This window comes from Apostichopus japonicus, chromosome 21 (genome assembly GCF_037975245.1).
Source record: "Apostichopus japonicus isolate 1M-3 chromosome 21, ASM3797524v1, whole genome shotgun sequence".
Classification (NCBI taxonomy): domain Eukaryota; kingdom Metazoa; phylum Echinodermata; class Holothuroidea; order Aspidochirotida; family Stichopodidae; genus Apostichopus; species Apostichopus japonicus.
In genome coordinates, this window is record NC_092581.1 from 6,466,441 (window position 1) to 6,582,105 (window position 115,665).

Consider the following 115,665-nt stretch of genomic DNA (forward strand, 5'->3'; position numbering starts at 1 on the left):
CTGGGCACGAAAACCAAACTACCGAACGTCTGATCCGCTCTCAACCCCAGTCCCCTTGCATCGATACTGTGACTGTGTGATCATCGCCAGGTGTATATCACCATTCCCCTCGAAAGAGAACAGATACTACACATGATCTTCGGGGATGTCTTCAACCCTTCGGTCTATCTGTTCGTTGTACACGTCTCAGGATAAAACTAGTTTGATCTCGGAAGAATATTATCCGATTCCTTGTTCTTTATTCTATTTGTTTTACAAGTCAATTGACTACATTCTGAAGAACAATGAACAGATGAAGAAAACTGCCATGACTGGAATACCAAGTAGTCCCCGTTATGTCCAACACGTAACACACTAATGGACTTTATCGATACTCATTGACGAGCCACATCTTCTTTATTCGAAACAAGTTTATAACAATACAGAGAGATTTATGCCATTCAATTGGTGCATTTGCTTTCATATTACTGAAATCTGTACTGCAAGACGTTTACGCTATGCGAGGAGTCCAGAATTCACAATGAAAGTTAAGCGTTTTAATCGGATTCCGGTAACACGTATCAAGCATTCAATTGATGACTGTATAACGACGAAAAAACATTAAGCACATGGATATTAATATCCTCCTACTTGAGGTTCGTATGTGAGGCACATTTGCATCCATTATTTTCATTTGCTGTAAAATAATCTTTGCTATCATTTTTTTCGCAATCTGGGAAATCAAACTCGACCACTTCGAGGGAACTTAAGGTCCCTGAAAAAGCACCGTGTATTGGTATCCCCTCGTTAGGACCAGGGACGATTATATAAGAAAACCCCTTTGACAGACAAAGGTGATAGCTTGAAGAAATCAAAATACTACAGACCGATTCTCATTTGCATTGATTTTTATAGACTTATTACTGATTGCACTACTTATTCTCCTTTATAAAGTTGGCAATTTCTGAGCATGTACCTAATAAGACATGTTTTCAATGTTTTCAGTGACAAGTGTAAATTCAGCTTGAAAATGAAAAAAAAAATGAAATGAAAAAAAAGAAGGATAGCTATAAGGGAATAGCCATGTTTGTACCTCCTGGCAACATTTTGTCATCATGACCTGACTAAATGACACACTCATGACACAAATTTCAATCCTGACATCTCCCAAATATTTCGATTTATTCCTTTATAACGTTTTAAAAGTTCAACAGACTATTTTAATCTCAAAATATCAACTTTCTAGAAACCTCGGGATGATGACATATTTAGGTGGTACTCAATCAATTAGAGGGAGTGTATGAGGGTATACGAAATTTTTAAATAAACTGTTGAATGATTTTGGTGTTTTCCTCAAACTTTCGACCTTTTATAGAAAGTTTTAAGAATATGCCAAAATTTCCACGGACTTTGGTACATGGCAAAACACAAAATGATCATTTGACGGTTAGCTAGCTGTCAATTTCCTCGTAGAAATGAAACCGGGCATTGCTTTTACGTCGGTATACCAATGTGCTATGCAGTAATACTTGTTACGTTGACTCGAATTTTCAATGATTACAGCAGCCTGGGTTATAATTACACATGTTTAGACATGGCAAAACAAAAAGTATTAATGTTGTAGATCTGTTCTTTGGAGACTAGAACAGCAATCATAGGCCTAGTGGCGAGTGAAATTTGGCAAGTAGATTTTTAGTCACGGTCGCCAAATAGCGAGTACTTTTAAAAATATTTGTCGAGGCCTGAAAACCTCTAAGACATGATTTCTCATGGTAGAAAACATGGATACTTTTCATACATGGTATATGGTGTTGCCATATTGACAGGGTTATAGCCACGCCGGCCGGCGGCGGCCGGTGGTAACCGCCACTCACGCCTGCCGGCCAGCATTGGAAGTGAATAAACAGTCCACTGGCCGGCACAAAAAAATAGTAAAATGTTTGTGAAATGCAACAAAAGTAACAAATTTATCTTTCCCTTGCCGTAAAACATGATAATAACGTCACCTTTTTCTGTTATTTACCAATTGTAAATCTGAAAAGTAGCAAAAATCACCCTTAAGCGGGCCCCTGGACCCCCGGCCGTGAGATGCGAGAGCTTCGTTCGCTACGCTCGCTACGCTTCGCAAATTTATTTAACCAGCACTCACAATCTCCTAGCTATAACCCTGCATATTGAGTACAGGAATCTGTTGCTTGTGAGGTCAAATCTCAATGAGGTGACCAGAGGTCAAACTCTAAAACCCTTTACCTGATATTTAACGATGGGAATCGTGGATACTTCTCATACTTGTTTTGGTGGAGGTGTGTATTGCCACGCACTGCAGTATACTGACCTGTGTTTATCATGCATGCCATTGTGTAATTGTACCTCAAAATAGTGGTTCGGGCTATTTATATTGTAACAGCTACTTCTGGTTAACAATCAGAAGTGTAGTGCCTTGAAGTCATCGAAACCTCCATGCATTTTGCATTCTGGTTAGTTTAGTTTAAGGATTCTTTTTCCGATTTTACTCTTTCATTTTTCTGTCATTTTTGTCTTTCCTTGGGTAGATCACGTCCTATATATGTATCTATACGGCACTTCGCATGCCCCGATGCCGTTACGCTTTATGTAATTTTCAATCAGAAGACTATCTGTACTTTCGGATGGTATTGGATCAAGGGGGACCCTATAGATGTAGTTACAGGTTTTCCGGGAAATATTATTATTTCCTATTTTCTGGAACTAATGGAAAGTTCATGGGAAACAATTGGAATATGCATGATAACTAAACCGAAAAACAAAACTGACACATATTTTCTGAATTTCAGGAACTGATGTAGCGACACGACCGTTAATATAACCATATATAAAGCATAGGCCGTACTCGTATCAATTTTTCTCATTAAATTGTTCACAAAAAAACGTTGCCAACGCCTCGAAACATTCGAAAAGTACATTAATTAAGTCATAAATGATACCATATGTCCATGATATTAATTTCATATTTAAATATTACATTCTGACACATAAAGTACGAATTCGACGCTAAAACTCCGATTCACATGGACATTGTGGTCGCCTTTTTATAGTTCTATTTTATTTAAGCTTACTTTTACGTCACTTAAGTTGAATAACTAGTTTAATTTAAGCTTAAGTAGAATTCTATTTGATTTCAGGAGAATTCGGCTTCACTAAAGCTAATCAGTATTTCACTTTTGTAGAATGCATATTATCTGCTGTGAAAATGGCGTATCATTTCATTTAAGTATTAAAAAAAAAAGATTCGTATTGAATTATTGTTTAGCTTAAGTGAGTTATTAACATTTTGCAAGAAACCTTGCCAATTACCGCGGTGCCGTTTGCAGATGATATAATTATTATTTGTACTGCTGTTGCAAAAATATCATCCTGACCAGCAGCGCCTATATACTAGTTAAATTTAAGGTCATTATTTATGATGTATAATGTGCTCTATATCCAAGGATAACTTACTGATGTGTGTGATATTCAGTGATAGACTTCTTACATTCCATGTGATTATTTGCCATTTATTTGATACATTGATCATTAAAATTAAGCGTATATCAGTATTGCTCTCTGCTTTGTCGTATTTAGACCGATATAGTCAGACAACAGTCTTTTGTCAAGTTCAACATTAGGATACATTTGTGCAATAACAGGTGCGTATCCAGGGGGGGGCGTTGGGGGCGCGCGCCCCCCGGGTAAGAAAAAGAGAAGAGAAAAAAAGAGAAGAAAAAAGGAAAAGAGAGGGGAAAAAAGAGGAGGAGGAGAGGAAGGAAGGGAAAAGAAAAAGGAGAAAGAGAAAGAGAGAAAAAGGAGAAAAAGAGGGAGTAAAAGCAAAACGCGAAGACACCGGGAACAGAAAGAAGAACAGTGACATCAGTACAGCGCTGAAGGGTAGCCAGTGACGGATCAATGATTTCGTAAAAGTGTGACTCACCCTACCCCTTACACCGACAACTCCATTTTTTGACGTTTCCATTTTCCTCTCTCACTAATGATCTATATATATATACTATATGGTCTATCATGCATAACGCGTGTGTAGAATTGTGCTATGAAACCAACTGTGGCTGGTCTCGAACTCGACCGTGTCGTCGGGGAACATGACGCATTTTGGGAAAGGGGCGACCGCCCGCCCCCCCCCCATTCAGCATTTTTTTTTAAATGATATCGCTAAGTAATTTCAAAATAGAAAGTGCTTAGAGGCAACTTATAAGGCATGGGAAGTGTCATTTCCAGCGATCTGGGAGACATTTTCGGCCAAAATTTGCTTGTACGCTTCGCGCCAACCTATGGTGGCGCTATGCTTAGACAATTTGCCTACAGGCTTCGCCCCTCCCTTGGCAAATTCCTCGCTACGCGCCTGTTCGAATTTGTAACGCAAACAGCAGATATAACATCATATCAGTGAGCATGAAAATGGCGTTCCAGGATGAAAAGCCTCAAAACTGTCCGACTTGCCTGAAAAAATAACCAAAAGTTTTCGCGCGCTTCGCGCGCGTTCAACGTGTTCATGTCAATATCATAAAAGCAAGCATCGGTTATTACATCGCATGCCATCATGTACCGTACGGTTCGTTCAAATTGCGCAGTATACCGCGAGATGCTAATGTAAACAACGACATGTCTCATGTAGATGTATAAAAAGCATGGAGGTCCAATTATGTCAAAACTCTCTTTTACATTAGTAATGGCGAATTAGGGCCTGCACCCCCGCCGCGCAGTGGCGGAGGGTCCATATGGTCAGGGGGGCGGATGCCCCCCTGACGGACTCAAATGGACTGCTGGCGCCTTTTTCAGCTCTTTACCACTTTTTACTTATTCTAGATTATTGACTTTTTTATTGCGCTCTCATCTACTTATTGACATTTGTCACATTTTGTTGGTGTAATTTGGCGATGACACCCTATTCTTCGTTTATCTGCAAATTAGCCAGGCCCTGAAAGGGTCATTTCCGGCGATCTAGGGATCGTATCTTTACTCAAAAATTTTCTGTACGCTACGCGACAACCAGTGGTGGCGCTCCGCTTAGATAGTGTCGAAAGCGCCCCTTCAGACCATTCTCGCCACTCCTGACCAATACCCCTAGCTCCGCCACTGCCGCCGCGCCTCCTACGCCTATGTGTGTAGTGTTCGGTTGAAGGAAATATCTGCTATTTTTTCATTTCCTTCAACCAAGTTTTATAATAGCCGTTATAACAGGTTTTAATATTTCTACACCAATAAATTAACTGTGTCTGAATTTTCGAAAATTCCTGACCAACATTCTACATCACACTTCCCTCTACTCGTGCAATTTTGACCGGTCTGTTAGGGGTTGAAGGAAGTTTTTTCTATATTGGTTGTCCATAGATGAAATTTTGTACAACATTATGGGTATGTTTTCAAGTGAGTTTATTCACGAGAAATGTGAATTTTCAAATTCTGAACAAATATGGGGCTTAAAACCTTGAAAAGTGGGGCTGACGGGTATTGTGGGCCGGGACGTAGAATCACCTACAAAAGCAAAGACCCACAGGAGATGCGATCAGGTCGAACATGATGTGTGCCGGGTTGACAATCTTCAAAAAGGTTATGGATGGAAAAAAAACTATTAGGAAATACTTGGTTCTCAGGCAAAAAGTGTACATCTGGTTGGTCATTTCAAGCCCGAGAAGTGCCGTTTCCGGTGATCTGGGGGGTTTCAAAACAAGAAATTTTCTTGTACGCTGCGCGCCAACCGATGGTGGCGCTCCGCTTAGATAGTAATTCGCGCCCCCCGGGTTTGAAAATCCTGGATACGCGCCTGAATAATCATCCACTCGGACAACCACTATACATGCGGTCAGGACTATTTTACCTTCCCATCCACTTGTTAGTACTACCAGTAGGTCAGACAAAGTTTTGCCATCTATTTCAAATTATTCCAGAGAATTTGTCGTCATTTCTTTTCGAATTTACTACCTTTGAAATGTTCTTATGGACAGGCGGAGTAGACAAGGGCTAATAACACGCAAAGTGTCACCAACTTGAAGTTTCGTAATGCAGCACGGAGTAAAACAGATCAATGGTGATGCCGCCTACAAATAACGACGAATTTAAGGTCATAAGGTCGAATCATAAGGTCCCGAGTTCGAGTCACTCCGAGATTAATGTATGCCGTCCAGATACAGAGTTGTTTACAATTGACAATTCATAATCATGGACGTTAATATATATGAATCTAAGAGACTGACTTGGGTCAGCTTGCGGCTTTAAAGCCAATGAGGCTTCTTCGCGAGTTCCTGCTTGCAGGGGGATCTAAAACAATCTATACAATTTCGAATGTGCGCAGTTGACACACTAACGTCGTTTTATACGGAGTGCCAATTGTTTCTAAACATGTCCAACTGAAATCGATATGTCCACACTGAAATGGACATGTACAAACTGAAATCGACATGTCCAAACTGAAATGGGCATGTCCAAACTGAAATGGACATTTCCACACTGAAATCGACATGTCCATATTGATGGCGGTTTGTCCATATTGATGTCGGTATGTTATTGCCGAAATTAAAATCATCATGTCCAAACTGGTATCAATATACCGAAAATAAAATTGACGTATTGAAACTGAAAACAATATAGCCAAAACAAGAACGCATAACTCAAAATGACACCACGTTCACTGCTAGCTTCAAGTTCTGTTTTGATACCAATTTACTGCGTATAAGTCACATAACTCTGATCTTGCCCAAGTCCCTTGTGGTGTACCACAGGGATCTATCCTGGGACCTCTGTTATTCATTATTTATGTAAACGACATATGTCAAGTGTCCAACATTGCAAAAGTTACTTTGTTTGCTGATGACACCACTATTTTTTTTGACTCTGACAACATTAGCATCCTACCTATTACTGTATCTAATGAACTAGAAAAGTTTAGTAACTGGTTTCGGTCAAACAAGCTTTCTATCAATGTCAACAAGACACACTACATTGTTTTTAATTCCTCCAACAACCCTCCTCAAGTTCACAACATTAATATGAATGGTACACCAATTAACAATGTTGACTACATAAAATGTTTAGGTGTATATATTGATTCAAAACTAAGTTGGCAACAACATATTTCAGCAATCTGTTCTAAGGTCGCAAGGAACATTGGTATACTCGCTATAATAAAACATTTCCTACCGACACACATTCTAAGAATGATTTATAATACGCTCATTCTACCTCATCTGTCCTACTGTTCTATTATTTGGTCTGGTGCTAACATAACTTGTCTTGACCGTCTCAATAAACTACAAAAAGGCGCAATACGTAACATAACACATGCTGCATTTCGTCAGCATACTAGTCCATTGTTTAAAGGTCAAAACCTGCTGAAATTAAATGATATTATAAGGCTACAACTTGCTGTATTTACGTATAAAGCATGGCATGGGCTACTTCCGGGTTCCTTTCATAATTTCTATACAATTAATGTAGAATTATACAATTATAATACCCGAAATAGACAAAATGCTCATTGCAACTTCTATCATACGAAATTAGGTACACGCAGCTTTCGCAACCGTGCAACTAAGTTATGGAACTCATTAAGCAATACCGTTAAATCTAAGGCTACAAAGAATTCATTTAAGAAATGTTTAAAAAAAGAATTGATATCATCATATTAAATTATGTAAATGAGTTATTTACTTCAGCAGTTTCTGTACATAATGTAACAAACATTCAATTTGTATTTATTAATTAATTTTTTTTTCTTTAGGGAGTCTTCCACTTTGTTAAGCTTTTAAGCTTTATGGAAGACTTCCCTCCGCTTTGTACTTCTGTGGAAAAACAAATAAATAAATAAAATAAATAAATAAAATGGTTCACGAATAACAAGTAAGATAGGGGGCCTAAATGGAGCTCGGCCCTATGCTATGTTACGTACGTACGTCCGTGCCGTGCAGAAATATTTGCGCCCGGGTGCAAATTGCCATGAGAACAGACGTGTTTGGATACCTCGATTTATGTTTGGACACGCTGCTATCGAGTTGGAGTTTCGAAACAAATGGCACGCCAGGCTAGCGCGGAGTGGATTATACAGGAGATGTAGAAACCAGAAAGCATCGCCGTTATGTTTTTAAAGTTCGTTGTCAATCTCGACATTTCGCTTTCACTTTTTGGACAAGCCGATTATCGCTTTGAACATGTCGATTTCGCTTGAACATATTGATTACACTTTGAACGTGTCCATTTCAGTTTGGACTTGTTGATTTCAGTTTGGAAATGTCGATTTCACTTTGGACATGTCGATTTCAGTTTTGAAACAATTGGCACTCCGTAGTTTTAAGGAACGTGTAACTCAGAAACAGCGGACAGATATGGCAAGCCACATGTGCAATAATTCGATAAAGCGAGTTTATCGCCGTTAAACTCTGTTTTTCGATCGATAAACTGAATTTATCGACTGGATAACCGTGTTTTTTGCGATAAACTCAGTTTATCGAGCGAAAAGCAGAGTTGTTAAAAAAGTGAGGTCTCTAAATCGATAATCTAAGCTTTTCGAGTAGAATGATAAACAAAGTTTATCAGATTTTCTTGAGGAACTATGCTTTTCGATCGAAAAACATAGGCTAGTTCCAATTCGAATTATTGCACATGTGGCCTGCCATATCCAATTCGATAAACCGAGTTTATCGCCGTTAAACTCTGTTTTTCGATCGATAAACTGAATTTATCGACTGGATAACCGTGTTTTTTGCGATAAACTCAGTTTATCGAGCGAAAAGCAGAGTTGTTAAAAAAGTGAGGTCTCTAAATCGATAATCTAAGCTTTTCGAGTAGAATGATAAACTCAGTTTATCAGATTTTCTTGAGGAACTATGCTTTTCGATCGAAAAACATAGTTCCAATTCGAATTATTGCACATGTGGCCTGCCATATCCAATTCGATAAACCGAGTTTATCGCCGTTAAACTCTGTTTTTCGATCGATTAACTCAGTTTATCGATCGAAAAACAGTGTAAACGGCGATGAACTCGGTTTATCGAATTATTGCCCATGTGGCGTACCATACTATCGAACAACTGTTTTTTCAGTCAATAAACTGAGTTAATCGAAATCTTGGGGGCTAAAATATCGAAGAAACAGAGTTAATCGAATTGATAAACAGAGATTATCGATAAACTTAGTTTATAAAGCGAAAAACATGGTTCCCATTTGATAAACTCGGTTTATCGCCGATAATCTTAGTTTATCGAGGTAACCCTGCTTTTCGCTCGATAAACTGAGTTTATCGCGAAAAACACGGTTATCCATTCGATAAACTGAGTTAATCGATCGAAAAACAGAGTTTAACGGCGATAAACTCGGTTTATCGAATTATTGCACATATGGCTTGCCATAGACAAATCGGAGAATTGGAATGTACACAAATGCAGGTACAGTTTCGTGCATACCCCTTTCACCTTTGACCAGTATTGCGCAATATGCTGTCGATAAAAGGAACCTCTGATAAGAGCCTTATTCTTTGACGGTTCCAAAATAAAGGTGAAAGCGAATTGACGCTTCGGCTGAGTTGCGGCCAGATTGGTGTACTGAACCCAAGTAGTCCACCAAATCGAGCGCTTTCATCTACTGATAAGAAAGCGATACATTTTCTTTAATGCAGAAACGAACGTAGCCCAAAGGAAACTTTACGATTCAATTTTCCGATCTATTCATCGGCTAGCTATTTTCGCAGGAACATGCTACGACTTGGGATAAGAGAGGTACTGGTTTCGTGGAACTAGGCCTAGCAAACTGCAAACACGAATGTCATTGTAAGGTGGTCAATCTAGACTAGGCGTAGCCTATACCCCTGATAAAGTTAAGCCTTAACTTTAGGTGTTACTGGAAGCTAGGCCTAATATCAACCGATCGTCGGTTCACTGAGGATGGCGCTTTTGCTGAATTAGCCGGTCGTCTGTTGAAGAGAATAGTTGCAACTGTGCTTGTTTACCCAATCTTTCGTTCCATAACGATGGTGCTCTTAGTACTTATTTAGAGGATCCTCTGTTGAAATAGCAATGCAGTGTTGCTGATTAATTGGATAATTATGCCTGATGTAATGCCTAGTACCTGACTCGTGAAAAAAACGAACACGGTATCAGACCCGTCTAGGGGCACGGGTGAACACACCCTTTGCCTTCACCCTCTGCTGTGTACTTCAAACCTAGGCCTATCTGCTCTTAGTCTACCAATGTACTGTAATGCTTAGCTCAATCTTGTACTTGTAGGTAGACCTTCTAATGGTACATCATAATTTTTGTAACCTGTTAGGGTATGTAGCAAGAATATTTACTGATGAAATTCTTGCCACAATAAGCAGAAAAATAGTTTGTGTTTCAACTGATCACTTTTGTCAGATTATTTATATTGTACCAACACACTTTAAGGTTGGAATGAATTTATCTTTATGTTATGCACATCTGTCATTTCTTTTTTAAAAACTTGCATTGTCTTCAGCCCATTACTAACAGTGGGGTAGGCAGTAGTGCCTGTGTAATTAAGTGCATTAATGTGGGCAGGATTCTTTCTTTCATGCAAAGTTAATGGTGATTAACTTTAGGAAAAGTTTATTTCTTCCTGACTGAGTTTTTTACCAAAAAACATCGTTAGTTCACATTATCAGTTTACTTGCGTTACTTACTAAGGTAGATGGGCCTAGATCAGTCTGCACCCCATTTCCTTACATCAAAATGTAGTGTAGCTGTGTGCTGATGCTTATGTTATGTCAAGTGAGTGTTATGAGTCCTTTGATTAGGTTAAATTTTTGTGAGGATTAAAGGCTGATAACGTGTGAGTTTCTTGAATGTTAAAGGTAGAATGCTTGCAAAGAGATAGGCATAGGCTACACAATACACATCTAGTAGAACTTTGCTTTGGACTAGACACCATGATATATTGTTATAGTAATGTAATAGTATTGTAAAATGTAGGCTTATAATTAACGTTACGTACATGTATGCAGTAAAAATAACAATAACATTAGCATCTTAAGATAACAAGTGACATAGCAACTACCAGAGCTGTAATAGTTAACCTACTGCCATGCATCGCTCAAGCTATAGACTACAAGCATATCAGGATCCTAAGGTCACTGATTCCATGCTCGTTCTAGCCAAGGGAGCTCTGGCCGTAGGAATTGTACTCTTGAGATCAATGTCCTGTTGTGATTCCTGTCCTTGCATTAAACTTCTCTGCTCTTTCAAAATCTCATAGCTTCCCAGTTATTTTGACTTTCTTGATTAATGGAAAGACCTTAAGTCCTACTGTACTTTTGGCCTTGTTAGAAACTCACGCCTAGATGCCTATCTAAGCTTTACATTCACCAAACAGTTGAATAAAGATTGAGTTTCATGCTGAGGATTGTAATTTATTCACAATAAAACCATCGTTACACCAATCAGTCTCAAAAATAGTCTCCACCACGGAAGTTTTACAGGCCCTCTCCAGGAGAATTGGTTTCAGGTTTTTAAGGACTAATAATTATGAAAGATAATTCTCAGTACATTTCTGAATGTATTAAGTTATTTCTATTGTTTGGACACATGATAAAATAGACCATAGTTTGTTTCACACTGAGATGATGGAGATGGAACCATCTCTATGGCCTTTGCATCACTCTCTCAGCTTATTGAACCAAATATTTTCCATCCTTTCACAGCTTGCCAAAGAGCTTCGTTCTGGTGAGGTCTCTGTATCTGAATTGTGCAACAGATGCAAAGAGAGAGCTTCTAAGTTGAATAGTCTTAATGCATTGGTAACAACAACTTTCGAGCAGGCTGAAAAACATGCACTGGAAAGTAACCAAAGGATCCAATCAGGTTTGATTTGCTATTATTTATGAAAGAGGTTATGAAATGGAAAAAAAAATCTTTATCATCTTATTCTGTATACTCGTAGCCCTTCCAATGATACCCATCAACCGAAGCTTGCATCCTCGAGGAATAAACGATCAAAAATTTGAGGGTAATAAAAACTTTCTAAAAGTTGTTGAATTTACGGTAATGCGGCGCGACGTCAGTCGAGCTAGGAACTCAGCTCACTCCCAAGACGCTATGTTTACATTCTCAAACGTCTGAGAACACAGTGCTCCGTAGTAATTGAGATTTGGTGTTTGGAGTTTTGTTTCTACGTAAATTTATCCCGTAACTGTTAAATATGCCGAGCCGATATGTGGTATCAGGTTGCTCCACCACAAGTAAAGACGGATTTCTACTGCAAGCTTTCCAAAAGATGACAGAAATCGAAGAATTTGAACACGATTCGCTCAAAACACTACACATACGCAACGTTACGAGTACCTGTAGGCCTATACCAGGGTGTTGTTCCATAACAACTCCCTGCTTATACTGTTGCCAAATTACTTGTTATGACCATAGCCTATGCCTCCTTCATACAGCAAATGACGATTTTTGTTGGTTACCTAATATTTTGCACAAAACTTAAAGCCAGTTGGTTTTAGAACAATCAATACTAGATCTGCAAGTTTCGTCTCGGCCATCAGGATCGTTTTACGATTCTTCTGCAAGGGGCTCAAATTTATAGGGAAAAACACCGATATTATCTTCATCACCCTCGAAAACTATTTCCTCTTCTTCTTCCTCAAGAAAATAATTTTTGTCAAAGCTTACGAAAGGCCTGAGAGGTGAAGTCTTTTTTCCTCGGAATCAGATGATTCGGGAGAAGACATTTTCAAGAGTGTTGTGGTTACATGTAGTAAACTGTGTAACGCAGTATCGGTAAACAGCGGGGAGTTGGCTTTGGCTGAAATGATTCCTTTGATGACATCAGATGAACTGTGGTGGGCAGCTTTGCTTTTTTTAACGAGTGGCAGTTCGAGTGGTCTCTAGGGAATACTTTGACAGCGAATTTCTGGTGTTTGAAGCCGTATTCACGGAAAGTTGTGCATGGGTGGTGTTGTAGTAATGTAGATAAACCATTCCAAGATATGAAAATTTTTCATTTCATAACCTCTTTAAATATATTTTATTAAAGATGTTTTAATTTTTCTTGACCTGTTTGTGAACTGAGCTATATCTGTCAACTTCAATAAAGGACTTAATTGCTTTAGGCTGCCTGTTATTGCTGAATAAACAGTTGGACCATTAAATTGTAGGGAATAACAGATGAGGTGCAGGGGTCGAGAGGGTGTATATAATTTTGTTTTTCAGGTCTGCAAAAATGAATGGTCTTACTTAGTTTTGTAAAGACCTTTCATTATTTGCTTTATATGACTCTGAGGCTATCAAACATTTTGACTAATGTGGACTTGTAGACCATCTCTAACATGACTGATTCACAAATTAAAGGCAGCCAAAAGACAATGTGTTCTCTTCTATACACTGATGTTCTATTCTCAAACATAGTATTGGTGTTCAATTCACCAAACCTACACATCTCTTCTGCAGTGTACATTTTGCTGTTCTATTCACCAAACCTGCACCTCTCTCTTCTCCATAGTTCATATTGGTCATTCTTTGTTATTTTGCTACTTTTTTTTGGAAGCCCATAAGGTAAGACCAGGATGTCCGAGGGACAACAGCTTTAGTTATCAAACAAAAGTACTTGGTTTGCTTTCTTGTGGGTTTGTGGGTGGGAGTGTCCAAACTTTCCAGTGTTGTAGTACAGTATGTGAAAACGTTCTCAAGCATCTCAAATAGTACTCAAGTAATTTTTGCAAGTACTGGTACAAAATACTTGTTCTAAACAAACTTGGATGTTACTTGCAGTTTTTCTTTACTTTCAGGAAATGCTAGACATATTCTTGATGGGATTCCGTTTGCAGTGAAAGATAACTTCAGTACCAAGGGTATCAGAACCACCTGTGCATCAAAGATCTTGCAAAGTAAATGCATTTAATATCCAGTGTATCATTGTTCAATTCAGTTTAGCAGTAGTTAATCTATCAACAAACTGCTACTATCAAACTGAGTCACCTGTGGCAAGTGTACCGCAGGAGTCTGTGTTGTAACCTACAGTAGGCATCAATGCAGCTTTGCTGAAGTTATCTACATAACTTTAAAGTTACAATGAGTCACATTGGCAGAGTTGGAAAACCAGAGGTTAATTTAAACATTCTGTCTTATGAGTATTTCTTCCATCAGTGAATGTAATTTTGAACTCACAGTATTTGCAAACTACATGTCACACTTGAAGGACTATGTATGCAGATATTATTTTTCATTTTTATTGAAATTTTTTTAAACATTTTTAAAACATTCAAACACAAAGGAAGAGCGACCTATGTAACATTTTTGCTTTATGTCTTTATGTAGATTACATTCCAGCTTACACTGCAACAGTGGTGGAGAAACTAGAAGAATGTGGTGCTATTCTTATGGGCAAAGCAAATTTGGATGAATTTGCAATGGGGTGAGTGCGTTGGCAATGAAATCCGAAGTCTTTTCTGAAAAATAAGGCTCATGGAAATTTATTAGGTGATTTGAGATCTTGTATAGATTAGCATCTCATCGCCAAACATTAAAAGGGGGCAATATTTATATATGTTTCTTTCCCCGATAGCTTCATTGTCAAATTTGCTCACTGAAGATTGGTTGATATTTTGTTTCTTTCTTTCCTATCAATCAGTTCTGGATGCACAGACAGCATATTTGGACCAACTAGAAACCCTTGGCTTTACCCGTACAAAGAACGAGAGGTGACCGGTCAAAGGTCGGACACACAGGAAGTCCAGGACACAGACTGGTTCATTTCAGGAGGAAGCTCTGGAGGAAGTGCTGTTGCTGTGGCAACAGGCATGGTGCTTGGGTAAGATATTTGTACTTGCTTGGGGTTTGTCGTGCAATAAGGGCATGTGTTTGTGATATGATGTATGGGTGTATGTATGCAGGTGCGTATCCAGGGGGGGGGCGTTGGGGGCGCGCGCCCCCCGGGTAAGAAAAAGAGGAGAGAAAAAAAAGAGAAGAAAAAAGGAAAAAAGAGGGGAAAAAGAGGAGGAGGAGAGGAAGGAAGGGAAAAGAAAAAGAAGAAAGAGAGAAGAAGGAGAAAAGGAGGGAGTAAAGAAAAACGCTAAGACACCGGGAAGAGAAAGAGGAACAGTGACATCATTACAGCGCTGAAGGGTAGCCAGTGACGGATCAATGATTTCGTAAAAGTGTGCCTCACCCTACCCCTTACACCGACAACGTTTCCATTTTCCTCTCTCACTAATGATCTATATATATACTATATATGGTCTATCATAACGCGTGTGTAGAATTGTGCTATGAAACCAACTGTGGCTGGTCTCGAACTCGACCGTGTCGTCGGGGAACATGACGCATTTTGGGATGGGGGCGACCGCCCCCCCCCCCCCATTCAGCATTTTTTTTAAATGATATCGCTAAGTAATTTCAAAATAGAAAGTGCTTAGATGCAACTTACAAGGCCTGGGAAGTGTCATTTCCGGGGATCTGGGAGACATTTTCGGCCAAAATTTGCTTGTACGCTTCGCGCTAACAAATGGTCCTGGGTAGTGCCATTTCCAGCGATCTGGGAGGCATTTTCGGCCAAAATTTTCTTGTACGCTTCGCGCCAACCTATGGTGGCGCTACGCTTAGATAATTTGCCTACAGGCTTCGCCCCTCCCTTGGCAAATTCCTCGCTACGCGCCTGTTCGAATTTGTAACGCAAACAGCAGATACATCATATCATATATACATCATATCAGTGAGCATGAAAATGGCGTTCCAGGATGAAAATCCTCAAAACTGTCCGACTTGCCATAATAAATAACCAAAAATTTTTTCGTTCAACGTGTCAATGTCAATTTCAAATAAGCGAGCATCGGTTAATACATCGCATGCCATCATGTACCGTACGGTCCGTTCAAATTGCGCAGTATACAGCGGGATGCTAATGTAAACAACGACATGTCTCATGTAGATGTATAAAAAGCATGGAGGTCCAATTATGTCAAAACTCTCTTTTACATTAGTAATGGCGAATTAGGGCCTGCACCCCCGCCGCGCAGTGGCGGAGCGTCCATACGGTCAGGGGGGCGGATGCCCCCCCCTGACGGACTCAAATGGACTGCTGGCGCCTTTTTCAGCTCTTTACCACTTTTTACTTATTCTAGATTATTGACTTTCTTATTGCGCTCTCATCTACTTATTGACATTTGTCACATTTTGTTGGTGTAATTTGGCGATGACACCCTATTCTTCGTTTATCTGCAAATTAGCCAGGCCCTGAAAGGGTCATTTCCGGCGATCTAGGGAGTATCTTTACTCAAAAATTGTCTGTGCGCTACGCGCCAACCAGTGGTGGCGCTCCGCTTAGATAGTGTCGAAAGCGCCCCTACAGACCATTCTCGCCCCTCCTGACCAATACCCCTAGCTCCGCCACTGCCGCCGCGCCTCCTACGCCTATGTGTGAAGTGTTCGGTTTCGGAAATATCTGCTATTTTTTCATTTCCTTCAACCAAGTTTCATAATAGCCGTTATAAGACGTTTAATATTTCTACACCAATAAATTGACTGTGTCTGAATTTTCGAAAATTTCTGACCAACATTCTGCATCACACTTCCCTCTACTCGTGCAATTTTGACCGGTCTGTTAGGGGTTGAAGGAAGTTTTTCTATATTGGTTGTCCATAGATGAAATTTTGTACAACATTATGGGTATGTTTTGAAGTGACTTTATTCACGAGAAATGTGAATTTTCAAATTCTGAACAAATTTGGGGCTTAAAACCTTGAAAAGTGGGGCAGACGGGTATTGTGGGCCGCGACGTAGAATCACCTACAAAAGCAAAGACCCACAGGAGATGCGATCAGGTCGAACATGACGTGTGCCGGGTTGACAATCTTCAAAAAGGTTATGGATGGAAAAAAAACTATTAGGAAATACTTGGTTCTCAGGCAAAAAGTGTACATCTGGTTGGTCATTTCAAGCCCGAGAAGTGCCGTTTCCGGTGATCTGGGGGGTATCAAAACCAGAAATTTTCTTGTACGCTGCGCGCCAACCGATGGTGGCGCTCCGCTTAGATAGTAATTCGCGCCCCCCGGGTTAGAAAATCCTGGATACGCGCCTGGTATGCGTGTATGGGTGTATGTATATATCTATATGTGTGTATGTATGTATGTGTCTATATAAAGTCTTGACTTGTCAGCAGGAGGGCCCAAACAGCAAATGTCCAGAAGTCACCAGAGTTCAAAGGTTAGAAATGTCATTGGATTCAGCAGAGGTACTGTAGGTATTAATAGTGATAAACACAGTAAGTACAAAAAGTGCAGCATGGTTGAGCTTAATACTAATTATGTTGGTCAATGGAGCAATTGAACATTGTATTGATGTTGATGATGAAAGTTCATCAGATAATGTTAGGGTTTTAGTTGTGTGTCTTAAGCAGCAAGCCTCATCAGTAAACATACATCTGATAGATTACAGATTGACGTGAACGTCCCAATTTCAAATACTATTACGTTTTACAGAATTGCTCATTGCTGGTAAACCATTGAAATTTGTATCTTTGCTAGGTTTGGTCTCATGTTATTAATTAATTTTGATGATAACCAAGTCAATTAATATTTTACTAGTTCAATTTGTACCGTCTGTCCTGGCTGTTTCACTCTAAATTGTCAAGCCAGCATAAAAAATGTTTGTGGTATTTGAACATTTGATGCAATACAATGAAACAGTGTATAAATATTAGTATCAGTTAACCCTCTAGGTCCGTAACCGTTCAGCTCACCATGTATACATGTTAGCTGCGTTGTTTAGCGCTGCATATGCTTGACCACAGGTGTACTTAGTTTAATTGTGTATAGACAATAGTTCTGTGTTAATACATGTATAACAGCTCCCTGTTGCCATGATCTCTCTTTCATTGGTAAAAACAGAGCAAGTGATATGGAAATCAAGTTAAACATTGTAAAAAGCAGTCTTTTTCCAAAATTTATTTCAAGCTATGCAAATTGTTTTTTGTTTTAAGTAAAAAATTGACATTGAATCAGCAGGTACGGCAGGCTCAGTGCCTTTCTTTAATTCATAATTCTGCCATCTTTGCATTACATGATTGTAAATGGTTGGCTACCAACTTTAGAGAAGGGATTACTCTGTAGGGTCAGTGTTCAAGATAATTTGTAAACATATTCAAGCTTGGAAGGAGGGAGGTGGTGGTGGGGGAGGAGGGGGGTTCCCAGCTTTATAAAATGTTTGTGTTCATGAGTTGTAAGATTTAACTGATGAAATTTCTGCTGTATATGATATCATAGACCAACATATACAGCAACATAAATTAAATCACAGGGTTGTCATCTCACTGTTATTACTCTAGACTATTAGCCATATTGAAAGGACATCAACTGTCTCTAATTAAGACTAATTCCAATGTTAATAAGTACAAAGAATGTCCCTAAACATTCATCATTTGGTTGACATAGCAAGGTGTATGAAGCATTAGAGAATTGGTGATATGAAGAGAGAAACTAAAGTCTTTGAATTTGAACCTTAATGTATATTCTATTGGTCTTGTGGAGCTCTGTAGTGGTAAAACATTATTTTACTTGGTACAGTAAATACAACACTAATTCTCCTGCCACACAAAACACTTGCAAACAAATTTACAGTCTCATCAAATGTTTAAAGTATGTGTTATTTTCCAACAACAAGCATAATTGTCAAAATAGTGCAGCCTAGATTTACAATACTCCATAGCAGATGTACCTAGGCTGACAATACTCTCATAGCAGATGTACCTAGGCTGACAATACTCTCATAGCAGATGTACCTAGGCTGACAATACTCTCATAGCAGATGTACCTAGGCTGACAATACTCTCATAGCAGATGTACCTAGGCTGACAGTACTCTCATAGCAGATGTACCTAGGCTGACAATACTCTCATAGCAGATGTACCTAGGCTGACAATACTCTCATAGCAGATGTACCTAGGCTGACAATACTCTCATAGCAGATGTTCCTAGGCTGACAATACTCTCATAGCAGATGTACCTAGACTTACAATACTCTCATAGCAGATGTACCTAGGCTGACAATACCCTCATAGCAGATGTACCTAGGCTGACAATACTCTCATAGCAGATGTACCTAGGCTGACAATACTCTCATAGCAGATGTACCTAGACTTACAATACTCTCATAGCAGATGTACCTAGGCTGACAATACCCTCATAGCAGATGTACCTAGGCTGACAATACTCTCATAGCAGATGTACCTAGACTTACAATACTCTCATAGCAGATGTACCTAGGCTGACAATACCCTCATAGCAGATGTACCTAGGCTGACAATACTCTCATAGCAGATGTACCTAGGCTGACAATACCCTCATAGCAGATGTACCTAGGCTGACAATACTCTCATAGCAGATGTACCTAGACTTACAATACTCTCATAGCAGATGTACCTAGGCTGACAATACCCTCATAGCAGATGTACCTAGGCTGACAATACTCTCATAGCAGATGTACCTAGACTTACAATACTCTCATAGCAGATGTACCTAGGCTGACAATACCCTCATAGCAGATGTACCTAGGCTGACAATACTCTCATAGCAGATGTACCTAGGCTGACAGTACTCTCATAGCAGATGTTCCTAGGCTGACAATACTCTCATAGCAGATGTACCTAGGCTGACAATACCCTCATAGCAGATGTTCCTAGGCTGACAATACTCTCATAGCAGATGTACCTAGGCTGACAATACTCTCATAGCAGATGTACCTAGGCTGACAATACTCTCATAGCAGATGTACCTAGGCTGACAATACTCTCATAGCAGATGTACCTAGGCTGACAATACTCTCATAGCAGATGACTTACAATACTCTCATAGCAGATGCACCTAGGCTGACAATACTCTCATAGCAGATGTACCTAGGCTGACAATACCCTCATAGCAGATGTACCTAGGCTGACAATACTCTCATAGCAGATGTACCTAGACTTACAATACTCTCATAGCAGATGTACCTAGGCTGACAATACTCTCATAGCAGATGTACCTAGACTTACAATACTCTCATAGCAGATGTACCTAGGCTGACAATACCCTCATAGCAGATGTACCTAGGCTGACAATACTCTCATAGCAGATGTACCTAGGCTGACAGTACTCTCATAGCAGATGTTCCTAGGCTGACAATACTCTCATAGCAGATGTACCTAGGCTGACAGTACTCTCATAGCAGATGTACCTAGGCTGACAATACTCTCATAGCAGATGTACCTAGGCTGACAGTACTCTCATAGCAGATGTACCCAGGCTGACAATACTCTCATAGCAGATGTACCTAGGCTGACAATACTCTCATAGCAGATGTACCTAGGCTGACAGTACTCTCATAGCAGATGTACCTAGGCTGACAATACTCTCATAGCAGATGTACCTAGGCTGACAATACTCTCATAGCAGATGTTCCTAGGCTGACAATACTCTCATAGCAGATGTACCTAGGCTGACAGTACTCTCATAGCAGATGTACCTAGGCTGACAGTACCCTCATAGCAGATGTTCCTAGACTTACAATACTCTCATAGCAGATGTACCTAGGCTGACAATACTCTCATAGCAGATGTACCTAGGCTGACAATACTCTCATAACAGATGTACGTATATAGGCTGACAGTACTCTCATAGCAGATGTACCTATAGGCTGACAATACTCTCATAGCAGATGTACCTAGGCTGACAATACTCTCATAGCAGATGTACCTAGGCTGACAGTACTCTCATAGCAGATGTACCTAGGCTGACAATACTCTCATAGCAGATGTACCTAGGCTGACAATACTCTCATAGCAGATGTTCCTAGGCTGACAATACTCTCATAGCAGATGTACCTAGGCTGACAGTACTCTCATAGCAGATGTACCTAGGCTGACAGTACCCTCATAGCAGATGTTCCTAGACTTACAATACTCTCATAGCAGATGTACCTAGGCTGACAATACTCTCATAGCAGATGTACCTAGGCTGACAATACTCTCATAGCAGATGTACCTAGGCTGACAATACTCTCATAGCAGATGTTCCTAGGCTGACAATACTCTCATAGCAGATGTACCTAGGCTGACAATACTCTCATAGCAGATGTACCTAGGCTGACAATACTCTCATAGCAGATGTACCTAGGCTGACAATACTCTCATAGCAGATGTACCTAGGCTGACAATACTCTCATAGCAGATGTACCTAGGCTGACAATACTCTCATAGCAGATGTACCTAGGCTGACAATACTCTCATAGCAGATGACTTACAATACTCTCATAGCAGATGTACCTAGGCTGACAATACCCTCATAGCAGATGTACCTAGGCTGACAATACTCTCATAGCAGATGTACCTAGGCTGACAATACTCTCATAGCAGATGACTTACAATACTCTCATAGCAGATGTACCTAGGCTGACAATACTCTCATAGCAGATGTACCTAGGCTGACAATACTCTCATAGCAGATGACTTACAATACTCTCATAGCAGATGCACCTAGGCTGACAATACTCATAGCAGATGTACCTAGGCTGACAATACCCTCATAGCAGATGTACCTAGGCTGACAATACTCTCATAGCAGATGTACCTAGACTTACAATACTCTCATAGCAGATGTACCTAGGCTGACAGTACTCTCATAGCAGATGTACCTAGGCTGACAATACTCTCATAGCAGATGTACCTAGGCTGACAGTACTCTCATAGCAGATGTACCCAGGCTGACAATACTCTCATAGCAGATGTACCTAGGCTGACAATACTCTCATAGCAGATGTACCTAGGCTGACAATACTCTCATAGCAGATGTACCTAGACTTACAATACTCTCATAGCAGATGTACCTAGGCTGACAGTACTCTCATAGCAGATGTACCTAGGCTGACAATACTCTCATAGCAGATGTACCTAGGCTGACAGTACTCTCATAGCAGATGTACCCAGGCTGACAATACTCTCATAGCAGATGTACCTAGGCTGACAATACTCTCATAGCAGATGTACCTAGGCTGACAATACTCTCATAGCAGATGTACCTAGGCTGACAATACTCTCATAGCAGATGTACCTAGGCTGACAGTACTCTCATAGCAGATGTACCTAGGCTGACAATACTCTCATAGCAGATGTACCCAGGCTGACAATACTCTCATAGCAGATGTACCTAGGCTGACAATACTCTCATAGCAGATGTACCTAGGCTGACAATACTCTCATAGCAGATGTACCTAGGCTGACAATACTCTCATAGCAGATGTACCTAGGCTGACAGTACTCTCATAGCAGATGTACCTAGGCTGACAGTACTCTCATAGCAGATGTACCTAGGCTGACAATACTCTCATAGCAGATGTTCCTAGGCTGACAATACTCTCATAGCAGATGTACCTAGGCTGACAGTACTCTCATAGCAGATGTACCTAGGCTGACAGTACCCTCATAGCAGATGTTCCTAGACTTACAATACTCTCATAGCAGATGTACCTAGGCTGACAATACTCTCATAGCAGATGTTCCTAGACTTACAATACTCTCATAGCAGATGTACCTAGGCTGACAATACTCTCATAGCAGATGTACCTAGGCTGACAATACTCTCATAACAGATGTACGTATATAGGCTGGCAGTACTCTCATAGCAGATGTACCTATAGGCTGACAATACTCTCATAGCAGATGTACCTAGGCTGACAATACTCTCATAGCAGATGTACCTAGGCTGACAATACTCTCATAGCAGATGTACCTAGGCTGACAATACTCTCATAGCAGATGTACCTAGGCTGACAATACTCTCATAGCAGATGTACCTAGGCTGACAATACTCTCATAGCAGATGTACCTAGGCTGACAATACTCTCATAGCAGATGTACCTAGGCTGACAATACCCTCATAGCAGATGTACCTAGGCTGACAATACTCTCATAGCAGATGTACCTAGGCTGACAATACTCTCATAGCAGATGTACCTCGGCTGACAGTACTCTCATAGCAGATGTACCTAGGCTGACAATACTCTCATAGCAGATGTACCTAGGCTGACAATACTCTCATAGCAGATGTTCCTAGGCTGACAATACTCTCATAGCAGATGTACCTAGGCTGACAGTACTCTCATAGCAGATGTACCTAGGCTGACAGTACCCTCATAGCAGATGTTCCTAGACTTACAATACTCTCATAGCAGATGTACCTAGGCTGACAATACTCTCATAGCAGATGTACCTAGGCTGACAATACTCTCGTAGCAGATGTACCTAGGCTGACAATACTCTCATAGCAGATGTACCTAGGCTGACAGTACCCTCATAGCAGATGTACCTAGGCTGACAATACTCTCATAGCAGATGTACCTAGGCTGACAATACCCTCATAGCAGATGTACCTAGGCTGACAATACTCTCATAGCAGATGTACCTAGGCTGACAATACCCTCATAGCAGATGTTCCTAGACATATTCTACTTTGCATCTATAATAAAAGGGGACAGAACTTGCTGGTTACAGGTAGAGAAACTGGAGTATAGTGATGTAGTATTAGTTATAAACTGATTACTTAAGTATTATGGGGAAGGGATTGCACCATCCTTGGATTGAATTTTAGGTATTTTCTATCAACAGGGCACTTGGATCAGACACTGGTGGTTCTACACGAATGCCTGCTTCCATTTGTGGTGTTGTTGGCTTAAAGCCAACCTATGGTTTGTCTTCAAGACATGGTCTTATTCCGTTGGTGAATTCTGTAGATGTCCCTGGTGTTCTGTCAAAGACAGTGGATGATGCAGCTGTCATTTTAGGTAAACATGAATAGCATATTGTTTTTGTCACATCTGCCACTTGTAATATAGCATTGACCAAGGGGCCGGGCCCCTGGTCAATGTCACCAGGCCCACTCTCACCTTTTTTTGTGATTTAATGTACCATCACAATCAACTAGCTGTGGAAATGCTATTGAATGACTGTTAGCCCTAGCATTATATCATGTGACTATAATGTTTTAGTGTTAAAATAGTTGTTGTCAAAAACAAATTGGCAAGAATCAAACATGAAATATTTCATACTTGACAAAGGGTTTTCCCTGAATGAGACATGCAACTCTAGCAATTTTTGTGAGGTGAAGTGTTGTTAATGTGAAATCTGATAATTTCTAATCTCAAGAATTGTAAGTTGGACAAAGTATGCTTATGATGTAGGATAGTTTAAAATTTGTTTTAGATTTTTAAGGAAACGTATAAGGTCAGTCAGTATTCAGTAAAGTAGAAAGACAAGAACTGAACGTAAGCAAAAAATCAATTTCTCAACGAATGGGTTTGTTATGGTTAATATGAGAACTTTATAGTAACTCTGCTTTATCTAGGTTAATTGGTAAAGTACATCCTATCAATACAAGCTACTTACATGCTGAGGTTTCAAGTCATTTGGTATTGTATATTTCAGGTGCTATGTGTGGAGCAGACCCTCTTGATTCAACCACAGTGTCTCTCCCTGACCAGTCCTTCCAACTTCCAGATGAAATAGATATTAAAGGACTGAAGGTTGGAATACCTCAGGTAATGGTCTTGTGATGTGATACTTTTAAAAGTGTTTCAATGTCTTGGAAGAAAGTGTTGATCCTAGCAGGATCTTCTTCAGAGGCTGAGATGACAGAACTCTATTCAGATATATGGCATGCTATATATGTTTCAGGCAAATATGCTTCTGAGCATTTGTACATTTGCATGTAACACCTGATCGGTAGCTTCATTTATACTTCATAATTTGTCCCTATTCCTTTCTGTAGTTGTGGTCAAAAGAGCACTAATGCTTAAACTTTTAAACATGTTAACTCAGCTTCACAGCTTGGGGTAGTGTGCATACAAAGTATAGGTCATAATTTGTCCCTATTCGTTTTTGTAGTTGTGGTCAAAAGAGCACTAATGCTTAAACTTTTAAACATGTTAACTCAGCTTCACAGCTTGGGGTAGTGTGTATACAAAGTAAAGGTGGGCATCTGTGAAAATACAAGGGGTCATACAATTTGGCAGAGGTCAAAGGTTGTTCAGGACTGTGTACAGTGATAAAACTCATGTACCATTCATAGACTGAACTGCCCAAATTGGAGGTTAGTTGGTCTGCTTAGTATAGTCAATGGTAGAAATGACTCATGACAGAGGAAGGTCAAATGTCATGAAGTTATCCCACATGCACGAACAGCTTACATAACCAGAATGTTACATTAACAACTGGGCACTACAGTAGTAGTTCCCAGTACACTTTTCTATATCAAATATGCTTCTGTGGCCTTGTGGAAGGTGAGTTTTAAATCAATTTATTCATCAAACAGTAGATGTTTACATTATTCAAGGAAAGCCTTAGGGAGTCTGGGTATTGTATTTTGTGGAGGTCAAACTGTGACAACCTCATATATTATAATGCACTGACTCAAGAAGGACAGCTGGGACAAATTTTAGACTCTTGAAAGTTCAACAAGTTAGATAATTGAAATCTTAATGCAGGTTTGTTTTCTGGTCAAGACTTCATAACATGGACACTTTGCCATAATGCAAAGTAAAGGTAAGAGGTTACTGATATGATTATGTTATATCTCTAGTCTGTCCAAGTTATAAGAAGTATCTTCTATCAAAAAAATATATGAGAAGTGTTATACTGGATCAATCGAGCTCTATTACTGGTGTTTCATCAGATGATAATCGATAATTGTGGTATTCATAGTTGGGTGAAACCAGCACAGTGCATTGAGGTCCCAGATATGTTACTTTTAGGCTATCCATTTGGCTTAATTGGCCTATTATTAGGCACTAAACTTAAAAGATTGTTATGCAATGTACCACCAGTGTTTTAGGGGTTGGGAAAGGGGGATTCAAACTCCATATAAAAAGTAAAATGTTCAGTTTCCTATGATAAAACCAGATTTTACAAGACTTCTATGATGTGCGTTATTATCTGTTATGTTATGAAAATTCTCACTCTTTTTGATGTAGGAGTATCACTCTCCAAGACTAGAGGAAGAAGTCTTACAATCATGGAGTAAGGCAGCAGACTTATTTGAGAATGCTGGTGCTAAGGTGATCCCTGTCTCTCTACCTCATACACAGTATTCCATTGCTTGCTATTCTGTGCTTTGTGCAGTTGAAGTTGCCTCTAACATGGCCAGATATGATGGTATAGAGTTTGGTGAGTTAAATCTCTCTATGTTTACAGTTCTATGTTTACCATTCATGGACATTGATGGGCTGTTTCCTTTACACTGGTTGCTAATCAATACTTTGTATGTTGAAGGTGCCTCTGGCATGATCAGATGCGAATGCTATAGAATTTGAGGAGTAGCTTTTCTTCTTGGTGACATGTGCTTTAAAATTATTGGCTGTCTGTCTTGGATTTCCATATATGAACATGGTTCATATAATGCATTGCTTACATTGAATAGATATGGTTTATATTCTCACTGAAAGCAAATGGTACTGTTTATTGCCACATGCCAGGTGCTAAAAGAAGAGTAAGTTTACAAAGTTTAAATTAATGGTGATATGATACTATAATTAGTGCACTACCTGTCAATCAAGAACATGAATAAAGATGTCTCTATACAGTGTGACACAATCAATAAATCTAAAGTGATAAAATATTTACAATGACCCAATCCAACCCGATGCTCACGAAGTAGAAAGTGGACATGTCATAGTTACTGCAGGCAATGTTTGAAACTAATATCAAAAGTCCTTAGGAATGTCAAGTGGTTGTTTCCATTAATATTAATGTTATGACAGCTGAAGTTAGTGTTCCAAGGTGGCTCAACTTCGCTTAAAATTCTCTTGTCCAGTACATGACTTGCTTTAACATATTACATTTTGTCCATCAATTTGTTTAAAGCTCTATATTTAGTATAATGAAATGAACTCAGGTAAGAAAGAATGATATTAGGAGGATTAAGTACTTTGAGCCAAAGTACAGAGTTCTTTTAAGGTGCATTACTATCAACCCAAGAGAGGAAAATTTGAAGTACAACATTAAATACTATGACCCGAAATTGCATTTATTTGTTGACTGATGTGTTAAGTGACACTGTAGTCAAGTTTTTTTAAGCTGGGAAAAGTAGTATGAAGGGAAGATTACTGGAAAGAAGCTGCTTTAATACTTGACAGGTCACAGGAGTCAGGACCACAGCTCTACGGAGGCCTTATATGCAGCCAGCCGACATGAAGGATTTAACCAAGTTGTCCGGGGAAGAATATTTGCTGGAAACTTTTTCTTACTCAGAAGGTAAGTTTTACAGATATGTTTTAATCTCATGACCACTTGAGTGAATTATCATGGCAAAAAAAATGGAATAACAGTGTACATGAAATATATATATATATATATACATACATAAACATATATATATATATATATATATATATATATATATATATATATATATATATATATATATATATATATATTTATATACATATATATTTATATATATATATATATATCTGTATCTATATATATATCTATATATCAATATATCTTTGTACCTGTATATATATATATATATATATATATATATATAGAGAGTTGGTTGGTTGGCGTCTATCTTGGCGCAGAGTGCTCTATGTCCAGTGGACAGAGCGGAATATGTGTTGATACTAGTTGAGACTAGTGGAACACTAGTAGTTGTAACTCGGAGTTTCACGCGTTTTAGCGATCGTCAGACAACTGATAGTTTCAAGTTATGCTCCTTGACGTTTTCGACTTTTTTGATGAGTGCATAACTTGGAGCATAACTTGAAACTATCAGTTGTCTGACGATCGCTAAAACGTGTGAAACTCCGAGTTACAACTACTAGTGTTCCACTAGTCTCAACTAGTATCAACACATATATATATATATATATATATATATATATATATATATATATATATATATATATATCTATATGTTATATATATATAAATGTATGTATAGATATATTATATATATAGAGATAGATGATAATTAGTTGAGACTAGTGGAACACTAGTTGTTGTAACACGTTTAGCGTTCATTAGACAACTAAGCAATCATCAGACAGTTATCTGATGCCCGCTCAACGAGTGAAACTCTGAGTAACAACTACTATATGTATACTTGTATACATTCTTGTATACACATGTATACTTCGCTTTGTTGGACATAGAGCACTCAGCGCCAAGATGACACCACAATACCATGACATATATATATATATTCACAGTTGGAGTGGAATGGACTTAGATCTGTGACACAAAAGTCCAGTGTTCCAACCTTAGCCTGATGAGTACCAAAAGGATGACACCAGTCGTGAAGTGAATGTAGGAAACGGTCTTCATTAATGGTAGTATGAAAATAACCAATGTAGGATACAATAATTGAGGGTGGTATTGAAATAACAAATGTAGGATACCTTCATGGATAGTGGTATTGAAATAACAAATGTAGGATACCTTCATGGATAGTGTATGAATACAACAAATGTAGGATATCATCATTGAGTTTTGTTTCTCCATGTCTTTCCACAGAAATTACAAGGAGTTTTTTCAACATGCACAAAAACTCAGAAGACTTATTACAAGGGATTTCAATGAAGCTTTTCAGGAGGTAGACATTCTGTTAACACCAACAACAGAATGTGAAAGCCTTACCTATGCAGAGTACAGGCAAGAAGATAATCGTACACATTGTGAAACACTTGATGTCTATACACAACCTTCTAATTTAGCAGGTAGGAACACATGCATTAATTTTGATTATGCTGGAATTGTAACCTTTGCAATCATGATGGCAAGCACATACGTGTGTGAGTGTGTTATTTATGTGTGTGATACCTTGCGTGTAATCACTATGATGAGAAAAAAAACATATGGATTTTATACTTTGTATGTGGATGCCGCATATTGAAATCAAGAATCCTGTTGTTTTCCTGTTAGAAGTCAAAGGTCAGAGTTCAAAACATGAAACCTTGAAACCATTATCTTAAGGGAAATATGGATGGAACTCATTCTTGTATTTGGAATTCCCAATGTGAGTAGATGAAACCTATTGTTCTGTAGAGGTAGCCAAAGGCCACTTGAGGTCAGCATAGGTCAAAAGATCAAAGCCAGGTAAACATGATATTTCAGTAAGTGAAACTTGGATTGATTTCATGCCTTGAATGTTGATGCCAATTATTGAGTAGATGGTACCTGTTATTTGCAGTGGAATTCAAAAGTCAAGTGAGATCATCAGAGATCAAAATGCAAAACCTTGTTAACATATCTCAAAAGAAACATCAGTAGAAACTTGTAAAATGCCCCATTTTGATATGAATTCCTTTGTTTGTAGTAGCAGTCAAAAGATCATTTTATGACAGAATAAGTCAAAATATACATAGCCTGTAAGCAATGTATCTTGATGGCTCTCATACCATGCATTATGTAGCTCCCCAGTGGCGTAGGAAGGTACTTTTGAGTAGGGGGGCTGAAGACTGATGGCCGGCCTGGGGGAGGGGTCTAAGGGGAGGAGGTGTCCCCCTCCCCTTTGGAATTTTTTTGCATTTCCAGGTGGCCTCAGATGCAATTTGGTGCAATATAGCACACTTCAACACCCACTCCATTTTGTAAAGAATTTTGCATTTTCACCCCTCCTTAGATGCAATTTGGTGCTTCAAATGAGATTTTTTTCTCATTTGGAAATGAAAAAGGGGTTTTCTGACTTGCGGAGCAGGGGGGCGGAACCATACTTCCGCCCCCCCATATTTTTCACTGGGGGGCTGACACCCCCCAGCCCCCCCCCCCCCCCCGGTTCCTACGCCCTTGTAGCTCCCTATTGAGCAGTTGAAGTCTTGTTATTAGTTGAGATTAAATGTTGCTTGAGGCCAACAGTGATCAAACTGTACAAATCTTGTAAGCACAGTATCTTAAGAAGTCTGTGATGTTCTTGTTCATAGTTTGAGATTGCTCCTTATCGAGTTCAAAATAATGTATCCTTTCGGTGGAGGTGCAGATATCAGCATAGGTCAAAATATGAAAAACACATTATTCAAAGACGGGAAATTGGTACTTTATATGTGCATGCCCCATACTGATTAGATGAGGTCTTTTCAATATCCCAAGATGACAAGTTTCGCTGTTGCTCCTTTTCTAGTTTGAGGATGGATGCCTCATAGAAATAGTTAAACAGCCTTAGCCCACTCTATGTAGTGGAGGTGAAAGGTCATTTTATGCCAACACACATCACAATTTGAAAACATGGTAACCTCAGTATCTCAAGACAGATCTGATTCTAAAGAAACTTGAAATCTCCATTTTTCTTTACTTTTCTGGTTGTTTGAGGATGTTTTTTATACACTTACATATATTTATTCTGTAAACTTGTATCATTTCAACATGTAAACTACTGACTGATACAGTTGTCAAACTTGTTTTCCATGTCTGATATTTTCCAGGCGTTCCAGCTTTGTCACTTCCGTCATACCTCTCCAGTAAAGGTTTGCCAATCGGACTACAGATGATTGCTCCATGCTTTCAAGACAAGAAGTTGCTTACAGTGGCTAAGTGGTTGGAGCAACAAGTTGCATTTCCTATGAATATACTTCATAGCCAAATTGAATCTTTCCTCTTGGGAAGGTGACATACAGACTTTGGTGGATGGATGTAAAGAATGAGAGGACTGGAGATTGGAATCAAGTCTTACAAGGGTTTCTTTAAGTGACACTAATAGGGCAGATTGGGGATGGGACAGTTGGGATTATGTTATTGGTTAGGGTTATGTGTTGTTTCATATCTTACAGTGAAGAATTGCAAGAAAGAATTGAAAAGGTAATAATTTGTTCTTTATTCTTGTATTTCTTACTCTTAAAACATTCTATAAAAGGTGTAGAAAGACTAACAAAGTAAAAAGAATTTTAGAAGTACTTATAGGACGGATATATAAACGACGTTTATGTAAAACCAAGGCACACTGGAGCATTATTCCACAAATAGGTTTCACTATTAAAAGTGAAGATTCAAATTTTAAGTAGCTCAAATATATATAATTCTTTGTCATAGCAAACAGCCTTATTAATGGTACATTTTGACCTATACATGTAATGTTGTTACATAATGGATACACCTCAAGCTAACTAACACATCTGTGTGGGTGACAAACATTTGTATGCTTCTAATGAGACAGCACTTACCACTTAATGATGTTTGATGCATTGTTTCCATTTGCAAACAGTTAAAATATATTGCTTTGTTATCTTTGCATTCCATGTGGATTGAAATAACAGCTTTCAGGTAACCATATCAAATTCAATGCAAAGTGATGCAGCAGCTTTAATGATTCACGAAGAAACTACATGATTAAAAAACTATATAGCATAAGCTAGTGCACTGCTTAACATGAGCATATGAAATGAGCATATAAATTACTTATCAGCAATCATACACTATGGTCTAACTTAAAGAAATGCATAATAGATGACAAGTATACAAGTATGTACAACAATGCCTTACTGGAAAAGAAACTGTTTGCTGACTGAATCCATTCAGACCATCGCACAGAGAGTGTAGTAACAAGTCATTCCTTTAGGTAAGTGATATCAGAAATGATCATACTCCAGTCATGTTTAGCCCGATACACATAATACAGTGACTAGGATAAGGACATTGAGGCCAGAACAATGCCACATTACATAAATAATAATGGATGCCCGTCACAGATATGGCTTAGAAAAGCAACAAGTCATTCCTTTAGGTAAGTGATGTCAGAAATGATTATACTCCAGTCAAGTTTTGCCCCATACACATAATACAGTGACTAGGATAAGGACATTGCTGCCAGAACATTACATAAAGACTAATGGATGCCCATCACAGATATGGCTTAGAAAAGCAACAATTTAACATTTCAGAAAGTATAAAGACCATGACACATTTATTTAATACCAAGGCCTTTGCATCTGGGAACATACACATTTAACTATAAGTTGAGCAACTAAGTGTTATGCATCTGCTTCACACCAAAACTTATGTATCATAGGGAACAGGCATGTTTCATTATTAAGTGAGTTACTAAGACCACAATGATCAGTCTAGTTGAAGCAGAACCATTCTATCAAACACATACACTTGCTTCTAGGGAACATACACATTTAACAATAAGTTGAGAAACTAAATTATGTAACTGCTTCACACCAAAACCAATGTATCATAGGGAACAGACATGTTTCATCATTAAGTAAGTGACTAAGACCACAATGATCAGTCTAGTCACAGCAGAACCATTGTATCAAACACATACACTTGACGTACATACACTTGAGATATGCTGCCGCATTCATTTCGTATTCATGTGAAGGGTTGCATTTGGTGTAAGGCCGCACTCGTGTAGTGTCATGTCCAGATTTTGATAAACTTGGTAAGGAAATGAAGTGACTAGTTCATAAGCTGGAGCTGATGCAGACCTACAAAAGATGACGTACAGATTAGTTGCTAACAAAGATTTAAATATTTAAACAATTAAAGGTTGAAATCAATACATCACCAATTGGTTTTTAACCTGAAATTTCATATCTACACTTTCACTCAACAGGTATACAGTATATTGTGTTTGAAAAGGTAATGGTGCAAAGATCAATATCTTTCAGTACCTACTAATAAACTAATATCAGAAATACACTTTTCATGAATATAATTAGCATGGTCATCATAGCCTTTCTCCATAACACAATGGTTTAATGTCAGCTGTACTACAATTGCCTCTCATACAGCCAAGCGTTCCTCAGCTTATATCTGACTAAGTCTGAGATATATCAGTTGTTGCAAAAAAAAAATTAAGATTGCTTGATGGAGCCTACAATACTTCCATGAGTACTAGCTGTAGTAACAGGTAGTTAAACATTAATAGCAGGAGTGGCTCTAATAGCTCAGCTGTAATGAGGGTTTAGGATATTCATCTCTTTATATAATCTCACCTGATCCTGTCCAGCTGATCCCTCAGATCCTGGATCGTATCCTCATATTTCATTTTGATTATGAATGTTTGGTCTCCCGTCTCTGACTTGACCCTTAGAGTAGCAATCATCGATTGGTCAGTCGATGCTCTCCCATCTTGATTTATTTGACGTTTAGTGTTGGCTACAACAGGTGTCTCTGTAACAGATGTATGCTGTGCTTTATCCTGTAACAGAATAATGATGTATGATTGGTCACCCAACTAAAGATTCACATAGCATGCAGCTATCAGACTGAATCACTAACATCTACATATAAGTGAGAGGAATAGTAAGTAAGTAAGTCAACTTTATTGAATCCCAGAAGGAAATTACATATCTGTGGTGAGCAATACAATGAATGATACAAAATACAAAGAACATTGATAATATACAACAGTTAAATGCAGTCTAAACAAAATATACACTAACTAGCTCCAACAGCGCAACTAAGTGGAACGGCCACCCCTACCTTGTGAAGTCCTTGTTGTGAACATTAATGGCAGTGCCTATAAAGGAAGAACGATGTCTATTTGTGTGTGACGTCAGCGACCTCAATCTACCGCTATGGGCAATGATACAACTGATTAGATGATTATGCAATGGGTGACTGTGATCTTTCCACATGGACAGCAGCTTGTCTCGTACACAACTCTCGTAGACCGAGGCCACTGACGGCAGACTCTTCCTAATAATTTTATTTTACCAGCACGTTTAATAACAACCAGAACCTTTATGCTGGTCTAAATGAATGTAACTTGTTTGCAGTAACCATCGGCCCACAAAACACGAAAGACTTTGGTAGAGGTGTTGGACACTGCCATATTAAGAACCATCAACTTTTAACACACACATGAGTTTCAGGTGACTATTGTGCTGTTGTGTAATTTAGAGTCTTCGAATCATTCTCTACAAGGACAGTTGAGTGATGTTAATCTGGTGTACTCTGTAGTTTTACAATACATCATCAGTAGGATCGAAGCCTTAGTTATCGTTGGAAACAACCACAGTTGCAGAATGAGAACCATGGAAAAGAGCATGGATATCACCATCACATAGTCAGTGGAATATTCTCATGGTTGTTTGGAGGGCAAAACTTAATTCAATCTAACTCACAGTATGTCTGCAGTAGTAGCCCCCCCCCCCCCCCCCTTTGCACCTAAAATAATATTACACTTTCAAACATTAAACATACAGAAATAGCTTAAACACCAACAAATCATATGACTAGCACTCTTAGAAGACATGACATTAACACTAACCATGAGGTTACTTGCTACACTTGATCTGATATCTATAACCTTGCCATCCTTCAGGACAGATGGAGGGAGCTTATTTAGAAATTGCTCCATTGACATTTGAATACCTGGAGGAGAGAGAACAAATCAAGGGGAAAAAATAGTTGTTAAGTTGTTTGCAATATAATAAATTCATCTACTGTGTACTTGTCTTTATTGGTTGATAAGAAGCTTATTTTGTATCTATAATTTCTATGACTAAATGCCAGTAACATTTTCCTTTATAGGCAAGATCATTTTCAATATATCATTATTTTATGAATTGCTTAATAACAAAGTGTGAAAAACTACAACAATGAAACAATCTAAATGAACTTTGTGTGATTCAGGGCCAACAGAACTTCTTGATGAGGAAGGAAAGCTCCACCCCTAGCCTGTTTTAAATAACACTAATATAATGACCAAATTACCCCCATACATTTCTGCAATCTTGTGTACACAAATGATCTAGAGCTAAAAGTAATATAATGATCTTGAGTGTTTTCAGTAGTTCTAAAGTAGCAGAATGGAAGGCGTAAACAGAAATAATGGTGTCAAACAATTTATTTGGTGGTTCACTGGAAATTCCTTGAACTTGTGCCAGTTGGGAACCAGTGTTATAACAATACACCCTGAATAAAGCATACAATTTAAGCACTATATTGGGTTGTGTTGGCAATAGAAAATGGCCACGCTAAAGAAGCTATTCAAGCAGCAGTAGAGTGTTGTGCACACTGGTTGGATTGTCTTGCAAAGTTGGTAATTTACCTATTTCTATTCGTTTTGGAGAAATTTATCACTGGAGGTTGAATTTGAAATCTTGTATAACATTTCCATAACAGAAAGTTTAGCAATTCCTTTTTTTAACTGCGACAATGAAAAGTTCTGAAATTGTTAGGCACTTAATTACCAGTGAGCAGGATTAACAGTTTCCATTTTGCAAACATATACCTTTAATCAAACTGTATTTTGTCTTCTACTTGCTAAATTATGATTGAAACTTCAGAAAATGTTGTAAGCATCAGTTTCTTTGTTTCATGGAAAGGAAGTGAATATTACTTCCCGAATCACTGGATTTTGTGCAAAAGGAATTTGGCATATCATGTTCCTACTCCTTTGCTTTATCCAACCTGCTACTAGAGTGCATCAGTATACTGATATACCAGGTATACCTGGTATTTCATTCATACCCATACCAACGGTATCGAAATCTGTCATAAACAAATATACCATAAATACCAGGTATACCCGAAACAAACCTTGAGTACCCGGTAAAAATAATACCCGATAAAAATACCAACCCAGATAATACACGCAAACTCGAAGAAATTCCCACTGCCACTCTTTATCGTGTGTAACTTAAAACTCCCCGTAGTCCCCAACTGTAAACATTCTTGCTGCACAATCTTAGCCCTTGCACTTGTTGCTTGTACTGTACCAGACAAAAGATCAACGAAGGGACACACTGATATGTTTCTTGCGTTTTCACCTTCAAATATGCTTTAAGCCTAATCGGCCAATCACAAGCACGGATGGGTTACATTTACGTGTGATAATTTGGAACAGTCTATGTACAGATGGGGGGAGGGGGAAGTGCAGAATACAGCACACCTGTTGGAGGTTTTGAAACACCTGTTTGGTACACAAGGAAAGGGATTGGATGGCACGTGTGTGAACATTGATAACAATACATGTATGGATTTTTGTCTAGCAAGGAATCTGCAGTTTCTGTTAGTGATGCAATGCGGTCTAAGAGAAACCCACGCTGGTAAAACATGCTTGACGTACTGTAGGTCTAAGACACACAAGTAAAATACAGACATTTTTTCATGCCCAGCTTTCTGTACCTACTGTCAGAGAGATCGGCAAAGTTTCATCTAAGTTTTAAAACAATCCATAGTAAAGTAATTGATGGGATAATCTGGTCTCAATCTCATAGGGCTGTGCCGTGTAAACATTTAAATGAACAAACTCAGTTTAGAATTATCTTATTATCATTTTTAAGTACCAAAATGATCAAAATTTGTGATATACTTCAATAGAGCAATTACCAACGAGTTAAATCTTACTTTTATTACCCGAAACATCATGCCAAATGCAAACACTTTTCCTTTAAAAAAAAAACCCACAACTTCTTCTGAAAAGAACCAAACTTTCTTCCAATCCTACAGATTATTGCATTTGTTTGAAAAAAAATATATCATAACAATCAACCGCAAAGTACAGGGTTAACAACACTCCATTACAGAGATTTTCATGCTCACTACTTTCACAATGCCACAGAGCTTTTGCGGTTCTAAGATGTCACTCTCTTTACAATTTCAAGAAAGGAATCCCCCAAACTTCTTTTTAACAGACCGCTACTTGACAAATGAAAGTCATTCCCTATTCCCATTGTATAATAATACCCACATTTTACTACGGCTAATTGCTTTAACTTCAGCATAGTTCTACAGTACTCGCAAATACAGTTTCCCACATAATGGTTCTAAAGAGTTCCTTTTCATGCCAGTAGTTTGTCAAATAGTAATAATCATAATTAGCAGTAATTTTTAAAACGCTTAAGCGACCACAAACATGGGTAAGCCTGCAAGGGCTCATGGATTACAACTTACATGTCGGGTGGCTTCCAATTCAACATCTTAACTCAAATTTGGAATCTTTCAATTTAGAAAGTCATTTCAGATAGGAAAACCAGAGATTGCTCTTGGATTAAAAATCCACCTTAATATGACCCGGCTGGGTATCGAACCCGGAACCTCACAATTGCTAAGCCTCATTGCTTCAAATGCCACCGCCTTTATCCACTCTGCCACAGCAATGCTCTAACAAGTTATTTTGGGAAGAAACCGATTCTGCGCAATAGGTATACTCATTCCCTTTTTTGTAAGTAGTAGTAGTAGCACTGTCTTCTACAAAATGTATACCGGTATATGTTTTTGCTTATACTGACGCACACTACCTGCTACTGTAGTGTATTATTGATCATAAACTATACGTGTTTTATTTTTCTACTGTAGCTAACATTGATTGGTGTGACATTATTCCAGATAAGCAATTCTAGCAGAGAAGTAAAGTACATTTATTACCTGGTGGTCTACTTGTCTGGTGAAAGGTTTTCGTTCCCTTGCCTTCATTAGTAACATCTGTATTCGTTGTTTTATCCAGGTTACTTGGCACAATCCTAGAAGGAGTATTTTCACCGCCCAATAATTGTCCAATGCCTGGAAAATGTTCTCTTGACCTTGAATCTTCAAATAGTGTATCTCTCTGGTCATTCAACTGTGAAATTAAACAAACATCCACACTAGGAACAAACATGACATGGTTACATCTGACATACATGTAACAAAGAGTGATCTAGATTCCTGCATCAGTATCAACCTGCGAAGTATGACATGGTGATACATCTGACATACTTGTAACAAAGAGTGATCTAGATTCGTGCATCAGTTTCAACCTGCGAAGTATGACATGGTTACATCTGACATACTTGTAACAAAGAGTGATCTAGATTCCTGCATCAGTATCAACCTGCAAAACATGACACAGTGATACATCTGACATACATGTAACAAAGAGTGATCAATTCCTGCATCAGTATCAACATTCTTGGTCTAATTATGTAATTAATATGAGCAAATTATACAGTTTAAACATGGCCTTAATCCACCAATCACAAAGGAAGTCAACTATAAACTGACCTAGAGCTACTCACATATACATGTTAATAATGAGGTTAACATTAAAATATATACAAAATGTGTATTTTTTCCAGGGTTATCTTAGTTTGAAATAAATATTAGAGGATAATTGAACAGTATGTCACTATCAATACGTATCTATACAAGTTGAAACAGATGCTAGATAATGTGGAATAATCTATATATCTGAAATCTTCAACAAGTATGAGAGCTTAAAATTAAACTAACTTCAATCGGCACACCATCTGGGTACTTCTTTTGCAGTTCTGATGGAAAGAAGCCATCCATAAGGTCTTGAACACATTGCTGCAACAAAAGTTTAAAATGTCTATAATTTCTAATTGTATATGATATTGTAAAATAGCAATCTGTATCCATCGTTGGAGAGACACAGAGAACTCAATAGAATCTGTTCCACCTAATTAATCATGGAAGGGTAAATAGATAGCATGTTACAATTAGCAAAACAATGACTTTTATGAAATCATTAATCTGAACTATTGAAGTTGGATAATTGACACAGAGCATGTTGCTACCAGCCCCATGATAGGTTGTATGACAGTTAGCATGCTGAAGCAATTAATGACCAGTTTCCAGAAATGTTACATCAAATACCAACGGGTCAAAAAAAAGCCAGTGTTTGATCAAACTTAGACAGTTCATGAGATATTTGCACCAAAAACCAGCAGAAGGTAATTACTGATTGTATTCAAATTTGATGACCAGACATTACACATTTAATGGTATAAGACATGTGCAAAACTAGAAAGTTTATCACTTGTCTTTACTCCAGGAAATGAAAGTTGACAGGCTATTTATGTGCAATGATATGTTATTAATTGTACTGAAAATGTATCACAATTATTGCCAACTATTGCGTGTTTGCTGATCTCATCTGAAGTGCATATATAAATATGGAAGAGAAGAAGTGAAGGTCTACACACGTACTTGAGTTTCTTGGTTCTCAAAAGAACGAAAAGGTCCATTAAACATGAATATACCATTGGCATATATAGTCAGTGGTATGGACTCCTTGGTTGTAAGCTTTGCCCCTTTGACAGTGTGTTGAACTTTTTTCTCTCCCTCTCCTCCAAGGACATTTAGCTCTCTTACATTCTTGACAATTTTGTCAAAATCAACATGAAAGTTTGTACTTCCGGCAATGGACAAATCTGTGAATAAGAATTGGACATAGGTATGAGAGGTAATTCATAATTTGTGATCCACAGATAGTATGAAAGAATGAGTGGTGGGGTACTAGATGGTGTAGATGTGCCATCTAAACTTTCACATGGGGCTGGAGAAGCAATCCTGACAAGATGGCCATCAAGCATATCACTGCAGCACTACTGGCTAAGTTTGTTCCAGGCTAACTTTTATTTAGATCATCTAGGCATGAAAGACTTTCCTATTGCTTTAGAAAGCCCTTCAAGCTGTTTCACATGTCTTTTTAATACATACCAGGTCTCCAAACATTTTCCCCCACATCAGCTAATTCTTCATAAACACCAGCCACCTGGGAATGTGAGGAACCAACAAAGACCATCCCATAATCGGCAAGAAAGTCCTGTCAAGATGTAATAAAAGTATGAAGTTAATATGCTGATGTCCCATGAAGTTCACTTAATATTGGAGAATATTAAAGAGTATTAGAATCTATACCCTATTGACTAAATATATGAAAAACATGGGTCAATGATTTAGACTGTCCCTAATCTTTGACTTACTGTACCATAGTTTGAGGCATACTTTTACCTTTTTACACAATGATTCACTTCATACCTAAGATAATTAGAGGCATTTAGGAGACACAAACACATCCACCATTATTATGTAATCTCCCTACATATAATGAGATATTGTACTTCACCCCACATCACAAATGTGAGGAAGTGTGTGAGTGAGTGACAGCATGAGCAAAAAAATGTGTCCTGAACTCTTCCTAGTCCAATCAAGTTAAAACCTGGTGGGTAGGTGCCTGAACATGTAAACTTGTTCCCAGGGATTGGTAATGTCATAGGTCAAATATCAAAACAACTCAAACTTAGTGTTTATCATTTTCTGCATGTCAACATGTTGGAAAAGGCATTTGAAAATTTTTTGAAATGTTGATAATGATGAGAAAAATTTGAATAGGACAGATTTAGGTGTTTAGGGTCAGGGTCAAATGTCAATTGAGTTAAAAGGTAAAATCTGCTTAAACTGCGAAAACGTGTGTCGAAAACTCCTAGACCATATGTCCAATCACGTACAAACTTGGTGGGTAGGTGACTGCCCATCTACTGTTAACGCATGCCTGGGTGATTGGTGATGTAAAAGGTCAAATACCCAAAACTATTTTTAGCCATTTTCTGCTTGTCATGTTGTAAAAAGTCATCAAGTCACAAGTATATAGAGAATAATGGGACAAATTTTAGAATAGTACTTATATAGTTGTTAAAGCTCAATGTAGATCCATTCCAACATAGAAGAGATGACATCTTCAATTCCATGGATTGCCATCTTGTTGGTCTTTGTAATAGAGATAACTGTCAGATAACTGCCTCAAATAGCAAAGACAAATCTTATTCCATATGTGAGATATCACAGAGTGGTTCTTCACACACAAGCATGAAGACTTGCTCAAGTCTAAATATGATACCATCTAGCCACATGCGCTTCAATTCTGAATGTTTTTGATTCCTTGCTGGAGGCAAAGACCTATACAGTCAGGTTGGCGTGTGCGTCTGGGACACTTGTTTGGGTCTGCGATAACTCAACAACTGAATGATGGATATTTGTAATACTTGCCATGTAACTGTACTATAATGAGAAGGTTTTCCCTATCATTTTGGCGCTGACCTTAGGAATATTAATGAGCTACTGGGGTCAAACATAAAAATCTTTACATTGCAATATCTCTGCAACCTTACGTCTGATTGTAACCAAACTTGGTATACAATTGTTGGTTAATAGCTGGTACATGTATGCTTACTTTTTTGGGGACCATCTTCCCCCAAAAAAATTCCGGGCCCATTTTTGGGCTGGGTGGGCCCATAGTTTATTTTCACCCCAAACGTTTTTTGAGACACATTCTTTGGGCCCGAATTTGTTGGGCCCAATATTTTGTGACCATTTGGGACCACATTTTCTTTACACTGCTATAACTCCACAACTGTAGGCCTAATTCAGATTGTAGCCAAACTTGGTTTACAGTTGTTGGAAAATAGCTGGTATATATATGCCTAATTTGGGACCATCTGGGCCCCAAAAATTTCAAGCTTATTTTTGTGCCAGGTGGACTCAAATCTTGTTTCCACCTCAAATGCATTTTGGGATACATTCTTTAGTCCCCAATTGTGGGGCCATTTGGGCCCACATTTTCTTTACATTGCAATAACTCTGCAACCTTAAGTCGGACTGTAACCAAACTTGGTATACAGTTGGTTAATTGCTGGTACATGTAGGCCATCTGGGCCCCAAAGACTTTCACACCCATTTTTGGGCTGGGTGGGCACAAACTTTATTTCCACCTCAGATGCATTTGGGACACATTCTTTGGGCCTGAATTTGTGGGGCTCAATATTTTTTGGACCATTTGGGCCCACATTTACAAAAAGAAAGTAAAAGGTTTCACATCCTACTGACATTATAACATATCACAAGATATCTCACAAACAGAACAAGATATTGCTTAGTTGTTCCTCACAATGATCTTTTCCATAACTAAGTTTGAGGCATCTCTTAGGCCTGAATCCTCACTGTACAGTGACTACACCCACTAACTGCAGAAGTCTATAGGCCTGTGTCCTCACTGTACAGTGACTACATCAACTAACTGCAGAAGTCTCTCGGGCCTGAATCTCCATTGTACAGTGACTACACCAAATAACTCGAAAAGATGTCTCATAGGCCTGTGTCCTCACTGTACAGTGACTACATCAACTAACTGCAGAAGTCTATAGGCCTGTGTCCTCACTGTACAGTGACTACATCAACTAACTGCAAAAGTCTCTCGGGCCTGAATCTCCATTGTACAGTGACTACACCAAATAACTCGAAAAGATGTCTCATAGGCCTGTGTCCTCACTGTACAGTGACTACATCAACTAACTGCAGAAGTCTTTCGGGCCTGAATCTCCATTGTACAGTGACTACACCAAATAACTCGAAAAGATGTCTCATAGGCCTGTGTCCGCATTGTACAGTGACTACATCAACTAACTGCAGAAGTCTCTCGGGCCTGAATCTCCATTGTACAGTGACTACACCAAATAACTTGAAAAGATATCTAATAGGCGTGTGTCCTCATTGTACAGTGACTACATCAACTAACTGCAGAAGTCTCTCGGGCCTGAATCTCCATTGTACAGTGACTACACCAAATAACTCGAAAAGATGTCTCATAGGCCTGTGTCCTCACTGTACAGTGACTACATCAACTACCTACAGAATTCTCTTAGGCCTGTGAGTACATTGATCAGTAACTAGTTTGATCATTGTTCTTGTAACATGAATACCTCCATCTCCTTTATTTGGTCCTGTAGCTCAACACACTTTGTTTCCAATTCCTTTAGCTTCTGGGTGTTGTTTTCTTGGTGACCTATGGGGATAAGACAGAATAATCTTTACTTTTCTGCAACGGCTTGTCCATGGAATGTGCTTAGTTGCTATTTGATAGTTTAAATCACAGAATTCAAGAGGAAACACCGAAACAGCATATCTTGTACTAATGGTATGAAAAATACATATCAAGTGTGATGACTGTCTTTAATCCTCTTGTATTATTGTATTAAGAGTTTGCAGATTAAAATCCAAGATGACATGGGCTTGCCTGTTACTTGATCATCCCAGGGGTCAACTAACAAACTTACTCAATCTAAAATACATACTCTAATCTAAAATACTCCTATCCGGAATACATACCCCATATTAAATGAATATCCATCTAAATTGCATTCTCCTTAATGCATACTCCTATCTAAAATACATATTCTTGCTACATATTCTTGCTATACATACTCCATCTAAGATATATACTCCAATCTAAAATGCATATTCCATCTTAACTGCATTCTCCTATCAAAAATGCATACTGCCATCTACAATACATACTCCCATTTTCCTATTTAAAATACATACCCCCTCTAAATACATACTCCAAGCTAATATGCATACTCCTTCCAAAATACATACTTCATCTAAATACATATTCCAACTAAAATGCATACTCCCATCTAAGATATATACTCCCATCTGAAAGACATACTCCATCTACATTGCATATACTCCATCTAAGTACAAACTCCCACACAAATATATACTTCATCTAAACTACATACTCCATCTAAATACATACTCCCATAAAAAATATATACTCCCATCTAAAACACATACTCCATCTCATTTACATACTTCCAAATAAAGTGCATACTCCATCTAAATGCTAACTCCTTCAAATTTGCATACTTCATCTAAAATACATTGTTCCATCTAAAACATTTCTCCGTCTAAAATACATTATGGGTGCATGAAGCCATGCGGAGAGTCCGCTCCCTATCCACATCTACATTGAAGGTCAAATAAGGAAGAGATTGCGACGATAAGCTCCCTCTGGTTGTTACTTTCCACCCAAATCTTCCTCCTCTTTAGCAAATCACCTCTAACAACCACACCATTCTCCTTACTTCAGATAGACTCCAACGAGCCGTCCCTGAAAAACCCATCATTGCCAACATACATCCATGCAATCTACGGGACCTTTTCGTACATGCTGCTGTTACACCTCTAAATTCTAACCCTACACCCATTCAGCTTGGTACTTTCAAAAGTGATCGTACCTCAAGATGCATCATCTGCAGTGACCACATTGTTGAATCCAATTCCATCACCAGCCACAGCACCCAACTCACACACAAGGGTAAGGGTCACACCTCTTGCACAACCACAAATGTCATCTATCTGATCTCTTGTAGAAACAAGAAACCAAAACCACCCTCAAGAAGTGGTTCTATGGTCACAGATCCACAGTCAACACCATGAAGACTGAGACCCCAGTTGGAGAACACTTTAACCTTCCCAACCATACCATTAATGACATGTCCCTACAGGGGATTGAATCCTTAGGTAGCCGTCCTGACCTAGTACAAATCAGCAGAGAGAGACTGTGGACGCAACGCCTTCGCACCACTCAACGTCATGGACTCAACGATCAGGAAGGACATGACTAACCTTTCTTCTGCTCCCCCCCCCCCCTCCCCATGTTCTCCCTCTGTCACCACTCTTCTCCTAGCTGTCTTCACCTTTTCTTCTCCACACCTTTCTTTCTTTGTCCTTCTCTGGTTTACTCCCTACCCTCTTCCCTTAATCTTTTCTTTGTCCCTCTTCAGTTGATCTCCTACCTCTCCTCTTCCCCTGTTGGATTCTTTCCTCTCTCCACTCTTTGTTAACTAATCCTCTTACATCAATAATTTTGTGTTCACCCTGCTCATTAACCTATCTGTTTTCTGTGCTTGTAATTTGTCCCTTGTATTTTCTGTTACTTGTCATTCAGCCTCTGAAGAATATCTTGCTAGGATCAAAACGTCAGGCCCACTTACTTTTACACATTTTATTTTATTTTAAAATATATTAGATGTTAAAATTAAATAATATGGCAGAATTATAAACTACAGTACTTGTTACTATGCAATAATTTCGAAATAAAAGCTCACTGCTCACCCATACTTGAATACTTTTCTTTCAGCTTCACTTTTTCTTGAAGAATCCCAATTTTCTTGTCCTGTTATGCAAGAAATGAAAAGTTAACTTTGTATCCCAACAGAGGTTTTTTATAATGGGTATATAATTCATACATGTGCAAAACTTCAAATCTAGTCTGGATCTGACTGCATTACACTGGGATAACTGGAAGTTCTGCACAAGAAAATCTCAAATTTTAAAAATATTTCACCTTCTGTAACCACACACTGGTATGAACAGACAACTCATTATATCTGGAAAACTCAGCTCAGGGAAAAACTTAGGGAGAAAATGTAAATCGGAGAATGTTCACAAACATTTCAGCCAGGGTTATTGCAACAGTAAAAGCACCATTAGCTGTTGGGTTAAAAAATAAATGACATTTAATCATTAATTCATGGTTGCTTCGTTTCTACAGTAGTTAGTTTGGCAGCAGCCATACTTCAAGATCTAAATTCAGACATTTTTGGTTAGTTTTAAGCTGAAAAAGACTGCAAACCTTGTAATGCAGGCTACATAATGCAATGTCTAAGCATTCACAGAAGATAAAGTTCTTCTGTTATACTTTAGCACTTACATGTCTAGTTAAATCATTTTACTCACTTTTTCTATAACTTCTTTGGCATAAAGTTGTACTTGGAGTTCTAGTTTGGCTATCTTGTTCATCATTCCATTCATAAGGTCAAAATCTGAGGGCGCTGCAATATAATTGGAAAAACAGAAGTGATACAAGTATGTCATCAAACATCAACCATTGTCATAGATGCTTTATTTGCAGATGTAATCTTACAGCAGAAATCCCACAACATCATATTGCTGCAACTATTTAATGTCGTGTTAAGCATATTGATTGATATGCTAAACTAGAACTTTATATTATAATGACACCCTCTTCATGCTAACAGAAACTTAACGTTATTTTTTTGGTGATTTCGTATATTTCAACAACACCAAAGAAGAAATCAAAATAACTCAAATGCATTCTTCGATCACATACATTTTTCAGTTTCTTTCATTGTTATAAAGTTAAGATGGCATTTTTCTGTGAGAAATTATTGTGGCCAAATGTCTTGAGCAAGCAGTTAAAATTGACCACTGGACATTTATTTTAATAAGCCATAAATTGCTGTGAGAAAATTCCCATGTTGGCACCAGCCTTTTCAAGCCTTTAGTTTGTAACTAGTTGCACAATAATTCCAGACTTACACTATAACTTGTCCATCTTGAAAGCTATAACCACAATATCCCTATATTACTAATTCAACAGAAATAATGTGGCACAAGAGGCATGACGTAAGTGCATCCAAGCCAAATGTCTATACTGATTTTTAGTAACAATTCATAATTTGTAATAACAAATATACTTTTATTGGCATGTCACTAAAAGGTGTTCACAGGATAACAATTACCCGATAACTAAGTGGGAATCTGTACTGTTTAATTATATAATCCTATCTTTTTAGTGGGACGCAATCAAGTCAACAAGGTTTTCCTTAATTTGACGTCTGTTGACCTTGTGATTGACTCTGCCACTATACTGAACATTCAAATAACTATTAAAACCATCAGCAATAGATACTTCAGAGCATAATAGAGGACTTTACTGTACTAACAACATGAAACTACTTCGTTGCTCTCAGCCATTGCATTTCTATACAGTTCATCTGTTCACTTTAATGAGCTATCCAGGAAGACTCACCCGAGGCAGCATCTTGTCGTTGACCATCTAACTTTGGTAAGTGGGGCCGCCCTCTCAGAACTGATGAATCACTCTTACTGCTCTGTTGGGATGGAGATCGTAGAACGTCATCCAGTATTTTATCTGTGACTGCAAAGAAAGATTAAAATATCATTCTGTTTATGCACTAAACCACAGAACTACAACATACAGGATTACATCAAACATTGGCATTTATTTTACATGTTACAGAATAACTGCAAACAAGACTTTCAGTGCATGTTGCATTCTAGTACCAGTCACATCTTCTTGAAACTTCTTGTTGATGGACTATCGCATGTGCAAAAGAAAATCATCCTTTCAAGTTAAAGGTGAAATGCTGTTTGGATGCACAATGCTTTAAAAGTACTTAATAACTTCTTCGATATTCTTACATATATAAGGGTATTTTGTACTCATAACACCCCACCTTAAGACAACAGTATGTATGAAAGTACAGTTAAAGCACATTTTTGCAGCATGTTTTGTTACTAATGTAATCACAGATCTCACATGGTTATTGTTATAGCTACCTGTGACACAACTGGAAATGCTGCTTACAATTTCTAACCTGTTTTGTACAAACTTTGCAAATTTGACATATCTATTTTGCATTTTATAGCTACCTGTGACACAACTGGAAATGCTGCTTACAATTTCTAACCTGTTTTGTACAAACTTTGCAAATTTGACATATCTATTTTGCATTTTATGAATATCCAGTATTAACTGTAAAGGAAGTGTCTGAGAGAGAAAGTCTTGAGTATGACTACAATCAATCATAAACAATATGTGACAAATTCATTTAGTTGACAAAATCTTTGAGGCTGTGATAGTTTGATCATTTGCAATCTTATGTTGTTTGGTGAAACTATATAGAATCAGACTCAAAAGCTGCTTTAAAGTCTCAATACGTGTTTGCTGATGAATTTCAGAAAACAAACTTCCAAAGTAGATTCAATGTTTCTCATTCTAAATGCACTCTGACCAGGTGGGTTTAATGGAGAAAAGCTGTCGCAATCGAAAGAAAGAAATTTAATTTCTGTTGCTCTTATGGCGCTAGCGATTTACCGTAAAATCACTGCCACCTCCCATGTCAGCATGTTCATTACACAAATGTAAACAAAATGGTCTACACATGCAGCCCGATCAAGATTATAACGCAGTCCTATACTCGTATCGTCCAATGTTTACAATTCCACGGAGGAAATGTCTGAAAACACCTGTTTATTCATTGCAATGGAAGGAAATGACACAGTTTTGCAAACTACATCAGTAAGACTGAGAGAAAGATACTATTCAAGAGTAGGGACCTACCAAAGACAGGCTAGCCATGAAAGTGAAAGTACAGTAGTCGTAGGGCTAACGGTCGTAAACAAACAGAGATTTGATTGGCGCATGATCTGTTGGGTGGAGCTTGCAAATTTTGATTGAAGTTTGTAGAACTTTATTCAGCTCAAATTTTTTGCTCAAAATTGTCAACGACAGATAACTCTGTAAAAATAGTGAATATTGATATAGTTGCATAGAACGGAGTCATTTTTACTGATCCTTTAGTGCAGTAAGCTGGAAAGGTAAAAATTAAAATTTGGCAAACAAGTACTGTACTGAGACTTTAAGGAGTAATTAAACATTAAAACTGTTAAAGGCATCAGATAAATCAGGCCGAGTATCAGAGACACACTGAATGAAATTAGAGACAGCAATTTGAATGTAAGGAGGAGAAGGACTGGTGGCATTATAAAAGATATGCAGGTTTGTCAAAAACAAAACATAAATTTAACTACATTTAATAATAAATGTACACTTTAAAACACAAATTACCACAGTTTCTGAAACTAATAAACATTTAAGCTAATTGTTACAAACCCTGATTAATATTTTATTTGATTCAAAAACAAATATTTGAGGATTGCTACTCATTGCCTCTGCTTCAAATCAACTTACTTGACAGAGATGAAGAATTTCTGAAAGGAGCTTGCCTCTTCCTGATGGAAGTGAAAGGAAAACAAAATATGATGAACATTATGAGAGTCAACTGCCTGTCAAAGCTATAACCCCACAGGGAGTGGGAAAAGGAGTCAGGTATGATTGAGAAAGTAATTTGGAGAATTATTTTACAACAAGACTGAAAACCAAATCTTCCAATCATTCTAATCAACACTGCCTGTTCAGTCTAATGATTTGACAAGAGCAAAGATTGTTTTGGCTGAAACTGGATTTTTACAGTTACAGTAGTACAGTACCTCAGGATTACTAGTCCTGTACTATACCTACTGAGCTATCCAGTTGGTAGTGATCTTTACATAGCTAATTTATTTGCTAGAGATGCCAGTCAGAATCCAAAGTACTACGAATAACATTTAACCAGGGACAACACTCAATACAACCCACAAAGCTGCAGGGAAGAGATTTCAAGATCACTCTAATATTTTAGTACTGTACAATAGTAGTCTTCTACATGTCATTCTTTCTAAAGACATATTAATATGCACTGACAGCAGTCCTTCTATAAAAATTATAGGATTTAAGCATTTAGGGGATCTTTTAATCAAATTAATGGACAATATACTGTAGGCAAGACACCAATGTTGGGCAAATGTACTACACAGGACTGGTTCAGGACAATAGAGTTTAAGATTAGGCAAAATCTGAGCATAAATCTAAACTGTTCCATGCTTAAATCTTCTCCTTATATTTACTCATACATAACATGTATTCTGTAATCACTCTAAAGTGACTCATTGTGACTTTAAGTCAACTGCTGACTCAGGCATTGTTTACTTGATTTGCCTACTGTGTTGACTTGAGATAACTTAAACCTGTGTTTAACCTGACTTAACTTGTCAAATAAGTTAAACTCAACCACACTTTCACTTGAATTCAGAGTTACATCAAAGGTGGTAAGTTACAAAAATAACAATAAGTAAATTACAATCACAACATGCTGTTGGAATTCAAAGTATGTTATTAAGTTGAAATTATAAAATAACAAAATGTGTAGTAGCTAGGCCCTTCTTTGAACTATTACATAACAATGCCCTAACATCTATCTCTCTCTCTGTTAGAGTACATGTAAGTTCCAACCACTCATAAACTCACCCAAGACCAGGTAATGGTGTTCTTTTCCCTTTCTTCAAATTAGCATTAGGACCACTCATTATATTTCATTCAAGTATCCACTTCCCACAACAAAGGTAAAGCTGTGGGAGAGAAAGAAAAAAAAATATGCCTTAAAAACTAAATCAGCAAGTTATTTGATAATTACAATTTATACAATGTACATATTAATGTAAGGAGCCTGATGTTACTTTTATTCCATTACTCAGGATGTTTCAGATCCTCATACAAGCTGTTTCAACATCTGAGGTACAAGGGTGCATCGGTATAAGCAAAAACATATACCAAATACCTATATACCGGCTGAGAAATATCTGGTTGTACCTTGTATACCAGGAATTTTTGCAGAACAGCTACTTCCAGCATTAACTGTACTGTCAAACACTAGCATGAACCTTATGGAAACTACCTACAAATGTATTTGTGGTTTTATGACAACGATTTTCCCATCTATGTTTTTTGCTGTTGCAGCAACTTATTTAAAGATTCGATTAAAATGAAAATAAAGTACAAAAAAACAGTGTTGTTTACGTGTCTTTCATTTCAAGTTAGACCATATTAAAAGTATTATAAACTTACAGTACTTTTATCTAACACTCGTCCAGCGATTGGAATATCATTTCCCTTCTAACTTTACTGTACTACTATATTACACTATTTAATGGTTTCCTATGAAAACCATTGTATTGGAATCTGGTAGGCCTTACTTGTCATTCCTTGATCCCTGTCACCCAGTCTCAAACCAACCAAAAGAAAGATGGGCCTACATGATCTACTGAATGTAATCAGCACTGTACTGTGTGTAGTACTAGCACAGGTACAGTATGTGTACCCTGCCTAAACAGTTACAGCACTGCCTTAACAGTGTGAACATACAGTACACTCTACTGCGGAGCCCACTCCGACCACAAGCAGTAGCATATAATCGGTATGGAACTTACAAGGTAAATATTCGGAGAGTAATGCGCAGATTCGGTATAAGAATGATCACACCAGGTAAAGGTACTTTGAAGGTTGTGCGCAGAATGGGTATTCATATTGTAGAAGACAGTGCTAATACTCCTAACAATAAACAGGTATGAATGTAAGTAATTTATGCAGAATCGGTTTCTGCCCAAAATAACTTATTAGAGCATTTGACAAACTATGTGCGTGAAAAGGAACTGGAGAGAAAAGTTTGGCGGGAAAAACTGCTTGCGGAATGGTACAACTATGCTGAAGTTTTTAAGCAATTAGTCGTCACAAACTGTGGGTATTATTATACAACGCGAGTGGGGAATTAATTTGTCTATCCCTTCCCTGACCTTTTGTCCAGTTACTGTAGCTGTCTGGCTATGTGGTATGCTTTATCTATGATGAAGATCTGCATATGGTTTGTACACATACAGTACAAGCAACAGGTACAAGGTACTAAGATTGTGCAGCAAGAATGTTTACAGTTCTGGACTACGGGGAGTGGTAATGGTACACACGATAAATAGTAGCAGTGGGAATATCGTCAAGTTTGCATGGATTATCTGGGTTGGTACTTTAATGGGGTACTATTTTTACCGGGCACTAAAGTTTTGTCAGATATATCTGGTATTTTCGGTATATTAGTTTACGACAAATTTCAATACTCTTGGTATGTGTATAAATGAATACCAGGTATACCTAGTATATTGATATACCAAGCACCCTATTAGGGACTAATAAAAGATCATGAGATGTAACATAAACATAACATATACGGTAACTTCGAATGCCCCTAAAATTTGCGTACTGTGCTATACATGTAGCTGCACTGATAGACACTATAGTTGCTGTGTACATACTGTAGGTCAAATTGTAACCACTTTTTCAATGCAACATTAATCGACAAAGCCTTAACAGAAAAGCCAAAATGCTGTGCAGTGAAAACATCAATTTTGTGTTTTGAGATGTTTCTTTAATTATTTCACATGTCTAGCTGAGTTATACAAACTAAAATGCATACGTGAAGTTAGGGTAATTTTTCCTTGCTTCTAGCAGTTTGATTCCTGACCTTTAACAGTATAATTCTTTCTATTTATGGCAAATTTTGGTCAGAAAACTTCAGTCTCTCATAGCAAAAATCTTCATGGTTAGGATACAGATAATATCAGGTGCCACGAATTGCCAACTTATCAGCTATCCAGTGATGGGGGGAGTTTAACTAGTAAGAACTTCTACAAGCACTTCGAGAGCACATTACCTAAGATACAGTATACTGTGTGGCAAACGATATGAGCACCACATATGGCCGAACAGTATGTCTAGGGTGTAGCCTACTGTACTCTTGTTATGACCCTATAGTATGAACAGCCTACTGTAGTGGGTCTTTCTTTTTTACAAAGCTATTTTCCCATATCTATTTGCTGTACTGCCCAGAGAACGTCCCTGACATCGCTAATTTCAATCGATACTAGGGTCTTGAACATTTCTCACAAGCTATCTTATGTTTGCCTTTGATTTTGGTAGATTTGCTTCGGAAATCCGAAGAAGACAGGTTTGTTCCGTTGTGCCCACTTACCCGAAAATGTTTATTCAAGCCCTCCCTCCTGCAGTCACCCAGTTGGAACAATTTTCTATACAGCTGTCATGTCCCACATCAGAACACTTGTAATGTCAGTATGAGCAGTATGAATATCATGTTTCTATCACAGAGACGTTAGGAATTGTTTGAACTGTCAATACAGGTGCTTTGAAGCATGATATATGGGAGGACGGTTTAGAGGTGTTAGCATTAGGAAATTGTCCCAACTGGCTGCAGCAGTGAACATGTTCACTGATTGCAATCACTTCACCTTATATCGGTTTGTACACTGTGAGACAGTTGCTTATATAGCTGTGGAAGAAACATGATCTCAGAGTCAAATGACATGCAATTTTGTAACTGAAGTGAAGTATGACTATGATTATGAATGAAGATTATGTGGTTTGCATAAGTTCAAGCCCATCTTTGGAGAAATGTCCAAGACGTTTGTAACGGACAGATCTTCGGGCATGTAAAATGCAGTTGGCAAGCACATTCGTGATAGGCATAAACGGACTCTGAGGCATGTATGCACGCGAGAAAAAGAGTATTACAAGCGACTTGGCCAAGACTAAGCCTACTGTAGCATTTGTGTGGGCCTAGTCTTGACCGTAGTAAGTGTCCTTATGACTTACTGATAATGTCAGGCCTTCAGGCTGCTAAGCATTGTAAAGTCATACTCATCAATCCATAACTTTAAATGTTTAACCGGCTAATTGCAATACTGTGGAATGGAATACAGTAACTGCCAGCAAACTTACACCGTGAAAATGGTTGATCACTTCAGCGCACTGACAAGATCGAAACAACTTGTTTACAAATGCTGGGCAACAGAGGTCGAAGGTTACTTTTGAAAACGTAAACATGCTTGACTTGCTAAAGTCTTCTGCCTCTAACGTCAGACCACAGAATGTAATTACCTATACTGTACAGTGTACTTGTACTAGTGCTACAGCTCTGCGTTTATGCTCAGTTTCATCTGGATTTGGATCTCAACAACAAAACGCGACTGAGGCCTCGAAACCTTGACAACATTCATTTACTTCTCCAATTATCCTATTCCCCGTTAGAGCTACAGAAGTTATCATGTTATGGTTCTGACCTGGTTTTCATCCATAATACGCGACAGATGAAGCTTAATGGCAAAGGGAAAAATGGATCTTTCCAGTTCATCTGAAGTATCGTCAAACTTTATTTCCAGCTTCCAAACACCTGTCAATAATGTCAAATTTGATTGTCAACTTGCAGAAAATTTTGGTTATGTTTATACCGCTGAATCAGTCAAAGAGGTCCAAAATAGATGGCAAGCCTTGACTTCATCGAAGTTTGTATGCATAAAGACAACCAAGGGTTATGGCAAAAATGGTATACACAGAATGACACAAATCCTCAATAAGTTCTGGATACAGTGTTATAAGCTTAGGCTAGTATTAATGTAGTTTATGGCATAGAAATGTCAATTTCTAAGGCATAAGGCTAATTATTTATCACAAATTCTTATTGTGTGTTTATTTAACAAATATTATTATGGCATGGTGGAGGACAATAGCTTTGACGAACTATCGGTCGCCATCATAAAACGTACCAAGTAAAAGTTAAAAAGCCTTTTGTCAATATGCTTTTGATCAGGAAAAAGGGTTCTTTATTGACAGAGCAAGTAAATAGCACCATCCTTATTTAACCTATGAAAATTACAATAAGTACCAGTGCATAGCTTATTTAACCGGTAATCAGTAAGAATAGCTACTGTAGATCGATCGCGAGCTCTCACCATTACTTAGTTTAAAGGGTGTGAAGACTCTCGCAAAAAGAAACGTCTAATGCCGGTAATTTGACCTAGTTTTGAATGAGGTGTAACAGATTTGTTAAACACCACCATCAATCCCAGAAAATACACACACTGCTTGCTACCGTCAGTAATAAGACACTAGTGTACAATCAGTACATACAGCTACGGTCAATACCCACAGCACAGTAACATAACATAACATAACAATTAATATTTATATAGCGTATACAAACGATACAGCGATGGACATCTCAGGTCCAGCTAATGATAACAATTAAGGTATCACGTTTCATTACTGTCTGCATAGCGACACGAACAAAACGTCACTTGCAAGCAACAGAAAGTTAACTTTTTCAGATGGCCGCACTCGGTTTGGGGCGAGTCTTCAATGCCTTTAAGCCATCTAATTGAGAGTGTCATGAAATACATGGTTGGCTCTAACTTGCATATTAGACCAAAAATCTCTCCAAACTTGCCTTCCTGCGACAGAACTCTCTGTTTTCCTTTTGGTTACTTATGTTAGACAAGCAAATAACATAGATATGTAGGCAAGTTAACATTCATGTGTGATTATTTTGTGTGGGCAGTACTTTGTAAATACCATATCAAGATAGCAAATATTTGCTGATCTATATGACATGTGGATTTTTTAATAAATACAAGAACCCTCTTTCTAGGATATGGAGATAAAAATTATTTGAGGTCAACATAGGTCAAAATGTGCAAATGCTATAGGCCCTATATCATGAATGATATAAATGCTGAAGTTGACAACATTTGGTAGTTGCCTCATGAGGTGAAAACAAATCTACATGATATTTGTAGGAGTACAAAGGTCAACTACATCAGAAGAGCTTTAAGTAGGAATGTTCTCAAGAAGGAAAAAGTACTGAGATTTCATACTTGACTGGTGGCATGATCAGAAGTGTAGTACTGTTTTTTGTTGAGGTGAAAGATAATTCCTATAGTGAACAAAGAACTTTAGTTTGTCAAATTTGGCATTAATAACATACCACAGGAAGTTTACCCATCAAAGGTAGGTTGCATACACTTGTAAATATAGACTCCTTTAATCAAAATGGTTGAAGTAAAGACACACTGCCATGTTGGCCTGCTGGGGTAACATTTTAGATAACATTGAGAACAATTCATTTGACTATGATTTACCATTGTAATTGCTTATTAAAGTACAGTATGTCTTACTTCAGACTATATATAACCATTGTACTATGGAATGAATTTTGCTTTCTCTTCTCAGATTTTGATGATCTATTAAAACATAACCTACAGTGGGAATTACCAAGCCTTGGTTCAGCTGGAATGGGTAATAAAGGTTTGGACTATGATGGCATGCCATTTGTTATAATTGCCACAAAAGTCCTGGATTGTCAGCATGGAGTAGACAGACACCTAAAGAGGAAGCTTGTCACTGATAATATCCGGGTATAGTATTATCATCTGTTCATACAAAGTACTAACCTTTACTGGGCTATGTAAAAGCCGATTTTGTTGTACATAGCAAATTATCTGCTCCAGTCATGTACTGCTCGTTTCTTTTCATCAGAACCAGAAGCAGTTTACAGAAGGAAGAAAGAGGTTTCGATCCAGTAATAAGGAATGCAAGAAAGTAGATTGCCCAGCCCAGCTTCTTGTCAAAGATGTGATTAAATTTCCTGATTTCAGGGTAAGAATGGAAGTTCCAAACATGGTACACGCATAGGCTCCTGTCTGTATACTTCAAAAATTATTTATGACATGTTTCTTCATGCATCTGTTTGGTTACTGTTTCTTTTATTTACAGGGTTACCAAACTAACCATGTTGTTTTTGAAACAAAAACTATATTGACCTCCGGCAAACTGAATTATTTTCTCAATTTCAAAAAGGCCGTGTGGCATTAGAAATAGAAACTGTTTTAGGACACACAATCTAAAAAAGAGTTTTGCACCATTAAAAGTGAACCTTTGGCAGCTTGATATTATCTTTCTCAACACATTAACATGATTAATGGCCACATATTATCCCACAAACTTTATGGGGAAAGCTATGTAGCCTGCATTAACATTTTCTTCAAAGGGAAGGGAAGGATGCAGTATCCCACTTTTAAATCGAAGAAATATGGTAACCCTATGTTATTTATTATCTGTTTAGCAGGTCAGAACAGAAAATGTTGGGAGTGATTCATTGTTCTTGCACTACAAGCAACACAACCACCACTTATGCTCATTTGAAGTTTGATGTTTGTGTGCTTTAACATATGAAGGAATTCCAAGTGAACTATTACAGAAACAAATTGATAGTCATCTCTTTCATTAATACTGATGGGAATTTCTCAACCCTATAGTAAATTCTCATTTTGAGCAGAACTTTTCAAATATAAACTGTTAACCTATAACCAACAGCTTGGCAGTCACTATATAGGCCTGCAATGCATTTGTAGGAGTTGCAAAAGAAAGTATATGTGTATGGCAAAGATGGAATATAAAATTTACATTATGTGACTCAAGGAGAGATGAGAAGGGGAAGGAAAACAGACATAGTTTCTCTGTGAAGCCATATCTTGTACAATGGAACCACCATTAATTGTACACATTGTAATCCTCATCAAGTAATTTACTTATTGGTGGTGTCTTTTTTAATAGATAGGTGATAAAACTGATGCAAAGAAAGCCGCTGTATCTAGAAAGTTACGCCAGTCATTGGAAAGCAATAAAAATGTTGTTGGGGAGAGGAGATATTACCTGAGGCTTCCACTACCGTCAGAGCATAATGGTCACCCTTTAATGGAGGTAAGGCAATAGAGGCATTGCACAAAACTCAGCAAAATACATGTGAGTTTTTATTCCTTGCAATGGGCAAACAAAATATATGCATTGGTGATGTGAGTGATGTGATCCCTTTGCTTGTAAACATGATGGCACAAATAGAATATATGTTGAAGTTTCTAGTTGTTATGTGGGTCCCGCTTGTGCATGAGTACAAGGAACCTGTTAGTGGACGTAGAGAATTAGAGGCATGAGCTGAAAGAACATTAATGAAATTTATAGAGTTCAAATGTCACTTGAGGCCAAGAGCACTCTGATAACTCACAAAGTGAAACTTGGATGAAGGTCATACTTGGTATGTAGATCCATCCTTGGTGAATACAACAACCTTTTTTTAATTTGATGGAGGTTAAATGGCATTTAAGGTCAACATAGTTTGAGTTTTGAACACCTTGTCAACAAAATAACTGGAAAAGTATAGCTTTTAAGGAATTCATACTGGTATATATACATCCAAAGTAGTGAAATTAGGGGAAGGTTGAAGGTCAACAATTTGAGGTCAACAGAGGTCAATGTTTTGGAACTTCATAATTGATATGTAGATCACCTTTGTTGAGCACAAGGTCCTTGTTATATGTTGGAAGTGTTTGAAGGTCATTAGAGGTCAACAGAGGTAAAAAAACCATTTTTAGCATGAACATTTCAAAGCTAAAACGCTATAGTGCAACAGCATTGCTGATCACGCCGAAATATTTCATACTTGGCATGTGTTTTTTTATTCTTTGCCGAAGGCATGTGTGTGATGCCTTGTAAACATGATGACTGAAAAATACAGTTTTAGATGAACTTTATGTTTGCTATGTAGATACCCTTGGTAAGCACAAGAGCCTTGGAGAATCTTGTAGAGCTCAAATGACAATTGAATCACTATAGATCAAAGCTTGAAAACCAAGCTTGTAAACAAGATATTGAAGCTGGGATGAATTTCAAACTTGGCAAGTAGTTCTGTTATGGTACGTACCAGGTCCTATTGAAAGTGGTAGAGGTCAAAGGTGAGTTAAAGTCAATATAGATCACGACATGAAATCCTTGTAAACTGCATTGCTAAAACAGTCAAAATTTGAAAAGTTCCAGAATTTGTATGTGCACATGTTTTTCCTTTGGAGGTAAAGATTGAAACATCTGAAAACATTGTGAACACAACCACTGCATATATAACGCTTGGATGAACTTCATTCTTCATAAGTCGATCAACGTTTCTTAGTACAAGAAACGTTGTTTCTGTGGAGGTCAAAGGTCATTTGAGTTCAACAGGGGTCAAAGGCTAAAACTTTAACAGTACAGCTTCATTAATGCTCATACTTTGCAGGGGTCCATACTATTGAATACAACCACACTCCTGTTTTGTGGTAAAAGGTTATTAGAGATCAACAGAGTTCATAGTCTGAAAACTTTGTTTCAACTTCATCTTGCAAGGGATGTACTTCACACTTGGTATGTGGATCCACCTTATAAAGTATGAGATTCTTGTTTGCAGTTTACAGTACAAATTTAATGTTGTCATGTGAAGTTTGGCAAGGATTTACAAAGCTGGTTGGCTTGCTGGTGTTATAATAATTGCTGTATGCTACAAGACTCCTAGTTTTCGTATGGTAGTCAAAGAACAGCAAAAGGTGAAATGTGAGAATGTCCAAACAAACTTATTATAAACACTACCTGAAACTGCTGCAAGTCTTTTTGTACACTTCATGAGTGACTTAGCAATAACCATATTCTCTCAAGCAGATAAGTTGACAGCAGCTGAGATAATTAGGCAACCTAGTCTAAGGACATGAGTGGCTCGTCTGTAGCCAAAGGGCCCATGGATTGGGCGTGATGATGTACATGTATAGGGTGTTCCGAAAGTTTGTTCCCCCTTAGCGCCCTCTTTCCCTTCAGCATCTCAGCCATACTGCAATAGCCCCCTCAGTTTCAAATCATCTGTGACACTCAGTATGAATAGCTTACGGAACACACACTGTAACGAACTCAGTGAGTAATTAACTTTTCTTGTACGGACACACAACGCGCATGTGGTGAATTGAATTGGTACACAAACCTCAACGCATATCAATATGGCGCCTAAGGGAAACAACAGTGGCTTGGAAAAGGAGAGGGGACTTGCTAGGGAATGGCGAAAGAAAGGGAAAACAAATAAAGAAATCGGTGAGCTACTTGGGAGATCAGATAGATGGGTTCGCAAATGGTGCAATAACAATAGAGCATCACTCAAAGACAGGAAAAGGTCAGGCAGGCCTTCGGTATTAGGCCAGGCGGAAAAAACGACCATTACAGCGCTTGTGAAAGGGAAAAGTGGACGGAGCTACAGAAAAGTCGCTAAGCTTATGAACAATGCAGACCGGTTTAGGCAAAGGAACTTTACGATTAGCCCCAGTTCACATATATGTAAAGGTATGCATGGTATTAGTCATGGGCGGCGATCATGGGGGGGACGGGGGGGACATGTCCCCCCCAATATTTTTGGTGGGGGGATATAGTATCTAATATCCCCCCCAATATTTGGTGGCATAGTTTTTTTTAAGCATATGTTTTGAATTTTTTTATGATATCGCTAGTAATTGCAAAATAGAAAATGCTTAGATGCAACTTACAAGGCCTGGGAAGTGCCATTTCCAGCGATCTGAGAGACATTTTCGGCCAACATTTTCTTTTGTGCTTCGCGCCAACTTATGGTGGTGCTACGCTTACAAAGTCTGGGTACAAGTTTTGCCCCTCCCTTGGCAAATTCCTCGCAAGGTGCCTGTCTAACCGTGTCACAATTTGTTACTATATATAACCGAAAGTAGTTTTTACTTTTTTTCTCGAAATGACTAGCTAGACGGACTGCATCCGTAATGAAATTTAGTTTGCATCTTTTGTATGAGTGTAAGTACGTACAATCATTATGATCCACATCGATATGAGTTCACTGGTTTCCATTTGGCCTGTTTCCTACAAGATGTCTAACCGCAGGTGCGTAGCCAAGGGAGGGGGGGTGAAGGGTGGGGACCGCCCTCCCCCTCGAGCATATTTTTTTGGGTATTTTCTATGATATCGAAGTTTAATAGTAGCCGTTATAAGAGGTTTTAATATTTGTACACCAATAATTTATCTGTGTCTGAATTTTCGAAAATTCCTTGACCAACATTCTTCATCATACTTCTCTCTACTCGTGCAATTTTGACCGGTCTGTTAGGGGTTGAGGGGGGGGGGGTTTCTATATTGGTTGTCCATAGATGAAATTTTGTGCAACATTATGGGTATGTTTTCAAGTGAATTTATTATTCAAATTCTGAAAAAAATAATGGGCTTAAAACCTTGAAACGTGGGGCTGACGGGTATTGTGTGGCGTTACGTACAATTACCTACAAAAGCAATGATCCACAGGAGATGTAATGAGGTCGAACATGATGTGTGATTGGTGACAATCTTGAAAAAAGGTTGTGAATGAAAAAAAAATATTAGGAAAAACTTGGTTCTCAGGCAAAAGTTTACATCTGGTTGGTCATTTTCAAGCCCGAGAAGTGCCATTTCCGGTGATCTGGGGGGCTATCAAAACCAGAAATTTTCTTGTACGCTGCGCGCCAACCAATGGTGGCGCTCCGCTTTGATAGTAATTCGCCTGCATCCAAGCAAATGTCCCCCCCAATATTTGAAACAGATCGCCGCCCCTGGTATTAGTGTAGGAGTAGCTGCAGAATACCCCGCTGGATCCGAGATTGTGGTTTTGACGGAGACGTACAACGTCCAACGCAGCCTTAAAGTGTGCTTGGGTAGATGGCGCTATTAAAGTATTTTTAAGATTATTGGACATATTTTTTTCCTTTTTTCGAATGTAAAATGCATATACTTGTAAAACCGGCGATATCCAACGGGGTACGTGTACCACATATCGGCTCGGCATACTTAACAGTTACGAGATAAATTTACGTAAAAACAACACTCCAAACACCAAATCTCAATTACTACGGAGCTCTGCAACAGTGTAATGTTGTGTGTTCTCAGACGTTTAAGAATGTAAACATAGCGTCTCGGAAGTGAGATGAGTTCCTCGACTGACGTCACGCCGCATTACCTTAAATACAACAATTTTAGAAAGTTTTTATTACCCTCGAATTGTTGATCGTTTATTCCTCGAGGATGCAACTTCGTTTGACACAAATTGGGTATCATTGGAAAGCTACGAGTGTACAGAATACGATGATAAAGAAGATAAAAATCCATTTCATAACCTCTTTAAGTTTCAGTAACGTGGGGTATTCGACAGCTATGCCTTAGTGTAGCTTTAAACATCTTTTTTTTTTAAATGTATGGTATGACACAGTAACCATCCAGCCAGGGGCATACATTTGTTTGGGGTGGGAGGGGATCACACTCCAATTCTCCCCCCCCCCCCCGTGAAAATAAAATTTGGTCCCAAATTGATGCCCAGTTGGTCAACAAATTAGAGCCAAATCCAGTGTGTTCTATACCTATATACTATGTAAGTAGCAGTAATACACATTGGAGAAAGGAAACATTTCTTGTAGTTTCTCCACAACATCTACATTCCCAGATTTGGATAGCATTAGGCTAAAGTAATATGCTACAAGCTCCGGCGATCCTGGACCTCTACCGGGAAGTTTAAATGTGTTCCAGAGAAATTTAATTCCTCACACTCAATGAAAACCCAGAGGAAAATTAAATAACATTTTGGCAGTTTGATGGCATGTTTTGAATGGCATACACATTTAAGAGAAACAACAAAAATTGTTAAATTAGCCCCCCCCCCCCCCCACACACACACACACACATTTTCATTCAAATTCGTATTTGACGTTTTCACCCGACTTGTCCGCTAATTTGTCCGGTTGCACCACCGAAAGACTGGCAACACGGAAACACAGCTGGTTGTGCATGTACGTAAGCCCTAGCTAACAATAACACTCAATGAAGACTTTAAAACTCACTGCATTTACTCTATGTGCATTTTGTATCCTTTCGGTCGAGGTTAATACTAAATTTACTCTGTAGTATTCAAAATATGTCAGCCTATTGGCTGGATTCGTAGGGTAGACGAACTATGCCTAAAGTTAGGCTAGGCCCACTTGCAGAATTGCATCTTTTTATTATTTTAGTTACTGTGTCACCGTAAACTTCGGCTAGGCTCTGGTCCATTGATACTGATAGCCTAGCTTTGTAGTGTAAGCCAACACTAGCCTACTTTGGTTTAGTTTACGTTTTGAGTTCAACTAGCTAGTTTAATCATAATTTTAACATCGCCCTAGCTGGTTGCTTGTCCAGACCTAGCCTAGCTAATTACATTTTCATTAAGGTGAGCATATTTTTTTTTCAGGAATCTGGGGACATGATTTGAATACAGTAGATGGGTGATCTACAAATTGTACATGTTTTAAGTCATGGGCATCTTGGTTTTCAAGATAGTAAAGGCTTCATAATTGACGCACCTTCGTAATTGACACACCTTCAATTATTACAAGCAACAATACAGCAGGTAACTTAAACTTTTGCAGTCAAACAGAGTTATATATTTCATTAGTTTGAATCCATTTCAGGTATATATGCTGATCAAATAGTGTTTTTTTTTAAGCTTTTAACTGCCTCCCCCCTAGTTATGCACATTTTTATGGCATTTGGAAATCTGACTCCCAAAAAGTGATCAAAATTACCTCAATATAGTAACACTACTCCCTGGGACCTCACCTGTCTGAGCCAGGGACGTAGCCAGGGGGAGCAGGGAGAGCGACTGCTCCCCCCCCCCTTTTCAGTGTTTTTTTAGCATAGTATTTTGTCAGTGCTCTTTTGATCTTGAAAACTCGTCAGCTCCGTTAACTCGATTATAATCGTAGTAACATTCACGCCTACTGATTCAACTACTTAGTTTGGCAGATGCAATTAGCTAAATTTAGCCTATAGCCTATTACAAGCCTACAGTTGCCCACTGCGTAATAAAATACATATTACCTACCTAACCGCACTCTATTGAGTGTCACGAACCGTATATGCACTACAACGTTCGTTCTCATCCTTTCTATAATTCATCCTAAGTTGTTGCAACAGCATGTTATGAAGCTAAGCTAGCAATCGTACGTGATACGCACTTCCTATAAATAATAATTACACTGCAATAACGATATTTGTTTTTAGACCACTGCATATCTGGCTATATTACAAAAAAAAGTTAAGTTCGTCAAATGTATTAAAGTCCAGACATTGGACAATAAACAAAATCTGCTGATAATATGATATAATATGATCAGGGGCGTAGCCAGTATATAGCACTGTAGGCTCGGGCCTACACTTTTTTGGCCAAGTTACCTTTCTTTAAAAACACCCATAATTCAAATCCATAAGCTTGCTGGACGAGTTTAAGAGTCTAGACAGGAAAAACTATTGAAATGAACGTACCAAGAATATGGCTAAATTAGGTGACCTATTCTTCTGTCGTCTAGGCTGTCATTTCTATCGCGTGCCGTTTCATTCAACACTCTATCCGCCGAAAAAGACTAGATTCCGATTTTGTCAGTTTTTTAACATCTAGTTAAGAACCTGTTTACGCAAATAATATTTCAGTTGAGAAAACAGTTGAGAAATTTGCATCAGATGGCAATCGTCAGATAGCTCTCGCCTTCTCTTATTAGGCTAACTTAACCATTTATTAGCTACAGTTGTATCAAAGACAATTACTGGCTATAGTTGTATCAAAGACATTTCTGGCCTATCTTTGTATCTACAAGTATCAGAAGTTGAAAATTAAGACTACTCTGTACAATTGTACCTTGCTAATTTTAAATACATTATTTAGTATTGAATTGAATTTATTGACACATTTGTCGAATGTGTCAATAAAGGGGTATGAAAAAACTTGACACAGCATACATTTTGTTGTCAAGTTCTGCTCACTTGTACGTTGCATAGGCACAGAACAATAGATATTCTGAGATCATTACATTTCTGAGGAACTATCATATGAAAAAATGCATACAGTTGGGTGATTTGGATTTTTGGTTGATAGACATCCTTAATCAAATCTGCATGCGTCAATTATGAACCCAGCATGCTATTTGTTAATGAAATTCCTTAGTCTCTGTATATATCATCCAGAGACACAAATGTATGCAATGTGTCTAAATACAAATAAATACCTTTAATGGCCTTTGTTTTAAATTTGGCAATAATGCTGGGAATCTTAAGACCTACTTCCTGATGTTTGGAGATCACAGTGCCTAGTTCATAACCTCCACAATATGTGCTATATACAGAGATTGTACAGGAGGCTTCAGCTCCAAGCTACATGCTCAGTAAAAGTCACAGTTTGCATACATGTGTACAACTAAGAATGTACTGTAAGAATCTCAAAATTCAAGAGGTTTGCGATCTTACTGAATTAAACATATACTTTTTGTTAACAAGTGTCTTATAAGGTAGTGTTGTAATTTCTTGGAGTACGTGTCAGAAAATAAGTTATAGTAGTGGCATATTGCAACCATTATTATGAGACCATAAAAATTGGGAGTTGTTATAAGTGCATGGATGTGCCAGGATTTCCTGAGTGCTGGGTATACTGATCTCCGTCCTGGGGGAGGGGTCTAAGGAGAAGGGGAATGAAGGTGCTCAGATGCCAAATGCTGGCACTTGTGTAGCTTTTTAAGCACATACACAAGTACTAGTTTTACTAACAATTTACATTGTTTAATTTTTTTTTAGTGAAATATATTACGTACCTGGTAAAAGTTTTGAGTTTGTTTCAAAGAGATTTTACAAGGGACCGATTTAGAGCCGTAAGTAATGTTTCTCGCATGCGTAACTGATGCATTATTAGTCTATGATTTGGCATAGGCTAGGCCCAATTTATGTTGAATATATTGTTAGGAATGTCGGGATTTTAGATGAAAATAGTGCTAGGCAGGATTCACGATTTTTAAGACGGTGCTGGGCGGGGCCGCCCAGCATGGGCACATCCCTGTAAGTGACAAAAATAAATAACCTTAACAGTGGAAATTTCAATCAGCAAACAGACAAATTCATAATGTCTTGAGGCATTGGGATCTTGCTTCAGCAATTTGTAAGTATCTCTGTGATGTTGATATTCGTGGTTTGTACAGTATAGGCTTTCCTTAAAGCAGCTCTACAGTATACCTTCCACCTCTCATAAAGAATGTCTCATCTGAATCAAGTGTAAGTTTGGCTTTCATATGTTTATTCAGTGATGGCCAATTGAACATTTGGTTGTTTAAACTTTGACAGACACAGTACAGTGGTCATGTTTGTTGTTGCAATGGTTCATATGAAGACCATCCATACCATGGTTAAATCATGTTAAGCAACACAAATCAGGCCACTAGCCATAGAGAAAAAGCAAAGTTTACATGGTTTAAAGTTTTAATTCATTATTTTTAATTTTAGTTCATTATTTGACATTGAACTTGAATAGTTTGGCAATCCAACTACAAGTTTGTGGAAATTTAATGTCAAATAACATTGAAGACATTTTCAAACCTAACTCAAAAAAGCTACACAGTCTTGTGTCTGGGTTCAGCTGAGGGTAAGCATACAAAACATGCATATTAAAACATGGATTATGCCATATACAGTTTCAAGCCTTTCTTTCCCTTCCTTCAGAGTTCAGCCATGAAGGCTGTGCAGCAAGCTAACCCCGGGGACGCTGATACACTTTTCATAGATGGTGTTCATCCACGACCAGAACCTAAGGACAGAGAGATTGTTATTGAAGTATTCAATTCTGCTGTAAACAGGCTCGATATATTACAGGTATCTGGATTGTTTGTGTTATAGAGTAAAATTAGTAGTCTTCTCTTAAGCTGTCAGCCTACTCTAAATAAAGAATATAGCAATCAGGTGATTGCAGATAGCAAAGAGAAAGTTATATTGCTTTGAACATCATACATGTTATGCAGATTCAGCTTGTTGAGTACTAGAATCCTGGTGGAGGTCAAAGGTCATTTGCTGTCAAAATTTAAATGACAGTCTGAAAATCTTGTAAACTCGATAACACAAGAAGTACATCTTTCTTGAACTGAATACTTAGTATGTGGATCCAGCTTGGTGAGTGCAAGAATCCTATCGAAGTTGGTAGAGGTCAAATGTAACATGTGGTCATCAGGCATCAAAGTCTGAAAACCTTTTATACATGATAACTCCAAATTAAAAGCCACAATTAATCTGTGAATTCTCCAATGCTGTGATCTTGTTTTGGTGAACATTGTTTCGACAAATTCAGTTCAATTTTATTCAGTTGAAGGGGCTCTATAGGACTTCAACGAAACACACCTGAAATCCAGGTAATGAAATCTGCTTCAGAGTTCATACTCTTGCTTTAAACGGGCACTTAAACCTATAAGGGTTTCTCCCTCTGTGCTGCAAGGGGTCAACAGGTTATCTCAAACCTGTGAAAAATTGGCCATTTTCTCAAAATATTTCACAGTATATTAATAATGTTATGTGACTCTGCACAACTATATAAAGGGATTTGCTATGTCAATGTTGGTAAAATGTGTCTATATTGCACATAGGAAGACCGCTCTTTCTGGACATTGAAATATTTTGGTTAAACTTCTATACTGTAAAATCACTAGTGAATAACATGGTTGATGTCTACAAGGGATTTCTACAAATCCTTTCTGATTCTCACTTAATTCTTGGACAAATTTAACTCACTTGCTCTACATTAGTCAGATAATTGCAGTATTTTGAATTTTGAGCAAATTGAATGGCAAGCAATCACAAAGCTAACTGGCTCAATATCTTATCACTACATGTAATGTACTGGGGATGAGATATTGTACTTTGTGTACAATTAAATTGAAATAATGCTACTTAAAATGCTGCACACCTCGCACCCTTTGAGGTACTAAACTGATATTTGGTGGGTTAGTGTGTCTTAGGGGGTACCATAGGGTAATATAATAACATGGGGTGAACTTACACCTTTGGGATTTGGAGTCAAAGTTAATGTGTGTGTATCACTGTGTAAACAAGATGTGTGTCACAAACTCCTAAACCAATTGACACTCAAACATGGTTGGTGTGTGCCTGGACATGGGATGTAGTTCCTGTGTGACTTTTCATATCATAGGGTCGAAGATCACAAGTGGAAGATCAAATAACTAAATACATAAGTTTGGCTATTGTGTGCATACCAAAATGGCTGAAACATTCAATTCCATGTGGCATTTCAGATTCTCCAGGTTAACAGTGCATAAATAAGTGCAAATTCAAAAGTTCTAACAAGGGACGAAATAACTGGGTTTGCATAGCAATTTGCTACCCAAGAATTGCCAGTTGCTAATCAATATTACTTTTGATTAGCAAAAGATGCAGTACCTGCTAATGCTAATTGCTATTTCCAAGAATTGTCGAGCAATTATTGCTAATCAATTCTCTAAAACTATTTCGTCCCTTGTCTAAGTTGAATCAGAAATACTATGCAATATCTTAAACTGCTCTGAATTATCAAGATTAAATACCTCAGGGATTTAATTTGACAGAAAACATGTGACCCTAACCTAATACAGTTTCCCCTATTAGTGCTTGTTTTTTACAAAGTACATTTAGTGACAGATATTATCCAAATATTTGCCCAAATATGATGCTGATGGAAGGTCATTTGAATTCAACAGAGGTCAAACTCTGGAACCTTTTAAAGCTTGCAAATTCAGTTATTTGTATGATCACAGGCTTTTCTTGTATCACTAACTATCATAGGATTTGACCTTTCCTCTTCTTAGTGGCTGAGAGGGTCTCTACTTTCACTAATGACTGTTATCTATCATCAACATTCAGAAGGGTAATACCTTTGCAATTATCAAGTTATCTGGCATGATGTTCTGGTACTTGACTTCAGGACACACTTTCCTCTGTTGCTCTATCTATCAATCAAGGGATTCCATATACAGTATAAAATTATAAGGAACCACTAAGCCTGCTGGCTTTATGGGTTTTTTTTTTCTTGATTAGCAGTTAGCAGAGGTTAAAAAATATGATAGTCTTTAAGGCCCTGTCTAAAGAATGGTAAGTTTGATAGATTTTGTACAAACATCAGAGATTGACCTTATGCCATGCAAGAATGACAGTTCTTTGTGGAGGTCAGAGATTTTGGAGGTCCTGAAGAGATCAAACTTTGGAAAGTTTGTAAATAAGGTATCTCATGATGGGGGAATGTCTAAAAATGCTACCTTTGCATGAGGCTTGCCCATAATGAATAATCCCCCTTGTTGTTGGTTGAGGTCAAAACCTGAACACTTGGAACTTGTTATCTCAAGAAGGGGCATGTGGACAGATATCAAGACTTACATGTAGGATAACGTTTGTATTTGAATGGTGAATTGCTTTGACAATCAAGAAGTCAAAGACTTGCTAAAAACTGATGAATCTACATTGCTGTGAAATGTTAGTACAAAATCCTGTACAAATTTGCCAGTATCAATTTGTCTGTGTTAAAGTCCTATTCCGATGACCAATGTTGATTTCTCAATAATAATAAAAATGCCAACATTGTCACATCCTCATAACATTTTGTTTGACAAAGTTATATATTTTTTAGATTTGGTGATGTTATGAAGTTGCATAGATCTGGTAACACCAGATTGAATGATGCATTTAACTCAATTTACCCAGAGGTAAATTTAAATTATACTAACTACAAAAAAAAGTTACATTTTGATGAAATTTTAAAAACGGAATCTTGACAGCTAAGGATAAAGCTAAGGATAAGTGAACAAGCTTTGGAAGAACATTTGCCATGATGACAGACGACCTGTTGTAATGTACTCCAAGAAAGAATCAAAGGTTTACCCAGTCAAAATAGGTTCCATTCAATCAACCATATCTTGAGTTAGGAACAAGTTACTGGGATGGGTTTCTTAAGTAACAGTGTGAAGTATTTTCCCCTTCCATTCAAGTGTCACATTATCTGCCACTGGAACATCTCTTCAAAAATTCAGCTGTTCTGATATGGCAAGTAACCACCAAATGTGACATTGGTTTTCTTTAATTTTAGAGGAAGGGTGCATTACCAGTTCCAAAAGGAGCCAGTCCGATCATAGGACTAGAGGTGTCTGGCAGAGTGCATAAATTGGGACCAAAGTGTTCTGATAAATGGAAGGAAGGTAGGATTTAATGTTTGACTTGATTGATATGGGCTCAGGCCATAAACAGCTGCAAAGTTGTATGGAGTTTCCATACTTGATGCCCAAAATCTTAAAAACAAATGAAACTTGGATTACAAATATCCCCTGAAAATACCTTGTTATCACTTATTCTCTTTACCTCAGCAAAGCAATCTCAATCACATAGACTAATTTAAACATGGTACTAACACTGTTTCTTGTATTTGCAACAAGATTTGAAGCAGGCAAGTTCAGCCACGCCAAGCAGGTACATAAAATTATACTGTAGCTGTTGATTGTTATGAACTTGGTGTTTTCAGAAACAGTTCTTCCTTAAACTGCTGACAGTAACCTCTGCTTTGTTTTAAAGTCAAGTACCTGTCTTTGTTACTTCAGATGATAGAGTAATGGCCTTAGTCAATGGTGGAGGCTATGCTGAGTATACTACAGTGGATGAAGATCATGTTATGGCCATTCCTGATCACATGACCTTCACTGAAGCGGCAGCAGTTCCAGAGGTCTGGCTAACTGCATATCAGTTGTTGCATCTGATTGGTAAGTATGTTACTACATTTTTCTGAGACTGGAGAACATGGCGTGCATGCATAATAATATACCTGAGCAGTAACATGAAATATGTCTCATTTTGTTTTAGCCAAAGTCTCTGAAGGGGAGTATGTGTTAATCCATGCAGGTGGGAGTGGGGTAGGAACAGCAGCTGTACAGCTGGTGGTCTCAGCTGGAGCTCATGCCATTGTTACTGCTGGATCACAGGAGAAGATAGACAAAGCTCTCAGTCTTGGTGCAACGGCAGGAGTAAACTACAAGGTAGAAGAGTTCCATGAAAAGGTCGCAGAGCTGACAGAGGGTAATACTAATAGTACTTATTACAGCATGAGTGCAACTACAATGTCTGTTGGTATGTTTGTAACTTGAACTATATTCAACTGCTATGATATTGAAGCAATCATTTGAACTTCATTGCTTTTTAAGGTCAGTAATTTTAGAAACAAATGTTGGTCTGTAAATTATTGAATACAAATGAGGAAAGACACATTGCACATTGGAGGTTTTCCATCAATGAATGCTTTATTAATTATCATGTCAATATCAATTGTTTTGGTTGTTTACCACAGTTAAAGCCTTCCTTTTTCTTTGTGATACAGGTAAAGGAGTCAACATTATCTTAGACTGTGTTGGTAGTAGTTATTGGTCAAAAAACTTGGAAGCACTCGCAATGGATGGAAGATGGGTTCTGTATGGCTTATTGGGAGGCCCAAATGTCAAGGGAAATTTCTTAGGAGGTTTATTGAGAAAGAGGGCTACTCTCTCTGCAACAACTTTGAGGACAAGAACTGATCAGGTAATGTAGCAAGAAAGTTTTGTTTTGCTTCTAAATTTTTTATGGTATATTTTTATTGTATATCATCATTCAATGGGAAGATGTGCATTATCTTCTACACATGAAGTTTGTGAGCAAATGTACATTTCTTGATATTGATAATGTGCTATGTACTAAAATGATGGTACGATAACAATACAGAGGCCATCTGCCATCAAACAGGAAATTTATGAAAGAAAAGTAATCTTATTGATGATGTACGTGGACTTAAACGAACCATGGCAAAAGTCTATTTTGTCAGCAAATCATCATCTTTCACATAGTAAACAGGAGTCTAGTTACCTATTAATCCCTTACCCATGCAGCCACTTAATTGTTACCATCTCCTGTTAGCAAAGGTAACCTAAATAATGTTCCAAATTGGTATAGTTTTTGTTTACTTTTACAGTACAAGGCACATCTTATTGAAGAATTCACAGCAAATGCCTTACCACTCTTTGGAAGAAGTGAACAATCACAACTTAAAGTTGTAGTAGATAAAGTTTTTCCACTTGCTAGTATACAAGAAGCTCACCAGTATGTGGAAGGAAGTAAAAACATAGGGAAAGTAGTTTTAGAGATAAAGAGGGATGAAGGAGAAGTGCCACCAGAAGCTGATTGTGATGAAAATGTGGTGACAGAAGAAGCAGCTGCCCATAGTGACCTTTGAAATCCTTTGAAGATGACTACACCCATTCAGGTTGGGTACTATCTTGTAAGAATACAAGTAAGCTACCCTCATGTAAAGCAGCTGCCTATAGTGACCTTTGAGATCCTTTGAAGATGACTACACCCGAATGGGTCGGGTGCTATCTTGTAAGAACAGGAGAAAGCTACGCTCATGTAAAGCTTTAAGAAACAGACACAATGAATTTACAGCATATCAATATTTGGAACACATAATTTGCTGAATCTAAGTTCTGAAGGAAGAGCTTTGCCTTCAAGTATTAAGATTGTAGTATTAATGGATGGAACCAATAGATAATTCTCAGAGGTTTTACAGCAATGACTAGTTACTTTTTGCTGGATATGTAAAATCATAGGAGGTATCAGGATAGACTTTGCATTGTGGCTGACATTTACCCTGTGGCATTTTACAATGACCTTGGTAGAAGCCTGTGCATATTTGGCCAGACTGGATCCCTGGAAGGGCTTCATCATGTCAGTTGTTGATTGAGTAGTCAGTGGTGAGTTAGAGACACTTTTAGTCACAACACAATAAAAGGCCTCGTTGCATAACTGTAAATTTTAACTCTTTCAATTTTCTCAGTCAATTGAGCTAAAATAGTTTCAAAAAGTTGAAAGGATGTTAATGCAGAGCGTTATTGAATGTTTGATTGATATGATAGGCCCATGTCTGGGCAGTAATAATAACTACCAAAGAATTATATCAACTGTCATATTTAGTAAAAGGAAGCCCAAACATGAAATGTTTTTAAAATATTTCTATGCATAGAGTTTTAATCCAATGGCATTACATTTGATGATGACGGTGGATTGATGAGGGGCCTCAAAAAATGTAAAATAATTAGTAGTAAACGTGAAATATTTTCAAACTGACCTTCATAGGACTTTTTGACAGAAGTTGGCAACAGCCATCAGTATATGGGTAAAACAGTTTGCACATATAAGAATGTAAATGAAGATATTATCGGCAATGAAGAAGAATTATTCAAACCTGCATCTCTTTTGGAGACTTGCTCAGATTGTCAGTAAGTTTAAGCAATTCATTTGCAAAAGGGCAAAATTAAGAGTGCACTATGGAAATGTCAGAGTTGAAGTTATTCTTGTGAAAAGAAATGAGTTGCAGTAAACAATTGTTTCTATCTGAAGTATGTTCTCTGTCCTCTGACAAACCACTTGAGGTTGAGCTTCAAGCAGAAGTGACATTTATCTTAATCTTGTTAACATGTCCTGTAGCATAGTCCAGCAATAAGTGCAAGAGTTTTTTTTTGTGCTTGTGAAACAAGCTGTTGGTCAAAGCTGGGCTAAACACAAAATCATTTGAAATGTTTCTTTTCCAAGTGAAGTTATTGAAGTTGCTGCTATGTTTCCTTTTGCCAAAAGCAGCATCATCTCAAACTAGACAGATTTCTGCTAGATAGTGTTCTTTCCCTTTGATGTGTGTCTCCTGTATATTTTGCAAGTATTAAGCTTGGTTCATCTACACATGTGAGTCATACAAATATGCTTACAAGCAGTATTTCTGATATTCTAGTTATACTTCAAGACCATGCATGTTCTCTTTGTAAGAGATCTTGTAATTTTATATTTTTTATATTGTACAATTTAAAAAAATAATAATAATGGAATGAGAAACTCACAAAACTTTTGCTTCCTTGTTCTGCTTTCCAATTTCAATACATAATGAATGTACCATACAGGTAGAAGCCCTCGTCACCTCACCACAGAAGTTAAATATCACAATGGTGAATCTGTTAATATCTGTCTTAGGGTAAAGAGAAAAGTCTTCAAAGATTCTACACTCAACAATAAACTTCACTTTGAGAAGATGTTAAGAAACAGGCTTTGGTGGGGAAATGCAAATCTAGCTGGTAAATTCTTGTAAATTGCAATTTTGCAGTTTTATTTTGAAATAAGAGAGTTGAAATCTTGTTGATGAACACAACAATTTCTTTCAAAATGATTGATATTTCCCTAGTGGAGCAACTGGCAAGGTGTTGTCTAGTCTAACACTTAGCAAAGAATTATGCTATTAAAGTAACTATCTACTTCGTGGATGTCATATTGCTCTAGTTATTGTCATTGTCAGTAGTTACTAGATACCTAAAGAAGGGTTGAAAGTCTAAACTTAAAGTACAAGTGTGTGTTCACATTCTACTCAGAAATCCTTTTAAATCATGGTATGGTTGTATGGGGAATTGAATGGATTTAATTACCTTTTTACTGCTTTCAGGATATTGTTCAAAAGTAGAAATTTATAGATTTATTCATAGAAATTTCTAATGATGAGCTCAAGACTCATAAAATGCTGTGATAGATATCATGTCATTGTGTGAGGATTCTCTACAATGTGAAAGCTTCTACAAGCCTTGAAGGGTAATAATAATAAGTTTCAAGGGGCAATGTAAAGACCTGTCAATTACACGACTAGCTTCAACCAACTCCCAAGTGTATATAGAGAAGGAGTTATATCTGGAGAGAGCGTAGCCATATTAAAAATTATATCACTTTTCAGAGAAAATGATGAAGGAAAACAAAACAGCAATTTTCTGGCTCTTGTCATCTCGACAAGATGACAAAATTCAGAAAATTGACGTTTTGACGAGTTAACGGATCTCGTCAATGCATCACTTTTCTGCAAATTGACGAGTTGCACACTTACTACGTATACAATCTCGACAAGATGACAAAATTCAGAAAATTGTTGCATTGACGAGATCCGTTATCTCGTCAAAACGTCAATTTTCTGAATTTTGTCGTTTTGTCGAGATGGTAGTAAGTGTGCAACTCGTCAATTTGCAGAAAATTGCTGCATTGACGAGATCCGTTATCTCGTCAAAACGTCAATTTTCTGATTTTTGTCACGTTACCATCTCGTCAACTCGTCAATTTGCAGATAATTGTCGTTTTGTCAAGTTGGTTACGCGTCAATGCAATGTCCCTTCTACGCTTCCGTAGAAATCAATATAGGAGGTGGTGATAGCATCTTGTGTAGGCCTATGTGTGTATGTTATGCAGATACCTGCTAACTCAAACAAACCATGATGGGAATTTGAACTTGAAACGTATATTGTACTACACTTGGTTTCCATTTTGAAAGTACGACTGATCCAGATCCGGCACCAGAAACTCCGGAGGGGGCTAGGGAACACATCCATTTTTATAAGCTGGAGGTACTGCACACGTAGAAGTAATGTCCAAGCAAGAGGACATTCTACAGAGTTGCAAATCTCATCTCATCCATGACGGAAGTGATTATTGGGTTACTTCTGAATGCCTAACCAGATCTGGTTGCCTTCTTGTTAACGATTTTTAACGTAGCTTAGTTTAAAGTTTAACAGAAACGATATTATCTAGCCATCGCCATAGCTCACAACTCTTGAGAAGGCAAATGCTGGTCCATGCCACGAATCGCCGTCCTGTGGCAGGGGTATTAGGGGAGAGGGTGTCCCCCTCCCCCTTTTTGATTTTTTTTGGAATCCTGGTGATGCCTACATGTAAAATGGCGGCATTTAGAAAGGCTTTTGTCACACAAAAGTTTCTGAGTAATATGCCCTTTTTTTTTGTGTAACATAAAAAAATTGAATAGAAGGTGATAATTCATTCTTTCCCGCGGCATGAAAATGTTCGCTGCTCGCCCTAATCAAAAGAAATATAGGCTAATTTCAGGTTCAAATGATGCTGTAAAGGAGGTTTTATACTCTATTATGCTAAATGCTAAATAAATGATGGTTGCTAAGTCAAAATTTGATGCAATTTTTTATGTATACAATGCGGATCTTTCGGACGCTTGCGCGGGTCAGCGGTTTTGGGTGTTAGAATGCGGGTCCAACCCGCGAATTGCGGGTTAGTTGGGAGCTCTGCATCACTTGCATGAGCAAGGCATCAAGTTTGGGCCAACTTTCACCTCTGACCTACATTCCTTTCAACCTAATCTTCAACATCCAAAAGGAATATTCTAGCATTTGTCTCATTATTCTCTTCATATTGTGTGGTTAAATAGCTTTTTCCTACATGTTGACAAGCCGAAATTATTAACTTTCAAGTCTTTCGACCTTTCACCTCTGATGTTAGAATGACACAAGGCTGCATGGCCAGATGACCTACCCACCAAGTATGAACTTGTCCGGACTTGCGGTGTAGGAGGTGTTCGTGACACACTTTTTCAAACAATCTCGGACAAATTTATCTCTGACCTCAATTGACCTTTGTCTTTGACCCTGAACATCAAATTCTGCACAGAAAATGGCTAAAAAACAGTTTTTAGATTTTTTAACTATGACCACGCCATAATCACGCAGATACAAGTTTATATGATCAGGCAAGTTAAAATTGAATGATCTTGGAGTACAATATCCAGGAGCGTATCCAGGATTTTCTAACTCTAGGGGGCGCGAATTACTATCTTAGCGGAGCGCCACCATCGGTTGGCGCGCAGCGTACACAGTGGCGTAGCTACGGGGGCCTGGGGGCCCCCGTAAAATCGGCTGCCCCACCCCCACTGGCCTCCCCACTGGAAATGGGGTAAAAAAAATAATGTTGTAAAAAAACACACTCATCAGTGCGATTCACTAATATTTTTTGTTCAATAATTTGGGAAATAGAGTTACACAATTTTCTCGTCTGCATCTGGCAGAAAAAAGTTGTTTTGTGGAATATTCAATGACATATATTCATTTGACTCGAGGCAATATATGAATACCTGATACCTCGGCTCAGTACAAACGGTAGTATATGCCCCCAACTTTCTTTTTCCTATAAAAACATAGGCGAATTTCACTCCATGGGAGTGATCATTTAGCACATTCCGGTATAAGAGTGAATTTCCACTCCATCATGGAGTGGATTTACTCCAGTGGAGTAAATCTTAACTCCTAATAGAATTTTATTCACTCATACTAGGAGTGAGGGTTAACTCCAATAGAGTTAAATTTCACTCTTAATTTGAAGTGCGCCGAGTGATCACTCCAATGGAATGAAATCCACTCATTTGTTTTTAGAGTGTTGCTAGATATATGAAGAAGAAATTTACTTACCAATACATGTTTTCGGTCATCGATTGGCACAAAAACCCAGATTCTGATGACAGCTGCCTCAAGAAACCCAATAAATGGCCTAATTAGCACCGATCCACCAATGTGGACCATTACCGAAACATCGATGCGTGTTAGTCTCCCATCCCCTTCCTCCACATGTGGGCATATCCTGCAAACCTATACCGGTAGCCCACAGGGGTTTGAGTTGGGAGAAAAGCCTTGACACCTTGAAACGACAAATGATGCCAACTTCCCTCAATTAAGTTAAAAGTCTGGCTGAGTTGGCAAGGCCAGTCAGCATGAAAGAGAAAAAACTTTTTTTGCATTTCTGTCACCAAAGTTGCACATCTTTTTGGTTGCTATTTTGCCTCACAGGTGCCATTTCCTGCGTTCTGGGGGTTGCTGAAATCTCGAATTTTCTCTGTATGCTCCGCGCCAATCAAAGTGGCGCTCCGCTTAGATAGTACCTCCGCCCCCCCCACAAGAAAGAACAGCCCCCCCCCCATGTCCCCCCACTCATAAAACCCAGCTACGCCACTGAGCTTACAAGAAAAAATCTGGTTTTATACGCGCCAGATCACCGGAAATGGCACTACTCGGGCTTGAAAATGACTAACCAGATGTACACTTTTGCCCGAGAACCAAGTACTTCCCAATAGTTTTTTTTTTCCATCCATAACCTTTTTCAAGATTGTCACCAGTCACACATCATGTTCGATCTCCTCGCATCTCCTGTGGATCATTGCTTTTGTAGGTAATACTACGTAACGGCCCACAATACCCGTCAGCCCCACTTTTCAAGGTTTTCAGCCCATTATATTATTTGTGCAGAATTTGAAAATTCATATTTCTCGTGAATAAACTCACTTCAAAACATACCCATAATGTTGCAAAAATGTCATCTATGGACAACCAATATAGAAAAACCTCGTTCAACCACTAACAGACCGGTCAAAATTAAACAAGTAGAGAGAAGTATGATGAAGAATGCTGGTCAGGAAATTTTCGAAAATTCAGACACAGTTAATTTATTGGTGTAGAAATATTAAACCCTCTTATAACGGCTATTATAAACTTGGTTGAAGGAAATGAAAAAAATACCAGATATTTTCGGAACCGAACACTACGTAGGAGGCAAGGGGGGGGGGGCTGGGCTCTTACTAAAAGAGAAATAAATTGCAATGATGTAGCTAAAAGAAATGAATAGTTTCAAAAATATCTCCATGATAATTAAAATAAAGTTCTAAGCTTGGCCGACTAATTCGCCATTACTAATATAAAAGAGAGTTTGACATAGCAGGACCTCCATGCTTTTTCTCCATCTACATAAGACATTTCGTTGTTTACATTAGCATCCCACGGTATACTGCGCAATTTCTACGGACCGAACGGTACACGATGGCTGGCGATGTAATAACCGATGCTAGCTTATATGATATTGACATTGGGAAGTTGAACGCGCGCGGAGCGCGCGAAAAAGTTACGTTATATTTTTCGGGCAAGGCGTTACAGCCCCCCAAATCAAATTGGGTTCCTATTACTTCACACGACGGCAGTTTTGAGGCGGTTCATCCTGGAACGCCATTTTCATGCTCACTGATATGATGTGACATCTGCTGTTTGCTCTACAAATTCGAACAGGGGCGTAGCGATTAATTTGCCAATGGAGGGCGAAGCCTGTAGGCAAACTATCTAAGCGTAGCGCCACCCTGAGTTGGCGCGAAGCGTACAAGAAAATTTTGGCCGAAAATGCCTCCCAGATCGCTGGAAATGACACTTCCCAGGCCTTGTAAGTTGCATCTAAGAATTTTCTATTTTCAAATTACTAGCGATATCATAAAACAATATGCTCGGGGGGGGGGGGGCTGTCACCCCCTTCCCAAAATGCGTCATGTTCCCCAACGACTCGGTCGAGTTCGAGACCAGCCACAGTTGGTTTCATAGCACAATAATTATTGTTTAAGGCGTCCATACACACACACGCGTTATGATAGACCATATATAGCATATATATATAGATACATTAGTGAGAGAGAAAAAGGAAACGTCAAAAATGAAGTTGTCGGTGTAAGGGGTAGGGTGAGGCGCAAGCTCCTTCCGAAATCCTTGGTCCGTCACTGACTACCCCGCCATGTGTATATAATAGTGATCAGCGCTGTAATGATGTCACTGTTCCTCTTTCTCTTCCCTTTCTTTCCCTCCTTCTCCTTCTTCTTTTTCTTTTCCCTTGAATTCCTTCCTCTCCCTCCTACTCTTTTTATCCCCTCTTTTTTCCCTTTTTTCTTCTTTTTTTCCCTCTCCTCTATTTCTTACCCGGGGGGCGCGCGCCCCCAACGCCCCCCCCCCCTCTGGATACGCGCCTGATGTCCAGTTTAAAAAACATGGAATAGCAAAACAGGGCAAAGACATTTCTTGTAAAACTTTGAGGATTTTTTTATTTAAAAATAAGGCTAAACACCCTCTTGAAATTTTATGTACAAAGAGAGTGGTACGTACTACGTACTATATCTCTTCCAAAAAAAAATAATATTCAGATATCTTCAATCTGATGCATTTCCAGTTATCGGCTCTGAAAGACGACCTTCTTTGTACCATTGGAGCAACTTTACAACCTCATAAATAATAAAAGCTAGAACACTGGAATTTGTTACGCTGTAAGAACTTAAATTTTACACTTAAAATTAAAGTTATAAACCTCACAGTTCTCGCATGATTACAATGGTAAAAACTTGGCATCAAAGACCCTTCCTCATGCTGAATCGCTGCATGAAATAGCAACTGAAGGGCTGCACAACCCACAGATATTTTACAGGAAAGCATTGTGATCATGTGTTTATATTTTGGACTGGACATAATAACTTCTAAAAGAATCAAGTGTCCTAACTGTTAAGGAACAATTTTAAGTGATAAAAAATAACACATTTTTTAGCAAAAACTACTAGTATTGAATGGCACTTTTAGTTTTGACCTTACTCCACCATACAATGCTTTTGTAGCCTAAATTGGCATCAAAGAACTAGAGATTGGAATATAAATTTTCGCGTTCCATACTTTCTTCTCTATACTTATTTCAATGCATGCAGTTTCACGACAGTCACAAGGATAGAATGTCTTCCACAAAAATTGTTTTCATCCTGTCGGCGGCGGTCGGTGCTGCTTTCATATACCATGGGTTCTGTAAGCTGTCTCCAAACTTCAACGATGATCTTCATCTTAAAATGGTGGGTTAAAAATTTGTTTAGTCTTGTGATATTAGTAACTTTACGGTGGTGTGGTGGCATACGGTATGTCAATATGGTTTCTCAAACCTACTGTAGGCCTAACTAGCCTGGCCTAGCCTAACCCAGACTACTACCTTAGTACTAAGTTAATACTTGTTTATAGTGAACTAACTCAGTACTACCAGCCTTCGCCCTTACTGAAAGGGTGTATTTCAGGAACGATTTTGTTTTTATAGCCCTCCATTCCGGTCACACTAATTAGCGTCAACAGGCCGATTTCACGACAACTCAAGACAACTCAACACAACAAGTTTAAAATACCATCAAATACAATTGATGTTATCAGAGTATATCTGGAAACACCGTTAAAACTGACTGGAACCAGCGTGCATACATATTTTTCACAGGAAAAAATGTTTTTGTCGTAAAAATCGCCAACTTTTTCCTAACGTTGAATTGGACGACGTGATGCTATTGCGCTTGCGCAATGCCATCGGACTGAACCATTATAATATGGGTGGGTTTGTGCTAGGTTTGGGAACTGCCTTGTGTACAGTGTCGGTAAGGTGGGTTGACGTAGTAATAAAGCACCAAAGTATGGTGAATGAACACCAAATCAAATTATTTAATGTTTTAAAAATAATGAATATTTCTTATTGTTTTTCCATTGTAATTAACGTATGTGATTATCAACTTTACAGTCTTGCTTACTATCATTTTGCCTAGTAGTAGTATAGTAACGAATGATTCTCCTAAAAAGTAGTTAAGTAAAATTAGATGGCGCTCGTCGCCTTTTGCCAAGTCCATCATACATTGACACCAGTGTGTGGGCACCATTCTCGATTGAAAAATTGCATTTACCTGTAGTGTAATGGTTCGGTCCAATGTCATTGCGCAATAGCATCACATCGTCCAATTCAACGTTAGGAAAAAGTTGGCGATTTTTACGACAAAAACATTTTTTCCCGTGAAAAATATGTATGCACACTGGTTCCAGTCAGTTTTAAACGTGTTTCCAGATATACTCTGATAACATCAATTGTATTTGATGGTATTTTAAACTTGTTGTCTTGAGTTGTCGTGAAATCGGCCTGTTGACGCTAATTAGCGTGACTCCTCCATTCACATATGAACAACTTACAGTAAGAAATAAATCAGAGTTTGGTACGTTCCGTAACGAGGGATGAATCTTACACTTTAGCTATACAGTATGCACACCCTTTCGCATCACTAACTTGCAGTTAGCACGTTTTGTTTAAGACAGAATGTCCAAATATGCACTAATGGTTACGTAAAGTATCATATTCTTCGTACACTACAGACCCTGGCGGCAGTGACCACACTGCTTTCTACTGTACCTCATTGCCGCACACATTTATGACAACTAGCTAGCTGGAGTACAGTGTGTATGCAGTACTATGCTGTGCATGTGGGCATACCGCATTGTTAAGTAATGTTGCTGCAATGTACATGCTATATACCCTGGGCTTACCCTCTGTCTCTGCATATGAATGGAAACAATTATAGAGATCGTTTTTTCCTTCCAGAGAATTCCCTCAACCCAACATGATTAATCATGAACAATGTCATACACCACATAAAGTGTTTATAACTCTACACTACAGTTCTGTCTAAGATTTGTGGATCTCCGTAAGACTAGTCACTATGAGTAAGCGTCTGGCCGATAGACTAGGCCTGTGTAGCCGAACGTTACAGTACTCACCTTCAAGGCTAAATCGATACATTGTAGTGTTACTTATAATCTACGGCTCTTGCGCAAGGCATGCCATTTTAAAAATCCAAGTGTTGGAAATCGTTAGTACAGTAACTAACATAATAGTCTCTGGGCATATATTTAGAAACATTAGTGCACACCATGTGTATGATGTACCACGTCAGGCAACTCCGGTAGTATTTTTGGTGCTTTCATTGGACACCAAAAAATTCCTTTGGACAACCAAGTATGAAGACAAGGTTGTCCGAAGGGCGACCTGAAAATTGTCTTAAAAATTAGCCCTGACATCTGCTTCCAGTCATGTCCTTCAACATGCAAGCCACTTACTGCTGATAGTCGTAATCGATTAATTGCTCTCAAAACCTAAGTTGCGATTATTCGACTACAAGCTAGCACCACACACAATTTGCTTTTGAAAAATAGCGTAACCTAACCTATTAAAAAACAACACCAAAGTGACATTCAAAGTCTGCAGGATTTTGCGCTCAATAAGGTGAGTGTACACACCATGTTCAACCTGTGTTGACAAGTAAGAACCATCCACCTGCTTATAAACCACATTTTACATTTCAAAATGTTTTAAATCTCTTTAAATATTCAGACCTTGAAGTCATTGACCTTTGACTTCTAAAGAAAACAATAGGTTCTTGTACTCAATAATGTAGACCTACTCACTGTATGAGTCTCACCTAAACTTTCCATTTGGAGTTATTACATTTTATACAAGCTATTCGTACTGCAGCATCTGTTTATTCCTCAAATATCCTTTGATAGCTGCTGAAATAATATGGACCGCATGCTCAATAAGATGGATCCTCTCCCAAGTAAGGTGTTCTTTCAAGCTTTTCTTTTGGAGTTAGCATGTTTACAGTGTTTTGAAATTGTGACCTCTGTTCTCTTAAAATGACGTTTGGCATCAACACTTTCAACAATTATTCACAATTTCACGCAGTAGGGTTGTTGTATTTACACCACGATGGAACTTCATTCAAAGCCTCACTTTGTGAATTATCCTGTTTACAAGGTTTCAGTCTTAAACCTGTGTTGGCTTCAATTGACCTTTGACCTCAATAGTGTTCTTGTACCCACCAAGAGGGACTTCATACCAAGTATGAACTTCATCCAAGCTACTCTTTGAGTTAATTTTCGTTCTTTGAGCTATGTCGAAATCAACACCTTCATCAGTTTCAACAGAGTTCTTGTACTCATGAAGAGGGAGATATACACATGTTTTTGGTGGAGGTGTATAAGCCAAGTACAGTAGACTGACCTCTGTTTATGATGCAATTATATTTACAGTAATTATGTACATCAAACTAGTGGTTCAGGAAACTTATATAAGCTATTTCTTGTGAACAAGCAAAAGTCTAGTGTTACAAGTAAGTTATCAAAACCTCAATGCATTTCGCATTGATTCATTCCTTTCCTACCACCAAAGGAGTGTTAGCTCAGTGGTTAACGCCGGTGCCTTCCAATCTTGTTTGAGACACTCCAAGATTAATGTATGTCGTCCAATTACTGTACAGAGTTGTTGACAATTGACAAATCGTAATCATGGACATTAAATATGAATCTAAGAGACTGACTCTTGTCAGCTTGCGGCTTTGATAAGCCAATGAGGCTTCATTGTGAGTTGCTGCTTGCAGGAGGATCTAAAATACATACATACATACAAACTCCCAAATAAACATTAACATGGTACATCCTATATAGTTTTAAGTAATTAATACAGTTTCAACATAGCATCAAAACCGCTCCACAAATGAGCTGTGTAGAGCATACCCATTATGTTATATACTATTTTAGCATTGAAATGGAATGGAAACTCTCCTATGGAAGCATGTATGGTTAGAACAAATGCTGACTTTGACCAAAGTTTCTAGAGAGGGAATCTTTCTTTGACAAAACTACAGTAGTGAAGCAGTATGCACACTAAGAGTGACTATAATTTACAAACTTATTTTGCGAAGATATTTACATTTATTATTTACATTTTCTTATGTTATTTATAACATTATAACATTGACATATATTATTTACATTTACAGCAAACATATAATTTACAATATTGAAAAAAAATATTTACAAGAATTTTGAGTTTTGACCTACAGTAACTGTTCCCTGAAAATTGATAGCATTCACGAGATTGGGAGCATTCAGTTTTCTATGGCTAGTTCCTAACAGATCATACTGTAATGTAAAGGTGATGTGACAAAATTACTTAAAGTTCATTATTGGTGGATAACCAGGGAGTACCCTAGCTTATGTTGATGACAGTTGCCCATGACCCCCAGTCCCCCACCCTCCATGAATATTTCAATCCGGGTGTAGACTTCTGTTGGGAGTCTTTTTACAAAGTTTAAAGGTACAGTATTTAAGTTAGCACATTCAATCTACAGTAATTTAAGACCTTCTTTACAATGAAGAAACATGCCTCAGAATGCAACATTTGACATGTTAACTTCTGTCTGGGTAAGAACCCCCTACATGGGAATCACGTCCAACAACCCCAAAGCCACACCCTTCTTTTTAAAAAATTTTGATCCACCTACTGCCTGTCCTTAAGGTGCATGCCAGCCTAGCAAAAACTGTCATGAGGAAGTGAAAACTCTGCCAAACAGTGACATACAGTATGGGATGCATTTAAAACTTTAAAGTTGTTATACTGTATTATACCTCAACTTGAACATAAATTTCCTCATCTTGGGAAATTCATGCCATTCTGTAGGGAGCAAATAAATTTTGCAAAGTTTGACCTTTGACTTCAATTGATCAAGTGACAATGCAGTGTAAATTTTCAGATTATGATCAGACAGTTTAGATGATTTGAAATTTTCCCACCAGACTATTTTCTAGATCAGATATGCAAACAATCTGATGTTTTTTGCACATCCCAATGCATGTGTGCATTGAAACTGTAGTTTGACATATGTAGCAGTCTTATTGTAGGTACTCTAAATACAGTATTTGTCTTTTTTGATTAATTGGTGTAACTGCTGTTGACAGGCATGCTTTTGTTGCTGAGAAGCAAATGAGATTATTCTTAAGTCTCCCATTTGTACCATCAATCATTTACCACATGTATTATTTGACAAGCATTGTTTTTCAATTTCCTACAGTTGTTTCATAAGATGACCTATTTCTTCTGTATTTCAGAAAAAGCATTTTGTGAACTATGCTCGAGTAGCCCCAATGAAGCTCAAAGGATTCTTCTGGTGGAAGGGCAGTGAATATCGCCAATACATCGGAGGATTGGAGCTTGCAGGAGGTTTTGGTTTATTGACAATGACAGGAAGATTCACAAGGAATATATCATATGTTTTACTGATACTTTCAGCTGTATTTATGTGTCATAGTTATATGACTCTTGGAGATGCTGCTCTTAAATATGGAATTCACATTGGAATGGGAACTTTAGCATTTGCAATGTTACTTGTTGAAAGAAGGTTCCCAGTTAGAGAGGAGGTGACAAGGAAACAAAATTATAAGGAAAAAGAAGGCAAAGAAAAAGCAAGCAAAAAGGAAAAAGCAAGGACGAAAAAAGCAGAATGAAACATGAATTATAATCAACCAATATTACTGGGTGGAGGTATCAATATTGTAGTACTGGTAAGGGGTAGTATTGACTGCATATTGTATGTTATCTCTCAGGAAACTAATGTTATCTCTGGTTGTTGGCATGAAGATATAACAATATGATCCACACACTTAAAATCAACATTGGAATGGCATTACACGTCCAGTACAATCCCTAAGAGAAGGGAGATTGAAGGGATGGATAAATTTGTGGCACTAAGAAGTGTTGTCTGACAACAAAGAATTTAATCAGTGATGATTTACTTCCAGACTACTCAAGCAGAGCCATTTCCATTGGCTTGGTAATTGTATGTAAACTACTGTTCATTATACTCAAAGAAAAGTGCAATTGTTTTAAATTAAACGCCTGCATCTTTTTGTGTTTAAATGAATATTAATAAGGGATAAATGCATGAATCCGATTAGGAACAACCATACCTGGAAGCCTAAAGGAGAATTGTTTATATTGTGGCTGTTACTGTACCATAAGCATCAAAACATGGAATTACATATGGTTTACAGTACAGTAGTTGGTTGGTTTGAGTGTCAAATAATGATTGGATGTAATCCCACCTCTTGTTGGTTTTGTGTCACTTTGAATTAAAATGTAGAGTTACCATTACTTGCATCTTTCAGAATTGAATGTAGCTGTCCATCTAAAGATCATGTGAACTCTAATATCTAGACAGGTAATGTGTGATTTTCATACTTATAAAGACTGTCCCTTTAGCAAAATTCAGTTTGTTTTTGTTACTCTCTTCTTTCAAACTCACATCATGTTCATGGTTTGATGAACGTTAACTTGAGCCTCAGCTTAAGTTGTTAATTTTATGCTGAAATAAATTTGTGTAAGGTTCTTCTTGTACAACTTTTGCTGCTCATGTGATTATAAATGCTAATTTTCAATAAAATGGTTTATCTACTGCCATTCATGAGTACAAGCACTCTTTGGAAGTATATGATACCTGACAAAAAAAAGCTATACAAAATTGACTTCTTGTCACAAATTAAACAGTGCAATTAAAAATGTTGAATATTGTTAGTCATGTTTAAAAACTGTCAACAAAATGTTAACTACTGTAATAGCAGCTGATGGCATTCCTGTTGAGGCTTTAACCAGTTTATTCCATGTGCAGTAAAATGAGGAATAGCACACAAAGTCCATTGAGAATTATCTGAAGAATGTTCAAATAATCAGGTATCAGGATTTTATATCATTTGATGTTACTATCTTATTTTTGATCAAATTGATCACTCTCAAATTAAAGGGTCTAATAGGGTAACACGCTATTTACTTATTGTTGATAATTGCTTGTAGCAAAGTTACCATTCACTTGCCACTATTTTGTAAACATTTACAAAGTATAAGTAATTCCATGTGAATTTGAATACGTATTGGAAGTAAACTGGGACATATACATTGGGCAAACTATCCAAGGAAGGAAGTATTCTGTTGTTCCATGGTAATAGTGCTGAGAATATTTGATGTTTTCTTTGTAAACAACCTTGGTAGCAAAAGCACTGCTGCACTGACTGGATCCAGTTGTGTATACATTTAATGTGGTCATAATCAAGCGAGCCTTAATCTTCCTATTTGTACAAATTTTGAAGAACTCTGGGTGGTCTTTGCATAATCAGTGCAGTTCTGATTGGATTAAGTAGCTTGTGCTCAAAATTCTCATTATGATACAAGCAGGGTGCAAGTAACGCTATACATTTTGATCCCTCGTTGTTAGCTAAAGTATGACAAGCAGTGAAGCCGTGTAAGAGTGTATTCTGTTAAAAGATAGCAATAAACCTGAAGCAGTTATTGTAAACAAGTACATTTCTTTGTTATTTATTTGTAATCATAGTAATAATTATCAGTTATTTTTACGATGTGGAAAAATGTTGGAAAAACTCGCAAGGGCTTATGGATTACTGCTTACATGTCGGGCGGTTTTAACATTTTAAATCAAATTTGGAATCTTATCAATTTAGAAAGTCTTTTCAGATGGGAAAATCGTAGATTGCTCTTGTTTGAAAAACCCACCTTACCATGACCTGGACGGGTATTGAACCCGGAACCTCCAGATTGCTAAGCCTCATTGCTTCAAATACCACCACCTTTATCCACAGCACCAGTAATGTGATCAGGTCTCTCCAATTTCTTCATTCCATGTATCATCACTTGATTAAAATATTCCGCTGAATTGTCCAATGATTTCATGTAGTGTCTCTGATCTTCACAACTCTCCCAGGAACTATCCCCAAATTTTTAAATAAGAACTGCACAATTTAACTACCTGTTTTGGCCTTCTGTGTGGAGAAACAGCTCTAACATAGGCAGTGATCCTTTTCAGCTGCAAACAAACTTCATTCACAGGCAAAGGCAATCTTTATTATGTAAGTTTGCCAACTTTGGGTAATTCCTTTTCCAGGCATCTTTTAAACCTACTAATGAGTAATAAGACAACATGCTTCCTTCTGGGGGTGTTGCAGAAACTTGGGCATTTGACTATCATCCTTAAAACGTAGCAATACAAGACACTGAAATGCTCTCGAAATTTCCTCTACCAATCAATGCAAAGTTTTAGAAACTACTCACTGATGTCCACATTATCAACATAATATGAGTGGATTTCTTGGAGGAAAGCTGGTCACCTCACTACCTTTCTCCCAACTTTGCACATGCTATAATTACAGACAAACATGTCCTTAATGAAATCTGACAAAACAGGAAGAAATTGGTTGGTAGTCAAGTTTATTTCTACAAACAAAACAAACTAGCTTACTATTAGCACAGAAAAGTAATACAATTTGAATTTTCAAAGCATAGTTAAGGCTATAAGTCATTAATTATCCTGTGAAATGCCAATAATGTAACATCAGAGTCATAGGAGAGACCGTGAACATTGTGTTACAAACTGAAGGTGAAGAAGATTAAAACAGCATTGTTATGTCTTTGTAGTGACCTGACTGACTGCAAGCTACATAAATGATTTTGGGTTCAAGGCTTTCAAGCTATTTACATGCATGCTTAAAGGCTGCAATTTTAACTTAGTATGTTTCACTGTGTAAGGTACAATAAAACCTGTCAACATCAATTAAGTTTTCAGTGGCCGACGACTAAAACTTTCATGCTTAGTAAAGTTGAAAACTTGAGACGTAAAATCAGTACTAGCTCTAAATGTTATTAGAGTTGGTTACGATGCAAGTGTAAGTATTCCTTCCTACAAATTATTACAGTTAGTAGGAATATGTCCCTATATATAGATTTTATATGTAAGTGGAATTGTTTACCAGTTATCGATTATTGTATTTTCCCATGTTTCCCACCTCAGATCAAATAAGTATAGCAAGAAACAAACACATTGATACAAAACTTTGTTCTTAACATCAAGATGAATACTCTAGCAGCAACTTGATGCTTGTCTTGCACTGTTTCATACAGTATCTGTTAAGGCACTTGCATAAATTAGCATGTCTTTAATGTTAATGAGTCAAGGCTCTTCAAACTCGGACCTCCAGCACTTTGTTACTTGGTTTATTTCTGGGTGAAGAATATCATACAATGTTTATTTATCTGTGACAATATCCACATTCTGACTCGAACAGATTCAATCAACGAAACCAGTGCAGGGTACATTCCAATACATTCCAAAACATATAATTATATTGCACCTTTTGGTGAGGATATTTTTAGTTTTTAGTAATCAACTTAACAGTGGGTTTCTGCCCTGATCCTTACATGCTTCACTCACATATTCTTGGTTAATGTGCTACAACAATGTTGGTATGGGTTTATACTTTTAACCCAAAAATGAGGGTTTATTCAAACATCTTTATGATAAGCTGTCAATACATACAGTTTCACTAGAGTGAAACTTCTTTCTCATTGCCAGAGCACCAACCCTCCCTCAGTGCACCTTGAACTTCAAAAGCTTTAAATTTCCTTTTATAATTTTTTTCGACAAAATTATAAATAATTCATTGAGAGGGTAACAAGCAAAAGGGGCATTTATTCGATGCAGTACTTTCCGTCCTTCAGAGCAACCCTACTTGAGATCCTAAACATTGTAAACTTTGACAACCTGAACAACAGGTTATTAACACTACTTAAAAACTTTTAAAAATCCTTCAAAATTTTCATTCCAAAATTTTACAAAAAGAAAGTTATCTTTAGATTAGCACGACATAAAATCTAAATTTCGAGCAAAAAAGGTATTAAAACTTAAATTTCTTCATGACATTTCATTAATAGAACCATTTGTGTTCAACACCAGCATAAACAGGAAGACTTTCATTGGCTAACATAACAAAAGAGTACTATCAATTAAACCAAAGGCATAGCTGTATCTAAAGTTGGGATTATGTCAATATGAAAAGAGGTGAAAGTTTTTACAATGCTGCCAGCTGCTATAGTTAGTTCCATATAGTGCAAAGAAACTCAACTCTACCCAATGCACCATTTTATATGATCTGTACAAACTCATTTCCTGATGTGATCTTTGGATGGGAGGTAACTAACTGCATGTTATGACAAAAACTGCTAAATTATGTAACAACTTGAGAACTACGAAAAGGAACAAAAGAGCAAAAAATGTAATATTACAACATGAAAGGTATATTTGGCAGGTTATGAGGTTATTGGAGTCTGATTACAATATGTTAGGTATCTCTCAATGCACATTTACATAATGCAACAATGGCTATACCATCTAAGGCTGAGAATTAATGGTTTTTAAGAATCATCTTCTAATGAATGTGTCCTCATCAAGGTTTTCATTTATTGTTTTTTTATTCCAGTTCTATTCTCTCTGCTCTTGTTACTTCTTTGTTTAAGGCAAATATTTGATAATTACAGTAAATTACAAAGTGAATGTGTACATGCATACAGTAGCATGTAGCAACTACCATAGCAGATTTCTACTTTGTTAGCATTTACCATTTTCACTGATCATTTTAATAGACAGTGGGAAGGAATGTCATATTCCATTCAATGTACAGTTCTTCCTAACCTTTCTATGATATATATGTAGTGCCTGCAATGCATACTTGTTCAAATATTAATGTTTCTTAACAGCTTTACTTCTTTCCTCTGCAAAATAATTTCAGCTTTGGTCAGATGTTTTTCAGTCTTGCTGCTACTACAGTATCTCAAGTGAGAGGGAATCACACTATGCAGCTTCAAATGTTGTTGTACCCCAGCCAGGAGAACTAGAATCTGTAACCATAATAATCTGAATACTTGTAAGTCTGTGCGACTTGCAGAGCTTTGGAGAGGTTACGAGCCTTGCGAGATTTCTGAGCTGTTTGTGTTGTTTGCTGCATACCTGACCGCTTCATAGCATTGTCTTCTTTTAGCCGTTTCTGCTTTGTTTTCAACCACCTGTAATCAAGAACACAGTAGACATTAAGACAAGCTACCTGTTTGACTCATCAAACCTCTTATGAGACAAGACTCTCACAGATGGTACTACCAGGAAAATTAAAACCAGCATTAAAAGCAGCCAATTTCTGAAATAAAATGTATAAAGACAGACAGCTGAAGACCAGTAAAGTCAACACCATTAACTTTCAGTCTCTGTTTTGACAGGCTGAATTGACAGGCTTTTGATCTACAGTATTGTTGAGGACACTGAATACTGAAAATTTATAACGTTTTAGGGTCAACAACAAAAACCAACAGATTGTTAAAAATGCTAGACACAGGAATAGATTTCTCTCAAGGCAAACAAAAACACCTCTGTCCAAAGTAACTAGATTGACGTCATGGTTTGATGTACTAAAAGTCTGCAATTAACCATTTCTAATTTACTGTACTCCATTTTGGGCAATTCAGTAATAGCGCAAGCTTTATTTAAACACCATGTTATCATTCATAGTAGTATTGCACATTTATATTTCATGCACTTGAAGGTTGACATGATGAACATTATCAGAGCAATCCACTATCAAATTCAACTTAATGAAAAACAAGGTTCTTTAGAATAGAGGGCTTTTCAAGATTTTCACAAATTTGCCTTTGCTGACTGTGGACTTTAGGCACATCATAAGATCATTAGTACCTTTGTCCAATGTATGATTCTCCTAATAAAGAGCCTAAAGTAAGATTTTTATTTTTCTACTTGACCCTACTAAGACAATAGGAACTTTGTGGTCATGTTGGATGTCATGTCAACTATGACATTTGTCAACATTCCCTCTAACAAGGTTGACAGGTTTGACATTTGTTGATCTCAAACGGCCTTTGCATCCACTAATTACCAGGAAACCAGTAACCTTTGTGATTCCGTGCAATACAATGTGCTTAAAAATTCCAAATCACTGACTAATTTAGAGCGAGTGAGTTAAATCTATCCAAGAATTTAGAATATGGTCAATTCCATGATAAGGTAAACATCATACCAAAAAATTTAAAATCATTGTACATTAAAATGGTATAAGTTTCCAATAAATAGAATACTTGTAGTTACTAAAAATAATTTTTTCACCCCCGAAACATCATTTGTTTTATTATGGGGTCGGTAATAACAAATGGTTCCCGTAGTAACTAAATTATGAAAAATACAGTGAAATTTCATTTTGTGCAGATTTGTACATAGTAATCATAGGTATCATCAGTTTTTTGGACTAATTATATTTGCTATAGCATAGTGCTCACTTAATAGCTTCAATTTTTTTTCGACATCAAGGCATTAGACAATGGTGGTGAATTGAAAACACCCTCGATTTACTGTCACGCGAGTCACAAAATTTACTGTTTTTTTTTTTTTCTCCTTGCCTGCACAATAGTTTTACTCCAAATAATAAATACCAAGTCTTCACATAGAAACCAAAAGGATTACTGAATTTTCCTTTTCAGAAGATATTCAAATTTTGCAGAAAATCACCCTTTACGAATGTCACGCGAGTCACGTCACGCGAGTCACGTCAAATCAAGATAGTGTTTCTACCTATTTACTGTGTGAAAATTACAGGGATGTTATAGTTTGATGAATGAATCACTGATTAAAGATATCATATATGCATTCCCCTTTAATTAGGCAACTTGAATAATATGGGCACACATAATGCAACTAATTATAATAATTTCATCTGAAATATCAGAATTTAAAATCATGAATATTTATTCGCAATATAATGCCTATTTTATCACCACATTTGGAAAGTTAGCACATGTCATTGATTTTTTAGTAATATACAAAAACATAATCTGCCATGTGCTATGACTTGACAACCTTAAGGTTTTAACTGCTCAATCATTTCCAAATCCTATGAGCGAATGTACAGTATCTTCTCAAATATTACACTTTTGGTTTATTCAAATATAACAAATGAGAATGGTAATTTGAATCACATTTTGATAGATCTGTTGACTTCAACAGTGAGTGACTTCAACAGACTAAATATTGTTATAAATATTAATTGACATGATATTGCCTGAACAACTGTACTACCCGTACAGTATATTACCTACTGTACTGTCTGCAGTCATGAAGGTAACTCGGGGACATTAATAAGTACTGTATCATCTGGACATTCCCAAGGGAAGTACCTTTTGGACACTTTCTAGACCAAAGAATGTTATATTTCACTATGCAAGATCTATACCTTCGATTCACTACTGCATTTGGTCTAGAACTATCCGAAAAGTGAACTTGTCACGCCAGTCACGTTTTCTTGTCACGCGAGTCACAATACATCTTCATCGTTATTTTCATGCGTTACAACATTTTTTCAAAGTTGCATAGCAATTGAGGTAGAGGTGTTTTTCAACTTCGGTATGATTATAACAAGAGCCCAAGGGCACTGTGGTTCCTTGCTTGGGGTATATGACAATACACATCATATTATCAAGCAAGATTGGGCTCAAATAGTCCAAGTAATTGTCCTACATGTTCCCATAAAGTAACCTACACTATAGCCAACACTTTTGTGATCACAAAATGTGATCGGATTTTTTATCAAAAGGCACTTTTGAGATCTATATATGGCGTCGAAAATGTAAGAAATATAAGAGACCTACAAGCGTGTCAACAGATATGATAACAATGGTGACCTCAGATGACATGACCTTTAAGTTTCAAAATGTTCCACCACCCCATTCACAACTTGTCCCAAAATATCAACCATGTCACACCTTGGCATTGAGATTTAATTGCATTAAATGTCAAAAAATTAACTTTTGAACTTGTATGTAACTTCACACACAAAGGTCACCCGGAGGTCAACCGATTGACATTTTTGATCGGTGAGACCTAAATAGAGCATGACTGTAAAAATTCAAACATTTTTTCTTTGCCCATTTTCTCCCCCCATAATACTACATTTTTAACATTTGCTGACCTTTGGTGACCTTGGATCACATAACCGTTAAGTTTGAAAATATTCCCCTATACCATTTGCAACTTGTCCAAAAAAATCAACCTTGTCACACCTTGGAACTGGGAGTTATTGCATTAAATGTGTGAAAATTAACTTTGACCTCAAATAACTTCGCACACGAAGGTCAAATGGGGGTCAACCCATTGACATTTATGATCAGAAGTTACCTTTAACATCTGAAAAAAGCATCAAAACTGTAAAAATCCACAAAACACTAAAAAGGTCACCAGAGGTCAAATTGAGGTCAAGGGTCACCCAGATGCGGGTCGACAATTGGATTACATTGAAGCAACTCCCAACCCTAACGGACAATTTGTTCTCAAGTTATCGCAAAAATACTAGTTTTTTATCATTAATTGACCTTTGGTGACCTCGGATCACATAACCGTTAAGTTTGAAAATATTCCCCTATACCATTTGCAACTACTCCAAAAATATCAACCTTGTCACACCTTGGAACTGGGAGTTATTGCATTAAATGTGTGAAAATTAACTTTGACCTCATATAACTTCGCACACGAAGGTCACACGGGGGTCAACCCATTGACATTTATGATCAGAAGTTACCTTTAACATCTGAAAATAGCATCAAAACTGTAAAAATCCACAAAACACTAAAAAGGTCACCAGAGGTCAAATTGAGGTCAAGGGTCACCCAGATGCGGGTCGACAATTGGATTACATTGAAGCAACTCCCAACCCTAACGGGCAATTTGTTCTCAAGTTATCGCAAAAAATACTAGTTTTTTATCATTAATTGACCTTTGGTGACCTCGGATCACATGACCGTTAAGTTTGAAAATATTCCCCTATACCATTTGCAACTTGTCTCAAAATATCAACTGTGTAACACCTTGGCACTGGGAGTTATTACACTAAATGTCTGAAAATTAACTTTGACCTCATATAACTTAACATACAAAGGTCACCTTGGGTCAACTTATTGACATTTTTGATTGATGAGACCTAAATTAGAGCATCAAACTGTAAAAATTCAAACAAAATTTTCTTTGCCCATTTTCTACCCCCAAAATACTAGTTTTTTGACATTAATTGACCTTTGGTGACCTCGGATCACATGACCGTTAAGTTTGAAAATATTCCCCTATACCATTTGCAACTTGTCCAAAAATATCAACCATGTCACACCATGGAACTGGGAGTTGTTGCATTAAATGTGTGAAAATTAACTTTGACCTCGTATAACTTCGCACACGAAGGTCACACGGGTGTCAACCAATTGACATTTTTGATCGGAAGGTACCTTTGATATCCAAATCTAGCATCAAAACCAAACATTTTCTTTTTTGCTCGTTTCCTCCCAAAATAAGCACATTTTTTCTAATGTGACCTTTGACCTTTTGTCCTTGGTTTCAGATGTAGTTTAATATCCTGATTCCAAAAAACAAAACGAAAAGTCTGTACAACCATCCTAACTCCGACCGAAAAACTTTGACCCCATATAACTTCGCACATAAAGGTCACACGGGGTCAACCTATTGACATTTATGATCAGAAGGTACCTTTGACATCTGAAAATAGCATCGAAACTGTAAAAATCCCAAAAACACGAAAAGGTCACCAGAGGTCAAATTGAGGTCAAGGGTCACCCAGATGCGGGTCGACAATTGGATTACATTGAGGCAACTCCCAACCCTAACAGACATTTCGTTCTCAAGTTATTGCAAAAATACTAGTTTTTTATCATTAATTGACCTTTGGTGACCTCGGATCACATGACCGTTAAGTTTGAAAATGCTCCCCTAACCAGTTCACAACTTGTCCCAAAATATCAATCTTGTCGCACATTGGCACTGGGAGTTATTGCAGTTTTAATATTTTCGGTTTTTGGACCATAACTGACCTTTGGTGACCTTTGTGGGCACCAAAAACAATAGGGCACACCTTCTCCATATGGCGGATCTATAGTCCAAGTTTGGCCTCAATCCAACATTCCCTTATTGAGATAGAGCGTACCCAAGCAAGTGTCACAGACACACACACACACACACATACATACATACACACATACATACATACATACATACACACACACACACGCCAACCTGACTGCATAGGTTCCTTTTGCTAAAGCAAGGAACCAAAAAGTGATTGGAAAAATTTTAATAAGACATAAGAAATCAAACATTTGTGTGTGCATTCTGATTTTTGCTAATAGTAACTGTCACACGAGTCACGTTTAGTTTTTCGCCAATTTCACCCCCAATACTTGAGGTATAAATATTTTTTGTCTACTGTTGTACAGTATGCATTAAGGCGTATCTTCACTGCTACATGAATGCTTTTCTCCCAGGTATTTGTTTAATGATATCAAATAGAGAGGAATTTTAGTAAAAATGTCACAAGAGTCACCATGGAATTGACCATATAATTAAGAACAGATCAGAGATTTTCAGCTCTTACTGTATTTGTAGCACTCCCTTGTGGGCATCAACCAATAATCCACTGGTAAGGATTTTACAGTATAGAATTTTATTCCAAAATGTTTCAATATTCTGTCAGTACCAATCATACCTTTACGATATTTATTTATAAATGAGAGTTATATAAGATGGTTTTTACACTGAAAAAATTTTCACAACTTGCTGCCCAAGCAAAAATCCCCTGTATAAATCACAGAGAAAAATGGTCAATTTTGAGACCATTTGAAGTTACAGTACAGTACCTGTTGACCCCTTGAAGCTCAGACAGAAAACTGATCAGGGCCCTCGTGAGAAGGAGCAGATTTCATTCCCTGGACGAATATCTTGTTGAAGAGACCTATAGAACCCCTACACAATCTACAGTATACTGAACTGAATTTATGTTCAACAAAGAAATTAACAGCATTGGAGAATTCACAGATTGATTATAGGTTAGTTTTGGAGTGACCATGTTTAAAAGATTTTCATGCATTGTCACTAGTTGACCTCATCTGACCTTTACCAATTTCATTGTGGTTCTGATGACCAAGTTGGATCTACAAACTAAGTATGCAATTCAAGAAAGATGCACTTCTTGACTTACCCTGTATACAAGATTTTCAGACTTTTGACTTAAATGTTGACTACAAATGAACTTTGACCTCCACCAATTCTAACAGGGTTCTTGTTCTCACCAAGCTGGATCTGCATACCATATATGAAGTTCAACAAATGATGTACTTTCTGAGTTATCATGTTTACAAAGATTTCAGACTTTGACCCAGAGCTGTTGACCTCACATGCACATTGAACTTCACAGAAGAAAATGTGGTTCTTTTACTCAATGAGACTGATCCACATATCAAGTATAGAGTTAATCCACCATGAATTACATGAATTAAAAGTATCAGGACAATGTTTCAAATTCTTCCACCAGACAATGCCTTTAAAACATTTTCAGTTTGACAAGTGGTGGCCTCAAATGTCCTTTTGTGCCCATGACCTTGTAATTATAGCATCTCCTGACATAAATCAGACAACTATGAATTAATCTATCTAATGTAATAAACATAAAACATCTGATATGTTGTTCAACAATATCTATCTAAGCTTATGTTTCTGCTCACAGTTGCATTTACACAAAATAGCAGTCTGAATATTATGCTGCTAAATCCACTTAAAACTACAGCAGTACCAAAGGTCACCATCACAATATTTGTTTGACACAAATTACATCAACATATGCATAATATGCATATAGTTTGACAGCAAATAGTGTACTTTGGCAAAGAAAGAAGAAAGAATTGTTGTTATGGGGCGGTTCAAGTATTGTAGGCTCATCCTGCACCAGAAACAAAAGACTTAACCCTTTTTGGACAGAACTTTACTGCAAACACACTGCGAGCCACAAGGTGATATCTGTAGGAATACTGAAACTTGGTTTTCACACATCCTACTGTGTACAGATGGTACAGTATGTTAGTTAAGACTGCGTGTTGTTAAAGATATTGTTGCAGGTTGTGTGTAACCCATTCAACTTACAAACCCCAGGCATTAAATCATTCCACTAATTCAAACATTCATTTGTCATCAGTCATAACAGTTTGCAGTTTCTTTACATGGTCTAGATACTCTTATAGTATTCTTCAAAAGTCTGCTTAAAACTATTTTGCACTTTTCATACCAACACTACCAGAGTTGCTTACTTTCAATAGGAAAAGGTCAGTGACTTAACTAACATAAAATGAATCATGTTTCATGAGTCATTCAAAACTTCTCTCTGTGAATATTGTATGATATATTACTGACGAGCAGTTAGTTTAACTTCATCAAGAGTTCGTAAAACAAATTTTATACCAAATATAATACCCCACAACATCTACTGTAGACAAATTTGAGGCATAATACCCTATTCAGTCCTAGAGGCTAGAGCACAACTTGTTCAATAATCTTGTAATTCATATTTGTCCTACACACATGATTATGAACAGTAAAGAATTAGGTACTACAAAATGGCTGCTATTAAGTTTCATTTCAGGAAATAAGGAAGGAAGTGTTCAAACCACACAGCAATTACTAGTTGATTCTTAAAGACGAGAAGCTCTGAGTAATTTTGTCTCGAGTGGTAAAAGCAGTATGATAAGACTATCACTACCAACATGGCATAACGCACTATGTAGGGCACTAATAAAACTCATGGAATGTAACATGAAATTTAGCAATAGGCTAATCAGACATACATATTTCAGACATGAAATAAAATTACATTCATTACAGGTGTAAGGATGTCAGCACATAGAGGCACATGTTGAAAATAAACTGTCATTAAGGGCTGGTATCACTCGGTCAAACCAGCCATGGGCATCTCACAAGAAGCTGTTAATATTTGCTCAACCTAACTAACATAAGATGTCCTTGTGTAAGAAATAAAGTAATACTTCCCAACTCTCTTATGGAAGATAAAAATCTCCCTTTTGAAAAAGGACAAAGTTCCAAATTAGGAAACTGCAGGTTAAGCTTTTCTGCATAACACTGTCACAAACTCTATTGAGAATAATATGCATTCCCTTTAAAGGTCTAAAGATGACTGATCATCTGATATTAATTGATGCTTCATACAGGTGTATATGAGGTGCCTCCAACACCACTGAATATCTTTGCAATATACAGTAGTTGTTTCTGTATGCAAAACACATGTGTGCACTGTACAGTATCCGTTACCCGTCAGTGTTAAGATATAACCAGAGTGCATCAGCTTTATGAAAATACAATCATACACCAGATTATTCAGTGTTCTTCTAGTATAATTAGCACTGCATGAACACCTGCCCCACATATCACAGGAGCAAGTATCATTGTACTAGTTATACTGCAGATCTGTAGTGTTTCTATTTTATGTGGTAATTCTGTCTCAACTTAGAAGCAATCCACACTGGGAAAATGACTAATAAAATATTTTTAATTATACAATGATGGTTTTTGCAATATTCAGGAACTTTTCAAACAGTGAAAACACTTCCAATTTGTACATGATCACATTTTGATGCTGTAGGATACAGTTCTAGAGCTAATATAAGGGTGTAATCCTTCCTACGATATTTAATAATGTAGAAAGAATTCAACTTAAAATTCAAATTGTAATTTGTTGAATTCAAAATGACCTTTCTACAATTTCATGCACACTACTCTAGCATTCTCCAGTCAGTTGGATTTTGTACACAATATGAGCCATCTTTATTTAACAAGTCTGAGACACAACCAAGTTGCCCATCATGTGTAAAACACACAAAACTCAAGTGCTCATTCAATGGACACAACTGAAAGCAAAAATCAAAGGGTATTCAACAGAGTTAATGATTGAATCTATCATTCAATATCATCACTGAAAAAGACTGAACAATAGTACACCCACAATCAGTGATATAACATAACTAACTGTAACTACTATGAATGAGGAAGTAACTTCAAACTTATCACATGTTTCAATTACTTTACAACGCTTGTAAACCTCAAGTACAATGATGTCCTGTTTCCCTTTGATCTCTGATTATCAATAGCCTAGTGTACTTATACAAATTTACTGACCTGCAATAAAATGCTTGAAATTTGAGATTAATAATGATAAGTTAGAATGTGGGATATTAGAAATTTATATAATTTGCCATTCTGACGCTTGTTCACTGATCTTAATACACAAATGAATGAATTCTGCACTATAGGAGAAAAAAAATCCTTTGCAGTTTGTACTAAACATAATAGGTTTATAAATCAAGTGCAGTGTTGCAGTGTTATGGCTTTATCATTTAGTAAATTCAGCTATGTAACTTAAATCAAGAAGATCAATTTAAAAATACTTCAAAACCTTCATCTTAGTCATTCTTTTCTTGGGTATACAGTACAATGCAATGTTAGTGACTTCCAATTCAATTACAAAGTATCAATAAGTCCCAGCATCGAAACATATTGAAATCTTACGTGCAGAATGCACCATTTGTAAACCTAGGATTGCTTACTAGGAAAGTAAGCTAATTGTGTATCATGTTCATTAGCTGATGTTACTCAGCATGTATTTACTGTTTGTAATCATTACAAAGTGCAGCAAACCAACGTCACAATTCTCTGATATGAATACAATGTAATTTAGGCAAATGTCCTGATTGATTGAATGGCATTCACAGGAATCCAAACGACATCACAAGCATAGGACAAGCTCCAAATGTTCAAATTTATTCCATCTTTTTTTTTTGGTATTGTTGTACCTCTTCTGATCTTACTTTATAAGAGCAACAGGCCTAATTCAATCTGGGTACCAATGAAAAAACATAAATAGTGTATTAATAGCTCTGCAGATAGTAGAGTAAAAATATAAAATTATCTGCACTCATATCGTGATATTACCTCAGATGTAGGCTAACATTTACTAACATTTGCTATGATGAGTTAGTTTGGGTGCTGGAATACATACTGTTCTGAAAATAAACTAAAGGTGCTTACTCTTTAAATGCTTCATCACATTCATTACGGCTTCGGTAAAAGTATGCTTCTTTCTCTTCCTTTTTCTTCTGTTTGTTAACTTTTCGTTCCATCTTTGCCTGCTGCTTTTTTGCCTTCAACCAAGCTTCATATGACTCTTCTGCTTCTTTGGGATCCTAAAATTTTGTTAAAACAACATGAGAAACTCTAGCTTTCATATTCAACATGGCAAGCACAGGTTCAAGAGGGGGAGGCATTGGATAATGAGAAGGGTGGTTGATATGGAAGGTTGATATTCTATGCAGGAAAATAAAGTGTACTTCATACCACTAAAATATCCACTAAAACATCATGAGAAACTCTAGCTTTCATATTCAACATGGCAAACACAGGTTTAAGAGGGGGAGGCATTGGATAATGAGAAGGGTGGTTGATATGGAAGGGAAAATGTTTATATTCTATGCATGAAAATAAAGTGTACTTCATACCACTAAAATATCATTATACTACTTCATGGAAACTTGTTATGTTGAACAGTTTAGTGTGAGCATACCTACTACTGTTACAAGATTGATAATGCTGATCCCAACTTTCTAAGTTTTGTCACTGTTACTCAGACTTCATTGTACAGCATGGAGTCATATTGTAAGATAGGAAGATAACCCCAAACTTATAATGGTGTGGGAAGTTATGGAAAGGTAAAAACAAAAGGATAAACCTACAGCCAAGATACACAAAGATGTTGACAGCTATATAGTCTACACAACGAGACACTTTGGGTGGTACAATGAGGAGGAGGAGGAGGAGGTTGGTTGATTGGAGGTGTTTGATCACCACTAGTGTTCGACCGATAATCAGTTAGATAATCAGCATCAAGCCGATTATCAGACAATCGGTAAATAATCGGCATTGGCAAAATGGGCTACCGATTATGCGGAACCAATTATTATGTTCCACATAAAGGATTGTATTTTTTTGCGCTTTTGATTCACCACAACCACAACGGGAAAAGAAAGTAGATCATTCGATTCAACGCTTTTGAAAGCTGGGGATGGTTACTGTATCGCAAGTCCCTCACGCGAGATTGTACTAATGCTGTTCTATATACTATCCAGTTTTGCCAGTTAACATCATACAGTGTACCTGCTAACTTACAGGGAAGACATAATTTTTTTTTTCACTTCGCTTCTTGCATCTAACAAACCTCCTTTTATCCATGTTAAATGATTGATAAGAAAGATTTATTGTCTCGACAAAATATAAAACCAAAACAATATACTTTTTAACCACTTTGGTTGTTTCACCGTACAGTACGTGAAAACAGGAAAGTGAAAACGATAACATTAGGCTTTGTTCATTTTGAGTTCTACGTTCATTAGGCTAGTCTGGCTAGAGAACGGTTCAGCCTTATAACTGTTCAGATTGCATATGCGCCCAAGATTTAATAAATGCGATAAAATAAGGAAATCAAGGCGCCAAATACTCCTAAAAATCCCTAAATATGTTTGGCGACAGTCCTCAGTAGTTCTACTGCACTACAATATTTTGTGATTAGGCAAACACACTTAGGCATAATTTTGCAAAAAACACGAAGCAATATTTTTCCCTGACCGCATGTACCATAGGTGCTAAAATAACCCCTTTCAGTAACTGAACTCCCGCAACCGACTAAAGCAAGTCTGATTTCCACTGACACGTGCGACAAAGTCAATGGGACTTTAGTGTGTGATTTCTCTCACATGTAGTTAAGTCAATGGAGAAGCGCCATTGACCTACTGTGTATAATCGTTTGAAACGACGTTCGATCCCAAGTTTTCCCTCGCATATATAGTAATCATTGAAAACTTTTTTTATATCAGATTATATTTTTCGATATCAGATTACGAAATTACGAATATTTTATTTCCGTTCTGTCTACTTTTCACTTTATTTACGTTGGAGTTGCAACACTGATAATGGTTCTAATATCAGTTGTAGACGCTGGCCCTAACTTTTTTTTTGCTTTTAGTAGCCAATGGCTATTATTTCTCCCCTTCTGTAGTCTGTACAGCACTACCATTTACTGTGTTGTGGTGGGATTGCAATATTGTGACTCATCGTTATAAACGTACAGCGCCCTATTTACGTATCACAATGTTCTTTATTTGCTTGAGTGTGAAACAGTAAGTCGTTCGTGCATTTACATCTTTGCTTGCATTGGCCTAGAAGTTGGTAATCATGCATAACACTTAATCATATATTAGGCCAGTTCCATGAAAACGATGAAATCATCTGTAATCGGCATCGGCCCGATTGTCACATGAACTAATCGGTAATCGGTAATAACCGATTATCATATAATCTGTCGAACACTAATCCCCACGCAAGTTCTATGTCAAAGGTTACCAGGTCACTCTAGACATGAGGGTGAGTATGTAGATGATGTGAGGAGACAGGTAAGTGAGGAGCAGAGTAAATACAAAGAACCATACTTTACTCCTTGCCATTAAATATACATTCCAATCTACCTAATCTAACTTGGTAACACTGTAGACCATCTGCCTCCCTTCCTGGTCAATGCCCATGGTTCATTCTAAATTTACCATCGATGATGCCTATAAGTGTTTCATATGCATCTGAATTCCTACCAACTCCATAGTTTAGGATCCCTTTGCAAGAAGTCCCGCAATTAATATACAAGTAAATAGCTCAAAACTGTAGACCTTTACAGTGTTTAACAGTATAGGTCTTTATAAATCAGCAAAAGACAATTCAGTTTGCATCAGTTATCAAAATGATGCTGTCAAACTGACTTTATGTCATCAGAGTTTACACTTCTTTAATTTTAAGTATATCATGTTAGTGAAGTAGTAATAAAAACATAATCATTATCACTCAATTAAAAGAATGTGAACGATGAATTCCTAGGGTTTACTAACAAGCTTAGTACACTAGACTTATCATATTGCTACTGTACCAAAACATGCCATTTGAATGCTCTGATAGCTGAAGGAACAACACCAGTTTAGCTGCATGCATCTGGTTTATAAATCATTAATGGCAGCTTAACTTACCTTTTGTATTTTCACCTCTGTTTTCTTTTGTTGTTGACGTTCCAGTTTCTTTCTCTCGATGGTTTCTTGCTGTTTTCTCTTCACCCAAGCCTGAAAAGCTGAGTCTGCCTCTTCTTGTTGTCGTTTCTTTTCCTCTTCCTCCCTCTGTCTCTTGTCCTGTAACCTTTGACTCTTAATCATCATCTGTTTCTTCTTTAATTCCTTCTGTTCGGGAGATAGACCATACTTGCTGAAACCTTCTGGTTTGTCATACTGCAAATTCTCTTGTGTTACATATGTTGTTGATTTAGCAGACTGGATCCTCCGTTTCTGTACGGGTTGTCTCTGGATTGACTGATAGGTCTTGGCTGTGGAAGGCCTTTCTTTCTTTTTTGGAGTTTCCTCTAAAGATATATCATCCTCACCGTTACTAGGTGAAGCCAGACCTTCTTCATTACTTGCATTTCTATTCTTTTCACTAGGTGAACCTAGTCCCATAATGTTACGTTCTTCAGCACTTAATTCACTTACTTTCTTCAACTCAAATTTACCATCCCTCTCTATTAAGACTTGTTCTTCTTGTTTCTTTTCCTCAGTAGCAGGGTTTGTCTCACTAATAATGTTAACCTCACTTTCTGTATTTTCTTTGTTTTCAATTTCAGGATTAAAGCTTTCAGGTTCGACTACTTTTTCAGGACTAGTTTCTGTAATTTGAATTTTATTGCTATCCTCATTCAAGTCTGTCCTTAATTCTTCTTCCTCCTTGTTTTCTTGTTCACTTAAAGTGAGCTGTTTGGCAAACATATCAGAGACATCTCCATGTCTATCACCTTCCCCTTGAACATCATTTCCAACATCCATCTCCTTTTCGTGCTCTTCATCTTCTTTATCACCATCACCTATCATTTCTTCTTCTTCATCATCATCATCATCATCTTCTCTCATAACTTGAGACACTCTGTATTCTATCTCAAGATCACTGTCATTGTCATCTATGTGATCAGGAGGTGGAACTTCAAACGTCACCAAATTTTCACTAAAGTTCACTTTTGTGTTTGTTCTAACTACCAGTTCTTCAGCTCCCCATTCTTCATTAATTTTTCGCAATCTCTCTTTCATATCAATAGGAGGGTAATCTTCCATTTCAAGCTCTCCATCCAAATTGTCAACATAGTCATCCCATTCTGCTCTCAGCTTTGCAAGTTCCTCTTGGATAAGCCAATCATCTCCCTCATCATCTTCTTCACTGTCCTGGTCCTGTCAACAACAAGGAAATCACAAAACTGATAAAATGGATAACAACAATGCTCTGGAAATGTCACACTATGAAGACAAGTATAGAGAAAAACATTACTAGCATTTGCATTGCTAATACTGGATAGCACAATTAGGGGTAACACACTGATTTTTAAGATGCATAAAAACACACTAGCAAATTTCATCGCACATCAAAACTTGAGCCATTAGCCCCAACTACAAGTGCCAAAATGAATGACTTAATTAAAACAACTAACTATACAGAAGTTCAATTACAGTATACTAAAACTTTATTCTGCTGTTTGTTAAAGTGTTACACATACCAGACTGTACAGTAATACAGATATAAGCAGTATACAGAGGTACAGAGCCACAATCTGTACAGCTACTGTACTACAGTTTCACTCAATTTTCATAACTAATAATTAGTACTATCCAGCTTCAGTGATCTATGAAGTCTCACTTTCTTAATAAAATCTAAGTTCTTAATGCAAGACTGGTTACCAGAGAAACCATTTTAATTTGCAACAAATTTATTACATGTGGTAGTGAATGGACTCTGACAACAGAGAACAAACAGTAGATGACATTTATGAATTGTTGTGTTGACAATCATCACACAGCACGGCACTAGATACAATAACTAATCAGAAAAACTAGATATTGCAATTGACTTGTTCTGTTCCTTCTACCTTTTATATTTCCCAAATCCCACCTTTAAAGGGACATTCCAGTGTTGTAAAAATACTATTTCCTGAGTGAATAAGTGAGCTAGAAAAATATTAAAACAGTTTCCACTGAATTGCTGTGGTGATATCACTCTGTAGTTGTCAGATACATTCACCAATTTGAAAACTTCACATCTTTGCCAAACAAGATGAGCTATAAGTATACACTTATGACCTACTGTACTGCAAAGATGCAGAAATTTTCCAACATTTGTAATATATCAATCGTCTTCAGCTACCTGAATATCCCTTAAACTCCATGAGGCAGTGTCTAGTATACACTGCACAAACAAAAGGACTAGCCCAGCTGTCTCATCAAAAGTCTGCAATCTTTATTCCATCTGCATGTTCAAATTGTAATATGTTTATATTGGCTGTATGGCATTTCTGTGTTGTTCGTTTTCCATTGTCTTTCCATTTCTTTGCACAGTTACTGTACATGCACATAGTAATTGTAGCTACTTCTTTTGTCCAATCTACAGTATGTTTGGCATTCTATCAAAACTAGTGTTGCACTGATTATCGGCATGTAATATCGGTATCTGCTGATATCAGTAATATCAGTCTGTAATCGGTCAAATTTGCGGAATTTACCAATAGTTTGCAACCAATATTGTTTCTTTAAAACAAACATACGCTCGTTAAGTTGATAATAGTTTGGTCTAGAGAGCAATCCCCATTCTGTGGCATTTCAATGTGATCGAATCACAATTCACCACTCTAATTTACCTAAGTACTGTAGTTAAGCCTGTGGTATAAACATTTTAACTTCGCCCTTAACTGAAGGTCTACTGTACATAACAGAACCCATTCCACACAGCACACAACAGTATCATTTTGTGCAAGCTATTTTACCTGTTAAAAGCGCTAACCATGTATGCTTGTACACTGTGCAACTACAGTTCTTGTAAATACACTTAGAAGAAGCCACGCTCACACATTTTTGGTGACAATATGCTCATCAGTGGTTGCTTCTACTGTACACCAGTGTTATTGGATAACCTTGTTGGCCTTTCATAGTTGCTAAATATTTTCTGTTGACAGAAGCAACAACGTCTATTTCCCCCAGGAAACTCTTAAAAGGGCATGTTAAATATCGTAGTTTGAGCAGGACCCTCATGCTTTGCACATATTGCTTGTAGGCCCGTAGTTTTTATGTGCATCCAGTACATATCGTCTAAACCCCTCACTTTGGCACACTTGCACAAAATGTTCCTTACGCTCCTAAAGCAACACACTTGTCTAAACACTCATGTATCATTTATGGGCCTACAAGTTAGGATACTTTGAGTGTTGTTGTATACTATGTGAGACTACCATCAAAATTGTGCAGTCTTACTGCAAGCGAAAATTAACGAATTAAGGAAGGAATTCAAGAAAACATAAATCATTCATATTTTTTATTAGAATCCCAAATAATAAAAATGCATTAGGAACAAACAACATTGGATGAGCAGGGACAAATTGATTGAGCTGAAAAGGAACTTCACAAAGATATGAGCTAATGTTCGACTCCTTTCTTTTTTTATCTTTTTTTATTGTGATCCGCATCGGATCGGTATCGGCAAAAGCCAGTAGTTAGGATATTGGTGCAAAACATATCAAAACTTTAAGGCTTTATATATATACTGTTTAGAAATCCTGGGGTATTTACTGTATACCACTCTTGTACAAACAGACATCATTAACATTTACTGTACAGTGTAAAATATTAACCTTACAGTACATGGGTCATTGAGCAGAGCAATATGTAATATATCACTTATTGCAGCTATCATGTGGTATGCTGTACAGTAGATGATATATTAATTTTCCTCTCAAAATTCCCTCTCAAATTAGTCAGAAAAATCAGTGCAATGCAGTGGCAGCAGAACCGGGGGGGGGGGGGGGGGGGGGGGGGGGGCCTGAGGGGCTCAGCCCCCCCAATGGAAAAGTTGAGGGGGCAAATGCATGATAAGCCCCCCCCAATATTTACCAAGGCTCAGAAACGTGCATCTGCCCATTTTTCAATGCATACTTTTCGATCTGTCCGATGCACACGTATACTATACAGGTGTAATAATTTTAGTAATTGCTGGGGCACCCTCAGCCCGTCCCCTGGCTATACACCACATTGTCACCCCAACCGCGTCTTCACGCCCCGTGAAAAGTGGGAGCAGTGAGTGTGAGTACCGGTAAGCGTAACACAACATCCCCTTGCTTAGTGGCGGAGCGTCCATATATATATACAGTCAGGGGGTGGATGCCCCCCCCCCCTGACGGACTCAAATGGCGCCCTTTACAGCTTTTCACTACTTTTTACTTATTCGCGATTATTGACTATTTTATTGCGCTCTCATAATACCTATTGACATTTGTCATATTCTGTTGGTGTAATTTTCCGACAAAATGGCGATGACACCTATTTATTCTCCGTTTATCTGCAAATTAGCAAGGCCCGGAAAGGGTCATTTCCTGCAATCTAGGAAGTATCTTTACTCAAAAATTTTCTGTACGCTCCGTGCCAACCTGTGGTGGCCCTCCGCTTAGATAGTGTTGAAAGCGCCCCTACAAACAATTCTTGCCCCGTGATATACCAATACCCCTAGCTCCGCCACTGCCCTTACTACACTCAAAAACGTCTTTGCGAGTACACTACGAGTAATAGCTACTCTCTTAAAACACCATCAAATATACAAATTACAATGTTTTTACAGACTTTTACGTGCAATCTGAGAAATTGCAGGCTTGAGACCCATATTTTAGGGCTAGGTATTCGCAGCGTAAAACACTGGGGAAGGGCCGTTTCCGGCCATCTGGGGGTTTGAAAAAACCCAAAATTTTCTTGTACGCTCCGCGCCAACCGATGGTGGCGCTCCGCTTAGATAGTCTCCACACATTAGCCCCCCCAATAATTTTTTCCATTTCGCCGCGCCTGGTGCAATGAGAAGTAAGGGGGAACTACACAAATACTGCATCATGTGATTTACTTAGCATGTAACGCAGTAACACCATCATGGTGTCATGACAAAAGTGTGAATGCAACAACTTAATTCTTGCTTACTGTAGTATCAAAGAGGGAACTGTTCATCTTGGGTTATGCAGTAAGGGAATGTCTGGACACGATGTTGTTAACAATAGCAAAAGTATAATTTTAAGTTAGTTGTTTTAGGAACTGTGACTACTGTCAACTAAACCAGAGTAGATCTGTGAATGGTTAATGGGAATCACCAACATATACAGAGAGATCATTGTCATATTAATCCTGATGCCTGTAATCTGTACTGATTACATATCTCTCAATCAAAGCACCAGCTTTGTGTAAAACTGCTCACATCATGTGAATACACCGGATATACTTACATGTTGTCATGCTGGGTGATAGTGCAGCTGGTCGGATGATAGTTAAGGTGCTTAAAACAATCAGTTTCACTTGAAACTTTGGAAATGTTTCAAAGCTCTCTTCTTCAAAACTTACCAACTTAATACTACAACTGGTAAATCACTATACTGTAGATGTATAATCTACAGTCAGACACCTGGCAGCTTGTCCAGTTTGTGTGGAACTAGGAAGGACCAATATGACATCTGTTGACTTCGGGCATTGGTTAGAGAGCCCTATTACACATTGCACAAGATTACAGGTATGCAGTCATTATTGTTATTTGGAAGAACTTGCTTTCCTTCTAGATACTATAAAATCTTGTGTGCTACTTTTACAGTGTTTTAGAGTGGGAAGATACTAGTTTCAGGGTAACTGTACTGTACCTTGACCAAGATATTACACATCAGCAATCCAAGTGCAAAGTATGAAAGTTATAGCAGAAACTGATGGATACGATCTGGGTCAGAGACAAAAACAATGCCAAAGAGAATGCCAATGTCTGAAACATTTAGTTCTCATTGTTTATATCTCGGTTGGCATGATGACAATATGGTTTGTGTTAATTCATGGTGTTTCTCTCCTTTATCACTGTGTAATGTAGTAGCTCTTGGACCTCATCCTACAGTAAATCTCATTCCTATAAGCTTATAATTCAGATCAACACTGAATGCTGTTCAGTGCAGACACCTACCTGGGTTAAGGAGACATCTTTTACTTCATTTTCCTCCTGAAAGTTCTGCTGAAGATCAAAAGTATCATTCAGTGTTGTTGATCCTACACTTCTTGGCAACCCCACTGGGTGCTGTTGTACATCTATATCAGCCATTTCATCAGTACTGTATGAGAAAGAAAAAAGATAACATTGAGAAAGCACTGGAAAACTAACCAACAACCCCCCCCCAAAAAAAAATATATATATATATTCTTGTACACAAATTCCAGTACACATACTGTAGTTTGCTAAAATAACGTCATGTTTGACAGTGTTTGTGCTATTATTATTCTTTAACTAAAACATTTGAACCATGCATACCACCTCTTTCCATCCCCCAGTAGGGTCCTTCCATCACTGTTTTTGAAGAAACAATTGAGAATTTAATTTCATAGTGTTGCCTACAGTCTGTAACTATAGCCTAAATTCTAATTTATAAAAACATTTGTGGGAGGTTTTACTTCTGCTGTGAATTACTTACCTCTGCACAATGATTATTTAAATATAGTTTGAGGTTAATCCCCCTTTAAGATGGTTAAAATTGATCATCCTTTGATTAACAGACCAGTGAAAACGATCTGAAATATACCACAGATGGCAGTTGCCTCAAATGTTGCTAATTTACAACAATTTTAATCTGGTACTGTAACATATTTGTTGTATTCAAGCACAAAGGGCTTTATCATGCGCACACTACAGTATGAATCCAGACACAAATTTGATAACATGGTCAAATGTTATGACAATGATATTCTAAGAACATTGCTTCATCAAGCCAGTAAAAAGAAAAGCATATATCCCAAACCAAGGATTCCATGTAAGGAGCTGCAATCATTTGTGCAAAAGGATTACAAAAGATGGTTTGCAGACAGCATGTTATGAACCTGTTGATTAATTTTGACAGATAACATGCTGCCAATAAAGATGGCTGTATGAATTATCAATCAGGGACTGTTCTTAATACTTTCATAAACACCAATTGTTAACATGTTCTAGAAAGATCATATAAAACTGGTCACCATCGAGCCCTTTTTTTCTGCTAGGATATAACCTTGGAGGAAGCAACACTTTATCCACTGCTGAAGCCTTTAAGATGAGCGACAGAACCATAATGAATACAAGTGTTTCTTGCTGTGTTTACAAGAGATGAGGCACACTCTCTTAGCAAAACTCTTCTGTACTGAATGTACAGAAGATGTAAATATTCCTATACTGTCATCTTGTTGACATACTTCCAATGCTTTTCAAAATGAATATATCTCTGTAATCTTACATAAACACTTCAAACTAATCAATCTTTGATACAGTAGGACTTGCAGAAACAAGTTAAATATGATTTGCTAGCCTATACAGGTGAACTATGTAACCCTAGACAAAGGGCACATGCTATTTGCAATAATGCGAGCACCATCTGTTTCCACCTGTGCAGGCAAAGTTATCACTTATCATTATAAGTTAAACATTAAGAGTAACTAATACCTCTACGTAGCCATTCTGTAATTTCTGTGTGTTGATGGTGATTGATAAAGGGACCATTACATGAAGTCTAAAGAGGCATTGCTTGATGGTACCAAATTCAGCTTCGTTTTATCTAATAGTCAACTGTAGTCGTTACAGCTCATGCAGAACAAAGCAAAGCTCTGCAAATACTACATGCTCAACATAATATTAACTGCTGATTATTATTATTAAATGGTCATATCCATTACGCTGGCTATCAGATAGAATCAAAATGAAGATCTTCTTTTTCACTAACATGGATTATCAACACAAAAATTATGCAACTTCCTGCAAGCTTCCTATGTACTACTTCCCTCCACAAACATGTTCTCAACATGCCAAGATGGGAAGCCTTGTTCATATCGTCTGTTTGTTCTTAAACCCTGCACCCACTCTCAGACTTACGTCCATGGTATGCCAAGCCTGTTTCTAAAAGAGGCCACAGTTGTAGCCATGGTGGATGGGCTGCCCTGTTCTATTATTCTGCCACCCACCGCTATGACATAAATTGGAAGATGCGGCTCGACCCTCATGTGCTGCAAATGTGGTAAAAAACTGACAAACTTTCTAATACCACTTGTAAATTTAAGAAGCATGTCAGAAAATCTGTGTTTAATTGTCAGTACGCATCTCTTTTATCACTTTCTAGAATTGCAAACTCCCTTCAATGGATGAGACCCAGTGGCAAGAGCGTCCATTTGGTCAGGGGGGGGATGCCCCCCCTGACAGACTCAAATGGACTGCTGGTGCCCTTTTCAGCTTTTTACTACTTTTTACTTATTCTTGATTATTGACTTTTTATTGCGCTCTCATCTACCTATTGACATTTGTCACGTGTTATTGGTGTAATTTTCTGACAAAATGGTGATGACACCTATTTATTCTTCGTTTATCTGCAAATTGGCAAGGCCCGGAAAGGGTTGTTTCCAGCAATCTAGGGAGTATCTTTACTCAAAAAGTTTCTGTACGCTCCACGCTAACCTGTTGTGGCGCTCCACTTGAATAGTGTCAAAAGCGGCCTACAGACCATTCTTGCCCCCCCTGACCAATACCCCTAGCTCTGCCGCTGGATGAAAGGAATGATAGAACAACATGTCAGAGCAATGCTACAGAGCAATACTACAGAGCAAACGCCATGAATGTAGGTGTGGCAACTGCCCATCTCCACTTCGTAGACAATTAGCCCAACTTGGTACCTTTGAGGTTGTTTTGAGCTGGTAAATCTGTGCAGGAACAAGCAAGGAATCAGCCAGGGCTGGAAAACCTTGCGAATCTTCCGAACCAGGTTCGCGAGAGAAAAAAAAAAATGGGACGAAACTTTAAAAAAACACGAAGGAGCAAAAAGTACATCTGTAAAAACAATAGGAAAATTTCTGAAGAAAAGTTTCAGAAACAAAAGAAAAATGTCCAGAGAGCGTGCTCGCTATTTTAGTCACAATAGCTTATAACGAGCAATGATGTATCCCCAACCCACTCACAAGGGCAATGCCACACGGACACACGCGGCCCAGCGCGGGAAGGTTGCTGTAATAAATCAGCCTCGCTCGAAATGTTTTGAACAATATTGCCATTCCACAGTTTTTTATACTTATATTGTACTGTAAGTTTAATAGTTAGTAAACGTTTTCTGTCGTATGAATTTGACTTCAATTCAGTGTTCCCTCTAAGGTGCGGGATTCCCTTCAACTGACTCAGTAATCCCGCAAAGAAAACATTTGTCTGCTGGAAATCCCCGCATCGTTTTCTTGCATTCGCGATAAGTTTATACTCAATGCACAATGTATTAACTTGACTGTAAAAAAACTCTGAAAATCAGTAGAGAAATTACCAATTGTGTACGAAAAATAAGTTGGTACATCTTTCAAATTTTACGAAAGATCCAGCAAAACACTTTCGAAAAATTCACGCAAAACTGGCATATCGTGATAAATGCAACTAATGTCATGTAAACAAGGCTCTAGTTCACCCAAAAATTCACACAAAACTGGCATATCGTGATAAATGCAACTAATGTCATGTAAACAAGGCTCTAGTTCACCCATTTATGAATAAACCGTAAGACCACATCTGGTGTTAAGCGGGGGAAAAGAAAGTATTTTCTAGAATTTCCAAAAATACGGAAAAAATAATATCCTACCATAGTTAAGTGCATAGCAAATAGCCTAACCACCTCGTCGGTTATGGATCTCACGTAACTATAAAAACACAACTAATTGTATTTTGCGAACTTGACGTTTTCTACAAGAACATGGAAATTATATTTAGCATTTAGTTAATCATGCCAAGTGGCCTAAAACATGGGATTGCAAGGTTTACATCGTGCTATGTCTGTATGGTATAGACTGTGCCTCGTGTATCATGGGGAATAGATTTTTTTGTTCATGCAGAGGAGTCAGTTGGCTTGAGGTGAGTTTCGTTCTCTATACAGTTAATGTTGTAAAGGACGGGTTTTAACGTATCAAAAGTCAGTAAATGAAGTTAAAAACTTTATTTCTTTTCAACTTTCTTAACCATGGAATGCTAGAATAACATTTACACATAAAACGGAGAATGGCATTTTTTTTCCCCACAATTATTTCAAATTCCTTTCACAAGAAATTATCGTCATTTGTTCAATCCTCAAAAAATATCGTCTTGAAAAAAAATTATGGGGATAATAATAATTTTCGATATATCACCAAACCCTAGTATGAACTATGTCCCAGTCCAGACCAGTCTTGCACCATTTATTTTCCCTTTCGAAGTTTTAACAAGTCTATGAATGAATTCCATCTCTAACTAAATCGTACATGAAGTCATATATGTTAGGAAAAAGCGCCAATACAGCAACCCTTTCTCCTCGAGCAGAATGTTACATGAGGGAACTTATTACTAGTGTGCTACAATTGACACTTAAATAAGATTGCAACTTCCATCATCGACCCATTAGTGCATCTCATGTACATTTCTTTATTATTTCATGTGTTGATTTTGAAAATATTGTTACTGAAATATCAGTTTACCTGATGGTTTTGCCAACCAACCTTCTCAACACATAACTTCTCACTGCATATGAAGGTCTCGCTGCATGAATTTGCGCTGCATTGCAAGATTGTGTGTAGTCATCACAGAATGTATTCTCCTCATCACATTAGTTATCACAAGACATTACAGGTTGATATTAACACCACCCTTATTTCATGTCATCACAGCACATCATTGCACTATATAGTCACAACTCAAGTTGCATAGCCACCACACTAGTATTCCTAGTCACCACTCTATTTATCATATTTTTTGTCACATAATGCTGCCCTTTCCACGTTCCATGTAGATGCAATGTGCATTAAGTCAAATGCAGGTTTTAAAACTTTCCTGTAACATGCTTTGCCTCATTTAAAGTTGTCATAAAGAAAGTCATCTACTTGTTACTTCTATATAAGTGTACTTCTACTTGTAGTTTATAGAAAACTTCTGTATTTCAAAGCAACTTTCTTATTGCTTTCCTTATTTGTTAAAGAGCTCATTGATTTCTCATACCTACAATACTTAGTTACTGGTTACCTTAATGATTGGAAGTTTCTTTAAGCACAAAAGTATCAGTTTCACAAACACACCAGTTTCAATTGCTGGTTTAATTCTTTTTTCTTTTAACTATGCACATTGAACAAGGTGCCCCAATTGTGTAGGTTTACTTTGCCTCCCACCCATGCCACCATGGTTGAAAATCAAAAGAAATAAATGCAGAACCTACTGTACTGTATCCTAAGATATATTGCCATCTTACTTTACAATAAGTTTTTACTCATAGAGACCAATATTTCTTTTGGTATGAATGGAAAACATGTTCCTTAGCAACAAATGTAGTGTCTCTGTAGAATATATTTTAAAAAGACTGAGCAAGATGCAAAAGTAATAAAAAAAGACAGTATGTAAACTACAAATGCTCTGGAAATCCTCACCTGTCCATGAAATACAAACTGCCTTTCAACTCTTCTTCATTTTCCACAAGAGATGCCGTGCCATCACTTAGTCCTCCATTTTTCCCTGTCACAAACTTGTACATTTCCAATTTCACACTTAATCATCGGGTGTTCGTTGCTGCCTTGTTTTTTTCTTTTTGCAATCAAATCTGGTTAAAAGTTCTTTGATATCATCTTTGATCCTCTATACAATATATCCAAAAGCGTAATATCTCTGAATATTCCAACTGAAATCACGATGTAACAGTGAATGTCCAACATTAAATCATGCTGGTCTATCAAATGTGCACTTAGTTTCAGATTGTTAATGCAATGATAACTTGTTAGTATTTGTATTACTATGTAACATTAGTTACTAGCAAGTAGTAAGTAGAAGACCTGACCAAACTTGTCTTACTTGATTCTTTGTAAAATGAACAACCAGCATATTGTGCAAACCAAGTCTGTATTCAATATATTGCTTAATGATGATCTACCATCTTCCAATACTCTGACTGAATAATTTATGGATGATCAGCTCTCCGTCAGTATGAGAACTGTTTTGCTTACAAATGTACTTCACTTACATTTATCACAAGCTACAGTAAAGGTTACAGGCTACTAGTACTAGTAATACAACTACAATCGCCTACACGGATATTGGCTCGTTAAACTAGGAAGTGTAAACAAGGCAACTTACATTAACAACACGCATTGGTACAATTTGATAGCAAAAGACATAGAACGATCTATTGTAACTGTGATATGGTAGGTTAAAAGGTTAGGCTTTGCCTGAGGGCAAAGGTTTTGCACCACTCCTAGCCTAATGTTACTCCTAGGCCAGTCCGTTGCTTACTCTGCCACTGTTAGTCCTAGGCTCCTACTGTAGCTTAATAGCATAACTCCAATGTAGGAGGAGATGCCTATAGTATGCGCTACAATGCGAAAGTGAAAGGGCAGACTGCATTCAAGCCGGAAACAGTGTCTTGCCACCGTGAATATGATTGCTCCAGTCAGCGGTTCTTACGGCGTAGTATATACTGTTCGTGGGCTGTTATTAATTCAGTTTCTTACCTTAGTCAATAAACGAGGCCAGAGGTGTTGATAAGGAAATTTTATAAACCATTTGGAGATGGGCAGACCAAATCACCGATGCACCTTGCAACAAAGGTCATGGTTGGTTTCTAAGCATCTGCGCTTGGAGTGTTTACATCAGCAACACCTTAGAGGACGCTGTGTCATAAAGTAGCTCTGAAGTAGCTAGTAGAGCCTCCGAACAGAAAGCTCCATTTACAGAGGTCACTGCGAGAATTATGCGTTCATTTTTGTCATTTATTATTCATTGCCCAAGACAATGAGAATCTGCGACGGTACGAGTGCATGCGTGTATGAATGTGACGGCCGTGACTTGCATATATGGTAACTCAAAAAGTAGAGGAGAGATTAATTTCATATTTGAATAGCGGATTTAATTTAAATGAGTACAATAATAACCATATTCATAGTATTTTTACAGGGGCAAC

At 37.6% G+C, this 115,665-nt stretch overlaps 4 protein-coding genes across 16 annotated transcripts; 2 read left to right on the forward strand and 2 right to left on the reverse strand.

The window, feature by feature from the left end:
* The first annotated feature begins 593 nt into the window (after positions 1–593).
* On the forward strand, positions 594–31,129 carry LOC139962461 (glutamyl-tRNA(Gln) amidotransferase subunit A, mitochondrial-like). 2 transcript variants are annotated; one of them, XM_071962433.1, is made up of 11 exons: positions 594–635; positions 11,654–11,813; positions 13,739–13,837; positions 14,268–14,364; positions 14,581–14,760; positions 23,581–23,756; positions 24,397–24,509; positions 25,941–26,133; positions 27,102–27,219; positions 28,483–28,685; positions 30,387–31,129. In XM_071962433.1, the coding sequence occupies exons 1-11, from the start codon at positions 609–611 to the stop codon at positions 30,569–30,571; spliced, it is 1,551 nt and encodes a 516-aa protein (XP_071818534.1). In that variant the 5' UTR covers positions 594–608; the 3' UTR covers positions 30,572–31,129. The 2 variants fall into 2 exon arrangements, with proteins under 2 accessions (XP_071818534.1, XP_071818535.1); XM_071962434.1 differs by lacking the exon at positions 594–635 and adding an exon at positions 9,428–9,716.
* A 143-nt stretch (positions 31,130–31,272) lies between these two features.
* On the reverse strand, positions 31,273–59,012 carry LOC139962462 (UBX domain-containing protein 11-like). 3 transcript variants are annotated; one of them, XM_071962437.1, is made up of 14 exons: positions 58,259–59,012; positions 49,439–49,539; positions 48,284–48,324; positions 46,319–46,447; positions 45,223–45,317; positions 44,599–44,659; positions 42,399–42,481; positions 39,361–39,466; positions 38,848–39,071; positions 38,128–38,205; positions 37,285–37,477; positions 34,181–34,284; positions 32,901–33,106; positions 31,273–32,390 (listed from the first exon to the last, which is right to left on the reverse strand). In XM_071962437.1, the coding sequence occupies exons 2-14, from the start codon at positions 49,495–49,497 to the stop codon at positions 32,264–32,266; spliced, it is 1,506 nt and encodes a 501-aa protein (XP_071818538.1). In that variant the 5' UTR covers positions 49,498–49,539; positions 58,259–59,012; the 3' UTR covers positions 31,273–32,263. The 3 variants fall into 3 exon arrangements, with proteins under 3 accessions (XP_071818538.1, XP_071818537.1, XP_071818536.1); XM_071962436.1 differs by lacking the exon at positions 58,259–59,012 and adding an exon at positions 52,751–52,889; XM_071962435.1 differs by lacking the exon at positions 58,259–59,012 and adding an exon at positions 52,625–52,792.
* On the forward strand, positions 52,969–72,418 carry LOC139962459 (quinone oxidoreductase PIG3-like). 5 transcript variants are annotated; one of them, XM_071962428.1, is made up of 10 exons: positions 52,969–53,354; positions 55,037–55,221; positions 55,343–55,462; positions 56,420–56,566; positions 65,204–65,353; positions 68,601–68,709; positions 69,106–69,264; positions 69,404–69,577; positions 69,876–70,072; positions 70,500–72,418. In XM_071962428.1, exons 1-10 carry the CDS (start codon positions 53,129–53,131, stop codon positions 70,758–70,760), a joined length of 1,728 nt encoding a protein of 575 aa, XP_071818529.1. In that variant the 5' UTR covers positions 52,969–53,128; the 3' UTR covers positions 70,761–72,418. The 5 variants fall into 5 exon arrangements, with proteins under 5 accessions (XP_071818529.1, XP_071818528.1, XP_071818530.1 ...); XM_071962427.1 differs by having other exon boundaries at positions 52,973–53,354; positions 69,365–69,577; XM_071962429.1 differs by having other exon boundaries at positions 52,973–53,292; positions 69,365–69,577.
* A 14,650-nt stretch (positions 72,419–87,068) lies between these two features.
* On the reverse strand, positions 87,069–115,379 carry LOC139962412 (uncharacterized). Of its 6 annotated transcripts, none has more exons than XM_071962333.1 (6): positions 114,999–115,174; positions 114,143–114,347; positions 108,681–108,825; positions 102,662–103,897; positions 99,630–99,784; positions 87,069–89,713 (listed from the first exon to the last, which is right to left on the reverse strand). In XM_071962333.1, the coding sequence occupies exons 2-6, from the start codon at positions 114,244–114,246 to the stop codon at positions 89,542–89,544; spliced, it is 1,812 nt and encodes a 603-aa protein (XP_071818434.1). In that variant the 5' UTR covers positions 114,247–114,347; positions 114,999–115,174; the 3' UTR covers positions 87,069–89,541. The 6 variants fall into 6 exon arrangements, with proteins under 6 accessions (XP_071818434.1, XP_071818432.1, XP_071818433.1 ...); XM_071962331.1 differs by having other exon boundaries at positions 114,143–114,390; XM_071962332.1 differs by having other exon boundaries at positions 114,843–115,174.
* Between the last annotated feature and the right edge of the window lie 286 nt (positions 115,380–115,665).

Excerpts from the sequence above, each read along its gene's own strand:
- LOC139962461 (XM_071962433.1), top strand. The coding sequence starts at position 609 with ATGGATATTAATATCCTCCTACTTGAG. Across the intron at positions 13,838-14,267 it reads TGCATCAAAGATCTTGCAAA|ATTACATTCCAGCTTACACT; the intron begins GTAAATGCATTT and ends GTCTTTATGTAG. Across the intron at positions 28,686-30,386 it reads ACAACCTTCTAATTTAGCAG|GCGTTCCAGCTTTGTCACTT; the intron begins GTAGGAACACAT and ends GATATTTTCCAG.
- LOC139962462 (XM_071962437.1), bottom strand. The coding sequence starts at position 49,497 with ATGAGTGGTCCTAATGCTAATTTGAAGAAAGGGAAAAGAACACCATTA. Across the intron at positions 39,467-42,398 it reads ACCAAATAAAGGAGATGGAG|GACTTTCTTGCCGATTATGG; the intron begins GTATTCATGTTA and ends ACATCTTGACAG. Across the intron at positions 34,285-37,284 it reads CCAGACAAGTAGACCACCAG|GTATTCAAATGTCAATGGAG; the intron begins GTAATAAATGTA and ends TCTCTCCTCCAG.
- LOC139962459 (XM_071962427.1), top strand. The coding sequence starts at position 53,129 with ATGGCAAAGGGAAAAATGGATCTTTCCAGTTCATCTGAAGTATCGTCA. Across the intron at positions 55,463-56,419 it reads TTAAATTTCCTGATTTCAGG|ATAGGTGATAAAACTGATGC; the intron begins GTAAGAATGGAA and ends CTTTTTTAATAG. Across the intron at positions 69,578-69,875 it reads GGTCGCAGAGCTGACAGAGG|GTAAAGGAGTCAACATTATC; the intron begins GTAATACTAATA and ends TTTGTGATACAG.
- LOC139962412 (XM_071962333.1), bottom strand. The coding sequence starts at position 114,246 with ATGTACAAGTTTGTGACAGGGAAAAATGGAGGACTAAGTGATGGCACG. Across the intron at positions 99,785-102,661 it reads CAGAGGTGAAAATACAAAAG|GATCCCAAAGAAGCAGAAGA; the intron begins GTAAGTTAAGCT and ends ACAAAATTTTAG. Across the intron at positions 89,714-99,629 it reads TGTGATGAAGCATTTAAAGA|GTGGTTGAAAACAAAGCAGA; the intron begins GTAAGCACCTTT and ends TCTTGATTACAG.